The following is a 144,179-nucleotide window of genomic DNA, read 5'->3' on the forward strand; positions in this document are numbered from 1 at the left end:
GGTAGCATCATGGACCAGCAGGATGGCACAGACGCAGACATCAAAGTAAGGATTGGTAAGGCAAGAGCAGCCTTCTTACAGCTCAAGAACATCTGGAGCTCTAGAGAGCTGTCTTTGGCAATAAAAATTCGACTGTTCAACTCCAATGTGAAATCAGTCCTACTGTATGGAGCTGAAACCTGGAGGACAACCAAACAACCATCAGGAAGATCCAGACCTTCATAAATAGCTGCCTCAGAAGGATTCTCCAGATCCGCTGGCCAGACACCATCAGTAACATCCACCTCTTGGAGAGGACCTGTTAACTCCCAGCAGAGGAAGAAATCAGAAGGAGAAGGTGGGGTTGGATACGACATACACTACGCAAGCAGCCAACTAACATCACCAGACAGGCACTGCGGTGTAACCCCCAAGGCAAGCGGAAAAAAGGCCGTCCAAGAAACACCTGGCGACGTGACCTTCAGGACGATAGCAAAAAAATGGGCTATACCTGGAACCAGTTAGAACGAATGGCCCAGGATAGAGGACTCTGGGGATCTGTTGTTGGCGGCCCATACCCCGACTGGGGTGACGGGCATGAGTGAGTGAGTGACTGTTACCATACTTTGACTTTTCTGAGAATTCATGGCAAGGTCTTCTGACAATAACCGTGAAGAAACAAGGTGGTCTGGGTATGGAGGCTAGTTACTGGGCCACAGATAAGAGGGTGAATATTTGGTTATCAACCCGTACCTGTGGGAACCTATGGCCCTTTCCCTCCCCCTCACCACGTATTGTGTATTCATTGCCTGAGTTATAAGGACTGCAAGGTTACTAGAGCTTGGTAGAGATGGTATCAGAAGCAGAGTTAGTTCTATGGGCCTCCAGATACCATCCCTACATCCTATCATTCTGCACCTGCAGCCTACTGACTGGACCAAGTGTGAATCTCACAGAAACTGCCTGATAGATTTCCACAGTTAGAACTTCGCTTGAGTCCAGACCACCCGCATCACCAACTTTTCCAGTCCATGGCTCCTTCATACAAACTCTGTCAACTCACCTCGGTCCTTCCCCGTACACTGCCATTCCCGTCCTGCACACCAGACTGCTTCATCAACACACCTCAGTATTACCTTGCAGAATCCTGTGTCTCAGCCCCATACAGCTTTGTTAATGCACCTCAGTTCTGACCTTTCCCAACCCCAGTTATTTCAGTCCTATGACACACACAGTTCTTTCAGTGTATCTCATGGAGGCCTGCAGTAGCCCCAGATATTCCATTTTTGGGTCCCTAGGCAGCTTTCTCAATATACTTCATTTTTGACCTGCAGCACCCTTGGCCTTTCCAGTTCAGTGACTAGCTTTGGCTGCATCTGCAAATTTTGCAAAATTGTGCAATGAGCTGCAAAAATGTGACCTACAATAAAAGCCACCAGCCTGGTTTCACTTCCAACCTAAGCAGCATTTTGTACTCATGTCTCCCATGATAAAAAAAAAAAGTGCAAAAAGTCACTGCACCACCCTCTCCCCAATGATCAGCCCTACAACCACCCTTTTCTCTCCTGATTTTAATATAGCATGGAACTAATGTACCAATCTTCTTGTAATGTGCACCATAGGTGCCAACTTCCTCTCTACCTGGGGGGTGCTCAACCCCCCCATTGCCTCTGATCCCACCCCCACTTCACCCCTCCCCCAAAGTCCCACCTCTTCCTGTCCCACTCCATCTATTTCCACCCCCTCCCCCGAGTGCGCCCTGTCCCAGCTCCTCTCCCTCCATCCCAGTGCCTCCTGCATGCCGTGGAACAGCTGTTCCGTGGTGTGCAGGGGGCACTGGGAAAAAGGGGGAGGAGTTGATCAGCAGGGCCATCAACAGGGGAGGGGGTGGCACTGGTGGGAGGTGGGGAGGAGGAAGGGGAGCTTGGTTGCCCGTGGGTGCTAAGCACCCACTAATTTTTTTATTAGAGTTGATGCCTATGATGTGCACATCCAAACCCCATTTTATCAACCCATGTTGATATACGTGGGCCAATCCATTCTTTGGAGGGTTGAGTTATTTAATTTCGAAAAAGTATTTACATAATAAATAACCTAGCATCCAGCACGTTTTTGGCTTTTACATGTAGAAATGAGGCCAAACCTAAACACTTGGTGTGTATTTTTTATTTTGTTGGGTAAATATTTCCATAGTAGGTAGGTCAGTAAAATGAGGATTTAGAATACAGAAGACATTTCCTACAGTACTACAATCCTTTGAAGGTGCTGTGACTCAAATGTTGGAGTTACGCTACTTGAATGACAAACTCTAAGGACATTGGTATAAAGCACAACTTGAAACAATGCTGACTAAGAAAATCAAATCTCAGTAGAGGGTAGTATCATGATATTGATCATGAGCAATGTATTTTAGTTCAGTTGAATGACAAATGGAAAAGTGAGAAAAGGAGATGGTACAGGCTGGACAGAGACACAGATGGTAGACTTAGTTTTCAAACTTGATCCCCCCGACCTCATGATTGGGCTTTTACTTCGCCATTTAGAGCCTTAAATATGAGGCACCTAAGTTCTAACCATAGCCCAGTAATGCAGCATTTTGTGCACATAGCTTCAGCAGCCAGTTTTGAAAAGTGGCTCTCCAGATTCAGGGGAACAATAAAGCTTTATTTAAAAATCCTTGAGAAAGAATAAGATATCTAAGCTCTAATCATTAGACAACTAACCTAATCAGCCAAATTCTGAGGTGGCTACAAAGACCTTATTCAGATAAAACTCTTATTGATGTCACTGGCAGTTTTGCCTGTGTACGGGTTGCAGGATCTGGCCATGGTTTTGGGACCACCCAGACCGGTAAGAGGTTCAGTCACCACCTGACATTTAGCTTTTAGGTGCCTTGGTGGCATACAGCTATGGTGCAGATCCTTGACACCAGTAGCCACCCTACAACCATAAGGCCTCACCCTGGCTTTTCACCAGCCTCATTATTCTTTGACACCAATAGCCTCTCCAGTTCTGAGTCTCCCCAAATCCATTCTTTCCAAGTTCTTAAGTACCAGACACTTGGACCATCCCCCTCTGGTTTGTCACCCCCGCTGGCATGGAACCAGCTCCCCAGTTATCAATTCAATCTGGCACACACTGCACACAGTTTGCACACTGAAGACCCGGCTGGGGTAAAAATAAACGAAAAGTTTATTGAATAAAAAAACCATAGATTCAAAGATAAAATAGCACAGGAAAGCAAACATCGACAAGTTACACAGAAAACAAACCTCAAGAGCAACTGTAGGCTTTACACTTCCATACTAGATAAACCCTGTTTTCTAATACAAGTTACCTATTGCCTTTGCACAGATTCTCAGAGTACCACCTAGCCAGAGAGGAGCTCCAGCTAGTCCCAGACAGCTTCCCACCTAGAGACTGCCCCTCAGTTTCTGGATGATTGTCCGTTCAAACCTTTTCCATTTTAAAAGGGTTTGCAGGGGTTTTTTTCCCCCCTTCAGTCACTAGATACTCAAAGTGGGGGAAACTCCCCAATTTTTTGTTTTCTGAAGACTGGGATTTGCTTTTCAGTTTCAAGTTGTTTCAGTGTTTTCCCATTAACTCTGATTGTCTACCTTTGTCTTTTCCAGGCTGGACAAAGCATAGGTACTTGAAGGTGGTTTCATTTAAACAACTGGCTTGGGGATGCCTAGGGCCATGCAAAATTCACAGCTATGAAAAACACATCATGGACCATGAAATCTGGTCTCCCACTGTGAAATCTGGTCTTTTATGTGCTTTTACCCTATACTATACAGATTTCATGGGGGGAGACCAGTGTTTCTCAAACTGGTGATCCTGATCCAAAAGGGATTTGCATGGGCGTCACAAGGTTATTTTAGCGGGGGTTTGATATTGCCAGCCTTACTTTTGCACTGTCTTCAGAGTTGGGTGGCCAGAGAGCGGCAGCTGTTGGCCAGGTGCCCAGCTCTGAAGGCAGCGCTCCACCAGCAGCAGCACAGAAGTAAGGGCGGCAATACCATACCATGCCACCTTTACTTCTGCCCTGCTGCCTTCAGAGTTGGGCTGCAGGAGAGTAGCGGCTGCTGAGTGGGGGTCCAACTCTGAAGGCAGCAGCAGAAGTAAGGGTGGCAACACCATACCCTGCCATCTTTACTTCTGCGCTGCTGCTGGCAGTGGTGCTGCCTTCAGAGCTAGGCTCCTGGCCAGCAGCCGCCGCTCTCCAGCTGTCCATCTCTGAAGGCAGCACTGCCTCGCTAGCAGCAGTGCAGAAGTAAGAGTAACTGTTCTGCAACACCCCCTACAATAACCTTGCAACCCCCCATGCAACTCCCTTTTCTGTCAGGACCCCTACAATTACAACACCTTGAAATTTCAGATTTAAATAGCTGAAATAATGAAATTTACAGATTTAAAAATCCTATGACCATGAAATTGACCAAAACGGTCTGTGAATTTGGTAGGGCTCTAGGGATGCCCCTCCACACTTGACTGCTTTACTGCCTAGTTGTGAGATGATGTTGAAACTGTAGTACAGATTATGAATACAGTTTTCTATGTACACAGATTCATAGTCACAGGCTGCATACATTCTGCAGGATGACCATCAAGTCCTGGACATTACAAGCTTTCATAAAAGACCTTACTCAATATATTTTTATAGGAAAATATTGTGCAATCAGTAGATTTGCTCATGGGGAGTTGGGGGAGGTTAACCCTTCTGTTCTCCTCTTAGCATGTTTAGACCCTGACTGTCACACTGATTGTAAAAGAAGGTGTGTGTAGGGGGTGTGTTTAATTTTCAAAATAGAAAATAAAGAGCTAGTCTTGTGAGATGGTGAGCACCTCTTGAATGCTGCTAAGCGCCTTCCTCTGGCTACTCACATTAACCACAGTGGGAGTTGAGAGCACTCAGTCTCTTGCAGGGCTGGACTCAAACACACTTTCTCCTGCACTTACTTTGAAGCCCTAATGAATCAGGATTCTTTGTTTCTCCCACAAAAATGATAACCTGATAATAAGACTTACTAATGCAATTTACACCAGATAACTAATTAATCCTCACAAACTCTTGCTTATGGGCAAAAAGAAGGGTTACATGATGAGGTACCCAAGTAAATCAACAGCTGAGCCAGAGCTGCAACTCAGGACTTCCTGGAATCATGCTCCATTCAGTGAACAATGCTGCCTCCCTTGCCATAATAAGCGGTAGAAGCCACTTTCTGTATTCCTTGGGCTGCTCCAGCTTCTTATATAAACCATCCTAATCAACCCTTGCTGGGGAAGCATAGGCCTCTGAACTCAGGTCCTGGCAGTTAAATGATGGAAGTGCTGATTTAAAAAAAAAATGTATCAAAATGTAGTTGAATCATTTTATAATGCCAATTTCATCACGTCATTTATTTTGGATCTTAAGATTTTAATTTAAAAAAACACACACACTAAAGCTTTATTGTTCTCCCTTAACTAATGTAATAGGAATGAGCTATGGATTTGCAAGGAAAGGGAATATATACCTTCCTAAAAATTGTTTATGTCCTGTTATGGTTTATAGGCCAGGAAAAGCCGTATGTCCTAAATGTGGAAAGGAACAAGGTTCTTCTTCTTTTTTTTTTTTTTTAACATATAGTGGTGGTGGGGAACTGTGTCTTCTATATGCTTCACGATACAGTTTTAGATAGTGCCTGTAATAGCAGACATAACTAAATAACCAATCTCCTCCACATCTCTGTTTTGCCTGTGAAATTATCTAGGATATTTTAAGTTTAGACAGCCTAGTAGGAAGTACAGCCATGATGACTGCTGAAAGAATTGAGCTGCATTTGATAGGTGACAACTCCTTCACCTCAATCATTGATCACACCCATATAGTAGGAAAACACCACATCAGACTAAGTATCAGAGCAGTACCCTTGTTAGTCTGTATCCACAAAAACAACAAGGAGTCTTAAAGACTAACAGATTTATTTGGGCATAAGCTTTCGTGGGTAAAAAACCCCACTTCTTCAGATGTAGCCATCCTTCAACAAAAAACCTTCAAAAACAGACTTAAAAGAGAAACTGCAGAGCTACAATTCATTTGCAAACTTAACACCATTAATTTGAGCTTGAATAGGGACTGGGAGTGACTGGCTCACTATGAAAGCAATTTTCCCTCTCGTGGTACTGACACCTCCTCATCAGTTACTGGGAGTGGACCACATCCACCCTGCCGTAACTGGCCTTGTTAACACTGGTTCTCCACTTGTAAGGTAACTCCCTTCTCTTCATGTGTCAGTATATGTATGCTTGTATCTGTAATTTTCACTCCATGCATCTGAAGAAGAGGTGGGGGTTTTTACCCATGAAAGCTTATGCCCAAATAACTCTGTTAGTCTTTAAAGTGCCACCAGACTCCTTGTTGTTTATGTCAAACTAAGTTACACATGGACCTAACCTGTGAAACAGCCACCAGGGCTGAGAATTTCAAAGCTATCTAGGAGATCTGGACAATTCTAATGGGAATTGAGTGTTCAAGTCCCTCAGATAGCTTTGAAAGCATCAGCCCATTCCTTTTAGCTGTATGAAAATAGTGTGGTATGAATGTAACACTCATGAAACGAAGGTTCTGTATAGTAGTTCTGGCCAGAATTAAGCACTGTCACTGAAATTAAATACCCATGGCTTGCTCAGGTCAGTTGACTCTTGCTCGCGGGGCTCAGGCTACGGGGCTGTTTAATTGTGGTGTAGATGTTTAAGCTTGGGACAGAGCCTGAGCTCTGGGACCCTGCAAGAGAGAAGGGTCTCAGAGCCCATACTCCAGCCCAAGCCTGAACATCTATACCTCGATCAAAGAGACCCGTAACTCAAACTCTGCAAGCCTGAGTCAGCTGACTTGGGCCAGCCACTGGTGTTTAACTGCAGTGGAGACATACTCTATGTGGGCAGAAACTATGCAAAATTACCATCCATGCATGACTGAGCCAATGCACCTTAATCCTGATCAGCTGCATTCCTCGTGTGAGCAGTTTCAGGACCCTGGCACAGTTCTGCCAGTCCTGACAAGCAACAACCCCAGCCATGCCAGTCCTAGGACACCCGCCCTTTCACGCGTGCCTAGATACAAAGACCTAGTGCTGTGGTTACCCACATCAGTCCTGACCCGCCACATTTCTTGCGAATGCTGGGCTGAGAATGGCAGTCATAGCAAACATATATAATCTATGCACCTGTATCTATAGTGTTCATATTACACCCAGCGGGTCATTTGTGGTTGCATTATAAATGAGGTAATGATGATTAAGTAACTTGCAAATGGCACCAGGAGAATGGAAGGGGTGTGTGTGTGAGGATTATATGTGAGTCATGAAGATAAAAAAATGTAGCTGCCCTTCAGGCCAACACAAAACCTTATTTATTCTTCTCCCTATAAGACTCTCCAAATGGTGGGGATGGGAACAGGAGAGCAAATGAAGGTGAGATTGTAGCATAGGTAGGCATACTTGATCTAGAGTTAATCTAGTTAATTTGGGTAGCAATCATAGTGAAGACGTGCTAGCAACCTGACAACAACAGCACCAGGGACCCTGGGTACATACGCAGGTTGCCAGCCCCTGTGCTGCCATGTCCCTTACCTGTACTAGCGCGATTAATGCTAGCCTGGGTATGTTCACCTCTGCTAGAGTCACACCTTCATTTGCTGAGTAGACATGCCCACAGTGTGGGCTGATGTATTCACTCTCACCTGGAAATGCTCTGCACAGAAGAACCAGTGCTGAGAGTCCTCTGGCTGCCGAGTCCCAGAGATGATTTTAGCTGAATTATGTACTTGATTCCAATGGTGATGATTTTCTTCCTCATCTATCTGCCTCAAATCCAGATTCAGCTGGAACCAGGGTTAGAAGTAAGACAGGAACTCAGTCTTCACCACCCATTCAGTCTTTGGGCTCTCCACTCAGACTACGTAAAAAGGGGCTGTTTGTGGGGACTGGCTATAAAACAGCAACATACTAGGGTGGTATTGTTCTGAGCCATCCAATCTCCCAGTTTCTCACCACTCCTACCCCTCACAGGTGGCATAGTCTCAGGGTTTCTCTGGGCTGTTTTGGAAATGTGGGAATCATTCTCGCCATGTCACCTGTCTCTCCAGGTTCCCTCTCTCTGCCTTTCACTCCTGTTAAGTGGCTACATCAACTATTGTGAAATCAAATGATTTTGACCTTTGAAGTGGGAAGTGAGGGCTGAGGAGGGACCAATTCACTGTGGTATTATTTACAAACATTCAAGTGCCATTGTATTTATTTATTTAACTTGTTGGGGCATGGCAAGGATCCAGCCCATGATATGCCCAATTCATATGTTAAACTTTGCTGTGCCTCCCAGTTTACAGCCCATAGTTCTCACTCCTGCCCCCAGTAATACCCCAGCAGTCTTTCTGAACTGGGTGAACTGAAAGAAGAATTTGGCCCCATGTATCTAATATAAATAGGAAACCTGAGTGAAGCAACTTACTGTGGTAGCCCAGTGACTGAAGGGATCCCATAAAGACTCAGTGCAACTGCATGGCTGGATCCCAGGGAAAGAGGCAGAGGACCCTGCAGAGAAATGCTGCATTTTGTGCAGGTTACCATGGCAGGATCTCACTTAGAGTTTATCTCCACTGCTGCGTTAGCCTGGATGGCTGGCACCTGGTCTGAGTGACAGAGTTAGCCTGGTCTAGGTATGAACAGCCACAGTACAAAGTACAAGGCCCTACTTGAAGTTACTGCGTCCTCATTGTGTGTGCATGTCCCCAGGATGTACAGTACCCCATGGTTCTTTGTGCTGCAGTAAGCTGAGTCACTGCATGATTCTTTCCCAGTGAATTATGGGAGAACTTGTCTGTCCTGTGCACATGAAGGGAATTGGGGGAAGGCACTGGAGGACTATCAATACTTGGATGATTTAGCTTGTGTCCTCACTGCAAAGCTGGCAGGTTACCAGACAGACTGAGAACAGAACAAAAGTTCTGGCCTGCAACCCCAGCCAGACCAGCCAGCCTGTGTTGAAAGCACCCCCACACTCAGGTTAGAGGGCATGTGGACAGGAGGTCATTTGGGTCTACATCTGAGTAAGAGCCCAGGTTTCTCTGCAGTGAATACACCTTTACATTAGTTCCCTTCCCTGAGGAACAGAAGCTATAAAACCATGAGTTAGAGAGAAAAATCCGTCCATTACCACACAATAGGATATAAAAACACCAGCCAGAGATTTAATTGCATGGGCTATTAATGTACAATAACAATGCAAAACACAACTCACTGATACCATCACACAGATGAATGCCACGTACAATAGTAAATCTAAAAGCAATTACATGCATTGTTTAAGAAATTGCACACAACATTTGTTTTGACTTGACACAGGAGGCCTGGGTGGATAAGGGGATTGGGTGGTCATGGGATACGGCACCTTTCGCTTCCAGGTGACCAGCTTGAATTTGGCTCAGGTTGTTAATAAGCAGAAAAAGTTGATAGTATTGGACAGGTGGATGGCCTGTGCAAGATGAGTTGGGGATGGGGAGAGATCTGAGTCCTGTTCTTAGTGAACAGATACCACATGTCCAAAAACACCACCACAGTTGGCTTTAACCAACGCCGGAGAAAGATCAAGGAGTGAATGAGCTGTGGAGGTTCTTCTCATAGACTCATAGACTTTAAGGTCAGAAGGGACCATTATGATAATTGAGTCTGACCTCCTGCACAAAGCAGGCCACAGAATCTTACCCACTCACTCCTGTAACAACCCCCTAATCTATTTCTGAGTTATTGAAGTCCTCAGATCGTGGTTTAAAGACCTCAAGATGCAGAGAATACTGTGACTATTGCCATGGTATCTACTTATCTAATGTCTTTCTTACATCTAATGGTTATCCCATATCAGAGCTGACGCCCATTGGCCACAGATGGTGAGTAAGGAGATGTGCTGTCTCTGCCCATGTTGTACCTGTTCTAGAGACTTTAGTCTCCAGGGCTGACAGACACCTTCCACCAGCCTTACATTCACTTGTAAAGGCCGCCTTCCCAAAGACATAAAGAGTGCTTGTGCCCTCATGCCACAGGAATAGATGTGCTGCTAAAAAAGAAAATGCTCCATCATCCAACCAGCCTGTGAGTGTCTAGCAGAACTAGCATAAACTGACCATGTGCCCCCACTTGGACTCTTACCATTTGATCCCATTTTTAACAGCAGACGTGTAACTGGAAGAGCGGCTTGTAGAACATACTTTATGGAGTGCAACGAATATAAGCTGCATGGACAATTATCAATGAGAAGATTGCTCTTGGTTTGATCATCATTATTATTTATATTATCATAGGGTCCAGGAGCCCCAGCCATAGACCAGGATCCCATTCTGCTATGCTCTGTACAAGCATGGAGCAGAAAGATGCTCCCTGCCCCCAAGGAGCTTACAATCTAAGTATAAAAGAAGAGAGAACAGATGGATCCAAACAGACAGTCAGGGAAACCAGGACACAGCGAGACAGTATCATAGGTGTGGCATTAGAATACTTTATTCTTACCCTAGCCAACTCCCTCCCTTTCTGTGAAAGAACCAACCAGGAGAGCAGGCACAGAGTGACAGGGAAAGGGCTGGCTCATATCCGAGACAACCAGACAGAACGATGATGTCGAATGTACAGCAGGGAATGAATAACTACCAGTCACTGTTTAGGTAGTCCTTGCCACTTCACAAACACTAATAAATGTGTCCTCTAGACACCTCTGAAAGGTAAGGAAGTGTTATTCCCACTTTATAGAGTGGCAGCCGAGACACTCAGAGCTCAAGAATAACATTTTCAAAAGCTCCTAAGTGATTTAGGAGTTTAAATCCCACTGATCACAGCCCTTCTTTATAACTTTCAATGGGAATTAGATTTCTAGGTCACTTAGGTCACTTTTGAAAATGTTAGCCTAGGTTACTTGCTCAAGGTCACACAACGACACCAGTGGCAGAGGCAGGAACTGAACGCAGCTCTCGTGAGAGCCAATTCAGTGCTTTAATCACAAAACTATCCATCTTCACTTTTCATCCTTTCCTTACCCTTTCCTTCTTTCACACTTTGTCAGTGGCTGGACTGTGATCCCTCGTTAGGTTCTGACTATATCAGCCAGTGAGGGATTGGCTTCTCACTAGCTTGAGTGAGAAGCTGAAAGTCGTTCTTCCCCTCCACAGATGACCTTCTTGTTCAGGAGAGAACACTTGCTGGCCCTTCCCTATGGAGAGAAACTGGAGGAAGGAGAGATGTGACAGTGTTTTTTATCTCAGGAGCAGAGGGGCAATACTTCACTTCCACTTCTTCATACTCTGTTGCTTCATTACCAGATCTCCTCTTTCACTTCATGACTCCGCTCTTCTTGGCTCTATCTTGCTTCCATCAATCCTTGGAATGATCCCATAGAACTGAAAGAAAAATCTCTCTGACCAGCAGCCACACAAGCTATTTTGGGTTTGATATGCAGCAGATTTGATAAGAAAGCGCTCAGGAAAAAACAAATTTCCTCTTGGACTAAATAGAGCAGGGCACATACTGAAGCACATAGAGTTCCCTTTCCTATAATCGCATTAAGTAACCTTCTAAAATTAGAAACCAGGGGTGAAATCCTGGCCCCATAGAAGTCAATGACAAAACTCCTACTGACTTCTATGGGGCCAGGATTTCACTCTCAGCCCATTGCTATCCCATATCCATGGTTGAAATGGAAGAAGGGTGGCTGGCCCTAAGTATTCTTTATGCTTTCCACCATGTTACTCCTTCTTGTTGTTAAGTCCCCACAGTTTTAGTAGCATCAATTGTCTTACATTAGAAATCTGTAAGCCCTCTATGGTTTGAGTCCTGCCTAGTGATAATAATGATACATAGCATTTTTATTTGGCTTTTCCTCTAAGGATCTCAGAGTGGGTTACAAAGGACATTGACAATTACCATCATCTTAGAGATGGGGAAACTGATGCACATGCAGGGGAAGTGATTTGCCAACAGCCACACCATGATTCAGTAGCAGAGTCATGACTAGAACCTAGATCTCCTGGCTCCCAGCTCTAATGCTATCCATCAGACTACACAGCCCACGTGGGAGACCTGGCTTTCTTGATGCCTTCGACACCACCTCTAGAAGGGCTGGAATCAGCTGAGGTGCCCACCTGACACTGCCTTATTTAAAAGTCTTGGGTAGTGACACTACCATATGTACAAGTTTTGGGTCAGGATGTTTTATCTGAAGGATCCTTGACTTGGGAGACCATTCCTCAAGCTGGTCAATCAGAGCTTGAATTTGAGGGCACGCTACAAAGACCGAGATACGAGCTTTTGCCTGAGCAGAATATGGGGGAGGATTACGGTTAAATTATTTGTATGTATGTACTCTCCAAATGCAGGAACATAGGCAGTGTGCTCTTTATCAGTATTTACCATTCTCTTTATCAGAGCTGACTTTCATGTAGTAAACCTGATGTAATTACTTTCTGTGGTACAAATTCATCCCTGGTGTGTAACTCCATTCACAAGGGATGATTTGGGGCCACTGAGTCTGACAGGAGAGGACTTGCTCTAGACAGGAACATTACAAACAACATTATGTGTTACCAGCAACTGAAAAGCCATGGAATGACAATTAAGAAAAGATTAAACCTTTCACCTCTGGATGCCTGGGTATCTACCCTTAGCTGTGCATACATAGTCCGTGTTGATTTCAATGAGAGTCTTGTCCATATGTGAGAATTTGGCTCGGAATTAGTTTACAAGTGAAAACTAGTTATAGGGCTTTCAACCCAGTCTGCAAAACATCATAAAATTCCTACACTATTCACCATAAGAGTCAGTCTCTGCTCCAGACAGGCCCAGGGACAGTATGGGGTCTGCAGCTCAGGACTAAGGTCCCATTCCAGAGCTTTGGGGAGAACAGAGAGGCATAAGCATTAGAATGGTAGGGGATATTTGCAAGGCAGGATCGAGGTCCATTGCTAGAGCTCTGGGGTGGAGGCACAGCCAGCATTATGCTTGGTGGTAGCTTGTGCTATCTGTCTCCCACTCACCAGCCCTAGTAATAATAGAAGCTTTTTCAAAAACACATTTATCTTTAACTATTATTTTGGAGCTTGCTTTATTTCCTCTTTTGCCTTCACATTGTGTCATTTTATAACCTCTATTCACCATTGTTATTGATTTATACTGGAACAATTTAGCACTTGTTCTGAAGACTATAAACTCCCAGTATTCAGCTGTTGTATCCAATATCGTATTTCATATTAAGCAGATCAAATATACTGGGGTGATTACTCATCTTGACCAGCTTCCTGTTCCCTTGGTCCTGTCTGAAAGACAGCTCTGATTATCATAATCTCCAGCACACGCCACAGAAGGCAGAAAGAAGATCAGAGGATGTTGTTTAGCCTGCTGTAAAACAAAATACTCCTGGCGCAGTGCTCCTGCAGACCGCCCACATCAACCCCACATAGGGCCTGTTCAAGTGACGCTTTGACAGCACATTCAACGTCTGTTGACTCGGCTGGGCAGTGGAAATACTTTCCTCCGGACCTGGAAAAAAAATCTCTGAAATGCATTCAGCTCTTGACTATCAAGGGCCCTAAATCCAGACAGTGTCACTGTGATGCAGAGACCTGTCCACTGGTATGAGATTCACCAGGCTGATTTCACACAGCTGGTAATTATGGAAGATTAGGGAGATTTCTTGGTCACACTGTGAACTGATTTGTGTTGTCTGCTTCAGTTTGGAGTGTGACCTTTTTCCAGTCTCTTTCCACCCTCGTTTGTGAGTTACAACAGTGGTTTCAACCTTTTTTCATTTGCGGTCTCCTAAAAAATTTTGGATGGAGGTGGGGACCCCTTTGGAAATTCAACCTGTGGTCTGTGGACCGCGACCATAGAAATCTTAAGACTGAAAACTGACTGAACAGAATTCAACTACAAAAATTGTATATGCTCGGCACGGCATTTGACACAATGTGAAAAAGGGCACTAAACTGTGGGCTTCTAGGGTAATGACAACACTTCTGGGTTTTGACCTGTGGGCTGGGGTATTCATATACTTTTGATTGATCAGAAAAATGGAATGCCTTTTCTGGGATCTGAAACCTTTCGCAGACCCCTTAGACATAGTCTGCAGACCCTCAAGGGTCCGCGGACCACAGGGTGAAAACCACTGTATTAGAGCATCCATTTTGTAATGGGGACTTGACATCTCAGAGAAAGACTATGTCTGAGAAGCTGTGAGAGAGCAATCAGGGGCCACTGACATTAAATGACTCTGCTGTACTGGAACAATGGGTGTTCTACTGGTAGGGCCATTGCCTTTGCATGTCTGTCAGCACAGAAGCAGACGGGAGTTGGAATATGGAAATCTCTTGGCTGAAGCACATGGGGAAATAGGAGAGACTGTCTTAGGAGAAGAGTGCTTTTCTAACAAGAGGTCAGAGCACCACCATAGGCAAGAACACCAGACTAAAGAGAAAGAAGGCAGGAAGCTCACCAACCCCAGGCCTCCTAAGAGGGGTCAGATCAGCCTATGTGGTATACATCCAGGATTTTGCTGTCTATAACTCTCTAGCGTGCTTTATTAAGAATAAAGTATTAGTGGTTAAGAAATTCCTCCACTAAGCCTGTGTTCCCTGCTTTCCTGCCACATTGTCCCAGCAGGGCTTATCTAGAAACTACAGCTCCCACAGTCAAGTGGACTCTGGGGGAATATGTCTAAGCAACTGTCGGCTTGGGAAGGCTGCAGCACTGGTTTCAAGGGATAAGGCAGCTGGATTCCTGGGTCCTACTGCCCAAGAAGGGTGTCAGACAAAGGGTCTATACCTGGGATTGTGCCCGAAAGACCCAAAGCTAGGAATCGTTATCAGTCACTACCCACACTGGTGGGGCTTGGAAGTATGTGGGGCCCAGAACTTGGGTCCAGGAGAGAAAACTGGGCCAGGCTGTAACAGCAACGCCTTCTAATCACTACTGACCTGGATTTGGATTGGTGACTTAGAGATGAAAGAAACAGTAGCCCACGGCTAATCTGCCGAGCCATCCAGTAGCCCAACATCACTCCTTAAACAAGAGGAAGGATCATTACTGAATGAAGCAAGAAGTTATTCTTTGTCATCCGCCACCTAAGGTGTCCTTCCATTACTTACAGCTCCTGTGAGCCTGATGACTGAGCCGAGGCTATTAGCCTAGATCTAACGCAAATGTCTTCTCCATTATATAGGGGAGCATGTTTTCCTGGAGCTCAGAGGTGGCACATTCTCCCACTGTGGGAAAGGAAAAGAAAGGGAGTGCTTCATATTTATTCCATGATAAACCAAGCCGTCTGGCAGAAGTGTTGACAGATTCTGAAGGGAGCTCCTATCTAGTTCCTTTTTGGTTGTAGGAATGGCAGCTTCGGAATGGGGCCTCAAGAGTGATGGTATAAAAGGTGTGGGGGTGGGTGGGGGGGAGGGTCAGGACTTTCAAAGGGAAATGGAGGAAACCCTGACAGGAAAAACTCAGGTTCATGTGTCACTTCAGTGTTAATTTCAAATCAGATTAAGGCAAGCAGGCTGTGGCTGAAAACAAATATAAACATGTTCCTTCTCTAGTGATTCATGATGCCAAGTTAATCTCAAGTCGCCCCACCTTACAATTTGAAAAGAGAAAGATGAAGAGAAATAAAGAACCAACAGGCCAGATTATTTTGTTACCACAACAATCCCCTCATAAAAGCTACATGGCTCTTGCCAGGCTCTTTTGTTTGAAGTTGGGACAAATTCCTCATCAGCTGTGAACCCTCCCATTGAAGTTTCTGTTTTTTAATTCACCACAGCAGTCATACCTGCCACAGATGTTGCTGTAGGGACTGCATTCGATCTCTGCTGCTGGGCTTCAGAGCAGCAACACAGCAATGGTCTGAGTGCTTTCCAGAGTGTTAGAGTCAAACTGAGGCCTGGTCTACACTAGAAAATTAGATTGGTTTCACTATGTTGGTAAGAAGTGTAAAAAATCCACGTCCCCAAGCTGCATAGTTATGATGACCTAAGTCCCCGTGTAGACAACGCTGAGTCAATAGAAGAGCTACTGCCTCGTAGATATCTACACAGATGGGAGAATCCCTCCTATCAGTTTAGGCAATGTCTACACTGAAGTGCTGCAGCAGTGTAGCTGTACTATGTAGACAGGTATAGACAAGCCCCAGGAGAGACAAGGTGGATGAGGTAATATCTTTTATTGGACCAACTTCTGTTGAGGAGAGACACAAGCTTTCAAGCTTACACAGAACTCTTCCTCAGGTCTGAGAAATGTTCTCAGAAGCTCACAGCTAAATATAAGGTGGAACCGATTGTTTAGCATAAGTAGTTAACTCATATTTCAAGGGACCACTGAAGGTTAAGTGGCCCATTAACACCTCTCCATATGTTGCGATAGGCATATGTAGGACCCTTGGATCTTGAAAGATGTGTGGTGTGTGTGTGTGTGGGGGGGGGGGTTTGATCGTTGTAGCAGTGGAGATATGGCTACAAGTTTTGCATCTGTTGTTCTGGCAGGGTTTGGTGCTGCTTTGAGTTTTTTGTGTCTTGGCCTGTGGGGGAGCTTGCTTGGTGAGGTTCTGGCCTTGTTTGAAGGCCAGAAGAGTGGGTTCAGAAAAGATTTATTTCAGGATGGGGTCCCCTTTGAGCATGGATTGTAACTGTTTGATGATACCCTTATGGGTTCTAATATGGGGTGGCAGATGACAAGTAGAGGCATGAGGTTGGAGAAGGTTTTATTTCTTTCTTGAATCAGATTCTCTCAGGGCATTCATGGAACAATCAATTACACACATACAAAATGGGGAATGACTGCCTAGGAAGGAGTATTGTGGAAAGGGATCTGGGGGGCCATAGTAGATCACAAGTTAAATATGAGTCAATAGTGTAACACTGCTGCAAAACAAAAAAGATCATCCTCCTGGAATGTATTCGCAGGAGTGTTGTTAGCAAGACACAAGAAATAATTCTTCTGCCCTACTCCTCCCTAATGTGGCTTTGGCTGGAGTATTGTGTTCAGTTTTGGGCACCACCTTTCAGGAAAGATGTGGACAAATTAGAAAAAGTCCAGAGGAGAGCAACAAAAATTATTAAAGGTCTAGAAAACATGACCTATGAGAAAAGATTGGGCTTGTTTAGTCTGGAGAAGAGAAGAGTGAGGGGGCACATGATAATTTTCAAATACATAAAAGGTTGTTACAAGGAGGGAGAAAAATTGTTCTTATTAACCTCTGAGAATAGAGCAATTTTACTTCTGCCCCTTATAGCTATGCCTAGAGCAGATCAGAAATTCACATTAATTGTCCATTCACAACAAAGTCTGGTTTTATTCAGTGACCACAAAACCTAGAACGGGTGGATGTTATTTGAATAGTGGTATTGTAGCTTTGCAATCTTCTTTACACAGAAAGGGTTGCAGAAACACATCCCAGGGTTTGCAGCATCCATTCTGATGCGCATGTGGTGTCTGGTGAATGTTTTGTGATGTTACTAGAGCTCCAATTTTATAACTTAAAGCCCCGGAGACCTCTGAAGACTTCACTCTGATAAGATGTCAGGGGTGCAATCCTGGCACCATTGAAGTCAATAAGGATTTGGCAATTGGCTTCACCAGAGCCAGCGTTTCACCTGAAGTATTTTCCCATACCCCCTTGAACTCATGCTATAACTATAATAGCCCTGATTCTTCATTATGTCTGATTCAGAGCTGCCTGGCCTGGTGTAAGTTAGAGCAGGAGAGAGATCCTTCTCTAACTCATGCCACTGGCATTGCTGGCATAGGGGTCCTTCAACCAGCAGAGGATGGATGAAGTGGACCTCAGCTCCATCACCTGCTCAACATGTCTCCTCCTCCCCCTCACATCTAGGTAGGGAGAATTCTCTGCCGGTAATCTTTGGCTGGTATTATGGCCTTAGTGGAACAAAGAACCTGCCCCGTCACTTCTTAACAATACAATCAACTCTTGAAAACATTGTGTTGGAGATAACAAATGAGATCTTCATTTTCAGAGCAGCAGAGCAAATTATATTAAGTTAATAAAGCTGGGCAAGGCCCAGACAAATCAGTCAATGGACCATCTTCATACAAAAACTCAATTGAATAGCTGTAAAGAGACAAGTCTCACCTTTTAAATAATACTATCATATCTCATGCCCATCAGGCACAAGGTCCTGTGAACCAATAGGTGCCTGAGCCAGTGGAAATCTTCCTTTCCCAACTTCCTCACTGTACCCTGCTAGGCAGTAGTTCATAGGGTCTATAAATCAGCAAAGACTTAAAATGGGCTGAGAGGCTCTCTCCACCCAAATGACAGAGAGCTCTAGAGTTCTGAGATCAGTTGTGAGGGGAGCAGGTGAGCCAGTTGCTAGAGGTAGATAGGGGTGTGTGGGTGTAAGAGAGAGAGAGCGAGAGAGCAGTAAGGTCTCATGCAGCACTTTTGGACTTGCAAACAAATAATTCAACATTTCCTGTCCCCAGGTATTTTCCGGTAAATTTCCTCCTCTTTTCAAGATATGATGCTCTTTTGCAATGATGCAAACATATTTTCTCTCTTTTTCTCTCTCTGTGTAAAAGGAATGTTTAGGGATTTGGTGATTGTATGCATTGCAGGTTAAAAATAAGTGTCATGAGATTATCATATGCTTTTTGAACTCTTGGAGCAGATGTTTAAACACAATCAATAAATAATAACATACCCCACAAAGTACAGTGAAGTGAACTTCCTACTTTATTCACAAAAACATTTGTTGATCATTTTCTGATTTATTTGACCAGCTCTTAAGACAGGACAAAAAGCCAGTGGGTTTGGTGTTGTGACAAACCCAGATCCCCAAAGGTAGTTAGGTGCCTAAACTCCCAAGTGCATCCTACTTTCCCTTCCCTACTCTGCTTGCTCATTATCTCTTCTCAGATATTGCTCTCCTAATATCCCGCGTGCTCTCCCAATTATTTTTTTCAGTGTACCCACTGCAAAGCTTGTACCATTAGCTTTGGGGCAGGGGAGGGTTGAATGCATGTGCAAAAGAGGAATGGGAAGAGCAAGCTACTAAACGGTCTCAAAGCAAGTGGGACTGCATTAAACAATTATGGACTAGCTTTTCAGCTGGCATCAATTGGTGTAACTCAATTTAAGTCAATGAGCTATGTTGATTTACATCTGTTGGGGATCTGGCCCTATGACTATGGATAGAGATGTATTTAGCGTATAACTCCATTTACCCAATCTCCAGTTAACTGAAATTCCTGTTTTAACATTCAGCATGCTTTGCTTATCCAAACCCTATTCTTTCTGAAGGCCTTGGATATTTCCAGCGGAAACAGGTGGTGTATAGACCATACATTTTATTTTTTAAATACTGTTCATTTTAGTAATGTTAAAGATCCTGTGTGCGGGGGTGGCTTTTAACTAAAAATGTGGGGGTAGGGTCAGAAAATGTTTGCAGTACTGTGGCTGATACTTCTTAAGAGAAATGTCTGCAACACCTAGCAAAAACCTCACAGCTTGTTTCTAGCATCTCACTAGCCCTTCTCTTATAAAACTGCAAAACTTTTTAGAAACTTCCTATGTACAATGTAGTGCTCTGTCAATACCACTCTGGGCTGAAAAAATACATCCTCTAAGAGCAGCATTTGCATGACATGGGACATCTAGTGGCTTTGAAGCAGTAGGTTTTGAGAAGTTCACTCATACCACAAGGCCTGAGAAGTGATAGGTATAGTGAGAGAAGCAGAGCAACTATAGGCAGGTTTACTCAGCAGAACTTAACATTTAGGGTTTTATTACTTTTACATTTAATTTTCTATTGGCAATAGAAAAATGAGGCAGAATCCTGAAACCCTATGAATGTTTAATGTCTTAATAACTTTAAAGTGTGATTCAATATTACTAATCCTCCAGAAATCTAAAGATTAATCATCAGCCCTCTACTGCAAACCATTTAATTAAGAATAATATTTGCTTTTGTATAGCACCTTTCATCCCAAAGAGCTTTGCAAACTGTGGGCCCCCTTCTCCAAATGTTTGCATACATAAGCAGTTCCTATGAGGTAGCTCTGCTGAAATCAATGGGATTACTCTTCTGAGTAAGACCTGCTTCTGTGAATAAGAGTGTGTGTATATATACGTACATGTAGCATCACTGGAATGCAGCTCTCTCTTGTGTGGAGGGCAGCAGTTACCAGATGCACTGCACAACTATGGATGGAAGTGTATTTTTAGCCAAAGACACCACTGCAGTCTTAACCATAAATGCCAGGAGATCTTTAAGTCCATGCAAATCACAGCCCACAGGACCCCCCCCGGTTTTAAGCGCACTGCATGGAATGCAATTTATCTCAGAAACAAGAAGGGCTGAGTCAATATGGTTTCACTATAAACAAGCAGATATTAAACATAAAAGGCAAAATTATCTCCATTTAGATGAAAAGGAGCTTGCGGTAGACTTTATTCCCTAATATAGCAAACTGCTTTTGGCGAAAATGCTTTTACACTCAGACCACCAGTTTAACCATATCTGGCTTCAGCATCACCAGTGGAATGCACTGAAGTTATATGGTCAGCTCAGGCATATTTCTAACAGTATTTCTCAACTGTTCGCAAAATCACTGAATAAATTTGTTCAGAACTATGGTTTTACTAGAGATGGGTCACAGCTGTGACTGATTACAAGCAGATGTGTATTAAGGAGAAACTTTTGGAGCTGTTGAGAGAAAAGGCACTCACTCGCCCCATGCACGTGCCACAAATCATGTAAATTAGAAGTTGTTAACCTCTAATTTGAAAAGATTATCCTTTTTGAGTGTACAGCCAGATAGAATAATTACAATCTGTAATAACAATTCTGATGTAAGGTAGAGGGGGGAAAAAACCTAAGAAACAAAGCTATAGTGTAAGAAAAGCACATTAAAAATTCCTTTCTCTCCTTGTATATTGCTTTTTCTCCAATCAAAAACTTTAAAATTGCAGCACAATCCAAGGCAGAATACCATCTTTCTATTAGTGTTAAGAGCCAGGATGAGCTAAACTAACTAGAAAAAAAAAGATATTGATCTTTAATTGTATATGGCCTCTGAGAACACAGATGTAGCTCAAACAATGAGTCTGAGATTGGGGCCTCATCTCTTCCAGATTTCTTGAACTCCGCTTCCCCTGTCATCTATCCAACTCAGTCCAAGACACATGGTCTCCCTCTAGCCTCTTTTTTTCTCTTGGATTTATTCAACTGATAGCTCCCCGGCGGACAGACAGTATCTGGATGGAAACTAACAATGAGAAATCTATAATGTTGTATCCTCAATGCCTCTCGGGATCAAACCTGGGGAAGCTTCCCTCCGTTCCAGTGTTGCCCTGTCAGTTGATTCCGTGAGTTTACATGACTTCCCCCTGCAATGGCATACTGTGCCTGCTTTTAAAACAAAAATTGAAAAATATTAAAGGGCCCGATCCTGCCACCCTTACTCCCGTTGAGCCCTATTTTGCTGTGCGAGTATCCCGCTGAATGGGCCTCGCTCTAGCAGAAATAATTGGAGGGGGAGGCAGATTCGGGTCTTGTCTCAAAGTGACGGTGCCTAGTCAATATAACTGTTCTTTCGGCTTCGAACTCTTTGCTTTCTCCAAACTAAATGATGCGTTGTATTTTCTTCTACCTCTCCATAATCAGGAAGGAAGTTTTCCTTACACAGGTTAAATGACCTGGTTCCAGAGATCATGTGCTAAGTTTAGACATGCATTTAAAAGGAGGGTGTTGCAAGATAAATACTGTAATTAGAGAAACGAAGTCTATTTCGAAGCCTAATTTAGCAAACAAAGCAGTTGCACCTACTGCTCAAAAACTTTAATGTCGATCATATCTGCACATACCGATCTATATCCGATGTAACTTTGCTAAACGTTTAAAGTAGCGAGAGAGATGGGTAGCCGTCTCAGTGATTGGAACTATCTGCATTTCAGGGTACTGGCGGATTGGCTGGGAGACTGTAGAAATGTCCCATTTCCAGCCCTACGAGATCATTTTAATTAAAGCTGAAGAAGAACTTCAGTTAACAGGCTGTTGGCAAACTGTCTCTGGGAGCGATCCAGCAGCAGGTCCCCAAGGGATTAGGTGGAAAAGTGTGCAGGGAAAGTATCCCTCTTTCTGTCTTTTACACGGAGCATCTATAACTTTTCACTGGACGGTTGCACAGGTGGTTTCTAGGCTAATCCACTTCCATAGGACCCTGCTGCAGCCGCTGTGTGTCGGAAAAGACCCAAAGATCTGGCATGCACTTACTAGCGAGAGGAAATTACCTTGCTTGCGAAGTGGTAATGTTGGCTGGGAACTGAGAGTGGCGCATGCAAAACAACCTCACTGTCAATGCACAAGGGAGGGTAGGGTGAATGCAGAGAGTTGTGCAAAACCTCCCTCGGTCGCAGCAGAATCGAAACCTTCGCTGCAAAAGGGCCGAAGTGTCAACAGTGAAACCAAAGCGCCAGGAAAGGTGCGTCTGTCTCTGTCAGCAAAAGCGCCGTGAGCCAGGGATCAACCTGCGGGCTGTGTTCCCAGGGAGCGCCCTGCTTTGAGAGGCAGATGCGACCGGGGCAAGCAGCGATCCGGGCTGACTGCGAGCTTTGCCAAGAGCTGGGGCGTGAGGAGAGGGGGACGTTTGCAGGCTGCAGCGGATCGAAGTGGAGGCTCCCCGGTCAACCAGGGGAGAGACCGGGACTGGGGCTGCGAGAACCACTCTAGGGGGCAGACCAGCAGGAGCACCGGCAACACTCTCAGCTGTGTGTGTCTGTGTGTGTGTGTGTGTGCTGCTAGCAGCCCATTGGCTGGGGGCTGCCTGATGTCATGGCTGGGTGTTCCTATAAGCTCCCCAACACATAACGGGCTCAGGACACTTGTAGACAGGACTCCTGGCAGGGCGGGAGCCGCCCAGGCTGCAGCTGCAGAAGGGGAGGGAGGAGGCTAAGAGAGGAACAAACAAATGCAAATTCCTGACCAACAAACAGTCAACAGGTCTAACTGCAAGAGGCCCCCAGCCCTGCCAAGCCACCGCCGGCATTTCTCGGGCGGCTGCCAAGTTTGGATCTCCTACAGCGCGCGGGTGACTGCTCCCGGACACCCGCCAGGCGCAGCGGGCACCGAGCGCGGGAGACAGCTGGCGTGGAAAGAGCGCGAGCGGAGCGCCGGCGCTGCGCAGTGGGCTTCGGACTTCGGAGCGTGCCAGGCTTGCCTGCGAAGAGCCCCAGCGCTGTGCGGCGGGGGATCGGACGCGGGGCTGCCCGAGCCTTGCATGTCAACAGGGAGCAGAGCGCAGAACTTGCGCTGCTGCGGGTAGGAAGCCATGGGGTCGGTGAGTCCCACCAGCCCGGTGTTTGCTATGGTCAATGTGAGCAGCAGCAAGGACCCGGACAGTTCCAGCCTGTCGCAAGACGTCTGGATGGTGGGCATGGGCATCCTGATGTCTGTGATCGTGCTGGTCATCGTCTTTGGCAACGTCCTGGTGATCACCGCCATTGCCAAGTTCCAGCGGCTGCAGACCGTCACCAACTACTTCATCACCTCCCTGGCGTGCGCCGACCTGGTGATGGGGCTGGCTGTGGTCCCCTTTGGGGCCAGCCACATCATGCTGAAGCAGTGGAAGTTTGGGAACTTTTGGTGCGAGTTCTGGACCTCCTTAGACGTGCTGTGCGTCACGGCCAGCATCGAGACCCTCTGCGTCATTGCCGTGGACAGGTATTTCGCCATCACCTCCCCCTTCAAGTATCAGAGCCTGCTGACCAAAAGCAAAGCCAGGATTGTCATCCTCGTGGTCTGGGTGGTGTCTGTTTTGACCTCCTTCTTGCCTATCCAGATGCACTGGTACAGAGCAGCGCGCCCGGAAGCCCAAAATTGTTACAAAAACGACACTTGCTGTGACTTCTTCACCAACCAGGCCTATGCCATCACTTCTTCCATCATCTCCTTCTACTTGCCTTTGGTGGTCATGGTCTTCGTCTATGCCAGGGTCTTCCAGGTAGCTAAGCAGCAGCTGAAGAAGATAGACAAATGTGAAAGGAGGTTTCATAACCAGAACAACAACCAGCAGGAGCAGAACGGGAGAGCAAGTCACAGGAGAACCTCTAAATTTTGCTTGAAGGAGCACAAAGCCCTGAAAACCTTGGGGATCATCATGGGCACTTTCACTTTGTGCTGGCTGCCCTTCTTCATAGTCAACATCGTGCACGTAATACAGGACAACATTATCCCCCCTTACCTGTACATCCTCCTGAACTGGTTGGGATACATCAACTCCGGCTTCAACCCCCTTATTTACTGCAGAAGCCCGGACTTCAGGTATGCTTTCCAGGAGCTCCTGTGCCTCCGGCGATCTGCCCTGAAGATGCACGCCAATGGATATTCCAACAGCAACGGGAAAAGTGACTTCAACGAGGAGGACTATGGATATCAGTTGGGACAAGACAAAACGTGTGAATTACTGTGTGAAGGAGCGGGGCCACCTGTCCGTGAGGACTTAGTGCATTGTAAAGGTACTGTGCTGAACTGTTGCATTGAGTCCCAGAGCATCAATCATAGCACACACAATTCCATATTGTAGAGAGCGGAGCCTTTACCAAAAAAAAAAAAAAAAAAAAAAAAGTCCGATGAAAAAGGCACCTATAATATAGTAGCTGCAAGAGAACTAGCAACCTTCATACAAATGTGTGGGTGCCCCCTTCGGGGAGGGAGCAGGTTGTTTATTTGCAGGATGTACAAAATCCTCTGGCAAGTACATATCTATACACACCGAGGGTTATTTTAAGACAGTGGATGAGGTTCATCCCGTGAAGACTTGATGACTATTGTGGTGTTTGTGTTTATCTACCTCATAGATCTAGTAATAATAAGCACGTAACTGCTGCCCTCCAGCCTAGCTGGACTCCTGTCTCCTTGGTGACTGCGCTGTTTCCCCTCAGAGGGGAAGGTGATAGGCCTGTTTCTGGAGCCTTTACTTCAGGGATGAGTCAGGGTTCGATTTCCCCGAATCAAGGCTGAAGTTTACTTCTTTATGCAGTGAATATTGGTGTAAGGATGACCTCACTGCACCTGTTTGTCCAAAGTCCTGTCCACTGTATAAAAGTGTGGTGACAACTTCGAATGGCTTCAGACTCAGTTCTGTTAGGAATGGCTCCTCTCCCCCGCACCAAATCCCCATTAATCCCAGTTCAGCTGGTCAGGCTTCATGTTAGTACAGTAAACATACCTTTCAACTGCCTATGCTTCCTTTCCACCCACACAAATATGATGGTCACATTTTCATTACTGCGCATTGTTTAAATCCCCAAACCTTGGATGTGAAAGGAATGGGCAATGTCAGCTTATGCTAAAGAAACCAGCCGCTTTCCCCATTATTAGACACTTCCTATCCTAACAGTGTCCTTCACTTGGGATCTTTGTTCCCTCTTGGCATCTGGAGAGGTCTGAGCCTAAATGCCAGAGGGATTCATGAGGATTAAGCCCACAATTATAAAATGGTTAGCACTAGGTTTCTGCAATTGACATCCTCCATAAGCAGGGGGCTGGAACACGAGAACTAGCACTTCCCTTCTGGTCACTCTGATTCTCCGGCCACCACCCGTGGCTGAGCTCGCTGCCCTGGAGGAGAGCGAGCATTGCTAGGAAAGGTGGACAGGTCGGTCAGAGCAGCGCTCTGCTGGTTCCAAACAGGTTTCAGCACAGCTAGTAGCCCGTGGCAGCTCGCTCCGTTTACAGAGGGACGCTAAAGCCATTTCAGCGCCACTTCAGTGGCGATCTTCGCGGTAGAGATGCTTTCCCCTTTTCTGTTTTGGTCTCAGAGGGCCGAGTGTGGAGCAGGCTAGGTCGCGCAGTGGGGGCTCGTAGGCAGTGCTCTGCTGAATAAAGGGTGGTTTGATCCGGGTCATTATATTCTGTATTATTTGTTAAGCTCTCAGTTTGCTCGGAGCTGTGCCCCTGCGGTCGGAGCGAGCTTAGGCTCAGAATGGTGGGTTTTGGGGGTCACTGAGCGAATTGCTCTGGGCAATATTTTCCCCCTCCTGAAATGTCCCCTTTTTAGTCTTCCCATTTTTCAACGGTGGTTACACCCCGGCCCTAATCCCAGCGCTTTTGAGGTCGTGGGGCCGACAGTCGGCCCTTTATAGTGCTCTTGTAAAGCACTTTGTGTAATCGCTGAAGAAGTGTCCCCCAGCTCACGAGGGCCAGGAACACCGAAGCATGACCCAGGCCACCCCAGGCTGTTTTACAGCGAAATACCCCCTCCACATCCAGTAAACCGGCTCTTGAACATGAATTCTCTTGTTGTACAAAACAAAACAAATGAAACAGGCGGTCAAAACATGAATCAGTTTTAGCCTCAAATGGAGGGTACGGGGCAAATCCCTACTTATGGAAAAGTCCTCTGGAATGGTACAGAGGTGAAGCCAGCAAAGTTCTGTAGGGTGCTTCTAAAATTACCGTAAAACCTTTAGATTTTTAAAGGAAATGAGATAATTTCTGGAGGGATTTAGAATCGCTCTATAGAACTCTATACAAGAGAGATTAAATTTGGAGGGATGATTTAAAGAAACTAAAAAATGTTCTCTATTAAATTCTATAGGACTTTTTCATTAAAAAGAAAAAAGAAACAAGCTGGGGGAATTTGGGAGAATGTAGAAGACTATGATTGTAAATTTCACTGAGAAGGTAGCTGGAAAGTTGTCCTGTGTGCTGCTAAAAATCACCAAAAATTCCTCTAGCTAAAGGGTTTCCCAATCTTTGAATTTTATTTAACTCAGAGAGCGTTTGGTCTCAGGAGACGGTGGATATGGAAGGTTAGGTCAGTCCTTGTTTCTGTGGCCCCGTTTTATTTGTTTATTAGCTTTCCCTCTTGGCAGGTTTTACATTTTGTTCCTGGCTTGCAAAACTTGCTTCACGCTGGCTGCAAGCTCTGCGGGGCTGTCAGCCGGGAAGCTAATACTCAGACACAAGTGGACAGGTGCGGGCGGGGAGGAGTATAGAGACCTGAGGAGGGGGCGGGGGGGGAAGCAAGCGGGGACTGTTACTCCTCAGCAGAGCCGCGGCTCTGCCACTGCCTCTCGAGGCAGGAAGCAGTGATCAGAAAACCGGACTTTTCCTTTAGGCAGAGATAGACATCTTTTAAAGGGTGCGGCACGACTGCAAAGAGGCTGTGAAAGAGAAGGGTCCTTTCAAAACATGTGGAAAAGAGTGAGGTGAGGGAAGGTCCCACACTGGGTCCCTTACAAGGCAGTGACACGTTTTACATTCCAATCTGTTCTATGTATTTATGTGCCAGATCCCTCAACACAGTATCTGAATGCTTAATATCTTGGTATGTTTCTGTTCTCCTGCTTTGTTATTGCATTCTCTTAGGACAGGCGAGCTGTCTTAGGGAACTGCTTTGAGCTTTGACTAATTTGCTTGAAATAGCTTTTGGTCAATCTTGGAGTCATGCATGGGTTAGGCAACTAAGAGCATTTTGACCTGTGTCCTAGGATTCCAACAAGGAGTTTCCTGGAATTGCACCTTAGTGGGAAGAAATAGCAGAGAAAACAAAACAAAAAAACAAATGCGAAGATTTGTGGTGTTCAGTGGTGAGCTACTCCCAAACTCAGCATTTATTCCACCACACACCCATGCCTTTGCCGTGAAAAAACTCCACCAAGAATATCATCACTGTAATTGGTAAAAAGAACGAGGAGTCCTTGAGGCACCTTAGAGACTAACAGATGTATTTGAGCATAAGCTTTCGTGGGCTAAAATCCACTTCATCAGATGCATGCAGTGGAAAATACAGTAGGAAGATATATATACACAGAGGACATGAAAAAGTGGGTGTTGCCATACTAATTGTAATGAGAGCAAACAGTTAACATGGGCTATTATCAGCAGGAGAAAAAAACTTTTGTCCTGATAATCAGGATGGCCCATTTCCAACAGTTGACAAGAAGGTATAAGTAACAAAGTCGCAATACTCCAACAAAAAAACTTCAAAAACAGACTCCAATGAGAAACTGCATAATTGGAATTAATTTGCAAACTGGACACCTTTAAATTAGGCTTGAATAAAGACTGGAAGTGGATGAGTCATTACACAAAGTAAAACCTATTTCCCCGTGCTAATTGCCCCCCCCCCCCCCCGTTACTCACATCTTCTTGTCAACTGTTGGAAATGGGCCATCCTGATCACTACAAAAGTTTTTTTTTTCTCCTGCTGATAATAGCCCATGTTAACTGATTGCTCTCATTATAGTTGGTATGGGAACACCCACTTTTTCCTGTCCTCTGTGTATATATATCTTCCTACTGTATTTTCCACTTCATGCATCCAATGAAGTGGGTTTTAGCCCCAAAAGCTTATGCTCAAATACATTTGTTAGCCTCTAAGGCGCCACAAGTTCTCCTCATTCTTTTTGCTGATACAGACTAACACGGCAACCACTCTGAAAACTGTAATTGGTGTTTTCAATGAATTTCTGAGTGAGCCTTTGCAAATCATTTGTGATCATTCCTGAAAGCTGTCCATGTAAAGCATAGATTGTCTTCTCATTGTGTTCTTTCTTACTGAAAATACTTTTTGCACATGGTTGGGGAAGTTTCCTGTGGTTCCTGAGAGCTGCTGAGCAATCAGGAAGCTTGATCGCCTAAGCATTGTCCTATCAAGTGAGGCCTACTTCAGAGATTGTCAAGTGAGGGGTGAGGATTTGCCTGCTGATTTTTTACAGGCTAAAGTCTCTGCATCTTGATCAGAAATCTGTAGTTTGCTCTCTTTTGGGTTAGATCTTTGTTGCGTCTGTTAACTGCAGATGCCAGAGGGATGTAACTAATTAGCGAAGCCCCCCCTCTGATGCACACAAGAACGTCTCCCCTGGCCAAACGGTATGCTGAGTTTTCCCATGTGAAAGTTGTTCTTTGCAGAATCCAACTCACTCACCTAACCTCAACACAGAGAAAGCACTTTGTTTAGCAGCTAGTAAGCATATGTAGCCCGAACCACTTTCATAAACCTTTCAGTTTGTGCACAGTCATGATTGGGATTAGTGTTTACACCATGCAAGGTGGTTATTAAGGCAGTAAAAAGCCCGCATTCGGGTTCAAGAGAGGTGACTGGGAGGGACATGCTGCTGCAGAGTTTGGAGCAAAATGCATGGGGCGGAGGGTGTCTTTCTGACAGCCCTTCCTGCAGGTTGGGGCCAGTTGTGAAGTGTGATTAAGGGATAGACTCACTGCATCTGTGAAATTAGAAGAATGCTAAGGCAAATCTCCACAAAAACAATGCCGCGTTATCTTCTGCACCTGTAACAGTTGCCCTTAAAGGAGAAGGCCAAATTAAAAGACATAAAGCCAGACACCATGCAACACAATGAAGTGGGACTATTTATAGCTGAGAGTTTGCAGTCATAGTACACGCACTTGCACTATTGTGCTACTTTGCAAAGGTGTATCTGCAAGTTAACATGGGCCCACCGTATCATAGTTTTTCCGCCAAGGTGATGCGAGCTCAGAGACTACAGAAGTGTGCATGCAGGAAAAACTAAGGAATTCTGGGTGTGTATGATTCAGATTGCCTCTAAAAATGTGGAATGTGAAATAAAAAAATAATGGCAACAAAATTCAAAAGAAAAATACCAGGCGTTCTTTAAACTTCCGGAGCATTCAGCCCTGCGGAAGTCTGTGGAAGGATTGTAGAGATAACTGTATATTGTCCACATTCCCTTTAGGGTCCAATTCACCATTGACCTGCACCTTGTGCAGTCATTTGCCCCCTTGTGAAATAAGTTCAAAGCAGATGTAAACGCTGCCATTCTGCTTTATTTTCACACTCACTTTGCGCTGGTATAAATGGTGATACAAGGTGCTGCAGTGAATTCAGTTCTGAAACATTTTGAACCACGTCCACACAACATACATATATGTGAAGCCTTGTCTCAACTATTGGCTTTTATGGGGAAGATGAGTTGAAATTGCTGCTTCTTCCTTTCCCCAGCAAGGTGGGCCTGGTCGTCTGGGAAGAGTGACTAAAACAGCCTGATCCTTGAATCCTCCTTCAAAGGGTAGCAGGTGTGGTTGTCATTACAAAGAGAGTTTTGGCTGACTCAAGACTGCAGGGCTGAGCCCAAAGTATATACAGGGAAAGAGAATGTGACCTGAGAAAGCTTCTTCCTCTTTCATTAGCTGTCTACCTCCTACGGGAGATGAGTTCCAGGATGTGCCTGCTTGTCTACCATTGACTGCCCCCTAGCACCAAGCAGAGAACAGGGTTTGCTTTAAGGAGGTTGCCTGGTGCATCTCTCCCTGCTGTTGATGTCAGACTGTAAGCAGATCCTGTGCGCAGTTCAATTCCCATATTAAGCCTTTAAAATACAGCCAGTCCCACTGAAGCAAACACATAGTGATGACGTTGCAGGGTACATGCAATTGCTGTTAGGGGAAGTCACCGGGTCTACAAAAACAAATCTCTTTCCAGATAAACATTAACAGGGTGTCCTAGCAGAATGAAACCTGACACAGCAAGATTTAAGAACTGAGAAAATCAGGTGCCATTTGTTAATGAAGCTTATTCTGTACAGTACAAGGATTTAGATACAGAATGCTGTTGTACAGTACAGTAGGTGCATGTAAACACACATTCATTATCTACAGGTTGCATACGCTGCATCAGTGTGTGTATATTAATTATTATTATATAGCAATACAGAGGAAGTGAAAAAAATAGTTACAAGTTGTGGTTTTCAATTTCCTCTCCTGTGTTTTTTAGTCTAAACAACCAGCAACCAACAATCGCTTGCAGAGTTTGTAATATGAATATACCCTCATGAATGGAATCACATGCACAGGTGACGTGGAGGATACACACCAGGACAGGGTAACTTATAAGATTGATTGGGCCAAGTACGGGAGGAAACCGGCATCCCCTCACAAGTGGCAGGGTGACATTCTCTTTAGCAAGGGCCCACTTCTGCTGTCATTGACATTACTGCCAAACTTCCTTGACTTCAGTGGGAATAGGAGCCAGCCCTGAGTGCAAACAAATGCCATGTCCTCATTGCAAGTGCTGTGCATATTTTGTCAATGACCACATTTGTTTGGCTGTTTGGTATTAAAACTTCAAATGCTGTTGCTATGTGTGTCTGAAGAAGAAGAGCGAATGGGGACGTGGCTTATCTTAGAACCACAGTGCTGCTCCGAGCATGGGAAGGTGGAAGGGTCAGGAAGCAATAGACTATTCATTGTGAGACAAGGCTGAGAAGATGACCTGGATATGGTGACACTGATCAGCATAGACAGGATGGGTAAAGGAGGCATCATTAGTCCTGAGATTTGCATGTAGATCACCTGACAATTGCTGCCGATTTTACTTTTCTCTCTTAAGTCAACACAAGTGGGATGTGAGCTGTGGAGGTCTCAAGCCACCTGAAGTTGAAGGAAAGGATCAGCAACTTCTTTGGAAAGCCACCAAACAATAGGTCAAATTCTCAGGGGCTTAGTCACGAGTTACTCAGTCTTACTCAGCCAAAACTCTCATTGGACTTGGCTCAGTGAAAACTGTTGACTTTCCATAGAAACGTGACAGTTCAGAGAATGAAACTGTCATGGAACCAACCAGTTACAATATAACACACATAATAAGTGGGCCCCTGTAGAAACTGCCATGTGGTGATTAAAAAACGCAGCAAGGAAAACCTCTTATCTAATCATTTATTTTGTAATGAAGAAAATATCCTAGAAAACAGCAGAAATAGGTATATATAGATAAAGTATCTGGCCCAGATCCCCAGCTGGTGTAAAGTGACTTTGGTGCAGCTATGTCTGTTTATACTAGCTGAGGATCTGGCTCAGAGCTTATAATACACATACTGCTGCTTTCACTTGTGGAAAATAAAATCCTAGAGAATTCTGCTGTCACTGGAATGAAATACCATGTCCAGACCTAAAACAATGTGCTCCACTGAAAGCACACAGGCCTACATTCTGTGCTGCTGGTTTGTACCTCTCACAAACCCTGTGTCACGGAGATTGCACTGGAGGCAAGTGAAATATTTGGTACCCTTTGTTTATGTATGTGTACAGTCCTTGTGAATATATGTTATAGTGGGAGAGAAGTGCCCTCCCCATCTATTGCACATTGGATGAATAGAGTGTTGCATAACCTCATGCTCAGTTGTGTAATTCTTTGAATTCTTGTAATCTTGGTGCTGTAATTGTTGCTTTTTCATTGTTGCAAAATAGTGGTGTAGCTGCAGATCCCCGAGTCATTTTTTACTCTGGTCGCTGCATTTTCCACTTCAGGAGCTGGCTTTGCTCCATTCTCCACAGCAGACATAGTATGTAGAGTCCTGTCACTGGGGGCTGGTCCACGCTACGGGGGGGAAATCGATCTTAGATACGCAACTTCAGCTACGTGAATAACGTAGCTGAAGTCGAATATCTAAGATCGGATTACTCACCCGTCCACACTGCGCGGGATCGATGTTCACGGCTCTCCCTGTCGATTCCGGAACTCCGTTGGGGTTGATGGAGTTCCGGAATCGATATAAGCGCGCTCGGGGATTGATATATCGCGTCTAGATTAGACGCGATATATCGATCCCCGAGCAATCGATTTTAACCCGCCGATACGGTGGGTAGTCTGGACGTAGCCTGTGTCAGTCTTTTGCCTCATTGGAGACATTCCCAGAGAGCTTTTGCTTTGTGGGAAGCCTAGGCCTCAGAAGATGTCAATATCAGAATTATTGATGTGTGTACTATTAACCTATGACAAGTATGATGATCCAGACCCCCTAGTTATGGGGAATTCTCACAGCTCAACCCTTTTTCTGTAATGGGCTAATTCCAAACAACCCAAGCTCTGGAGAAGTCCAGGTTTACACCTAGATTTCACACCCACAAGTTCAGGACCCTGTGCTTTGATTCTGCCTATGGTGAATCTTGGAAGCAGAGTTTTGCTCTGTGCCCATCTCTAGTTAGTATGGAACCTTTCTCTCTCTCTCAGCTGTGCTTTCCTTAGTTCAGACATATGGCATATGCTGTAGAACCTAGCTAATTCATATCCCCAAAGTCAGAAAATAGCTGATTGCTATAGAAAGTTAGTGATGAAAGGCACTGCAGGTCAATGCATATTATACTGTAGTGTGATATCAAAAGGGCATATATGGATGGATGTATATAGAGGAGCCAAGATTGTGGGGTCTGAAGGATCAACTGCAAATAATTGAGGTTCCACTGATCGTACATGTAAATCTACCCTGCATTCTGTCCCATGCATTCTGGGCCAGGTGTTTAGCTCCCGAATGGCTGAAGTTTAATGTGCTGGGCACATTAAAGGTGAGAGCGAGAGCTGTGTTGAGACAGTGAGCGGAGGCAGGGAAAGGGATGAGGAGTGCTAGTTACTAAATATCCAGAAATATTAGCAGCCTGAAATTTTAAAAAGTTAAGAAACGAGAAAGAGCCCCTGCCTCTCTGGAGAGGTAATGAAAGAGTGAGCAAGCAAAAACCATGCTCTCCAGCTTGGCCGGGGTGGCCAACCTGAGCCTGAGAAGGAGCCAGAATTGACCAGTGTACATTGTCAAAGAGCCACAGTAATACATCAGCAGCCCCTCTTCAGCTCCCCCCCTGCTCCCAAAGCCTCCCACCCACTGGCACCTCTGCTAGTCAGCACCTCTCCCTCCCTCCCCGCAGCTCCTGATCAGCTGTTTCATGGCGTGCAGGAGGCTCTGGGGGAGAGGGGGGAGGAGTGAGGGCATGGTAGGCACAGGGGAGCACCCCCTGGCACATTGAAAAGTTGGCACCTGTAGCTCCAGCCCCGGAGTCGGTGCCTATACAAGGAGCCGCATATTAACTTCTGAAGAGCCGCATGTGGCTCCGGAGCCACAGGTTGGCCACCCCCGAGCTTGACCATGTGACAAGGCTCTACTTTCTTACTATAAGGGACCTATTTTAGCCGGTGCGCGAGGCCTCCAATTTTGACAATGCTGGGCAAGAGCTAACAGAATGCTGAGATCCTCCTCCTGAATCTCCCTGCCTTCTTGTGTTACAACAGCCCTGTCTCCAGGAGCCAGAAACACTGAGGCTGGCAAACAGGAAAGATTTGCTTTTTTCTCGCCTTTCTCTTCCACATGTTCCGCTGGCTTCTTTTCACCAGCCCGGTAAATCCATTTCCCAGTGAGATCAGCTTATGGAATGGCTCATTTCCCCAGGCTGCAGGCTCACTCTGTTGTTTATTCTCCTTTTTCTAGGTTCACTTTCTGCTGTCTGGGATCTCTGAGCCCCACCCGTGTAATGGAAACTGCCCTCTCCTATAAAGTAGGATGGAACAAGGTTCCTGCATGACCTTGTTATCAGTAACTGACATATACTGGGAAAAATGTCCCATGTCCCAGCCCATCTCCCTTGCTAAAATTAATAAGTGAGGTTTCAATGCACAGACTTGGGCCAGATTTTCAAGAGTACTCAGTATCTAGATGCCTAAATGGGAGCTGTTGGGTGCTGAGCACTTTTGAAAATCTAGCCCTTGGATCAGGATCCTACTAAGAGCAGATTTAAGTTACTCTGCGTCCATTTAAGAATTGCTTGGAATTTAGGATTTTACAAGGCTTGTTTTATCTTTCTAGTTGATTTATCTGCTTGCCATGCAGGACCCCAAGCACCTTTTAGTATCTGTGTAGCAAAGGCTCTTTCTATGTGAAGATCTTTGCAATTCATGACACTGCACCCACCGGCACTGGTATTTCATTTGTTATTGTTTTTATTGATAGTGGTCTGAAAATGGGTATTAGCCCTAATCTTCTTCCTCACCTCAGCCAGAACACCTCGCAGCAGGTGCATCACAAGTGCTGCAAAACAGAGTCATGTTTCAAAGGGGTTTGCTAGACCCTATTCTCACCACATCTATCTCTCAGGAGTAAGGAGACTGATCATAATGGGTATGTCTACATTGCAATTAAAAACCTGTGGCTGGCCCATACCAGCTGACTTGGACTAAGGGGCTGTTTAATTGTGTTTGACATTCAGACTTGGGTTGGAGCCCAGGCTCTAGGACCCTGCAAGGTGAGAGGTTCCCAGAGCTCCACCAGCAGCAACTCGAATATCTATACCACAATTAAATAGCCCTGTAGCACAAGTTCTGTGAGCCCAAATCAGCCCCTGTAGCACAAGTTCTGTGAGCCCTGCAGCCAGCTGCAGGTTTTTAATTGCACTGTAGACATACCCGATGGGTACTGAAGGGTGTGCACAAGACCAGCCACTTCTTGTGATACTACAAAGCGGGGAACTCAACCTTTGCCCAACACCGCAGCTTGCCAGGAGCCCTAGGACTGCGCTTTAAGGCACTGATGCTGCAGGACAGACTGTTTCACCCACGGGGTGCCGCCTTGACGCTACAGCAGGCTCTGCATAGGCACAGCAGTCCACATATGTATCAGCTGTAGGATCAGGGCCCATGTTTGCATAATATGGAGCAGACTATAAACTAACCTAATCTTTAATGTAGAAGTACCCCAGCTGGTCTCAGTAATGCAGCCTGGATCAAGACAGAGCATGGTGGGAGCTGTAGTTTCTATTAGCCACACATCTGTATTAAAGATGAAGGCAGCTACAGGCTGTGCTGTATAATTCCTTGGGCCATCTTGCCTATAAAGTGCTGCTGGGGATACTCATAAGATCATGCCATAATAACCACGATGCACCACTCTGACTCCAATTTTACACAGGAATCGCAGTGTAATGAAGTGAAGAATCGGGCCCAATATTTTGCAAGGTGTCAGACCTAATATTATGAATCACAAAAATGGGCTTGCAAATCCTCCATTAACATAATGACAGCTTTCCTCCCATCTTCTCACCTTTCCAATGGCAGGAAAGGATCTCTGAATTCCTGTGCAATATTGCTGGTGCCAGTGAGAGGGCATGGGGAAATTGTTTTTTGTTTACTGTCCTTGGTAAGGTCATTTTTGCACAACTGTTTATATAAAAATATGCAGTAAAGAAATGCAAACATATTTTTGTTCTTATAGCTAGATATAGAGATATATATATGAAAATATGTATGTACAAACTTTGAGTATTTATTACAGGCCCTACTGTTTGACATGTGTGTAAATAAAGAGTATTTATGGTACTGCTTGTGCCCTTGTTTTGCTGTCATTTTGGCTGGCTAAATGTCTCAAACTTTTCCTCTAATTCTCCAAGATTTGGAAACAAAACAAAGCCACCAGCTGTGCGTTAGCAGGAAAGATGCAAAACGTTCTTGAGTCTGCATAAGGGTTTCCTCTCTTGGGGCCTGATCCTATGAGGAACTGAGCACCCCCATCTCCTGAATCCAGCAGGAACTGAGAGTGTTTAGCACTTCCCAGGATAGGGCCCTCCCTCTGGTTCATCTCACCATCCAGGGCTATATTCTAATGGTTTTCAAACAATTCCTCTGCTCTTCTGTCTGATCACATTGCAAACAATGTATCACTGTCTTGAATGACTACTGTGTACAGCATCGTTGTAGCCATGCTGGTCTCAGAATATTAGAGAGAGAAAGTGGGTGAGGTACTATCTTTTATTGGACCAACTCAGAGCTTAAATTCTCATAGATTATTTCCCAGATATGCCATAACATTGACATGTTGCCCTCCCCCCGCTCCCTCCACTGCAACATGCTATAAAAACTCCAGGGCTGAGCAGGGGGGAGGGGAAGCAGGCAGCCTCAGGGCTTCAGCCTCTGGGCTAGAGGGGAGTGGATCTCAGGGCTTCTGCTCTGCAGGCTGGCGAGGCTAGGGGCTTCAGCCCCCAGTGGGGAGGGTGCGCTGGGGTTTCAGCTCCATGGGAGGCACACTGCGTCTCAAAAATGTTTACCAGAGCTCTGCTCCGGACAGCTCCAGCTGAATTTCTGCTCTGGCCCAACTTCTATTTCATCCTACACAGAGCCCAGACCTGAAGAAGAGCTCTGTTTAGCTCGAAAGCTTCTCTCCTTCACCAACAGAAGTTGGACCAGTAAAAGATATTACCTCACCCCCACTGTATCCTGAATGAATAATGTACCTTTGCCACAGAACAGGCCTGCTGAGGAGGTGCTCTCATGCACTTATTTACAGCTTCGTTAAACAATTTGGTTGCTGGTCTCCAGTGCTAGTGTTCCAGTGGAACTTCAGAGAAACAGAGGTAAAATACTGAGAACATTCCCCTGCTCGATTAGATCATTTAAAAGGAGACAGGACCAAGCATTAGAATATGTATCCTGGAGACCAATCCTACATTGGCAGGGAATGGCAATAGCATACCTTGATAGGTCTTCCCATTTGTACCTTCTATAACTCCTTGAAGGTAGATCCAGGTCAGGGCTGGAGCAACTAGGTGGGGTGTTTGAAAAGTATAATAGTTTCACCATGCAGATAAAGATTTCTGGTTAAGAACATAACGGATATCCTGGGTCATCCAGTCTCTTGCTATAACAGGCAACCCCATGTTAATACATTTATCAAGCACCATTCTAAAACCAGCTAGGTTTCTTGCCCCCACTACTCCTAGTGGAAGGCTGATCCAGAACCTCATTCCTCTGGTTGCTCCAAGGGACCTATCATTGCAGGTGTCTGAGATGAAACACAGCCCAGAGTGTTGCAGTGAAAAGTATTTTGCATTCTTCATGCTACTTAGGGGCATGATAAGGGCTTCTGCAATGAAAGGCCTGTGTATGTCCTGCGTAGTTTAGCATTCCTCCTTCCCAAAAAATAATAGCAGGGCTTTGCAGAGGCATGGCACAGGTTGGGCAGGGAAGTGGTTAAATCCAGTCATTGCCAAAGCCACCACAACTATCTAGAATCTAATCATTTTTTTCACTGGTAAGTATTAGTTTTAAAAAGGACTGAGAACACTAGAGATATCCCAGCCTTTCCTGACAGGGTGGGCCCTGAGTTGGTGCCAGACCTTCAATGGGCTTTGAGGGCACTCAGTACCACACAGGATCAGCCCTACTCTTTTAAGTGGGATCTCATCTTGGAGTAAATTTCCAGCCACATTACACTGCATAGAAAGGCATTTTACCCTTGGGGGCCATGACCACCAATTCCCACATCCTTTTGTGTTTGAACTAGGACTTCCCTCCTTCCCCAACCTGCCTTCTCCTCAGGTTTGATACTGCAGTGATGTCACTGTAATGAGGACAATGTGACATCACAGTGGTTACTATGAAAATTACCTGCAGTCTCACAAACACCTGACTTCATGGCAGGCTCAAGCAGCAGGGCAACCTGGTCTGGAAGGCAGGGATCCTTACTATAGACAGTCCCAACCCCTAGTTCCAAACACCCCTTCCTGGGCTCCAGGTGTTCAAAATTCCAGAGCTGAATCCTGCAGCTTCAACCCGGTCCTGTGAAATGTAGACAGCAAAAGGAGCCTCAGGGAAAGCCCTTCCAAGTCTTTTCTCCTTAGGTAAATATTTCCTTCTCTCAAGTGCATGCTAGTGCAAGAGTCTCCTTGATCTTTTAGTTCCACAAAGAGGAGGAAACTCTCCAGGCAACTTTGGGCGTGGAGGGAAGGACTCTCTCACCCTGAGGCTTCAGTCCTTACTTCCCTCAGACCCACCCAGCTGAGAGCATTACTCACCCTTTCTGAATCTCACGACAGCGGAGCCACTGTAAGCTGAACACTTGCTTCTCAAACCCCTGGGTGTAACTATGCTCATAATGTTACATACCCAGACCAAATCCTGAAGGTATTTACTCAGCCTTTACTCATTGATTTTACTAGCAGTTTCGCCTGAGTAAGCTCTGAATAAAACCTGAGTAAATTGCAGCCGGATTGTGAGCTCAGGCAGATGGCTTGATGAGAAAAGTCTTCTAGGTCACATGTTTTTAAAAGGAGATATTGCTTCATGGGACATAGCTCCCAGAGAGTTACAGTGCCTGCAGAGGTGAGGGAAGGAGGGAGAGAAGGAACTACCTTAATTATTTGTTAATTCATTTATCAATATATTAATATTGGACCCCAGTTCTGCACCATTCACTATCCAAGTGTTTTCTCATTCTTGGCTCAGGAAGCCCCACCCCTTTTTGGTCCCACCTGATTTATTTGTTCTGAGAATAGATGGCAGGTATCCGTGCTCATTAAATATAGGTTGTCATTCCATATCCAAGAAGCTCCTGCTTGAAATGAGGCCCCATGAGCCAGGTCTCTGTTACACTAGTGTAAATGAACCTGGCATCCCTTGCTTTCAATCAGTCGGGGAAGGGAAGGAAGACTGTCTCCCACCGTATGTTTATACTGTGCCTAGTCCAATGGAGCCTTGATCCTGATTGGAGTCCCTGCATACTACTGTAATATGAATCAATAATCATAATATTGAAGATTTACACTAGTGCAGCTGAATTCAAAGCCTGACCATTTTTTTTCCATGCATGTTCTAGGTGCAGGAGTCTCTTGTGTATAAGGTTTGTGTGATCAGCCTAGCAACCAAACTAATCGAAAGAAAAAGAAATCCCAATAATTAGAGGGAGAAACATCAGAGTGACCACTGCCTGGTCTGGGGTTGCTAAATGAATGCTGAATCTCAGAGGCTAGGTTTTAGGTTGTGCTCACTGGAAGATTTAAAACTCCGCACCACACCTTGTTATGTGCAGGTCCCCATTTTCCCATTTCCATCCCTCCCTCATTGATCCCACTCTCTGTACATATGCTGTCAGTTAGTCAGGACTCTGAAGCAAAGGGCCTGTGTGACTCATCCTAATTAAACCCAAGTATCTTCAGCTCTTGTAACTCCCCAGGAGGTGTGTCTGTGTTGTGACCTGCAGAGGCACCGATTTTAAGAGTGTGGCGCATTAGTCAGCCTATTTGTCCTTTCACAGTCAGATTCTGCTCTCCACCAACACTGGTGAAAATCTGCAGTTGACAACACTGACATCAAATTCAACAACTGATACTAAACTCTGAAAAAGCATAACCTGCGATGCACAGCTACGAGCCTGGTTGTGAAACGACTGTGGAGAGGGCGGCTTTCACAACTGTGCCGGTGAAACAAATGTTACTCAATGTGGCAAATTTCCCTAGTGTAGACAAAGTGTCAGTGTCTTCAGTTTGTATTTTGCTCAGGGCTTGATTGTGAGACTTTAGTCATAGCCCTGAACTAGGGGGTGCCATACAAAATGCACCGCACCAGGCATAGCCTGAAGGGGCACTGTGCCTCAGAGATATCCCTTGGAGGTAGTTCCTTCTCTGCTTCCCTCCTGCTCTAGGGCAGCAGTAATTTGCTGTTCTATACTAGCACCAAGTTATGACACCCACTTCACTGGCGTAGGTTGGGGCACAGTGCCAATGCTTCCTGCCTGTTTTGGCTAGTGCTGGGGGAAGAAAGAGGCATGCAGTTCCCATTCACATCTTTGTGTTCCAGGTTGCCTATGCAGGAATGTAAGACGGGGGCTTACTCCTACCAGTGCCAGATATGCCAAACCTGCGGAAAAAAACACAGAAATTGGGCTACTTTTTAGCTTGTTGCTTGTTTGGCTTGTTGCTTCTTTTTTTGATCGGCTCCTGGCAAGCAGGGGCAAGGTGGGGGAGAGAGTCGGGGTGCACATCAGGCCCACCACAGTCCCAGACTGCACTCCGGGTGGGGATCTAGTCACATAGAGTGTTGGGGTTCTAAGGGATTGGCTGTGTTTTGAAATGGGATTAGCTTGCTTTTTGGCTTATTGTGAAAGTCGGGGTGCTTATTTACCGTGTGAAAGTTGGCAACTGTGCCCATGTACAAGCCTATAGTGCAAGTCAGAATAGAATTGGTAGTTTCCTCTCTCCTGGGAGCGTAAATCAGGAGTACCTCCATTAAGGTCAATAGCTACAGCAGTGCAAAACCAAGGTGTGATCAGAACCAGCCCTCCATAGCCTCTCCCGTTCTGACACTCACCAACACCTTTCCCTCCCCTGTCACTCTTCACCTAAAACATTATCTCCACTCGAAGGCAACAGCCGGTTTAAAAAAGAAAATGTGCAGCAGGCTGTAACTGGGGTAATTATAGCAGCCTGCTTCTTGAGGAAGCAAACCTGACATATAAACGTCCCCACGGAACCAGCGCAGTTCCTTGCTCAGGAGGCAGAGAACCAAATATGCCCTGCCATACAAGGCTGAGCCTCCTTCCCAAGTTCTGCTCCTACCCCAACTGGCTGGGAACACTGTCTTTTTGTGAGGGCTGTCATCTTAGCTGACATAGCAGGGATTGAACCAGAGACAAACATGTGAGGGCTACAGCTTCACTGCTCTATAGCAGAGACAGAGCTTCTGTGGCCTAGCACAGAGGGGCTCTTGTACCACACAGTTGCCACGGAGTAACATTTTCAAATGGCAAAGAAGATCGGGGAAGATCATGGTGTCCCAGGCAACTGCAGAGTGAGGATCCTGGTGGCTGTAAGACAATGAAAGCCCCCATCCCAAGAACAGGGGAATGGAAGGGACTCAGCCACTGGCAGGATCAGAGACCATTTGAACTAATTAACATGTGTTCAGTACAATTAGAGGATGAGAGAGAGGGGACCTGAGGAAAGGGCTGGGAGAGGTAGAGGGGTGTGTGGGTGTGTGTACATGCATGTGTGTGTGTGAGAGAGAGAGAGAGAGAGAGAGAGAGCACAAAGTCATGGCAAAGGCATTGTATGACTTAAAAAAAGACAGCACCCACTAAATGTGTTATTCGGCTTATTCAGATCACTGTGAAAAACTGGCAGGATGTCCAAGCCCCTGCATGGAGATCAGCAGGGGAGATAATTCCCTCTTCCAAGGGGTTCCTGGAAATGTATATTTCCAATCTGGAACCCTGCAAAGAGGTATCACTGAACTGTCCATTCCTGAATGAACATCTTTCAGTCTCCCACAAGAAGAGTAACGTACAGCCTGTTCCTTCTGTTCTTCCCTGCACTCCAGTCCCTAATGCAGCCTGTGAGCTGACATTTGCTAGGAGACTGTAAGTGACAGTTGTGGTCAGTTCTCACTAGCAATAAAAGGTGAGGACATACTGTATGTCTCCAGCAATGGGCGGGGATGGGGGAGGATGGGGGTGTGTGTGTGACTTATCCAGCTGCACTGTACCTGACAGAATGAGGAGCACAAGAGTCAAGTGTTCCATGGCAAAGGGCCCAGGCCATTCCCGTAAGGAAAGGTCAGGAGCACAGCATGCAAATGAAGTGTCACCAGCCTCAGAACCAAAGGCGGTGACGGCAGCGGGCCAGACATGGCAGACAAGGCCGTTGTTCTTAGGTGTGACTCGTTTACTTTGGCCTGTGGAGATAAAAACAAAGTATGGGGAACTAAAAATCAGACCACAAAGCCTCAGCTTTTTTGGCTTTTGTAGCTGCCAGCTGGCGAAACATTCTGCTCTGCTGATCTCGATCACATATGCATGTTTGGATGTTCCTTCAACTCCAGGCTTAGGGAAGTCCAGAGACGTGCCATCATCTTCATCTCTCTCCTCTGGATGCAGGTATTTATCAGGCTCATTCTGCCCTCTGACCCGGGGCAAACATCACAACATGTCTCCCCTTTTATGATAATACTACAGTGTTCTGTGGGAATGGACCAAAACACTAATGCTTGTGCTACAGTGATACTGCAAAGCTTTGGGGGCTATTTTTCTTATAGCATGTTATCCTCTATGCCAGAGGTGAACATCAAACCCCACGTGCTTTAATGAATATCTTTCTGCAGCATAAGAGTTTCCTATAAAGCTGAAAATGTTGGAAGAACAACAATAGCACTAAACTCTTTGAGGCAGGGACATCATTTTGTTATGTACAGTTCTAGCATAATAGGGACCTGGGCTTATAGCTGGGCCTGTTAGGAAATACAAATAATCAACAACAATAATAAATAATAGCAGTATTGCTGACCTCAAGGATTCAAAATCCACGAGCTAGGCCTCTCCAAATGATGAGATTAACATAACAATCCTGAGGGGTTTTTTTAAGAATACATTTTGGATTCTGTTAATTTTCCTTTTGGGTTTGAGCATTTAGGGTTCTCCTTTTCAAGCGTTTATTTCCAGCCAGGAAGGTTAGAAACTTAAAAAGAAGAAAAAGAAAAAAAGCTGTAATGTTTACATAATAATAAAAACACCCAAACCCACAAGACTCCTATTAAAAATTACAAGAGTTGGCCACAATGTATGTGCCAAATTCATACCTGGAGCAGGCAAAAGGGGGCTGTGGCATTGGCCAGTATTTAGTCCTAGGAGGAAATTTCCACTCTTTGTGTTCACTGGTGACCATGAGGCAGGATTTGAACTCACGTCTCCAGAGCTGAAAGGCAAGGGCACTAATCTGCTATGTCACTTATGCCCCCTTATTGTTTCTTTGGGGTATGTCTACACTGCAATTAAAAATCTGCAGTTGGCTTGAGCCAGCTGACTTAGGCCAGCAGAGCTCAAGCTAAGGAACTGTTTAACCGTGGTGTAGATGTTTGGGCTTGGGCTGGAGTCCAGGAGGGTCCAAGACCAAGCCCAAATGTCTACCTTGCAATGAAACAGTTCCTTAGCCCAGGGTCTGAAAGCCTGAGTCAGCTGGCACAGGCCAGCCACGGGTGTGTAATTATAGTGTAGACAGACCCTTAGTTTCCTAGGTCATAAACTGCAGGATTCATCAATGTAAAAAGAATACCTGAGAGCCAAGATTCAAACACATCTTTACTTTTAAGACTCTACATTGCAATTTAACATCATGGGTGAAATTCAGCCCTTGTGTATCCCCAGTAGAGTAAATGGAGTTAAAATAGGAATGAAAATGGCCATGTCTCTCCAGTTACACAGCTGTCCACCTGGAATTCCACAGGTTTCCAGTGGAGGTCTTGAATGAAGCCATGAAAATGGAAAAGCTCCCGGCTCCAGTGGGCTATGAGTGTTCTGAACAAACCCCAGATGCTGTGCTGTCAGTAGGGGCACATCTACACAGTAGCTGGGAGGTGTGATTCCAGCTCGGGTGGATGTATATGTGTTAACTGTGCTCGAGCTAGCACCTAAAAATGGCAGTGAGGCTGCGGTGGCATGGGTGGTGTTTTGGGCTAGTCACCCAAGTACCATCCTGCCTGACCCCTGGGTACATACTCTGGCAGCTAGGTTGACAGTCAGATTTGATTTAGTGTAGTGTTAGGGATGATCATGATCCCATGTCTGATGGGACTCCGAACTGAAACCAGAACCTAAACAATGTGATGGAAACATTCGGTGAATCTGGTCCACATGCAGCATCTTCATGCAGGATCCTGCACTTTCCAGACCTATCCATGAAGTATTAAAAATAGCAGAAAGAGGTCAATCTTGGAGCTAACTTGGTACCATTCACTCACTGCTGATGAGGAAGTGTCTGACTTCCAGGTCACAGCTAGAGTTTCTTGCGGGAATCAACTCAGACACACCTGTGCTCTGTGTTTTTTGTTACCTTTCTATACAGTTTAGGGCCTTTATTTGGAAAATGTTCTTCAGGAGGAACGTGTGTAGGCAGGCTGGGTCCTGGGGCTTTCCAACTCTTTAAATGGGTGTTTGTTTCAAGAGTGAATTGAGTGGCAGGCTGGGGTACTCCATTTAGACTGGGTTGCCACCCCTTCCTGCCTATCCAAGTAATAGTTCCATGCCAACCATTGGCACAGGGTACCTTAGAGCTAGGCTGGTATTGTCTTCCCCGCTCCTGAGCATTAGAGACAAGTGCTGCTCTAGTGAGGATGTGAGTAGAGAGGAGCCAGCCGGAGACTCCAGCTGGTAGGAGCAGAAGCAGCCAAAGAAGGGACTGCTGCACTTGGGAGGAGGAGGTAAAATGGGGCCCAGTTGGGGCCACCCCTCTCCCCAGCACCCTAATATGTGCCGGGAGCCTCCCCCTCACCTTTGGGCCCCTAGGATGCAGGTAGTTCCCCCTCTTATGTGACCTTGGGGAAAAACTGCAGAGAGGATCCAGCCAGAGACTGCAGTCGGTTGAAACAGAAGCAGCCCAACGACGAACATCTAAACATTCAGAGAACTTCCTACAGCTTTGACTGGACTTTCTCTGCCTGGCACTGACTGGCTGTTTACTCCAACCCTCTCCTTCCCTCGTCCCCTCCTTCACTGTCTCTTCCCCTCAGCTTCACTCTACACTAGCTGTTTCTTATCCTCTTCTTCCTGTTCCCCTGAACGAGTGCCACGCCACAGGAACACTCCCACTGGCATACAGTGAGGTCACACCGTATGGCAAGAGTGCTGGAAAGCTGTTCTGGCCTGTGCATTTAGCTGATGCCCCCCTTACTAAATCCCCCCTCCCCTCCCATTTGGAACTAACACAATGTTTGTTGCCATCACACTGCTCACTCTGCTTGTGTGTCCTATCCTTTCCCCCACCCTGCATCTGTCTTGCCTTCTTAGATTGTAAGTTCTTCAGGACAGGGGCCATCTATGACTGTTTCTACAGTGCCTAGCACAATGGAGCTCCGTTCTTGGTGGGTCCTTAAGCTCTACTCTAATAATTAATAATAATCAAATGTTTGGCTGCTATTGGGAACCAAAGCACTTTGTAATGTTAGGTTCAACCACTGGAATTTCAGGAGATTTAAGAAAAAGAAAGAAAGAAAGAAAGAAAGAAAGAAAGAAAGAAAGAAAGCAAAGCATACTGCCATCCCCCATTAAGCAAAATAGTCATGCAGACATGATCCATGTGCCTAGGACTTCAATATACCTGTGTGTGAATATACCTGCAATGAAAATAATGCAGATCACCAGTGAGAGTGTGTCATTGCAATTTTTAAATCTCTCGAAACCCTGTGGCTCAGCCTTGTTAAATTGATGTGAAATTTACTAGCCCAGTCATAAAAAATCTACTTTCCTGCCCTTGGCACTAATGCTAATGACGGCGGCAATGGAAAAAATGAATGACATTTTACTTGCCCATCAAAAGGCATTACTGGCGCCAGGGTGAGTAGTTTGCAAGGCTGCTTAGCTAATTCATGACGGTTGTGCCTGAGGACTGTGTATGGACAGCCCATCACCTGCTCTCATAGCTGCAGCTTGACTTGCACCCTTTTTTGAATCCTGTCTGCCCGCTCCAGCATTCTTTGCACCTGGCCCCTCAGCTGCATCCTGCATGGCCACCTCTCTCCTGTTCTCTCACCTGTACCTGCCCCATCATCTGTTGTACAAGGAAGAATGTACTTCCAACCTGTAGCAGGCTAGAGTCATCTTTCCCCTCCCCGCCCCATCCTTTAGTCTCAGCTGCCAGCACCACAGAAACCATTTCAGAACATTCCTTCCTTCCACTAGGCGGCTGTGACATGCCTCGCTGATATGTTAATCCTGCGAGAGCTGCCACTAGCTGGGAGCATTGTCAAACAGGACTTTCCCTTGGTTTGGTTCTGGGAATGTTGATGAACAGCAGCCTTGTTCTGCATTGACTCTCTTCCAGCCTGAGCTCCCTGTGGCATTTCCACATGAGCCCCAAGCCTCATTTCACATTTGCTCCCCTGTGATAAACACTGAAGTTTGCATTTTGTCAAAGGTTTTTACTGGAAGTTGGGAGCCAACAGTCCAGCAGCTGTTGGTCCAAACAGTGACCTCATAGAGAAATCTTGGCAAAAGGTGCCTTGTTTTCCAATGGGCTGCATACATGGACCCTATGTGACTGACGTACATCTATATATTAGCTCTTCTGCATAACAGCGTGACCTGAGCACGCTCACTCAGCCAAGGCTGAGATTACAGAGCAGGGGTCCTCACAGCACTACTAGTCAAGGGCATTCATTCAATCCTTCTCAGAGACTTGCAAACCTCACTGAAGAGGTTTCCTCCAGCAAGAGCCCTCCTGTGGTCTATGCAGCATTTCTCAAATGCAGCCACCAGGGGCTTTTCTTGCAACCACAACCTTCTGGGCAAGGCCGGCTCTACTGTTTTTGCCGCCTCAAGCAGCGTGCGAATTGCTGCCGTGGATGGCGGGGCCAGTCCGTGTGCCGTTAGGGCAACATGCGCGTTTCCGTCCTGGTGGCAATTTGGCAGCAGCTTCTGTCTTCAGCTGGAAGACAGAAGCTGCCGAATTGCCGCTGCTGGCAGCTGAACATAGAAGCTGCCGCCGAATTGCAGATGCCGCGGAAATGCGCATGCCACCCTAAGGGCAAATGGAGTGCCCCTGCCATCTACGGCAGCAATTTGGAGCACTGCTTGGGGCAGTAAAAACACACAGACTGCTGCCCCTTGCAGATTGCCGCCCCAAGCACCTGCTTGGAATGCTGGTGCCTGGAGCTGGCCCTGCTTCTGGGCTTGTGACATGGGGAGGGGGGGCAAAGTAGTAGCCACTCCCCCTTCCTGTTGTTCCTGGATGCACGGCATTGGTGTTGGTTGCTGAGGCCACCAGCAGGGGTTGGGCTCTGCCCCACTCTGGAGACACCTGGGGCACAATGCACGAGGAGCAGGCAAGTAGTGAGTTCCCCACCTTCCCAGGGTGGTGGGGCTCAGACTTTGATCCCGCAGGACCCCAGAATAGAATTGATTTCCTGGCTCACATAAGGTGCCTTCCCACACTCCTTTGAAACAATGGGCGGTGCTGCAGTGTAGGACTGAGAGGCATTATCAGCGGTGATTGGATGTCAGGTGACTGGGGTAGCAGCGCGTGCTGCATGTTGGGCTTGAGACATCCTGGCAGAGCCTTGCAGGAGGTTGGCGGGACAGCATGGCAGCATTGCCATCTCTCACATGTTTATTGCAAACTTCATAGTACGTCATGTCTCAGCTCCTGGTGTCATGTGACTACAACAGAATCTCAGCCTTCATTTTAAAAATGTAAGTTATTTGCCCATGTGGTTGCAGAGAAATGCTAGAAAACATGACCCCTAAAGGCTAAAAATCCAGAAGGCAAATGAAAATAAACCTACCTTTAATATTTTTTTAAAGACAGGACAAAAAACAATGGGCTTAATCCACAGCAAGGAAGATTTAGGTTAGATATTAGAAAAAACATTCTCACTATAAGGATAGGTAAGCACTGAAACAGACTTTCAGGGGAGGTTGTGAAATCTCCATTGTTTGGAGGTTTTTTAGGAAAAAATTAGACAAATATCTGTCAGGGAGGATCTAGGTTTACATGGTCCTGCCTCAATGCAGGGGGCTGGAGTAGATGACCTCTCGAGGTCCCTCTCGGCCCTATATTGTTATGATTCTATGATTTTTTGGTGGGGCGGGACTGACTCCTGATTTTTGGAGCTTGGGGCTGGCAGTATCAGTGCAGTGATTGTCTCTTCTATGGCTGGCATGAACCGAAGTTTCACTAAGAAAAGGTCTCTCCCACTAGAAGTTCCCCCTCCTCATCTCGTGCCCTGTCTTTGGATGAAAGGGGGCCAGCAGGCCAGCTCAGACTGGTGGGGACAGGCTGCTGATCTTTGCCAGGAACTTGCATGGGGATCTTATCACATCTTCCTCTCCCTTCTTTTTGCTTCCTCTCACTTATAGAGTTGCTCAAACTTCACACCAGGTATTTTTTTAACATAGCTTCTTTCTTTCCTTCCTGCTGGAGACTGTAAAGCCAGGCGGTATGTCTGGAAGAACGTCTTCAACAAGCCCTGGCACAGAGACCAGGCTATCTGTGGCAATACAGTTCTTTCATTGTTTCCATTTCCAAGCTTTGCCTGATTGTTGGAAGTTTTGTTTTTTGATGTGTCCCTTTAAGATTAATAGCAAGCCAGCTTTCTGATCTAATTACCTGAGGCCCATTATTACAATGGGCGTGGAGCAGGTGCATGGCTGTCATTCTGAGATGGTGCAGTCATTATCCCTTTTCAATGAATGCATCTGACAGGTACAGAAATAAATCTGCATGGTCTTTTGTCTCTCCCCTGTAACTCCCTCCCTGGTACTGGGCTGGCTTTTAAGCATGGCCACCTTTTGAAAGCCAGTGAATGTGTGAATAATGTGGTATTTTCCCTGCAGCAATCAAAGTTGTTTACCTCTCTCCATAGAAAGAAGCATAGAAAGTGTGGAAAGAAAGGAGTTCAAATACAGGCTTTTCACTGACTCAGACTCTGCTTTGTGTTCAGGATTCCCCCCCACTTTAGTTGATTTTTAATTCATATCAGTCAGTTTGCAGTGGTTTGCAATTGTCCCTTTCTGGGTCTCAGCCCCATTGTACTTGGTGCAGTACGAACATACAGGAAGAGCCAGTCACTGCCCTGAAGAGTTTACAGTCAAAGGCCTCAATCCTGCTAGCACTTAAACACATGCTTCACTTTAAGCATATGTCACTATTGACTGCCCTAGGGTCAAACTCAACCAGCCAGAGAGAGGTAGAAGGTGTGTCTACACTAGAGAAAAGTTATGGTTAGTAATCTCTTGGCTATGTCTACACTATGAGTTAGGGGTGTGACTCCCAGTTCACTTACACTTACTCGCTCTCACTCTCATAACTAAGCCGGGCCAAGTATAAACCCACCTGAAACTGGTGGGTATATATGCAGCACGGCTCAGCCATGCCACCGCTGCCACTGCTACTGCAGCTATGCGACTACTCACACTGGCACGAACTCGATGGGACCTAGCATGAGTATGGCAGGTTGGAATCATACCTCTAGCTCACAGTGTAGACATGGCCTTTGACTAATGTAGACATACTCCTAGTCTCACATATGCAATCTCCACTGACGAGCTGTCACAACTGTCAGGGTTAGTGGGTGGCGATTGCGTCTTCATTGGTACTAAAATGTGTGAATCTGTGGTGTGTGCTTCTGCAACCTTAATTGTTCAGGCTCTGCACAAAGGCTCCTCAATACCTGGGGCTCATTTGAGGACTGACTCCATTCTCGGAAAGAATGAGGGATTTGTGAGTGGCAGGCATGAGAAGCAGGATCTGCTAGGGCAGGAAAAAAAATCACCCCCATGCTATGGAAACAATAGTCTATGGTTAAGGCACAGAACTGGGAGTCAGGAAATCTGTGTTCTGTTCCGAGCTGTGGTCAAGGCATTTAACTTCCCCATGCCTCAGTTCTCTCATCAGTAAGATGGAGCTAGAATCATAGAACTGTAGGGCTGGAGGGCACCTTGGTGGGTCATCACGTTCAGTCCCCTAAGCAGAGGCAGGACTAAGTATTTTCATCTAGATCATCCCTAACAGGTGTTTGTCTAACCTGTTCTTAAAAACCTCCAATGATGGAGATTCCACAGCCTCCCTAGGCAATTTATTCCAGTGTTTAACCACCCTGACAGCTAGGAAGTTTTTCCTAATGTCCAACCTAAACCACCCTTGGTGCAATTTTAGCTCATCACTTCTTGTACCTGTCCTCAGTGGGTAATGAGAACAATTGATCATCCCCCTCTTTATAACAACCTTGCACATACTTGAAGACTCTTATGTCCCTCTCAGTCTTCTCTTCTCCAGACTAAACAAACCCCATTTTTTCAATCTTCCCTCATAGGTCATATTTTCTAGACCTTTAATCATTTTTGTTGCTTTTCTCTGGACTTTCTCCAATGTGTCCACATCTTTCCTGACATATGGTGCCGAGAAGTGGACACAATACTCCAGCTGAGGTCTTATCTGTGCTGAGTTGAAGAATTATGTCTCATGTCTTGCTTACAACACTCCTGCTAATACATCCCAGAATGATGTTCACCTAATATCATTCACCTACCTCACATACTGGCTGAGAGAGTAAATTCATTCATCTTTGCAAAGGGGTTGAGAACCTTTATAAGTGTCAGAAATTGTCGTTACTTGGCATCCTCAAAGGAAGCTGAACCTCAGCCTGATCCAGTTACTAATAGAGATTCAGCAAGACTTTGCTAGCTGTTAATCAACACATTTTGTTATTTTGCCAGCTCTTACCTAGAGTGTTGTGAGATTGTCTGTAAAACAGCCAGTGAGAAAACCCAGGGCTTTCATTTTTAAAGCACAGGACACAATTACTTGAGCTAGCAGAGTAACTCTTAGCTAGTAGCTGTAGAAGGTCCTGACCCACTATGTGTTATACTTGTCAGCTAGTTCTGTACAATCCTGCCTAATTTAAAACAACTGTCCCCTGCGCAAAAACCTATCTTGCCTTCCACACTAAGAGCGTATTAACTTTTCCTGTATTTCCTTCCCTGCAAAATTTTGAGCATAAGGTGGTTTGACTTTATGTGAAATGTTACAATCTTGCAAATATCTAGCCTTTCTTCAATTGTTCGTTATGTTCAAAGCAGCATTTCATGCTCATTGGCCATGTCACCAGCATGGACAAAACCATCCCAGAACACTGTGCTATCAAAAGTTTCCATCAACGTGCAAAGGGCTGCATGCCCTGATGCTAGGGTGACCAGATGTCCCGATTTTATAGGGACAGTCCTGATTTTGGGATCTTTTTCTTATATAGGCTCTTATTACCCTCCAACCCCATCCTGATTTTTCACACTTGCTGTCTGGTCACTCTATCTGGTGCCACCCATGGGGTCATCCCAGAGAACTGGGGATTTGCAGGATTGAGCTTGATCTGGGAACTTCACTACACGATGCCTGGTGTGACACCATCAACCGTGGTCACTGTGGCTGGCATGACAGTCCTTAGTAGACTATGCATGTTTGATGGTGATTGCCAGGAGGGTTTTTGTTTACACAAGACTTCCTTCTTTATACCCACCCTATGGTGTGATTCATTCAGGGATGCTACATTCTGCTGTTTGTGATACAATTGCTTCCTTAATGCTGGGTTGTTATATCACAAACACCAGAGCAAAATCACAGAGTGAATCAGGCCAGCGGAACAGGAGGGTTCTACTGGGTAAGTTTCTGTACACACTCTAATTATAGAATCATAGGGCTAGATCCTATCTTGGCTTTTTCTGAGGAAGTCCCTAGGGATTTCAGCCAGGATTTCCACATGCTGGTTGTTACAAACAGATGACAAATAGAATTAGACCTATTAGGTCATCTTATCTCTTGCCCATAGCCCAGTGCTGGATTGTTCCTGCACTACAGTGTATGCAGTTACACCTGCGTTGTGCCTACACGTCACTGGGTAAAAAATTGCAAGGTTATTAAAATAAATATTGTTGAGTGCTTTACCCAGTTCAAATAATGGGGCTTCCCCGACTTCCCTTGGGAGATCCTTCCAATATACCTCGGTGCCTTGTATTTTCTGTTATCCTGCCAACATTTGATGTTTGCTCAATTTCGTCCCATTGCTACTAGTTATTTCCCCAGAACCATGCTAAACAATTATTATAAGAATGTGTTTGTTTGATACTGACAGTTTGAGACACGCTATACAAGGCAGAAAGGAAATCTTGGTCCTTACTACCACGAATTTGCAATCTTCCTAATTATTTTCCTCCCTTGGTATCTATGTGCTTCAAATATTTATGGGTTGTAGTGTTGTTATAGCTGGGTTGGTTCCAAGATATGAGACAGACAAGGTGAGTGAGGTAATATGTTTTTTTGGATCAACTTTTGTTGGTGGAGGAGACGAACTCTTCCAGACATGCAGAAGAGTTCTGTGAAGCTCAGAAGCTTGTCCTGTCCACTCACAGAATTTGGTCCCATAAAAGATATTATCTCACTCAACTTGTCTCTCTCATAGACTCATAGACTCATAGGTCAGAAGGGACCAATCTGATCATCTAGTCTGACCTCCTGCACAAGGCAGGCCACAGAACCCCACCCATCCAATTTTATACAACCCCTATCCCAGGACCGAGTTATTGAAATCCTCAAAAATGGTTTGAAGACCTCAAGCTGCAGAGACACCACCAGCAAGCGACCCGTGCCCCACGCTGCAGGGGAAGGCGAAAAACCTCCAGGGCACCTGCCAATCCGCCCTGGAGGAAAATTCCTTCCCGACCCCAAATATGGCGATCAGCTAAACCCTGAGCATGTGGGCAAGAGTCACCAGCCAGCACCCAAGAAGGAGTTCTCCGCAGCAACTCAGTACCCATCGCATGCAACATCTCCCCGCAGACCATTGAGCAGACCTGTCTGGTGGTAATTCAAGATCAATTGCCCAAATTAACGATCCTATCATAACATCCCCTCCATATACTTATCAAGCTTTGTCTTAAAGCCAGGAAAGTCTTTTGCCCCTACTACTTCCCTCGGAAGGCTATTCCAGAACTTCACTCCCCTAATGGTCAGAAACCTTCGTCTAATTTCAAGTCTAAACTTCCTAATATCCAGTTTATACCCATTCGTCCTCGTGGCTACATTAGTACTAAACTTAAATAATTCCTCTCCCTCCCTAACGTTAACCCCCTTGATATATTTATATAGGGCGAGCATATCCCCCCTCAGCCTTCTTTTGGCCAGGCTAAACAAGCCAAGCTCTTTGAGTCTCGTTTCATAAGGCAGTTTTTCCATTCCTCGGATCATCCTCGTAGCCCGTCTCTGAACCTGTTCCAGTTTGAATTCATCCTTCTTGAACATGGGACACCAGAACTGCACACAGTATTCCAGATGGGGTCTCACCAACTCCGTATACAACGGTACTAACACCTCCTTATCCTTGCAGGAAATACCCCGCCTGATGCATCCCAAAATCGCATTTGCTTTTTTAACAGCCGTATCACATTGGCGACTCATAGTCATCCTGCTATCAACCAGTACCCCAAGGTCCTTCTCTTCCTCCGTCGCTTCCAACTGATGCGCCCCCAACGTATATCCAAAATTCTTATTATTAATTCCTAAATGCATGACCTTGCACTTTTCACTATTGTATTTCATCCTATTTCTATTACTCCAGTTTACAAGGTGGTTCAGATCTTCTTGAATAGTATCCCTGTCCTTCTCCGTGTTAGCAATACCCCCCAGCTTCGTGTCATCCGCGAACTTTATTAGCACATTCCCGCTCTTTGTGCCAAGGTCAGTAATAAAAAGGTTAAATAAGATCGGTCCCAAAACCGATCCTTGAGGGACTCCACTGGTGACCTCCTTCCAGTCCGACAGTTCACCTTTCAATACGACCCTCTGGCGTCTCCCCTTTAACCAGTTCCTTATCCACCTTACAACTTTCATATTCACTCCCAGCTTTTCCAATTTAACTAACAGCTCCCCGTGCGGAACTGTGTCGAACGCCTTACTGAAATCTAGGTAAATTATATCTACCGCATTTCCTTTATCTAAGTAATCCGTCACCTTCTCAAAGAAGGAGATCAGATTGGTTTGGCACGATCTACCTTTAGTAAATCCGTGTTGCAATTCGTCCCAATTACCATTGACCTCTATGTCCTTAACTACTTTCTCCCTTAAAATTTTTTCCAAGACCTTACATACTACAGACGTCAAGCTAACAGGCCTATAATTACCCGGATCACTCTTTTTCCCTTTCTTAAAAATAGGAACTACATTAGCAATCCTCCAGTCATACGGCACACACCCGAGATTATCGATTGCTTAAAAATTCTCGCTAACGGGCTCGCAATTTCACGCGCCAGTTCCTTTAATATCCTCGGATGGAGATTGTCCGGGCCCTCCGACTTCGACCCATCGAGGTGTTCAAGTACGGCCTCCACCTCAGTTGCAGTAATATCCACTTCCATATCCACATTCCCGTTTATCATCCCTCCATCATCGCAAGGTTCCTCACTAGTCTTATTAAAAACCGAGGCAAAGTACTTGTTTAGATGTTGGGCCATGCCTAGGTTATCCTTAACCTCCATTCCATCCTCAGTGTATAGCGGCCCCACTTCTTCTTTCTTTGTTTTCTTCTTATTTATGTGGCTGTAGAACCTTTTACTATTGGTTTTGATTCCCTTTGCAAGTTCCAGTTCAATGCGGCTTTTAGCCTTCCTCACTTTATCCCTACATGTTCTGACCTCAGCAAGGTAGCTTTCTTTACTGATCCTGCCTTCCTTCCACTCCCTGTAAGCTTTCTGCTTTTGTCTAATCCCCTCTCTGAGTTGCTTGCTCATCCAGTTTGGCCTGCAACTCCTGCCCATGGTTCTTTTCCCCTTTCTCGGGATGCAGGCTTCCGACAGTCTCCGCAGCTGTGACTTAAAGTAATTCCAGGCCTCCTCCACATTTAAATCCATTAATTCCTCCGTCCAATCCACTTCCCTAACTAATTTCCTTAACTCTTTAAAATTAGCCCTCGAGAAGTCAAAAACCCTAATCGCAGATCTACATTTGTTTATCCTTCCATCTAGTTTGAACTGAATCAGCTCATGATCACTCGAACCAAGGTTGTCCCCTACCACCATTTCTTCTACGAGGTCCTCACTGCTCACCAACACCAAGTCTAAAATGGCATCCCCTCTCGTAGGTGCTTCAACTACTTGATGAAGAAATCCATCCGCTATCACATCCAGAAAAATCTGACCCCTATTATTTGTGCAAGTACTCGTCCTCCAGTCTATATCCGGGAAGTTGAAGTCCCCCATAATCACACATTTCCCCTTTGTGTTTACTTCATTAAAGACATTAAAGAGGTCTCTATCCATATCCCAATCCGATCCCGGCGGTCTGTAGCACACCCCAAGCACTATCTCAGGGGAAGCTCTAGTTGCTTTTTTACCCAGCGTGATTTTTGCCCAGACGGACTCCGTCTTATCCATTCCATCGCATCTTATTTCGCTACATTTAATTTCATCATTGATGTACAAGGCTACTCCCCCACCTTTGCCTTTCTTCCTGTCTTTTCTGAACAGCACATAGCCTTCAATACCCGTGCTCCAGTCATGAGTACTATTCCACCAGGTTTCGGTAATCCCTATAATATCCGGCTTCACTTCCTGCACGAGTAACTCCAGTTCCTCCATCTTGTTACCTAGGCTCCTCGCATTAGTGTACAAACCTTTTAATTTTCGGCGTTTGGCGTCAGTGACATTCTTTCCCCCGTCGTGCACAAACTGTCTGCCACCAGCATCACCCGTTACTCTGGTTTCTACTCCACTATTCCTCCTTGGATCAAATCTTGGGGCCGCAAGGGTATCCCCGCTCACTTTGTTTACTTCCCTCTCCAGGTTATGTTCTGGCGTGGAGATCTCCCGAACATTTCCCAACCATCTCCCCCAACTTTCTAGTTTAAAGCCCTCTTGATGAGGTCGGCGAGCCTCCATCCTAGAATCCTATTTCCCTCCTTGCTGAGATGAAGTCCATCCTGAGCAAACAGTTGTCTATCCGTAAATGCGTCCCAGTGACCGTACATCCCAAAGCCCTCCTTATAACACCACTGCCTGAGCCATCTGTTGATCGCCATAATCTTGTCCCTCCTTCGTCGCCCCGCTCTAGGAACCGGCAGAATCCCACTGAAGATCACCTGAGCCTCGATGTCTTTAAGCCTCTTCCCCAGTCTGAAATAGTCCTCCTTGATACTGTCCAGTGAGTAACTAGCTGTATCGTTCGTTCCCACATGAAGAATATTTATAATCAGTTATGTTCCACCAGTCCCTTTATGCTGTCATTTGGCCAAGTTATGCTTTTAAATATCTCCTCATGATCTCAGTATTTCCTTTCATATTCTTTCATCTGCTGGATTTACCAAGATATATGGGTTCATCACAAAGTCTTAGATGATAAAGCCAGAGGAAACCACTGTGATCATCTACTCTCACCTCCTGTATACCAAGGCCATAGAACTTCCCTGAATTCTTTTGTGTCTGAACTTGTGCAGATCTTTTAGAAAAACCTCCAATCTTGATTTAAAAATTGCCAGTGATGGTGAATCCACTGCAATCCTTGTTAAATTACTCTGTTCAAAATTCTTTGGCTACTTTCCTTAGTTCTGAGCACTTCAATACATGAAAGATATCAACAAAATGCAATCTACTGAGATTATGAACTCTTTGACACTGAGACCATCCTTTCATTCTGTGTTTGTACAGAGCCTAGTGTAACCCACATGCTGCCTGGGTGTGGTGTTCTGTCTCCTCTAATGGCACCAAGACCACGTAGAGAGAGAGTTAAATGAGTCTGCAGTAGAGGTTCGTGCACTAACCTCCAGAGATCCTAGGTTCGATCCTGCCTGCCAATGACTGGGATCTGTCAGTGTTACACCTAGCACATGGGGGTCCTGGTTCATGACTGGGACTCATCAGTGCTACTGCAATACAAATAATAAATAAATTCTTCTTATTAATAACATATAATAGAGAACAGGAGTACTTGTGGCACCTTAGAGACTAACAAATTTATTAGAGCATAAGCTTTCATGGGCTTCAGCCCACTTCATCGGATGCATGTAGTGGAAAATACAGTAGGAAGATATATATATACACACAGAGAACATGAAACAATGGGTGTTACCATACACACTATAAGGAGAGTGATCAGTCAAGGTGAGCTATTATCAGCAGGAGAGAACAAGAACTGTTTGTAGTGGTAATGAAAATGGCCCATTTCCAGCAATTGACAAGAAGATGTAAGGAACCGTAGGGGTGGGGGTGGGGGTGGAGAATAAGCATGGGGATATAGTTTTACTTTGTGTAATGGCCCATCCACTCCTAGTCTTTATTCAAGCCTAGTTTGATGGTGTCCAATTTACAAATTAATTCCAATTCAGCAGTCTCTCTTTGGAGTCTGTTTTTGAAGTTTTTTTTTGTAATATTGAGACTTTTAGGTCTGTAATCGAGTGGCCAGGGAGATTGAAGTGTTCTCCAACTGATTTTTGAACGTTATAATTCTTGAAGTCTGATTTGTGTCCATTTATTCTTTTATGTAGAGACTGTCCGGTTTGGCCAATGTACATGGAAGAGGGGTACTGCTGGCACATGATGGCATATATCACATTGGTAGATGTGCAGGTGAACGAGCCTCTGATAGTGTGGCTGATGTGATTAGGTCCTATGATGGTGTCCCCTGAATAGATATGTGGAAAGAGTTGGCAACGGGCTTTGTTGCAAGGATAGGTTCCTGAGTTAGTGTTTTTGTTGTGTGGTGTGTGGTTGCTGGTGAGTATTTGCTTCAGGTTTGAGGGATGTCTGTAAGCAAGGACTGGCCTATCTCCCAAGATCTGTGAGAGTGATGTATCATCCTTCAGGATAGGTTGCAGATCCTTGATGATGCGCTGGAGAGGTTTTAGTTGGGGGCTGAAGGTGATGGCTTCACTCTGCTTATAGTGTGTACGGTAACACCCATTGTTTCATGTTCTCTGTGTATATATATCTTCCTACTGTATTTTCAGCTACATGCATCTGATGAAGTGGGCTGTAGCCCACGAAAGCTTATGCTCAAATAAATTTGTTAGTCTCTAAGGTGCCACAAGTACTTCTGTTCTTTTTGCGGATACAGACCAACATGGCTGCTATTCTGAAACATATAATAGAGAATTCAGAGACGAGCAACCAAGCCAACTGAAGGGTTGGAAGGATTGATTTATGAGAAGAGATTAAAAGAATTAAGTATGTATATAAATATCTTGAAATGAGACTGCTCAGGTGAATGTTGGGTAAGATGAGAACTGATAGGCTACACAGTAAAATGGTACGAGCCATGATGCGGGTAGACGCCATCACAGAATGACCAAGGCAGTATCAGTTGAGGTGGCTAGGTCATGTGAGATGACGAAGCACAGGATATGTTGGCCAGAGAATACAAATAATTGTAGTCACAGAACAAGGGCCATAAGGAAGACCCAGGAAATGGTGGTTCAAGATGCTGAAGAAAGACATAAAGAACATTGTCATCATCTTGGAAGACACACAACAATGGAACTGTTGGAGATGAAGAATTAGAGCCACTGTCCCTGACTGGACAAGGTGATGGCAAACAAGAATAAATGTAGCTTGCCAGCACCTTCTTTTACCAGGATTGTTTTGGAAGATGTTAGCATGTGATGGCTGTTCAGTAGCTTATGTGAAATAAATTCTGATGCCCTCATTCTAAGTCTCAGTTCATGGATTTCTATGTCACTGAAACCAACACCACAAATTATAATAATCTGTGCCTTTATTGGCAATCTCAACAGAGAGGCCAATGGTCATGAGGACTGCTCTCTCCTGGGTTCCCTCTGGGTCAGGGTTAAGATATGTTGGAGGCCAGTGATAGAGAAACTTCTGCTACCACTGCCTGTGCTGTACCACTCTTTTGGGTAAATGGAGGACTTCAGTCTCTAGGTCTGTCAGCAGTATATCTTTTGTCATTATGAAATTTACCTTTTTAAAATAAAAAGTGTAACCCTTCTGCCCCTCTGAGTTGGCAGCAACAAGGGCCGGGTTCAGTATCCAGGGGTTCCGTTTCAATAACACAATGCATAACTGGCTCGAGCCCCCACCCAGTGACCTAGGACACTTACATACCACACCCCTCTGGGCGCCTCTAGGAGGCAATACTTCCCCTCTCGCAAGCACGGAGTCTGAGTGTGGCAAAATCCTTTTAATAAAGGAAGGAAACAATGCAGCATCCCATTGGAGAAACACCACAAACAGGGTTATAACACAAACCATAAACAAAAACCCACCTCCAAGTACGTTTGGCAATGTCCTTTCCCCCTTAGGGTCTTAAGCCCAATCACCCCAAAGTCCAACAACCCTAAAGTCTCTGGTCAGTGCCACCCCAGAATCTAAAAGTTTATCTGCAGCGTTTTACTCCCCCAGCCTGGGTGGAAATGAGGGGGAAGTCCACACAAGATGTTAAGGGGCACCTTACGTGGGTCAGGGCCAACTGCTCCACCTCTCCATGGAGTTCTGCTGCAGCCTTCACCACGACCAGCTCCACTACACCAGCTGTGCCGCTCCTCCAGCTGTCCCTGCAAACCGTTTCACTCCTCTCACTGTTCCATGGGCTGCTCCAACATGCTGCAAACTGTTCCGCTCTGCCAGCCACTTAACAATAGGTCTTCAGGCTCCCCCACTAGTTAACACAGCACTCAGTGATGTCAGCACAGCTCTTTCAGTGATTCAGCTCTTAGTGGGGGAGCCCTGGTACTGGTGCACCATTGGCCCAACATGAACTCAGCTCAGCAGTCTCTAGATGGACTCCTAATGGAATCAAAATTAGCTCTAGTCTTTCACAGTGGAGAGAGGAGGCTGTGCAATTGGTGTTCCCAGCCCTCAAAGGGGGCCCATACCATCAGGTACACACACCAATCCCCAACCTCTCTCAATTCACTGGATCGTGGAACCCATGTCCCTTGTTTAGCAAGTGTTACTTAAGTTATATTGAGACATCTCTGTCATAAAGCAGTCTCCTAGTTCCTCATTCACATAATCAGGTGGCAACACTTTATTTATCCTGCCCCAATAACAAAGAAATTGGGGATCCCAGAGCTGTCAAAATAACCATCCCAGGCTGCATTGGGCTATGCTGGGCGTGCCCATGCAAATATCCGAGAAGTCACGCTTTCTGGACTTCTTTCCACACTTCCCATAATTCACCACCAGATGTCAGGGTAGAGCTTATCCTGACTCTGCTTACATCAGGAATCCAGAGGACTTTCCCCAGGAGATCACCACAGCAGTGATGAAGGTCCAGTTAGGCCTATGGTACAAAACTTTCACTGCCAAATATCATGGGACCATCCACATTTTAAATCCGGTACCATGTTATATTTTGCCTTTACAATACGAGGTGAAATTGTGCTGCAGCGTCATGATGTTGTAATGTAAGGATTTGATGATTGTTGGGACGCAGTGTCCCTTTAAAATCCTGCAACAGCTGTTTCCAAATCCTGATGGCGATGTTTAGATTTTATTTTCCCCTCTTGGAACTTTTCCAAGCCTCGTCTGATCTCTACCATCCCTTCTGGGGATAGGGAGGAAGTGTCCTTACGTCGAGCTGTACGTCAGGATGAGATTTGAGCTGGAGAGCGGCAGGTTAGGAGCGCCTGGGTTTCCTGGCTGAAAGCACAGCCAAAAAAAAAAAAATTGCTAACAAAGCAGGGAGCAAGCAGGATTTGGAGTGGGTGTTCCAACCAAGCATGGAAGATCACCATGACTGAAACCATGATATTATCAGCAAGTGGAGCTCTGCCTCACATGGAAATCTTTTTATATCCCTGTGACAGATGCCAGTCTCTTGCTCATTTAAGATGGTGATTGCCAGAGATCTCTGCAGAAAAGCCCCCAAGGGGCTGACATGGTGCAATCACCACCCAAAACCAGGGCCTGGAAAAACAGGCCCCATTGCTGGGATATTATTATTCTGGGTGTTACATGTGCTCCACCCATGAATTCCAGGTCATTACTTTTATTTTGTTTGTATTTCAGAACTAGGTCACTCATCTTCTGTAGGGTTACACTGTATCATGCTACATTCCGTCTGCTAGATCATCAGTGGTCCAGCATTTCAGAGTTGTACCAGTTGCTCAGCTGGCTATAATGTTGGTTTGACGGATGAGGCCAAACAGACAGTACTATAATTTGATCACCTTTGGCCTTGACATCGTTTTCACAGGCTCTCTGCTCACCGGTGTAGCTGTGAAAAACTCAGGAACATTTATCCACTCAGGCACAAAATCTACTTGCTCCACCCTTTACGGTGCAGATTAGGGTAAAATCAATTTTGTTCCACTTATTGTCAAATAAAAATGACTCATCCTTGATGAGTGAACTATTGCCCAATTTTGAAAATGGAATTTAGACTCCTAAGACACTTGCGTGCATTTGAAACTTTTATCCTACATGTATCTTGCACCAGAGAATTAAAAAAAAACAGGTGTTTTTTTTTATCCTGATCCCATCCATTCATTCAGCTACATAATTTTAGTATGACCATCACTGAAGTAACAAGGCAGTAGGTTCATGGATTTCCCATAAAGGATAACATCTCAGAACCCCAAATGGCACAGCCCAGGCTACAAAAAGTGCCGCTCTGCCTGTTTTTAGCCAAGTTACCTGGGTGTAAATCAGCATAACTGGCTTGAAGTGAATGGATTTACTCTCATTTACTTTAGTGTAACTGAGATGAGAATCTGGTCTTTTGAGTTTTTTCTATTCAGGTTACATATCACTGAAAAAAGCAAGGAGTGAGGAGAACAGTCAGGTGCCATACATTCAGGCAGGGAGACTCTACGGATGTATATTGTGCAAGGAGACGATCAGGGTAGGCTTTCCACTGGAGGAGCATCCAACAGGCATAAAGGGTGAAAGTAAGAAGTGCTGCTCGCCAAGCAGTGCTCAGACTTAAATCAGGAAAAGAATCCAAACTAAGACCTTCCACTTCTGTTTTTCTGGGAGCTTGCAATAGTGCAGGAACCCACCAACCTGTGATTTATTATAGAGTGCAATGATTTGCTAACTACCCTGCAGGTTTTGGATCTGTGCTCTGCATTTCCATAAGAGAGCTCCACTTTCAATTTCCATTCCTGGTCTCTCATTCACCCTGGGCTAGCAGGCAAAGCCAGGGCTGTCTACAACTGCCATGCAGGAGACTCCAGTTTGATTCCCATCCCCTGTTTCTTTGTGACAGGACGGCATCCTGCTCCTGCTTTCTGCTCCATCTACACAGACTCAGAAGCCATTAAACATCCAGCACAGTTTATTTACATTGGCTCTTCCCAGCATGTTACTGACCCCTACACTATAATTATTTGCCATTTCCATTTCTCCTCAGTTCTCTGCCGGGAAGAGAGATTGCTACCCAGAAATTCTTCCTGGTTCTAGCTTTACTACACTGCCTCTCTCTCCCCTTCACATCCTTCCTGTGCCTTCTTATAACTCCTGTGTTAATGGGTCAATTTGTTCATTAGCCCTCCCCCAGCCCATTCTAGCCCACTAATTAGGCCCATCAGGTCCACCCTGAGGAGAATTAATTGCAGTTTAACTGTCCAAAGTATAGGTTTAGCTGTTGGTTCCTATCACTCTCCGTCATGCTTTCATTTGCCCTGGACAACCCAGACAAAAAATACCACTGCCAGTCTGCCAAGGAAACATACCAACCACCCCAGTAAGGCAATGAGATGTCTTGTGCTGCTGCATAGTATCCTCCATTAAGGATCAATGCCGATCAGCCCTGAAGGGAACCCTGTCCAGTTCTCATTGCCCTGATAGATGAAGACTACCCAGTGAGACCTCCAGGGCAAAAGTGACAGTGTGAACAGGAGTCAAAATGAGAGGGATCCTTTGGTTTCTGGCAGAGGACTCTCTTCCCCACAACTGCCCCCAGGAAAGTATGTGGGAGAAGGGGAAAGATGTGCAATCACAGGAAGAGGTTATTCTGGAGTGAAGTGGCATTTTGTTCTGCTCTCTTCTTTGGTTTGTTGGTGGCAATTAGTTTTTAGTCAGGGGAGTAGGACACACAAGATCAATGAGCAGGGTCAGAGGGTAGTCACTGCCTGCAGGATGCTGGTCCTTGTTTGCTGGTTGGCGCCTGATAAGGAGACATACTTAGAAGCCTGATGTCAGAGGCCAGGGAGCTCTGTGTGGTTTCAGTTTCTACGGCTGCTGCTAGAGCTTTTCTGTGGGGTGGAGGAGCTAGAAGCAGACTCAAGAGACTGTTAATATTAAGAGAGATTGGGACTCCTGTGCAACCACTGCAGCACCCGTCACTTTCACACAGATGCGGGGTCCTGACGCCGGGCATCCAAAAGTAACTGGAGCACACTTACATTCTAAACTAGCAAACTCAGTCATAGGTCCCTGGGGCTCTTTTCCCACAACTACACCCAGGACAGGAGTATTCATTAATACACAGGCATTGCTGCATTAGGGTGAGGAGCACGTTACGGGCTTGGTCCTGCTGAAATGATTGGGAGCTTTGCCACTGATTTCCAAAGGAGCAGGATTGGGTTCTTAGTGTAGGTCAGCCTATAGCTAGTGAGAAGATGGTTACTTGGATCAAATTGTCTGTAAGGGAAAAAATAAAATGGTTTTAGAAGCAGCCAGCGTTAGCAGCCACACAGGTGTCGTTGCAGGGAGATGAATCTTCATTATCAACAGGCACTTGTACCCCACCCTGCAGCATCCAGGTTGAACTGAATTTTTTTCCGCTACAGCAGAGACCCCATGACCTATTAAGGATTGGTGCCATTGCTACCTGCCTTCAGATGAAAAGGGCAGGATGGCAACTCCCTTTTGAGATCACCAGCATTATACTTAGATTGGCTCAGTTTCCTTTCTCTTGCTCCCTAAATTAGCAAGGGCTGCCAACAAAGTGTCTTGCTCAGCAGTGACTCTTCTGGGCCAGAGTCTCCTGCCTGCTATGCAGAGTGCTAAACACAGATCCTGTGTGGGCTGGCTGCAGTTCTTTGTGGTATTTATAAAGCCGGCTGGCATGGTTTTATTAAAACAAATGTTGTTATCTGTGTCACTAAGAACATATTCATTGCAGCTGAGAGAACTGTAAAGGATCCAATGTATGTGCAACATTTATATACTGTTGGTTTCATTGGCACACTCCACTAAGGAGGAGAGAGCAGAGGAAGGTTAGTCAGTGTCGCTGCTGTTTCTAGTCCGTCTCAGTCAGGGTGCTCCTAGGCCAGGGATCGGCCACCTTTGGCCTGTGGCCCGCCAAAGGTGGCCAATCCCTGTCCTAGGCTAACACAAGGGTCTGTGTTTCTTTCAGATTCCATCATTAGGAGGGGAAATGAAGTTTCAAATAAAAAATAAACAGAGACAAAAAAGCAATCCCCTGCACACTTGTTTCTATGGAAATTACACACCCATGTACTACGAACAGTTTAGGTTAGGGTTTAATGTCAGGGGCAGGGAAACTATCTGGATCTTGGCAAACAAAGGGTTAACTTCAGCCCAGCTTTCTTCCTTACCATGCACCAGTGTCAGAAGGGCTAGAAGAGTGGCTACTGGGAGTGAGGTGTATCTTGGGGAAATAATGCTGTACACCCAGGGTATTCAGATTGGAATGATGCCCAACCTGTCTACATTCTGATTCTTATGTTACTTTCTCATTGTAGACACTAATTCTTGAGGAAGAGGTTTTGCTGATTGTGAGTGGTTTCTGCCTGCTGAATCATTCCACCAGCTGTAATGTAACCTCTTCCCCAACAGTGCCCACCCCAAGCATGCAAAAATCATGTGTTTGGGTATTTTTAGAAAAGAACGTCTGGGTCCTTTTTCTCTGTCTTCTGCTTAATGAGCTGTTAGCGTGAATACATGTCAAGTTTTTAAGCTTTCCTCTGGAAATTCGAGGACTAGGTACTCTTTTATTTTTTACTTTATAATGAAAGCTGAAATCCTCACCTAATCACTTGTCTCCAGGCACTGGACTTGAGAAAAACCACCAAATATCACAAGATTCATATTAAAATCATGAGAGCTGACAACACTGCCTACCCCTGTTCGAGCTAAAATCCATTGACAGTTCCCCTTTAGCTCTTCACCAAAGCTCTAACAAAAGGGATTGTACGTCCTTGACCAGACAGATACATTGTGCCCTGAACACTCACAAAAATCCTCAAGGATCCCGCTGAAACAAGGTTAACTAATACATATCCCTCTGCACCCCGAAACTATACGCTGATACAGAGTCGTCAGATATTACAGGGATGGACCCAGTATAAAAAACTGAACAGAACAGAATGTGGTGTCTTCCTGGTACAACTCTAAAAAACAGTGCTTAAGGAATAAATCATCAAACCCATCTTCAGAACTCACTGCTTTTGGGCTGTGCCTTACATCATTGGCCTGGCCTGTGGCCCAGAGTTTTTTCTGCAGTGGACACTGGCCTCAAATATCTATATGCAAATATAATTAATTAATATTTTTAAAGCCCAGGAAGTAACAGGATGTGTATTGTACAATAAAGAACATCTCAGGACTTTCCTTTGTTCTCTTGTACATCAACTGTAGCTGTGTCAGATCCAGTTTATAAGTCCAAAGAAATTAACTAAATAAGAAATAAGTGTAGATCATAAACTCCTAAAGGAGAGATCTAGTTGTGTATTTGTTGGTGAAGTGCCATGCACATCTGTGTTACTGTATACATTATTATGAATAATTCATAGTATGAGACAGCATGACAGTCCAGAGCAGTGACACTCAGAACTCAGTGGTTCGGGAGTCAAATTAGCGATCAACATTACCCAAAACAGCCACAGTGGTGTGAATTCATTGTTTCATTTACTATAGGACTATATATTAATATGTAAACAGTATGACAGGGGAAATAGATAGATAGATAGATAGATTTTATTCTCACAGTAAAATGATTGATCAAGTTATTATTTTATTAACTTACAATTGGTTAATAACATAGGGAAAGCATTCTGACTAGTTAATAACTTAGATTAGTTAATAATAAAAATCACACAGTGTTTGAATATCATGTGCTGCAAAGAGCCACAGGAAACACATTAAAGAGCCACTTGGTCACTGGTCCTGAGGCTAGGGCATTGGACTGGAACTCAGGAGACTAGGGTTTTATTATTGACTGCTAGTGACTTGCTGTGTAATCTTGGGCAAGTCACTTCACCTCTTTTTGCCTCAGTTTCACCCTATGGGAATGATGACGCTTATATCCTTTGTAAAATGCTTGGAGAGCAACAGATGAAAGGTACTATATGAGAGCAAGGTATTATTACATTAATAACTATGAACGGGATCCTGCCTTGCTCGTACACCCAAAACACCAGAGGTTTGGCTGGAATAAAGTGTATAGGAACATACTTGGACTCATTGTATTATCTGTATCTTAGCACACCATGAATTTCATGCAGCAGCACTACTTTCCCTCTTCAGCAAGGTTAAAGGAGCCATCTCCTTTGTGCAGCCACATTCAGCTCTTAACAGTTCCTACTCTCATGCAGAGTGGCTGGCTTTGGGGGACTGGGAAGGTTTTGCATCTCACCCTGCAACCATCTGTGTGTAATCGAAGGAGAAAAGTGACACGGAGAAGACTGAGGCCATGTCTACACTACGAACACTACAGCAGCATCACTACAGTGCATATCTGCACTGCACTCTGAGGTGCAGACACAGATGACAGCGGTGGAAGGGTTTCTCTAACTCCATCTCCCTGAGTGATGGCAGCTTGGTTGATGGAAGCATTCTTCCATCAGCATCGCTGTGCCTTTACTGGGGGTTAGGTCAACATAGCCAACAACTGAGGGGGGATTCTTCCTCAAGCATTAGCTGTGTTAATCTAAGTTTTAAGTGTAGACTAGGTCTGGGGGGAGGTGGGAAGAAGATGTGGGGGAGGAGCAGAGTGCATTTGAAGCCAGGGAGAGAGCAAAGGAGCAAAAGGGAAGCAGTCTCTGTCACAGCAGCATGCGCGCCCAGCTCAGCTCGATTTAGCTTAATTGTCCCATTTCACCTGCAGAAAAGAAACGTGTACCAGTAATGAATTTCTGCAGTATAAAGCTGTGATGCAGCAGAGGGCACCACGATTTGAAAGAGAAGGGTAAAAGTGCTTGACTCCAACCTCCTCACACTGCATCTATTCCCCCACGCACACGCTGGGTTAATAGGCTGCCTGGGGTTTAGGGACTTGGCTTTAAGGCTGCAAATCATTTCCCACATTCAGCTCTGGTCCACTTTGGGTTACTGACCCTCCACATGGTTGGCTCACGTGGGAACAATTTACGCCGGGGACGCAGCCACAGAGCAGGAAATGCACATGACAGAGGGATGGAGAATTTCCTCCTCCTCAGGCCTGGTAGGGGTATTTCTAGTCAAGAAGTAATCTCAGTGGGATCACTGCAGGATCAGAGGCTTTTGCAAAAATGCCTTTAAAATACAAAGAGCAGGTTAAAACAGGGATGCTGTTGGAATTTTCTTATATATATATACACATGCATTGATATTCAAACACTGCAACCATTGCATTAATAAGACATATCAATTACACTGGGATTGAAAAAATGAAAACAAAGGAGGCTGGAAAGTAAGGTACCAACTATTCAAAGTGATTCTTCTGGCAAGTAAACTCGTTCAGGTGGAGTTCATGGGGACGACCTTAATGGAGCCTTGGATTGGATAGTCAGTGCAGGGTCAATCTTGTGTTTACTTTATGACATTTTCTGCTGTCCCCACAAAGGGCTTGCACTGTTGCCTCACTCCTAAGTGCGAGTGTGGTGCTTAGAATGGCAATGTATTTCCTTAGCAATTTTGTTGCCTCCATCATATATAAGCAGAAAATGCATTATTGTAGGGTTGTTCATAACCACTTGGCTGCACATGGTAGAGTGTAAATGTAGGGTTTTGCTTGCGGGTTTGGGGCTGGTTACATGAGCTATATGTGAGGCACTGACTGGTTTTTATAGGGTTGCTGCCGTGGATGCTGTGTTGTTACTGTGGTATTTTTTGTTGGATTCTTGTAGGTTTCTAGGCCCTGCCATTTCACAAGAAGGAAGCAGGAGGGGGGACTGCAGTGACTGTGGTCTCATAATAAAATAAAGCTGACAGGTCTCACGTTAAATCTATTAACCCTGATACTCAGTTTAACTTTGAATTTCCAAGCCTTCATCATTTCAAGTCAGACCCTCAACAGAGTTTCGGCTTAGGGAGGATGGATTTTTCTGGCATTTAAATGAGAGCTGTCAACTTGACTAATCCCTCAACAGATCTGAGAAGGGATTTTCTTTTGTAGTTGTCACCCTCCAGGTCCTCTTGCCATAAATGCACAGCACAACAAGAAATCACCCATCTGCTTGTTGATGGTAACACCTAAAGCTTACCTTTGTGTGCTCCGAAAACAACCAGTGGACTCCACTTGTGTGCACAGCTTTATCCATAGATTGGATGGTCACGAAGTTGGACTTTTTAAAGAGAGAATTATTATTGGTTTCCTCCCAATTATTTTGGATAGCACAGTCATAACGATGGACCACAATCAAACAAGCCACCAAAAATACACTCATGAAGTTTCCCAGGAATTGTTGTAACAGCTCAGCAGTCAGGGGGGAATTGCAGTTCATACTCAAGTTTCACAAATGATTGTCTTACAGCTGGGGAAGTATTTCCATCACTTGAAGCCAAGTGTCCACAAAGGTTTCCTCCTTCAGACTCAGGACCAATTTTAATGTGGTATATTTGAAAGTAATGTTTGTTTGGATCCTCAAAATGCGTCCATGCCAGTATTGAGTAATTCTACCATCCTGTGACTGTAGACCTGTCCTTCCTGAGCCCATGGCCCTTTTCTTCCTTACTCTCACTCACTGGGTTGCAGCTAAAATTAGACAGCGCATGGACCTTGGCTTAAACTGTCCAAAGTGACTTCGGAGTTTGGTTGTCTCCATTTTGGGCTGCCCAGCTCGAGACACCATAAAGGAGCCTTATCCTCAGAAGGTGCTGAGCACCTGCCCTCTGGGCACTCCGAAACTGAGACACTGTCATCACTAGTCAGGGTTGAAAATCTTGGCCAAGCTTATCTTTGTTACTGGCTTGGTAATACATCTAGCAATAACAAGAATAGGCAGCTCCGAAGCGTGCATTTCCATTGGAAGCCATTTCCAGCTGACGGCTTTGGGGAGGCTGATGCGTCTCTGTCCCTTTCCGAGTGAGCAGGTGGCCACCTCACTAAAAACACCACCAGAACTGGCACTAAGGACCCCTATTGATGGCAGGCCTAGCAGAACGGCAAAGGACTGAATGAACCATGGAGACTGAACTCCCATCCCCAGTGGGAATCTCACCTCTTCCAGACTGAGGCACATAGGCCTGGGGAGACAACAAGGGGAAGATTTGCACTGGTGCTATGCCTCTTCAGTGCATGGAGGGCTTCAGACTCTCAGGGTGTTGGGTTTGGTAGCTTTTGTCAAGGCTAGAAACAGTATTTTAAAATAACCCAAACTATATTATATTAATTAAAACATCAATTGTTGGAAAAGGATTCAAAGGTTCAAAATCAAAGCAGCAACATTTAAAGAGGTCAGGTTTAGAGCTTAATCAAGTTGACAAGACCCCTCTGATTTCACATATATTATTCCTCTCCACTCAGAGACCAGAGCAACACTTCAGTTAAGGGCTCTTGCTGTTGGAATTTAGTAATTGCAAAAATTGCAAAGGAGCCCTTGACTGAGATTGCAGCCAGGACGCCTCTCCTTGTTCTAGTGCAGCAGTGATCACACACAACCCGTCTCAAGAGCTCTGTGATCTAAGTAGTGCACAGAGCCTGCCACACAGAGTTTAACTTCTGACTGGGGAAGAGATAGAGTGAGGGTATCTTATGTGACCCAAGAGCAGGCAGTTTGCAGGAAAATTAAATGTAGCAATTGACACATGATGGCTGCATGGGAAAGCCTGGTAGGAAGGAAGGGCTGCTGTTATCCCCATGTATAGGAGCCACAGCCATATTGTGCAGCCTTCTGAGACATGCAGACATCTGTGATCCCAACAGCTGTGTTTAATCCCTTCTGTCATTATTGATTCTGTTACTTACCATGCCTCTGAACCTTGTTTCTGTTGTCAGTAGAGGCGTGTCTGGATCCACATTTTTAGAGAAAGCAACTGGAATCTGCAGTCATTAAATATTGTCCAAGGAAGCTTTCTCGCTCTCCATTTCTGCTTTGATTTGGGTGGATGGGGAGTTAGAAGCCCGATGACCTGTGCCCGCAGATAGTGGCAGGGAGGAATTGGGGGGTGAGGGTCATTCCGTGTGAGCATGCTCAGTACAAGCCAAGCAGTGTGTGTGCACAGGGGGGGCAGTCTGTGTGACCATGTTCAGCACAAGACGAGCAGCAAAAGTAGCAAATCAGGGGAGGGGCACATGACCCTGCATGCCCCTGCCCCCCATTCGTGCCCTGACATCTCTCCAGCACTCAGATACTACAGTGATAGATGGAGGAGTGAGGGTGCATTTGGAGTGCTCCATTATCCCCACAGGAAAAGTGAGATTTTTCTAGTCAGTGTAACATTGCTGTTTATTTTTTCCAGGTATAGCAGTTGAGCGTGTTGTATTGATAATAGTATTTAAACCCAAGCCAGGGTCCTATCCATACTACGCTAGAACCATATGAGCAACAAGAAAGAATGTGCACTGGATTCCAAAGTCCAGCCTACAGTCCAGCCTACAGTATAACTACAGTGTCAGGGGACCTAGTTACAAACTCTTGTCTCTGTCATAGTTAAAACCTGGGCTTTGATCTTGCCGCGCAGACAAGATTGAAGCATGTTTTAAACATTCGCAAACTCTGCTGCAGCTCCCCAAAAGGTCAAGTCTGTAGTAGGCTTAAAAGCCTGGTGTGGCTTCATCTACCCTGCAAGAGCAAATTGGGATTGGGCATCTGCTCATCTGTAACCAGGCACCCCATCATTGCAATGTAGCTGTTACAAAGCTGTCAGGGCCTTGAATATAAGGAATGAGTACGCTAAGGCTGTGGTTTCTTTATTTTTGTTGCATGTTCCCTCGTGAATCCCACATAGGGCAGTAACCCAACAGTCTGGTTTCTGTAAAATCTCACCTCCTTTCCCCTTCTCTTTGACAATAACCAAACGTTTCCTGGGTGGAAATGAAACTGCTGCCAATATTTTGGGGTGAGTCAGTTTGTTAGTTCCCCTTCTGATCCGGGGGCAAAGGGGAGGGGGAACACTGGTTTCCATCTTCATAGGCCTTCCTCTCTCACCCTTTTCCCCCACAGTAGCTCTGTTGGGTGGAGGAAACCAGCTTCACAGATTTGAATGCACAAAAGCAACACATGAAAATATTTTTGCATGCATGCACTAACACACGTAGCCTTTCGGTCATGGAAATACAAGAGAGGAAAAAAATTATTGCTGGCAAAAACACCCCAAGCCCTCCTGACTCTCATATAACCAAAAACTCCTGCCAGAGTGAAGATTTTATAGACTGATTTCAAAGGACTTACAGCACTTCTGGAACCAAGGTCCAAATTGTTGAGGCACTTAAAAACAAAATCAGAAAAGCCGGGCCAGGCAAACAAGAGGGAGAAATAGGATAACACTGGCTTTCAATTCCTGCTTCCTTGCAGCTCTTTCACATTCTGACTAAACTCCAGAGTTACTCAATTTATCCACTGCCAGGAAAAGAAAAATGTCCCTGAAAACTAGTATTTGGATGTTATTTCTCACTGAAGTAGATGAGAACCCACTCTGGAACTAAGCAGCTGGACTGTCATGTATACCACTTTACAAGCCAGTGATTTTCTCTGGTATCCTGGTGATACCTAGAGGTGGCATTCTGATGTGAAATCTGTGATGTCAAATTAGTGATAAATGAAAGAGGGAACTTAAGTCTTCACATATGCAGGATAATGTTGCCACCATGTGGGAGGTGTTGTACAGTTAAGTCAGGGAACAGGTAATAAGTGGTAGATTAGCAGAGAGGAAGGATCTGGTCAGGGCACTAGCCTGTAACTCAGAAGCCCTGGATTCAATTCCTGTTCTGCCGCAGACTGTGTGATCTTAGGCAAGTCACTTGGTCTCTCTCTGCCTCAGTTCCCAAACTGTACAATAGGGGATAGTAGCACTGTCTTACCTCACCTGAGTGTTATGAGGATAAATACATTGATGACTGTAAGAGGCGCAGATGCTATGGTCATGGGAGCCATATAAATAGCTACATGAGAGTGCTTAGGCCTTCGTGTATCCACTTACTGAAGCTTGGGTTAGAAAGTTTGGCTCAAACTCAGTCATTATCAGATCCACTCAGGAGAGGCTGGTACAAAGGAAAATTGGGTAAACATTGGAGCAGACAGGAATAAAAACCAATCAGAAACTCTTTCAAAAGTCTTTGCAAAAGCAAATGTGTGTCAAAACGTCTGTTTGTAGATTGAAACCCTGCTTTGCATTTTGGAAAGAGGTAGGTATATGCTAGTGGTGAGGATACTGATCGGGGATGTAGGAAACCTAGTTACAAGCTACTGCTTTTCAGAGCAGAGCTTTTCATCTTGGATCACTCTGAATCAGGCAGAGCAAGGACTTGAAGCTGTGTCTCCTCCACCGGGCTTCTGACTATTCTGGTTTAGAACTTGGTCTCTCATGTGTGTGTCTTTTCCGGAAACATCTCTTTTCTGTTCCTCACTGGAACAAAAATGTATTTCAAAACCTCAACGTTTTTCACAAAAAGGAATTGCTGTTTTCCGGCCAACCCTGATATCTTCCCTGCAGCTTCTGCCTAGCTCACGTTTGACCAACAGGTCTGATGCTCAACCTTTCCTTTTCCTAAATAAATCGGGTTACAGAACAACCACAGCTCCCAGGTGCCTATCATTATACAGCAGCCAGGCAGAGCTGACACACTAGAGGGGTCCTGCAGCCATTCTGTGGAAATACAACTCATCCTCTGGTTTCGCATTGGGAATCAGGTTCCTTTGTACTTTAGTCTGAGATGAAGAAGTAACTGATAGATTATTTTATAGTCAGTTACCCTAGAGCCATTTTTATTCTGCTTCGTGGGATGGAGTGGTAGCTGTTTAGCATGCACTTTTTGAACCGTGTGGCCAGATGTAAATTACAGGTGACAGGTGATTGGGGCATGAGATATAACAATATGAGTTCCTGATGAGTTCTCTTTTCATACGTGAGCAATTCAGGTGAGGCAGAAAGGGCAGTGAGGTGAAGATGTGGGAATCAGTGACTATAAAAAACATAAAAAGAGACATCTCTTGTTAGCACAGAGCCATTGCAATGATTAGCTATTGGACTTTTCTGATTTGCTGAGTATGCTGGAGGGATTTAGGGTAAATCCTAACTCTAGTTTTGCCCCAGCCACCACTTAACCCCAAATCTAGTGGACACCAAGCATCCAGGACATAGTGTGGTCTACTGCGCAGGGACAGCAGGATTTGGAGATTGCCTACAGGGTGGCAATCCCTCCCTGCTATGCTGTGCTTCTCTGCTCCTCGACACAGGGTGGGGAGTTGGGGATGAGCTGGATGAGGAGTGGGGCTGGCTATCCATGACTGTGCTGATCCACCAAGCCCTCTCAGAGGTTATACATGTTATAAAGGCTCCTACAGGGACACAGTAGAGGTCACTGAAGCATTCTGCTGTCAATCCATAGCCTGGAGATGATTTCTTTCCCTCTAGCCCCCATTGAACCCCTCACCACAAAACTCCATTACTCAGAATGCCCTTTGACATTGAGTTAGAAATATGGATGGCTTGTGTGTGCAAATGTCATTTTCATTTTCCTCAGAAATAAAGGAGTGCCCCTACAGAATGGCTGCCCTGACGCTTGTATTGTACCTATCCCAATGGAATAGAAGCATTCCCCACACTAGTTTTTCACCTCTCTCATGGGCGTGTGACATTTCGCTCCATATTCTTTATGAAAATATGCTTATGATATGAATATGACATAACTGAGATATACTTTATGCAAGATGGGTCTTGTAAGGTATCATTGGAAAGGTTATGATTTACTGAAGAGATTATCCAATTTGTATGCATGTATCAAATACAACTGGGTATGTATTGGGAAGACAACCACCAGACAACAGGCCATCAAATTTGATGAGTCATCAGGAAGGAACAACAAAACCATGAAGATACTAATCTCTCTCTGTCCTGGAAGGTGTCTAGGGACGTAACTGTGACACTACTAGGTCAGGTGGTCTTGTCACCAGGAGTGGCTCTAGGCATTTTGCTGCCCCAAGCACAGCAGGCAGGCTGCCTTTAGTGGCTTGCCTGTGGAGGGTCCGCCGAAGCCGTGGGACCAGCGGACCCTCCGCAGGCATGCCGCTGAAGGCAGCCTGCCTGCCGCCCTCGCGGCAACCAGCAGAGTGCCCCCAGTGGCTTGCCACCCCAAGCACGTGCTTGGCATGCTGGTGCCTGGAGCCGCCCTTGCTTGTCACCTGATATTAAACATTACCTGGGACTTCTTGTAACTTTCCACTGGAAGGGAACGGGTGTGGGGGGGAGGTCAAGTTTGGGAAACAAAGGATTCCTGCCTTATGTAAATCCTATTTAAGGGTGAGGAGGAAGGCAAATGGGACTCTTCCTCTCCATGGCCTGTCTGCCCAAGAAGAAAGACTGCTAAAGCCACCTGAAGGGAAGGCTACGGGGGAGTCCAGACTGAAGCAGGGGACCAGTCTGAAAAGGAATAGAACTGGAACTCTGAACCACAGAAACTTTGCAACCTGCCTAAAATAATATTTAGGGATGAGAATTTACATTTTGTAACCTGGTTCTTAAGTATGTGGAGCTTAACTTGCGTATTTTGCTTTATTAGGACAGCAATCTACTTTGTTCTGTTTGTTATCTCTTATAGTCACTTAAAATTCACCTTTTGTAGTTCATAAACATACTTCTTGTTTATAATATAATTCAGTTTATGTAACTTCTAACTGGGGACAGGGGCAAGAAGTTGTGCATATCTCCCTCCACATTGAGGAAGGGGGCGAATTTCATAATACCTTTGGGTTTGTACCCCTTAAAGGGCGTGGGCACCAGGGTGTTGGGGCAAGCCCCTAAGGCTGAATCTTTCCAGAGCTGTCTCTCTGTGCAGCTGGGTGTGGCCCTGCCTGTGTTCTTGGATGGAAGAAGCTTGTGAGCCTAGCCCAGAAAGGCCAGGTAAAGGGGACCCAGGCTGGCAGAATAGGCTGACTCAGTAGCACCCCAGCACATCAGGTGACACCCCAAAGGTTCCAAACCCATCACAGGGCTTATTGATACAAAGACAGGAAATATGGTTAATGTGTTCCGACTGGCCTAGTAGTTAGCAACATAATAAGATACACGCATATGTAGGCCGTAACATTCCTCCATCTGGCACACAGCCCAGTCTACTGGTCATGTCCATTGCACACTGGTATGCAGGTGTTTCATCATACCATTATGTCTGTTCCTTTATGAAATCTGGGCTTCTCATAGGCAAGCAGAGATTGGGAGTCATGAAGAGGGATTGGGAGATTTCTTCAGCTGGCTTCTGTTTTGAAACCCATGTTTTAGTTTGGGAACTAAGTTCCTGACAGTTCACAGATCAGAAGCGAGACCATGAGAGGTCAGGCAAGCTGCAGCTCCCGCTGGGTTATGTAGCGTGGCAGATAGCTCGCATTCCAGAACAACATCTGGATTTTTGCGTTTATATGACAGATGTTTTGGAAAAACGACCTGAAGTTTATTTTAATTGTCATCTTCCTAGTCTCCTTCCTATGTGCGCACACACATTCAGGGACCATAAATAAGAATTCTTTAGGTGATGCAGTTCTTAGGACAGCTAGCCCTGTCTTCCATCACTGCCTCTATGTACTGTATGCTGCTGAACTGATATTCCTCTCACATCAGTTTTACAGCAGTGTAAATATGCTGGATCTGAGTCTCCGCTCATTGTCGCCAGTGTATTAGGAGTTCTTCCACTGACGTCAAGAGAGTTACAGCGGTTTTGCACTGGTGTAAATGAGAGGAAAACCAGCACAATTGGCTCCGATGGTGTTACTCCTGATTTACCCCAGTGCCAGTGAGAGGAGAATTGGGCCCAAAATGTTCAAATAAGAAACTGGATGACCTCTGGACATTCCCAACCAGGATAATAGAAAATCAGGCCAGATTCTGATCTTGGTTACACTAATATAAATCTAGTGTAACTCCATTAGAGTTACTCCTGATTTACACTGGTGTAACAGAGATCAGAATCTGGCCTGTCATCACCCCAGTGTGAGGTCTTGAGAAACGGGGGCAAATATGTAGATTATTTTTTTCTTCAGCAAAGCACTAACCTATGCTCTACATAAAGCTTGTTTGGCTAGGTCGATCCATGGGGTAATCGACCATCTTCAGTGGAGTTACACCAGAAATGAATCTGGCCATCTAGTTTACTTCACCAGCCATATTATGATAGCAGTGAGACTCTGTAGGGAGGGTGCTACCTTCCAATATCGCTACCACACCCGGCGCCTTTGCAAACACTCCTGCCTCATGCCTTCCAGATTATACTCCCTAGGCAGCAGCAGCAGCCTCTCTCTGTTGTCCCTTTTTACTTACCATCTTGAAACAGTAATTAATTAATTGTGGAATGGCACCTACTGGCCCCAAATGTAGATGTCCCACAGTGTCTGAAGGTGCACCTGAAACTGCCTCTGGAGCGAAATGCAGTGGCATGCTTGCTTTGCGGTACTACTTGCAGGAAGCCTGGGACACCTGGTCCAGATATTCTGCACTGGCCTCTACTTCATTAATGAGTGTCATTCATTGATCTCTACATTTCCGTGGGCCCGATTTCCTCCCACCCCTTACTGCTAATGGGGACTGTTCGAAGACTAAGGAAGTGAAAGTGGGAAAATCTGACCCTGTACCATTTGGTCCTGGCTACCTCAGGGCTGCCTCTCTCCTTGTGTTACAGCACAGCAGCTCAACAGAAGGGGAAGGTGGAAATGGATTTTTCAGGAAAGGGCCCTTGGCTCAGGAACTCAGTTTCCTAGAGGGTTCGTGGGAGCCTGAGCTTGTCAACCTTCAGGGATTTAAAGAGGCTTTTGCTTGAGGAAGTACTGGCAAGCGTCTAGGGTTCTTATGGCTCTAATGGCAGGAGAAGTGGAGGGCCAGACCTGCAGTAGGTATAAATCACATGGCTCCATTAAAGTCAGTGGTGGAGCTATGCCTATTTACCCCCACCGGCCTGGCATCCTTTATTGGCTTTTGGCCAGTTTGTTAATTGTTTTTAAATGACTGTTTTTTTTTAATAGTGCGTGTGTGCTAAGAGAGTAGTGTCATCGGCAGAGTTTATACAGTGAAGTGATTCCACACCTGGTACCACTCCTGAGAAGTCACAGAGCATGAGGCACCAAAGGGGAGGAAGAGGGTCATGAATCTCCCCAGGAAAGAAAAAAAAAAGGCTTCCTGGCAAGCACAGTTGTGAGGATATTCTAGAACCAACAAATCCCATCAAAGAACAGCAGTGGCCAGTGTCCCAGACAGAGGGAACATGACAAACTCAAGCAGAGATGCAGTCGTCCCTTTAAAGTTCTTATGAGATACATGTGACTCAATGGGATTCGACAGGATGGATGTGTATGGTAGTGTGAGAATGAGACATCGCTCTTCATTTCACACTTATTGTCCCATCAAAGTAAAAAAAAACTCCCCAGAGGCAGAGCTCCTGGATCTAAGCATGAATGGAAGATGAAAATCACTGCATAGTGTTACTGAGATGGGAACGATTAGAGATGGGGAAATGCTACACAACTTCTCCTGCCTCTTTTGTTTGCTGTCTGTGACTATGCTAGGAGAGGAGTTCATTAGCAGGAATCAGCATGCTTTAAGACACTGCTGAAAAATAGTCACAAAAAGTGAATGAAACGGTAATTTTTCACTGGAAATTTAAGTCTAAATGTTCAGCTTGTTCAATCAGGAAGCAGAAATATAGAACATAATTGATTTGTCCAATCAAAACTAACCAACACAGTTTGAATTTAGAGTACCAAATAATCACAATAAATTCCTCATAAACTACCTAAAGACAGAGAATGACTTCTATGGGAGTTTATCTGAGTAAGAACTATGTAAGGACCTCAGGACTAGACCTAAGAGTTGTGGGCAGTCAATACCTACAAGACTGAGTGTGTAGCAGAGCCAAAACCTGGCTCTTCCAAAGTTACAGAAGTAGGTAGTTATGTTGCCATTGCTATATCCTATCAAACCCAATCGTGATCTGCTTTGCAGACTTATTTCAGATTTCAAGCATATTATTTGCCCAGCATATTCTTTCCCTAATTTTAAAGTGAATCCCTTGAAAACATTAGGATCTTCTCTCAGAGGTTGCAGTGTGGCACTTCTGCAAACCCCAGGTTTTAAGGTTTCAGAGTAGCAGCCATGTTAGTCTGTATCAGCAAAAAGAACAGGAGTACTTGTGGCACCTTAGAGACTAACACATTTATTTAGGCATAAGCTTTCGTGGGCTAAAACCCACTTCATCGGATACATGCAGTGGAAAATACAGAAGGAAGATATATATACACAGAGAACGTGAAACAATGGGTGTTACCATGCACACTCTAACAAGACTAATCAATTAAGGTGGGCCTGATTAGTCTCGTTAGAACTGGTATGGCAACACCCATTTTTTCATGTTCTCTGTGTATATATATCTTCCTCCTGTATTTTTCACTGCATGCATCCTATGAAGTGGGTTTTAGCCCACAGAAGCTTATGCCCAAATAAATGTGTTAGTCTCTTAAGGTGCCACAAGTACTCCTCTGTTCTTTTTCCCAGGTTTTAAGTTAGTTTCCTTGTCAATGTCAGCTCAAAAGCTCCAGCTGTAGGGGAACTGAAAAAGATCCCTTCCGGTTCCAACTTGGTAAGATAGAAGGAGAAGCTTCACTCACTGATTCCAGTTTTCCTGTCTGTCGCTCAAGGGTGGTTTTCACATTTCATTGCTGAGACTGATTTGTTTCACCTTTGCAACGGTATTTCAGACTTTACAATATTCTTATTTTTAGCTGCTAAACCTTTAGCTCCAGGTCCTTCACTGCACCTAATGCGGTGCCATTGTGCAATGAAACCAATGGAATCTTGATATCTACCACATTCCACCTAGGAAGTCTTAAGGAATTTCAAGTTTAGTGAGCTGCTAGATTGCAAGATTTTTGGAGCAGGGATCATGATTTCTTATATGTTTCAGTAATTTATGATACACTGTGGACAATGAGAGAAACAAACTAAATAAAATAATGATTATTAATAATAGAATCCAAGATTATTTGCTGAATTGTTTTCCCCCTAGTTTAGTGTTAAGTGTATATCAGACCAAACCCTTGGTGTATTTTAATAGCTGTGACAACAGAAATACTGTCAGTAGACCTTTTTGGAGGGGGAAATATTAAGGGCCATGTTCTCTTCCTTTTTCTTTGTGGGACTAATAGAAGCCTTCATAGTAATTAAAATGTTTTTAAATGTTCTATTTTTGTCTTTGAGTTTCCTTTATTTAGTATTTGTAACGACTATTGTTATTGAATAGCCACCCCCCCACATGGCTGAACTCACTGCTGAGTTTGGAGATCTTTATCTAATCCGCACAAAACCACTGCACAATAGATCAGAGTCTCTTTTTATGAGAGGAGCTGGCATAGAAGAAGGTGCTACATGTTATAAGAACGGCCATACTGGGTCAGACCAAAGGTCCATCTAGCCCAGTATCCTGTCTTCTGACAGTGGCCAATGCCAGATGCCCCAAAGGGAATGAACAGAACAGGTAATCATCAAGTGATCCATCTCCTGTTGCCCATTCCCAACTTCTGGCAAACAGAGGCAAGGGACACCATCCCCGCCCATCCTGGCTAATAACCATTGATAGACCTATCCTCCATGACCTCCATGAACTTATTTAGTTCTTTTTTAATAGATAGTGGTGCCTTGGCAGAGTTGAGTGAGAGAAACTTGCACTGCTTCTTCCCATGCTATCCTGGATCTAGTCAGCATTATCCATCCCCCTCACTTTCATGAGCAATAAAATTAAAATTTAATCCTATATACATTGCCTCTCTCTTCCCCCAAATATTGCGAGCCGTGACCCAATGCTGCCAAAACAACGCCATTGGACTGCTACATGAAGCATGCATGGAAATGGATAATTTGGATAATTCTGAACCCTGGATACTAGGAGTCCTAATCACAATAAAAGAAAGAAGAGTACTCACTGGCTTATTCATTCAGACCAGAACCCTTTATAGCCTTTCCCCCAGCTGAGGACTCAATTTCTGTGTGAAAGCCACAGCAGAACGTTAAAGCCAATTCTTCTACTGTATTACTCACATCAGGGCCTAATCTCAACACCACTGAAGTCTATGGGAGACTTTTCATTGCCTTGGGTAGCCTTTGGATCAGGCCCATAGTGAGTGTCTGGGAATACTTGATTGCAAAGTTTTTCTCCAGCTGTTGGGTTGATTCCATGTCTCAGTAGTGGAACTCTAATGCTGCTATGGTTTCCCAGGGAAGCCCCATTTCTCTGTATCCATGCTGTGCAATGCTCTCCAAAAAGCCCTAATCTCAGTGAGTTCAGTGCCCATCCTCCCTCTGCTGATTTCAGTGTACAAAAATAATCTTCAAGCCCTGCAGAAACTATCATCACAAGAGCCAGAAGTCCTGTAAGTTAGAAGGAAGGAAGGGTGGGGAGGGGTCTGTATTTTACAGAACAGAGACAGCACTGGTGGCTTTGAAACCAAACAGAATTGGCAGCCAACACTATTGTAAATCATCTGTCTCATTATGGAAGTTTGACTTCCAGTCACACCAGAAATTTAGCTTTATTTCAGTCTTGGTGGTGTTTTCATAGAACTGAAAGGTCCTCCCCTACCCCTCCAAGATCCATAAAACTATGTCTTTGTGCCAAAATCATCAAGTCATTCATTAAAATAGCATTTACAAATAAAAACAAAATCAGACCCAGGCTATTCTCTCTCTCTCTCTGACACTCGTTCATTTTCAGGAAGTTGAGAGCTCTTCTTTTCTTCTATCATTATGGTCACTGGGTATATGAGCACAAACGAAAATTTTAGTGGCCTGTGATGTGCAGGAGGTCAGACTAGATGGTCCCTTCTGGCCTTAAGCTCCGTGATCATCTGTAATACCTTAAGAGTGCATAGGAGGCATTTGTTATTTATTTCTGTTATTTGCTCTCTGCAGGGAAGTGATACCTAACCATTTTGGGGGTGGGGAGAGGGAAGGGGTTGCTGTTTGGGGGGAAAGTATTGTTTAGCAATTAAAATGGCCAGAATTGTGTGTGATCTCTGCTGAGCAGCTGGTGAGATTGTTCTGAGTATCTGAACCAAGATCACAGGACTTTTGTGGAAATGTCTCTAGGGACAGTGACAGAAGGAGAAGCATCAGCTGCACTCTGAGGTGTGCAAAGAGCATTCTCCAGATAAAGGGAGCATAGCACAGCTACCAGCAGCAGAGGAGCATAATGAGGGGTACAGCTTCTGTGGTGCCCCATAGCTAGTGGTGTCCCAAGGGGGTGTCTAAAGGTGGTGGGCGAGGATCTTATAGAGGTTCATGTCCCAAGAATGGTTCTTCACCAGTTTTGCTATCTGGGAGGCTCCCTGAGTTAGAGCTAGGCCTGCCGCTTGCAGCTGAGGTAATTAGTTGTGGATGAGCCTAGTTAGGCTCAGAGACTTGAAAGAGGGTGAGGGGCATTGATGGAAAGTCAGAAACAAGCTTCTCTCCCTGAAGGACACAAGCAGCTCCTGCTGAGTTTGTATCCTGCTTGTACAGTGAGCAGCTCTGGGGAGTGCTGTCCTCTGTCTGCTGTTTGTTATGGAGTTTAAAGCTGCATGAAAGGAATGCAGCCAGATGTTTTATTTGCTTATGCTGCGGGGAGGAGACAGACTGAAAATGCCAGTGAGGGCTTCCCCTGGGACATGGTGCCTGGTGAGCTTCCATCTAAATTCACGAATGCCAGGCTTTGCTCACTGAGTCTCCCAGTTCGAGTCTTGGCAGTGATAATGTGTGCCTTGCATGCTTAGAGCTGCTGGGCGAGGTCTCCATTAGCTGGTTAAATACACATATAGGCCAAGTGGAGCCAAGGAGGCTTTTATTGCTGACACTAACAGGAGCAGGATTGGATGCGTAAGGGACTGGGCTGTAGTTGCTGGATACAGCCCACACCACTAGCAGATAAATTGCATTGGGGGAGGTGTAATCCCTTTCCCAGGACGCAGTATTGAGTCTTCATTTTTTCTAGGCCTGTAAAGCTGTAATGCACAAAGCTGATCATTTTTCTCTCTGCTCTACAGAGATCCCTGGGTGTCCTGGAATGGTTGAAAGTTGAATGGGCTGAAGTGTCTTCCTCACCACACTGAGCTCACAAGGGCTCTGGAGAGAGAAAGCAGGAGCACAGCCGTGCTTCTGTGAGACTGGTGAAACCATGGGAAACTACTGCTTTGGCAACTGCCTTCATCTCAGTCCATCACCCATAGCAAGTCACCGGAAGGAGAAGCTGATGAAGGAGTGGCAGCGAACCAGGCAAGGATCCATCAGTGCATCAAGCATCTGGGGGGATGTAAGAGCAGGATCTGCCCTGAAAGAGCCACATCCTAGGAACCATCCATGTGAAATCGGATCCACTCTGGGAAGGTGACAGCATGGCCCAACAGCACAGCACGGAATGAGCTGAGTTTCCACGCAGAAGAAAAAAGACATCTAGGGGTTTCCCTGTCACATCAACTTCGGAAACTTCGTTTCAAAAGGCAAGAAAGCTCTAGAGCTGCCCTGTCCTCTCCATTGGCCAATTCATGGAAAAGAAGCCAAGCTCACTGCCTCCTGGCCTGGCCAAGGGATTGCTAGGAACATGGTCACGGGTTTTTTGTCCACATGCTGGCAGTGGGGTTCAGATGAAACAGGAACCTTTTAAAGACTAGAAAGACAAGGAACGCTGAAGTTTGCTTTTATTTACTCTGTGTTAGCTTCTACCCATGGCATCTTCTCTGTCTCTTCCTCTGTATAGACAAATAAATACCCAATACACTGCTTGGTCCTACTCAGGTAGAAGAGGAACATTAACATGGGCCAAATCTGAGGTCCTTACTTAGACAACACTCCCACAGACCCCCAAGGTGCTGCCTTCAATGACTATAAGGTGCTAGGATTTGACCCCATGTTTTTGCAATGAGCAAGAGTTGGAAGAGATCTGCTTCACCTTTTGCTTTTCAGCCCTGATAGTCAAACAGCACCAGCCACACCCTTGGAGCTTGGTTTTCAGACCTGAGCCCCAAATGTCATACAAGGCTCAAATCCCTCTTTCGGGTATTGAAATCAGAGCACAGGCAAGTCAATCCTGGTTGAAAACTGAGCTCCCTGGGTTATTAAATATACAAAAAGGTTCAAAATGAAAAGCCCTAGTTTGGTTATTAAGGACTTGATCCAGTGAGATTCAGAGGCTGCCTAGCACTGTCCACAAGACGCTCAACTCCCACTGGCACCCAGGGGAGTTTGCTGACCAACACCTCCCAGGAGCTCAGCATCTCAAAAGATCAGGAGGCCCTTCATCTCTTTACCCATGTTGCAAAGAAAGAGGCAGAGAGCTAGAGGTACATGCAGCAAACCACTGGAAAAACAAATTCAAACAGTAGGAAAGCTGTGATGTTCTTGCAATTTCTGATGGCAGAAGAATAGTCTTGTATGCCAAGCACCTGGCTCAGCTGAGTGAGTGCAGGATTCTGCTTATCAGCCCTCTGAGTTCTAAACACCAGCTGCGGTAACGGAAATTCTGAGCTTTGCACACAGCCCTGTTTTGACATGAACTGCGCAAACAGGCCAGGCTTCCACTTGGAAAACCTGTAACACAAAAACGAGACTGTGGAGTGTTGTAGAGCAGCTTCCTAACCTGTGTCTGCAAGTGGGAACCACCAACAACTCTTGTAATGCCGTAAGCAGGCCTTCAGCTCTAGCAAAATAAAAGCAAGCCATTTCACTGGGGTTGCCTGACGTTTAGAAAAAAAGAGGCTGCAGTCTGACCTTCTTTATCTGCTATGCAGGATGTGAAGGGTACAGTGTGTGTGTGTGTGTTTGTGTGAGAGAGAGAGAGAGAGACAGAGAGAGAGAAACACGTCTGTATGCTAATTAGACTCTCGCTGATACTTTATATTCTTAATACTGTTTTCTCAACACTGCCATCTACAACAGAATCAAATTTGTTTTATATACAGTTGCCTTGTAAGCGCCTGGTGGCCAGGTTCTCAGCTGCTGTCAGTTGGCATATTTCCACTGAAGAGAAGCTACGTAAGTTGGCAGCATCTGATGATCTGGCTCAGTATCTCCAAAGTACCCTACGCTACCATACAGTATAGTACAGCCAGTTAGATGCTGGCTGCCAAGTGACTCTATAGGCAAATGGGGTAGCCATTCTCTTCTCCTCAACAGCTCACCCTCAGCCTAGGCCATTCAAATCTGTGTGACTGATTAGGCCATGAATCTCACCTCTTTATGCCTTAGCACACTTTCCCGTGAGTTTTTATGCTGGAGAGAGAACTCTAGGCCTGACTTTGTTAACGTCTGAGGACTGTCCTATTACAGAACAAAGCCTAGGAGTCATTACAGTGACTGACTAGTCATGGAGTCTCTCTTAGAAATGGTACCATCAGTTTTCTCTTCAGGCCGAAGATAGGATCCTTTCAGTTACTGTCAACTGCTCCCACACCCACACAAGAGAGTATTAGCAGGAAAACAACAAGGAGTCTGGTGGCACCTTAAAGACTAACAGATTTATTTGGGCATAAGCTTTCGTGGGTAAAAACCCTCCCTTCTTCAGATGCATGGAGTGAAAATTTCAGATGCAGGCATTATATAATGACACATGAAGAGAAGGGAGTTACCTCACAAGTGGAGAACCAGTGTTGACAGGGCCAATTCGATCCACCCTGATTGAATTGGCCCTGTCAACACTGGTTCTCCACTTGTGAGGTAACTCCCTTCTCTTCATGTGTCATTATATAATGCCTGCATCTGAAATTTTCACTCCATGCATCTGAAGAAGGCAGGGTTTTTAGCTGCGAAAGCTTATACCCAAATAAATCTGTTAGTCTTTAAGGTGCCACTAGACTCCTTGTTGTTTTTGTGGATACAGACTAACACAGCTACCTCCTGATACTTGGCAGGAAATGTAACCAAAATGGACACAATCTCCCTGGTAGCTCACAAACACCCCCTCAAAGTAAGCTATGATCTATATACTGCCAATTGCTTCCTCAAAGAGTCAGAGGCAAAGGAAGAAATCTTAGACACTATCCAGTCCATCTACCGAGGCCCTACAGGTTTGTTCTCTATGTTACATTTGCTAGTGTCTTGTCAAGTCGATTTTTAAATGCCTCAGCCAATGAGTCTTTCACCACTTCCCTTGGGAGCCAAGGTCAGGAAGCTTCTACTAATATCACACTACACCTAGTCATGCCTTTCAAGTCCATGTCACTCATCATCATGTCTAAGGGAAGATGTCCTTTTCCAAGCTCTGCCTCTTTAGCTCTTTTCATCTTTTCTCGCAGCTCAGTGTCTCCAGCTCCCTGATTGTTGCTATTCTCTAAACTCCTAATTTGACAAACAAATAGGCTGATTCAATTTTGACTCTGGCTGTGAGTAGTTTGTGACAGATCCTTTTTCAAAGTAGCTCAGGCAGCAGTGCCTGAAGCACAAGCCGTGCACTGACAGCTCCCCTGTAGCATGCGTGAGGTTCACCTTGCCCTCACCACCCTGGAAGACTGAACACAGGTTTCACAATGAGGGGTCATGTCATATGACACAGAATATGGATCAAGTTCTGTGACAAGTAATAGTTTATCCAGGAGGGGCCTAAATCCTGCTGAAGACAGGATAGGACCAAGTCTCCATCCCAAACAAAACCAGCTCCCACAAATTCAGATTGGGTAGTGGAGGCACGCAGCACCATTTAGCAGCTCGTGTGACTGTATTGACCCATGGCTCTTGGGAAGAGAGTTTTATAAGATCAGTTGTGGGCATACGGGCACAGTTTATTCTGGTGCCACCTTGGCTGATACCACAGTTCATGATGAGAGTGCCATTGTACACTGCTCAACTCACAGAAGCACATGCGCCTTGTAGGCATGCAGAATAAAGCTGCATGTAATCATAGTGAATGCACGTGGCAGGCTTGCATAGGGAGTCTGTGTACGCCACGTTTGTTCTGAGTGCTATTGTGAACCTGAAGTTCAGTTAGAACAAATTGTTCTAACAAATAAAGGTCAGAAATGCCCTGTTCCTTTGTCCTGAATTTTCACTGTACACCAAAAGTTGTGGTGGATCAGAGAAGGGACTCTCGTCAGATTGAAGGGAAACAGAAAGCAGCACTGTCACACTGGCATTTGTGGCAGCGTGATGTAGGAGGAGAGAGAGGCAGGGTTTGTGGGCTGCGTTTCAGGTGGGCACCAAAACTCCAGTCCAAAAGTTGCCTGTCAAATGTATCTGGTGAGAAATGTTCCAGTAGCACGTCAGAGACTATGTTGGGGTCAGAGAAAAAAGACCTCTTTGCTATGTGACTAATGGTCTCTGCCCCAAAGCCAAATAAGTAAAGGATGTGCTGGTACTAAAGGCTGTGCCTTTTAGGGCTGAGCTTCCCAGACAGAGAGTTTGGCCACAGCACTGTGAATCTCTTGTTATACATAGCAGGGGTGGATGTAGCTTCCTGTTTCAGTGGGTGCACTGTACTAAACTGCCAAGGGGCCACTGACCACCTGCAGCAGCACCCTCTGCCCTGGCATCGCAACCCTAATCCTGCCTGGTGTGGAGGAGAGGTACCAGGGACCCCATGACAGAGGGGAAGCTGGGCCAAACGTGAATAGCACAGTGACCCCATGCACCAGGTCACAACGCCTGGAGAGGGGAGCCAGCCCCAGCCCTGTGGGACAGGGATGAATGCAGGGTGGGTTCACTTTCCAACACCAAGCCACCCGGGGCTCCCCTCCACACTGGGCTGGGAGAAGTCTAAGTCTGCCTGTTTTTGCACCCTTGGCTCCATGATTTCTGTAGGTTCAGTTGAACCCATGAACCCACATTAAAGCTACCCCGATGCACAGCCAACTGGAACCAGACACAAAATTAAGCAGATCTCTTGCAAGCATCTTAAGTGCTGAGGCCCATGTTTTTAAAGGTATTTAGGCTTTGCGGTGCTTAGTCAATAGGATTTAGGGGCCCAAGTGCCTAAATCACTTTTGAAAATGAGACTTAGGTGTTGGAACACTGAGTGCAGCCACACCTAAATACCTTTAAAATTCTGAGCCTGGGCAACCACTGAACACTACAGCTGCAATAAAGGCCTGACACTAGGAGTGCTGGGCCTCCCAAAGAACAAGGGGCTGGTCTTTATTTCCTGGCCCAAGCCACTTGAGATGAGGGAGGGTCCCAGGACAGGGGTCAACATCCACTGACTCCAGTCGCTGCTGTGGGGTTGGGCGGGATGCTTAGTCTGGTAACAGCAATGCTGTCAGGGAGAGCAAGGATCTCTCATTTTAGGGAGAGCGGCCTGTGAGCTGGCGTAGACCAGGCGAGAACTGTATCAGTATCCTCTTTTTATCTGGAGCGAGGAGGAGAACAAGAACCAGATCAAAGTGGAAATAAATTGGGCTCTCCAGGAGTAAGAGTATCCTGACAGAAGATTTTGGCGGCGAGACGATCACCCTTTAACTCTTCAAGGTATGTAACTTGAAGGCTTCTTCTTTGAATAACTTCAGACCACAACATTGCATGTACCATAACGTTCTCGCTGATAGATCCCCAGCCAGTGCCTGTATCAGCCACTAGTGAAGTCATATGGGTCTGAGGTGGGTGGAGTGGATAGCAGGGCTAGCTGTACAGCTTTATCAGAAGCATCAGTCAGGGAAGCATCCAATGCCTGCATGGTTAAAGAATGTAAACGACACATTGTTTTAACCAGATTTCGCTATTACCCCATGTCTACATCTAAAATTTTGCAGCGCTGGTTGTTACAGCTGTATTAGTACAGCTGTATAGGGCCAGCGCTGCAGAGTGGCCACACTTACAGCAACCAGCGCTGCAAGTGGTGTTAGATGTGGCCACACTGCAGCGCTGTTGGGCGGCTTCAAGGGGGGTTCAGGGAACGCGAGAGCAAACCGGGAAAGGAGACCAGCTTCGCCGCGGTTTGCTCTCGCGTTCCCCGAACCACCCTGCAAACCACAGGGAAGAAGACCTGCTTGTTCGGGGAACGCAAGAGCAAACCGCGGCGAAGCTGGTCTCCTTTCCCGGTTTGCTCTCGCATTCCCCGAACCACCCTGCAAACCGCAGGGAAGGAGACCTGCTTGTTCGGGGAACGAGAGAGCAAACCGGGAAAGGAGACCAGCTTCGCCGCGGTTTGCTCTCGCGTTCCCGGAACCACCCAGCAAACCTCAGGGAAGGAGACCTGCTTGCTCGGGGTTCGGGGAACGCGAGAGCAAGCCGGGGAAGGAGACCAGCTTGATTACCAGAGGCTTCCTCAGGTATGCTGGGATACCTGCTTATTCCACGGAGGTCAAGAAAAGCGCTGGTAAGTGTCTATACTTGATTACCAGCGCTGGATCACCAGCGCTGGATCCTCTACACCCGAGACAAAACGGGAGTACGGCCAGCGCTGCAAACAGGGAGTTGCAGCACTGGTGATGCCCTGCAGATGTGTACACCTCCTAAGTTGCAGCGCTGTAACTCCCTCACCAGCGCTGCAACTTTCTGATGTAGACAAGCCCTTACAAAACATCATCTGCATCTTAAACATAAAAGAGAGCTTAGCCAGGGCCTTAATATTTCCTGATATTTGAGCCAGTCATTTAATGCTACTATGAGTGTGCCTTGCATTATACACACAGTGACCTGTCTGATCGACATTGGGACGGTATCTATAGTCTGGCATATTCACTCTCCACTGAGCCATGAACCTCCCCCATCAGGATGGTGTTATATTGTCCCTGACCTTCTCCTGCAACCCACCCTTAGCAGCAATTTCCCCCTTCACTCCCGCTCCGAAGAGACAAAAATTGAAAGGATGTAACGGCACAATTGCTGCTCAGAGAGACTGGCAAATCCTTTGGCGGAGAACGTCCTTGGGCCAGACAAGCCTGCATTCCACCAGCAGCATGTCACTGGCTATTAACCAGTTCTGGTGTTATCAGTATTTTTGCTGGCCTATTCATCTTACTGGATCATTTTCCACCTACCTTCCTCTCCCCACGAGATAATTGCTCTGTGGAGCTGACCCATCTCTCAGTCTCCAACACATGCACTGACACACTGTTCCAAGACACAGGGCTTAGAAAACTGTAGGGCATATTTAGCTGCAGCATTAGCAGGCACAACTCAGATGAAGGTACAGAAGTGGCACTTTGTATGCCTATGGCACCTTCTACCAAAGGATGTCAAAACATGTTACACTTATTCTTCATGTATCTTTTTTCTGTCTAGTTCCAGATCCAAGCCTGCCAACCCACATAGTTTCAATAGGGCTTACCTAATCCACCATCCATTTATCAACTCAACATTTCTTTATACTCCCCACATACTGAACATTATGGATGTTTTAGCTTTTAGAATTGAGCAAGCGCTGAGGTTTGCCTTGGTTGGGATGCCTAGGGATGGGACAAAGAGTGATTAATTGAGCCATGCTTTCCAAAAGATTTAAAAAAAAAACAAACCATCCCAGACATCCACAATTGATCTAAATATTTTTCTTAAGTTCCAAAAAGTTTAATGCAGACCAAAGCTTCTCCCCCATCCCCAAAAATAACTGCAAGGAGATCATCCTAGGTATATGGCTGTAATAAAACACAGCTTCATCCTTTCATGGTTAGATGTACAAACATGAATTATGGCAGCTTAGATTCTCTTGATGGGAGAATGTAAAATTGCTTTATGTGGCTGTTGTTAATCTGACTGAACCAGCAGCACTCACAAACAGTGTTTTCCAAGTGGGGATATTTTATTAATCTGTTTAATCTCTACAAAAGGCAAACAGCTCTTGCTTATACCTCGCAGCAAAAAGGACCGCTTTTAATATCAGTTTGCTCATTCTATGATCTAGATTTCTCTAGCACTGTATCATTTTTGCACCTGATCAGGTGTTTCATTTTTGCAACTGTAAATTGATTGATTTTAAAAACCACATCTGGCTTGGTTTTGTTATTATCTTGCAAACCATAGGGAGTGCAGAATGTGGCAGACATCACAAATCTTTCACTCTTCTAGTTTGCTTCTATAGCAAGGCAGCAGGAAAGACTTCATTGCCCTGAACTAATTGCAACTTGTTTGTTTGTTACTGACACTCTTCAAATTATTTTATCTAGCCATGGTGACGAGCCCATTGTTAATGTTGGAGGAGGGTATTCACTGCAACCGATGTGAACTATGGGGAGTACAGCCCCTCTGAGCTGTATCTGTGCTTCTTACAGATAAGCATTAGAGAAGGCATGTGTCATGTTCTTCTGTACCAGTTAGGGACTGGTCACAGACCTTGCTTATATACAAGATCCTTTAATGCTCTGCTGGGTATGGTTGAGGTTCATCAGTAGGGCTGAACTATATAATCAGGGCCGGCTCCAGGCACCAGCGTAGGAAGCTGGTGCTTGGGGCGGCCAATTCAAAAGGGGCAGCACTGGACCGGTATCGGGGCAGCATGTCTGGGTCTTCTGCGGGAATTTGTTGGCAGATCCCTCATTCCCTCTCCTCCTCTTTAAGCTGCTGCCGAATTGCCACCGAAGAGGAAGAGAGAGAGAGGACCTGCCACCGAATTGCCACCAAAGAAGCGGTGTGCTTGAGCTGCCACCAAAGTGCCAACGCTCATCTTTTATTTTTTTGCCACGTGGGGCTGCAGAAAAGCTGAAGCCGGCCCTGTATATAATACATTTTAGCATTCAATTACATCTCCCCCTTTAAGTTATACATTCCAACCATTTACAATATTTACACTATCACGCTGCCTTTGAAGTTCAGTACATATCAGTTTGTGGAGGGTCCCTGAATTGTACTGGTTTTCTAATCACATGGCCCACATGCATAACAAATTGGTCACCAGGCTGTCCAGTAGGGGCAATGACTGGCTGTGGTTGGTCTGGAATTCTTAAGTCTTCCAACTGCTGTTTGCACCCGACGAAGTGGGTATTGTGACAAAGTTCCTCCTCTACCTTGGTGGGTCCTGCGCTTATTGGCAGATTTGCTCACCTCAGCAATCTTCCTCACAGTCTGGATCAACTCCTCCTGTGTCTGATCAGGAGTTGGGAGGTTTGGGGGGAACCCAGGCCCACCCTCTACTCTGGGTTCCAGCCCAGGGCCCTGTGGATTGCAACTGTCTATAGTGCCTCTTGTAACAGCTGCATAACAGCTACAACTCCCTGGGCTAGTTCTCCATGGTCTCCTCCAAACACCTTCTTTATCCTCGCCACAGGACCTTCCTTCTGGTGTCTGATAACGCTTGTACTCCTTAGTCCTCCAGCAGCGCGCGCGCACGCACACACACACACACACACACACACACACACACACACACACACACACACACACACACACACACACACACACACACACACTCTCAGATCCTTGTGCCTCTTGCTCCCAGCTCCTCACATACACTTCCTCTCCTCTGGCTCCTGATTCCCTGACTGGAGTGAGCTCCTTTTTAAACCCAGATGTCATGATTAGCCTGCCTTGATTGGCTGCAGGTGTTCTAATCAGCCTCTGTCTTAAATTGGTTCTAGCAGGTTCCTGATTACTCTAGTGCAGCCCCTGCTTTGGTCAATCAGGGAACAGAAAACTACTCACCCAGTGACCAGTATATTTGCCCTCTACCAGACTCCTATACCCCACTGATCTGGGTCTGTCACAGTATTCACCCATGAAAGCTCATGCTCCAATACATCTGTTAGTCTATAAGGTGCCACAGGACTCTCTGCTGCTTTTAAGTCAACTTGTTCTGCATCTGCCATCGATAGAGTTTGCTCTGTTGATTGTTCTTTCTGAGGAACAAACTATAGATGTCGACGGTTTCCGTTCAACTCTCCACTGTTGGTCTCAGTCACGTAGGATCTGAGGGCTGAATTCTTTTTCTTCACAACAGCAGGAGTTGTCCATCCTTTTTCTCCATCCAATTTGACATGAACACAGTCACCAGGTTCTAGACCTGGTAGTTCTCTAGCTGAGTGACTTCTGTTGTAAAAGTGTTCACAAGTCCTTTTAGCCTTTGTATCAGTTTTAGCTACTCTCTTCCTGTCTGGCCACTTTGGAGATTGATAATGGCTTAACATTCATATGTCTGTTTCTAGCTTCAAAGCTAGTTTCAGGTTTTCAAGGTGCTCCTGCCTTTTGTTCTGTTGTTTGACTAATTTAGACTGTTTTGTTCTCTATATACCCGTGGCTAGGGTTAAATCTCTCTTCAATTGTGGATGCTGTGAAAGGCTTTTATCTGTTAACCCAATAACCAGCTTCTCTTTGATATTTTCATGCTTTGCATTTCCCAAACTACAGCTTTCAGCCAACATATGCAGAGCTCTTATAAAACAGGCAACATTTTCCCTGGGTGTTGACTTCTGTGGTGAAAACATGCTCTTTCATAAACCACATCACAGGCACCATCTTTCTGAGTTGCCGGGGGGGTGCTCAGCCCACCCCTGCCCCCACTTCATTCTTTTCCTCAAGCCCCCACCCCTCCTCTTCCATCCTTCACTCTGCCCCCTCCCCTAAGCACACCTCACCCTCACTACTTCCCCCCCCCAGTGCCTCTTGCACATCACTAAACAGCTGATCCGTGGTGGTCAGGAGGCAGTGGGAGGGAGAGAGAGGAGCTGATCTGCAGGGCCACCAGTGGGCGGGAGGTGCTAGGGTGAGGGGAGGAGCTGATATGTGATGCTGTCGGTGGGTGCTGAGCACCCATTATTATTTTTTCCATGGGTGCTCCAGCCCCAGAGTACCCATGGAGCTGGTGCCTATGAACCACATTTCTCTGGGATATAAAGTATGCTTCAAACATAGCCAGAACCTTTTATAGTCATCTTTGTGACTGTCTTCCGTAAAGCCAAAGGATTTAAAGATATGCTCTGCCTGTCAAAGCTGAAGCTGAAGTTCTTTGTGCATCGAAGGGTGATATGTTGAGTTCCTGCAACCTTTGTTTCTTTGTTCCTTTTGTCTGCAAACTTTGTTGCTGTTTTCCTTCTGTTTCTGTTCTTAATTTATTCCTGACACCATGTCATGCTCTTTTATTCCAAATATGGACTGGTCAGGGAGCTTACTTACACACACTAGATGTGTTCTTCATAGAAACCTTGAGGTTTCTTTTAAATAAGGTATTTTACACACAAGGCCACCTAGTGGCTGAACAGTATAACACAGTTTAGCATTCCATAACAGCATGGAAGAAAACTTAAAAAAAGAGAGCGGGATACAAAGGATGTGACTAAGAGTGAGACTTAGAAGTGGAGGCCTCAAGAAGCAGGGTTGCCTAGGAAAGAGAGTGCTGGCCTAGGACTTATGAGACTTAGGTTCAAGGCCAGCAGCAAAGGCAGGCATATCTTGGGCACGTCGCATCTCCCTTTGCCTCAGTTTCCCCATCTGCGAAATGGGGATAATAATCCTGACCTTTCTGTATACATTTCTTTGAGATCTCCAGATGAAAGGTGTGATATAAAAGCTAGGTAATAATAGCAACAACAACAACTGGAGACAGTTGTGTGGGACCTGAACAATGAGAAATTTGAACCTGGTGCTGCCAGTAGTAGGAAGGTCATGAAAGGATTAAAAGAGGGGAATGGCATGGTGATATCAGGAGATCTCCATAATAGTTTGATCTTCTTCGAAATGGGTGGATGGAAGGGCCTAAAGAATGTTATAGTCAGAGGTTAATGAATTCAGCCTCAAATCCTCCCAGCCTCACCATCTCTAGCCTAGGAGGATGTGGAGCAGTTCAAAATTGGGATTTCAGGAGGCGGGGGCAACTTTAGTACCCCTGAGCATGCCCCATGCCTTTAGATTTAGCCAGAGCTGCGGTATTAGCAGACCTGGGGAATAGCCATCAGCTTGGATTGTCTCCAGAGTTCCTTTACCCTGGGTAGTCACAAGAAGTGGCAAATGGAAAAAGGACAGAGAGTGATCCAGGAGAAGGTTCCTGGTACTCTGAGTCCTGTTGCTCTTTCAGCCTGAGGAAAAAAGGAAGGAGCAGAATGGACTGGTCTCAAATATAAACTTTGTTTCCTGTTTGCATTATCCTTTGCTAATCTTTGGTGGTTCATGGCTGTCATGGTATAAACTCCCCCTCTGAACCTTAGCGTCCAAATGATGGGGTACCAGCATGAATTCCTCTAAGCTCAGTTACCAGCTTAGTACTTGTAGCGCTGCCACCAACCAGGAATTCCAGTGCCTGGTACACTCTGGTCCAGCCAAAACCTTGCCCGGGGACCCCCAAGACCCAGTCTCTCTGGATCTTAACACAAGGAAAGTAAACCCTTTCCCCCACCGTTGCCTCTCCCAGGCTTTCCCTCCCTGGGTTACCCTGGAAGATCACTGTGATTCAAACTCCTTAAATCTTAAAACAGAGAGGAAAATTCACCTTCCCCACCTCCTTCTCTCTCCCCCTCCCAGACTCTCCCTGAGAGAGAAAGTAATCCTAACACAGAGAGAAATTAACCTCTCTCTCCTCCTTCCCTCCTTTCTCCCCACCAATTCCCTGGTGAATCCAGACCCTGTCCCCTGGGATCTCACCAGAATAAAAAAACAATCAGATTCTTAAACAAGAAAAGCTTTTAATTAAAGAAAGAAAAAACAGTAAAAATTATCTTTGTAAATTTAAGATGGAATATGTTACAGGGTCTTTCAGCTATAGACACTGGGAATACCCTCCCAGCCTAAGTATACAAGTACAAATTAAAATTCTTTCAGCAAAATACAAATTCAAACTCCTTCCAGCCAAATACACATTTGCAAATAAAGAAAACAAACATAAGCCTAACTCGCTTTATCTGCCTAGTACTCACTATTCTGGACATATAAGAGCCTGTATCAGAGAGATTGGAGAGAAACCTGGTTGCACGTTTGATCCCTCTGAGCCCCCAGAGAGAACAACCACCAAACACTAACAGCACACACAAAAACTTCCCTCCCTCAAGATTTGAAAGTATCCTGTCCCCTGATTGGTCCTCTGGTCAGGTGACAGCCAGGCTCTCTGAACTTGTTAACCCTTTACAGGCAAAAAAGACATGAAGTACTCCTGTTCTATTAACCCTTAACTCTCTGTTTATGACAATGGCCAGAGGTGAAAGTAAGCTGGTCCCCTCCGGTACGGCGTACCGGCAAGAGCCAGTACGCCATGCCCGATGGCACCGCCTTCCTGGGCGGGGATTTAAAAGGCTCTAGGCTGCTGCCGCTGCAGTCAGCCCAGAGCTCTTTAAACCCCCGGCCCGCGGCTCTGGCGGCCGGGCTGGGGCCAGATTTAAAGGGCTCTGGGCTGCAGCAGCTGCGCTCAGCCCAGAGCCCTTTAAACCCCCTGCCTGTGGCTCCGGCAGCTGGGGCCAGATTTAAAGGGTTCTGGGCTGCCGCGGCTAGAGGCAACCAGGAGCCCTTTAAATCCCGCCCGCCGCTCCGGCGGCTGGAGCTTCAGTGGGGATTTAAAGGGTCCGGAGCGCAGCAGCGGCCAGAGCCCTGGGCTCTTTAATTTGCCCCTGAGCCCTGACAGCTCCCAGCCACCTCTGCAGCTGGAAACCACAGGTTGATTTAAAGGCCCTGGGGCTCCGATCCACAGCCAGTGCCCCAGGGCCTTTAAATCTTGAGAGGCCATGCCTCTTCCAGTTGAGGCCATGCCCCCCTCAGGACTCCGGCAGTACCGGTAAGTCCTGTAAGTACTTTCACCTCTGTTCATGGCATTTAAATTCTCTGGCTCAGGTCTCATTACTCAACTTCTTTGGTCTGAAGAAATAGCACCTTCCTTCTAGGCAAAGGCTGCCATCACCTGACTTCCAGCTCCCTGAGTCTCAGTTAATGGTGTGCCATTTTTACTTTACTTGTGCAGTGATTCAGTGGGCCATCACAACAATGTTAGACAGGCAGCTACAATTATGAACAGGGTACCAGGCCTGCAGCAGGTCAAGCAAGATGTTTATAATTCAACACACACACAGCTTCAATAGCATCTGTATTACTTTGTCCATCATTTCTTTTTCTGCACTACAAATTCCTGCAGCCTTCTCTTGTTTATTTTTCACTCCAATACTTATTTCAAGGCTGTATCAATTTACATTTCTGAGTGCTGAATCTGGCCTGGTTTATAGATTCATAGATTATAAGGCCAGAAGGGACCACTGTGATCATCTAGTCTGACCTTCTGTATAAAACAGGGCAGAAAGCTTCCCTGAATTAATTCTGTTTGAACTAAATCATATCCTTTAGCAAAAAAAAAAAAACAGCCAATCTCAATTTTAACATTGCCAATAATGGAGAATCCACCGCAGTCCTTGGCAAATTGCTCCAATAATGAATTACCCTCACCGTTAAAAATGTGCCTTATTTCCAGTCTGAATTTGTCTAGCTTCAACTTCCAGCCATTGAATTTTGTTATACCTTCTTCTGTTAACTCATTATCAAATTGTAGTCTCCCAGATAGGTGCTTAGAAAATGTAACCAAGTCACCTGTTAATTGTCTTTCTTAAAATAAATGGGTTAAGCTCCTTGAATCTCTCTCATTTTTTTCCAATCCGTTAATCCAGGGGTAGGCAACCTATGGTATGCATGCCAAAGGCGGCATGTGAGCTGATTTTCAGTGGTACTCACATGCCTGGGTCCTGGCCACCAGTCTGAGGGGCTCTGCCTTTTAATTTAATTTTAAATGAAGCTTCTTAAACATCTTAAAAACCTTATTTACTTTACATACAACAATAATTTAGTTATATATTATAGACTTATACAAAGAGACTTTCTAAAAATGTTAAAATGTATGACTGGCACGCAGGGCCACCTAGAGCGGGTTCGAGCCCTGGTGAAAAAAAAATTTCGGGCCCCCCAGCAAGGGCGGACAGACTAAACAGGGTCGACTAAGCCAAGGAAGCTGGGCCCTGGGCCGTCTTCCGGACCGCCAGGCCCAGGTAATTTGTACCGGCTTCCCCCTTACTCCCTGTCGGCCCTGCGTGACATGCGAAACATTAAATCAGAGTGAATAACTGAAGACTCAGCACAGCACTTCTGAAAGGTTGCCAACCCCTGCTTTAATCATTCTTGTGGCTCTTCTCTGAACGCCCTCCAATTTATCAACATCCTTCTTGAATTGCAGACACCAGAGCTGGACACAATATTGCAATAGCAGTCACACCAGTGCCATATACAGAGGTAATGTAACTCCCCCTACACCTACTTGATATTGCCATTTCTATATCCAAGGATCCCATTAACTTTTTTGGCCACAGCATCACACTGGGAGCTCACATTCAGCTGATTATTGACCAGGACCCCCAAATCTCTTTCAGAACCACCACTTCCCAGGATAGAATCCCCCATTCTGTAAGCATGGCCTGCGTTCTTTGATCCTAGATGTGCACATTTACACTGAGTCATATTAAAATGCACATTGTTTGCTTGCATCCTGTTTGCTAAGCAATATAGATTGCGCTGAATCAGTGACCTCTTTGTTATTTACCACTTCTCCAATCTTTGTGTCGTCTGCAAACTATTAGTGAGGATTTTATATTTTCTTCCAGATCATTGATAACATATTAAATAGCAAAGGGCCAAGAACCGATCCCTGGGGGACCCCACTAAGAAATACACCTGCTCAATGATGATTCCCTGCTTACTATTATGTTTAAGATCTGTCAGCAGCGGCAGCTCCAGGCACCAGCGCTCCAAGCACGTGCCTGGGGCAGCAAGCTGTGGGGGGCACCCTGCCGGTCTCTGTGAGGGCGACAGTCAGGCAGCCTTCAGCGGCGCACCTGAGGGAGGTCCGCTGGTCCCACAGATTTGGCAGGAAGTTGGCAGTTGGCATGCTGAAGCTGCGGGAAGGGTGGACCTCCCACAGGCAAGCTGCCGAAGCCGCGGGACCATTGACCTCCCTCAGGCGAGGCGCGGAAGGCTGCCTGACTGCCGTGCTTGGGGCAGCAAAAAAGCTAGAGCCGCCCCTGCCTGTCAGTTAGCCAGTTTTTAATCTACTTAATGTGTACCACATTGATTTTCTATCCTTCTGTTTTTTTAATCAAAATACCATGTGGTACCAAGTAAAATGCCTTACAGAAGTCTAAGTATATTTCATTAGCACTAGTACCTTTATCAAACAAGCTTGTGATCTTATCAGCAAAAGATATCAAGTTATGTTGACAGGATCTGTGTTCCATAAATCCATGTTGATTGGCATGAATTACTTTACCCTCCTTTAATTCTTTATAAATTTTGTCCTGTAGCAGCTGCTCCGTTATTTTGCCTGGAATCAAAGTCAGGCTGATAGGCATAAACTTACTCAGGTCATCCCATATATTCTTTTAAAATATAGGCATATTAGCTTTCTCCCAGTCTTCTGGAACTTTCCCAACTTCCAAAAGTTATTAAAAAGTCAACATTAATGGTCTACAAAACTCCTCGGCCAGCTCTTTTAAAACTCTTGGATTCACATTATCAGGACTTGCTGATTTTAAAATGTCTAACTTAGTAGCTGTTGTTTAGCATCCTGTTTACCACTGGCTTTAATGAAAAAAAAATGAGATTTTGAGTTTCATGAACAGAGGCATCGTATCATGGAGACAAAAGGTGACAGAGGCTTGGATATTGTGGCAATGGGTGCTGTTCTCAGAAGATGATGAATAGGTGGCGGCCTGATGATCTGCCAAGAGCCACCATAGTTCTCGGTCTGTGATGTGGGCCAAGTATATCTTAATGATATCCAGCGAGCGTTCTCTTTGGTTTTGCATGAACTTCCCTCACAGTCTCTTCTTCTCCAGAGACCAGCAACGTCCATGTTTACTTGTTCTAGGGTCCTGAACTGTGATGGGTGTACCAGGCATTTGCTGCCCCCTGCTGGAAGACCCTTGGCATGCCTGAACCAGGTGTACTTTTGGAGAAAGAGCAGTGAAAGTTCAGACCTCCATGAGCTGCCTAGGGCCAGTCAGAATCAGCAGTTGGCAGATCCAAAAAGAATTGGTCCCCCAGTATCTAGAAGAGCTGGGAGCAGGCAGAAGCCAGTCAAGGCCTAGGAGGGAATATAGAAAAGACTGTCTGCTTCTTCCAGGGGCCAGCGGACTATGGATTTCTAATATTTTAACCCACGAAACTTGGCCTGGTCCGACGCCTAACTCTGACACCACCTTTTTGTTTAGACCAAACAAAAAAGATTGGTTTATGCTATGGAATTTAATGCCCAGCTGGCCATCTTGAGTTAAATATCAATTTATTGTTGTAAAATTAAGACAAGCATATAAGACACCCACTGACTTATGGGAGCCTATGACACCACTATTTCATACTCATCAGCCTCTCAATCTTCTTTCTCCAAGTCAACCAGAGACAGAAGCATAAAGAGTCTCCAATTGCTCTCCCTGCCTTATCCTGCCATTCCTGTTGCCCCACTGAAGAAGCACCAGTATTGCTCCCAGTCCTGTTTTAATAGATTCTAACAATGCCAGACTGCTCTGCCCTGCCTGTCAGGCTGGAAAGAAGATCTTTGCCTCTCCTAATCACATCTGCCTTCCAATCTATTAGGCACAAACCACCTGTCAGTAAACGTGGGGTTAAAATAACTACATGCTGGTAATTTACCCTAATTTTGAGTATTATAAAAGAACTTTGAGACTCTGACACTCGACTTTGGTTTCCATGGAAATTGACAAAAGGGCCATCTTTAAAATGCATAATCTGGGCAGAGGATGCGCTGCTGGGAAGGATTTTGCCTCATCTGCTCATACAGCGGTTTTTTAATTTTTATTTATGTTTTTTGCCCAAGAAATTCATAATGAAAATGTGGATCTGTGCAGACAAGGCCCTGATCTGACAACAGGAAGTGAAAACTGGGGGAGAAAATGGTGTTACTAAAATGAAAATGTTGGTAATTAAATCCCAGAAAATAAAAGTAAACCGTATCCATGCCTGGCCAAAGAAATAGACCTGTTTATTGATGCTGCTCCCCTCATGAGGACAAGACTTGTGACTTGAAATTGAAGGAGCAGAAGGGTTCTTGATGCTTCAGGATGAACTGTTAATGCTGCTGTTCTCTGCTGCAACTTCTATGGTGAGCTGGTTATCTTTGAAGTGCCAATGAAATCACAATGAGCCTGATTGTGGACTTTTCAGGTGGATGGAAAGACTCCCATTGACTTCAATGGTTTTGGATCAGGCCCAACATAGGTAATGTAACAGGAATGCAGAACAGTGGTGCAGATACATTTTACCTCACCTCCCATTAAGAGTGCAGCAAAGTGATGAATGCATTAGCCTCTCAGCTTTGGAGAACTAAAAGTCCCATCTGGTTGCCATCATCTATTCCTGCTTGGCTATTGCAAAAGCAGGCATAAGCCACAATCACTGCAAAAACATACCACAACAAATATTGCAAAACTGGCCATCTCCACTCATCAGTCAAGATGAAGAATAGGTTAAATACAGAGTGGGTCAAAAAAATGGAAGAACAATCTCACAAAAATGTTGAAATTTCAAAGTTGTTCCATTTTTGCAAGGGTCAAAATGGAACAATTTGTCATTTTTGCAGCACGTTTCATGATTTTTTTCTCTGAAAAACTATTTCCTCCACCCACTCATCCTTCTCTGTTTTCCTGAGAGCAATAAAGTGAACGATGGCCAGGATTTTTGGTTGCTTTATTTTCTTTTTTTCCTTTTCTATTTTTTCTTTTGTTGGAGACGTTTTAAAATATTACAGATTGGAAGAAAACATGAGGAAAGTGTGGGGAAAATACCTTCCATATCATTCATTCTATTGCATTCAGTGGCAAAACACAAACAAAAACCAAAACAAACCAAGGAGTAAGAAAGGGAAAAACAAAAATTCAACATTTTGAAAAACATTCTGTCCTCAAAAACTGAAACCAAGTGAAAATTTCAGTTCATAATGAAATGAAACGTTTGGACGTGCTTCATAATTTTCCTATGAAAAGTTTAGTCACAAATGACATTTTCCCTTGAAAAAAAATCTTTTTTGATGAAATCCCATTTTTTGGTTAATTTTTTTTTAGCCAGCTCTACTGAAATAACAGCCAATCATGTTTCAAGCTACCCATCCAGTGGACATCTCATGTCTTAGGAGCATATAGACTCTGGTTAGCCAGAGCATAGACGTTCAGGAGTCACTCTTTGAAAGTAAGTCTTGAGATAATTAAATTAGCTACTGAGTTGATGGAACACCCGCACCCTTCTACATTGGCAAGACATTTGTGCTGGGCATTGTAAGATGAGTATTCAATGCATACTCAGTTATAGCCTAGTGTCTGCCCAAATCCTGCCATTGAAATGAAGATGTCAGGCATGCCATGCAATACACAGGTGCAGTAGCAGGTATTCAAAGTGCCTTTCACTCCTGCAGCTGTTAATCTTTTGCAGTACAAAGGAAGCTCATGCATTGTTTGATTCTGACTGTGTGCTTCCCATCATTTTAACCTGCATTGATATTTCAGAGGGTATAAACTCAATGTGCTGCATTAAAGAAACACCTGACATTTTACAGCACAGTTTGTGCATATTAGATCCCTATTGAGATTTTTTTATTATAAATCTTTCTTCAGAAAGAATAAGCAACTTTACAAAGCATTGCCATATTGACACCAAAAATGCAATATTCAGTACAAGCTTGTTGAGGTTTCAGGATCAGGAAACAGATACTTCTTGGGGTCTCCTTCTCCTCAAACTAGGGTCCCTTGGGTAGGTTTAGTTTAACGCTATTTCTTTCACTGAGTTTGGAAGAAGAATGAGCCTTCATTAATCTTACTGGAATACAAACCCATGCTGTACCAGCTATTTATGCTAATCATATATAGATATCATTAGTATAAATAGCTAATCCTATCCATATATGATTCCCAGATACAATTAATCAGTGAAGCCCTGAACGCCACTATGTCTCTATGTAATAGAGGTAAAATTTAACCTTTAAAGATTTAGCCCTTTTGGGGATACTCACTTTCATGCTAAGTGTAATTACATGCGATTGCCACTTCTAATAGAGCAGGTTAGAGAGTTGCCCGCTAATTGCAAATGCTCCAGGAAAAAGCAGTGCTACTGCCACCCCTCCAAAAGGGAAAGGAGACCTTTTTTGTAGCTGTGTTGCCTTTTTAGGAATCCATTCTTCCCACTGGACCTGATCCAAAGCCCAGTGGATTCAACGGAAAGACTCCCATGGATTTGAATGGGCTTTGGATGAGCCCCATAGTGCATGTCCACAGCTCTCCTGGATGTTAGTAGGAATTGAGAGAAGATGAAGCCTATGGGTACTATTACACATGTAGTGGGCACAGAGTCACAGAACTGTTTCTGGAAGGCACTTGAGAGCGGAAGGGGTTATTGGGACCAAAATTCAAAGAGCTGTTTTTAGCAGAGTTTGAAGAGAAAGTAGCTCAGGACATGTACTACCCTTGCCTTAGGAGCAACTGGAGGGGAAAGCCCAGCCTGACTTGACAGGCCTTTCTTTACTGGCTTTGAGTTCCAAGTTAGAAGCCGATCTAAAGTGACTCATGGCAAATTCCTAAGCAGGCAACATTCAGATATTGCTACAAAAATGCAGGAAAATAATGAATGTGGTGACAAAGCTGCTATCCGCATGCTATCCGCACAATGCAGTGTAACTTTGTTTAGCCAAGTGTGTCTCATACAACTGTATCCCTCAACCCTTTGCAGAACTGGGTGATAGAATCACAGAAAAATAGCCAGGGGACGTGGGAAGGGAGGGGAAGGATGCGAGAGAATAGGGATGACTTTCATCAGATCTGAAATGAGATGGACAGCCAGTCATCTGGAGAGACAGGGGAAGCTATTCCAGATGGCAAGAGATCCAGAGACTTTTGTCAATAGCAGCCAGATCATGTGGCAGGACCAAAAGCAGTGCAGTGCTGGTGGATCAGGAAGGAGATGGGAGAGAGACTGGGATGAGTCTCTGAAGGATTTTAAAAAACAAGGCAGGCAATTCTCATCTGCACCTGTACTGGGGAGCACGTGGAGAGCTTCTCTGAGGATGGAATTAGCATGGCTGTGTTTCCACCTCCAGGTGAGAAAACAAGCAGCAGAAGAAGCTGGCTTCATGAAGTGTCAGGCTGTGCGGGCACTCAAGCTAGGAGAAAGCAAACCATATTCAGACACCTGCATATCAGCTTGTGAGAGATGAGGGCATTTTGTATTGCCTAAGGCTGTTCCTCACTGGCTAGGGACCCTGCCTCTGCCCACTCCCGTCCCCTCTTCATTTTAAATTGTGCATTGAGGAGTTTAGCTTTGCAGATGTTTGGGGATTTTTGTTCAGGAGGTGAAGGCATCACGCTCATTATCCCAGACTGCACCCCACCCTGTGTGCATGCACACACCTGATGCCAGGGTAGGGTCAGAACACCTCCGAGGGGGTTGTTTTCAGAGAAAGTGCCGATTTCAAAATGTCACTTTTGCAGCCGAGCCTCAGTGAACGCCAAACCCCATTACTCCCCATGTAAAAGGGATCCTTCAATGGCAAAGCCTTAGAAAAAGAGGGGATGAGAGAAGTAAACAAAGACAGAAAGAGGGGGAAAGACAGTCAGACATACTGAGAGAAGAATACAAGGGAAGCAAGACAGACAGACAGACAGGGGAAAGACCGATCTCCCAGTGCAAATATCCACGAACATGAGTGGATAGATGATGTTTCTGGTTGTTTCCAATCACTGTCCTTTGTGAGCATAAGATCTGCCCTGGTCTTTCTCAGACACAGCTTCATTTTGACCCACAGAAAAAGGTGGCCACTGTTCCATTTGTCCAGTCCGATGTTCCTAAAAGCAGCGGAGAAAGAGGAGGAAAGTAGGCAAAAGAAGTCACTAGCTGTCACTCCCTTGACCAGTTTTGGATTCTCCCAGGTGACCCTTTGCATGGTTGCAATGGCTCTGGGATGGTTTGCTGCTATCAGACAGGAAGTCATAGTTCCTAAAATAAGCAGGGAAGCATGACTCTGGAGTCTCTAAGAGAGGCCCAGCTGCCAGCTGGTAGGAGTTAGGAGATCACTGCATTTTGGCAACATCTCTCAGTTATGCCTAGAACATCACCTTCTGGCTACACTACACTAATACCGCATGGGAAAAAAAAGTAATTGTTTCCAGGAAACCCTACAAAATAATGGCCTCATTGTTATTCATTCCTTTGGTGAAGACTTCCTGGCCCCAGCATGAATCCTAATAAACTAATAGGGTATTAATGTGGGTTTTGTAGATGTTCCCACAGGAATCTGCACCGCTGCAAAGCATTAATATGCCATTTTCCTTCTTTTGTGCAAGGTGTTACATCTGGTACACATGGTCCATATTAGCATGGTTCTTCTGGGGAGCAGTGTGGCCTAGTGGATAGGTTACCAGCCTACAAGTCAGGAAATCAGGGCCCTATTCCCAGCTTATCCACTGATCTGCTGTATTTCCTCATCTCAGTTTTAATCTCTAGGTGCTACCAATACAAAGGATCAATAATTTTTAAAAGATCAACCATCTCTCTTGCTTGGTGTCCCTCCTGCCATTGTGCTGGAAGAGAACAATGTTCCACCTAGACTGACATCCAGCCTTTAACACACCAGGATAATAGACCTTAGATCTGGTCTATTGCCAAGAGCAGCTAGTGTTTTAGAGGCAGGTATAAAAGTAAACCACCATAATGCCTGTAATACTTCAGCACTCGGCATGTGAAGAGGGAGAGGTTAGAACAAAATGAGGGATCTTTCTGATTGCTTTGTTGGTGATCAGTTTATGCCCTGAAACACAAAGTTTAATTCTTAGCTAACAAGCCTGGCACACCGCGATTTCCTCTCACTGAGCTGGGTGGGCAGTTTCAGTGAGGAAATTAGATGCTTTAATCAACACCAAGAAAGAGAAGCAGCATTATCATATATCAGAAGAGCTGTGAAAGGACCGAAAAAGCAATGGAATCAAATTGTTTTGCTACATCTCCTCCTCTTGTCAATCTCAGGGCATTTGGAGAGCTGAGGGGATTAGAAGCAGGAGTTCAGAAGGTGCAGGGATTCATGCAAAGTCATAGTCAGAGCGGAAAAGTTGGACTAAGTTTTATAAGCACGATGGCTGCCACGGCCAATTGAAATGAAAATCCTTTTGCTCAGATATACATCTCACATCTGATGCATTCTGAGACACTTTCCGGCCTTTTGAATATTCAGCTAGTTAGGGATGAGCAAACTGGGCACAGCTTTCTTACAGTAAGCCGAGTAATGAATCAGTTATGAGCTCCATCACTAGAAGCCGGTTCCACATCACATTTTGAGTCAGTATCTGAGTACCGGACTCACTCGATGTCTGAGTAATTAAACCTAACAAGAGCATGACCCTACAATGGGGGGATAGCCTCACACAATCAATAGCACCAGGAGCAGCAGCAGGCAAGGTCTTGACTGAGCAAACATTAGGTTACAATAATAGAAATGTCAAGAAAAATCAGACGAGTCCAAATCATCAGATAGGATTTGGACTGACTGAAGCCAGCCCAAGAGGCAGAGAATGTCTGGGGTTGCAAGACGAGTGAGAGCAGACGTGGATCGCTAGCAGTGAGCACACAGAAGATGGAGGGAAAATGAATATGAATGAACCCTGATCACATCCTGGTTTGTGCTGCTCTGAAGGTGCAGTGAACAAGAAAAGGCGGCATGCTGATGGTGACAGAGCGTTAGGGGATAGGCAATGGGACACAGACTCCTTCCTCACTGGTTTTAATGTAGCCCAGATCCACAATGACCAGGTGTTGTTACCAACTGTAACTCTGGGATGATGGCTAACATCAGGGATTGGCAACCTTTGGCACATGGCTCGTCAGGGAAATCCACCCACAGCTTTACCCGCAGCTCCCACTGGCCGCGGTTTGTCATTCCAGGCCAATGGAGGCTGCAGGAAGCGGTGCAGGTCGAGAGATGTGCTGGCTGCCACTTTCCACAGCCTCCATTGGCCAGGACCGGCGAAGTGCAGCCAATGGGAGCTGCGATCGGCCGAACCTGCAGACGCTGCAGGTAAACAAACCATCCCAACCTGCCAGCAGATTTCCCTGACGGCTGTGTGCCAAAGGTTGCCGATCCCTGGCCTACATGAAATGAGCTCAGAGGCAAGGGTGGGAGGGGTTCTAAACTGTATTGTCCACAGCATAAACACAGTGCCTTTGGCAGCCTAAATACAGAGAGCAGGTGCCAGTTCTGCCCCCTGTATACCGTGAGTACAGCAAAAGTCTCAGTGTACCAAGGGAGACCTTGTCCAGGTGCAAGAGTAGGGTAGGGCTGATGTGTCCCTACGCTGCCCTCCCTTGCAAGCTCTGGCACTGGGGGCAAAGCAGGGTCAGAGCTGGGGGTGAGAGAGGTCATACCCCCATTGAGAGCTATGTAGATTCTGGACTGCGGTACAAGCAACATACAGCCCTGGGGAAGTTGTCATTGGATAGAGAAGCCTGAATCTGGCTGTCCCTCTCAGGACCCACAGCCCAAATCTTGCCTCTTGGTACTAAAGGGCCAAGGATTTGGCCTGAGGAGGGGGTCCCTCTGGAGGTGCTTGGAAGGAGAAAGGCAGCCCTTTCTAAGCCCCTTTTCTTACTCTGGCATGGAGGTAGCTGGCAGGGAGGGCTCGGGGGCAGGTCTGCAGGGAATATGCTTTATCAATCTGAGCGTTGCAGCTTCTTTGTGACTCTATGGCAACAGGAGGCAACTCAATGAAGCTTTAATCTTTATTAATTGATCCATTATATAGTCCCGAATACAGGAGATTTCTCAGTGGAACTTTGGCACAGCATCCCATGGGATGATATCCTTGGTGTATGACATAGCTTCTATCCTCCAGAGTGCAGCAGTCCTACACCCTGTGAGGATCAAATGTCAAGGTGGTTGTGGAGGGGGCGTGAGTCTGTTCCCTTTTCATGCCTGGATTCCTGTCTCAATCAAGGCACAGGAGATGATAAAGGCTTGTTTGCTATGTGTATGCTGTTAATTAAACCTATTAATATTTGAGTTGCATGCAGGGCTTAGTACAAGCATTTGGTGAGGGAGATTGGGTGAGAAGACAGTTTGGATTTGTTGCAAGGTTTTATTTATGTAGCACGAATCACTAATGTCTAGGAGATACATTGCAGACACTCTCTCACTAATAGCTCCCCACAGCACCCTCTCCCTTGCCAGAGGAGCTGTTAGTTTCTATTCTAGGGGAGCCCACAGCTCCAAAACCTGGGGTACCCTAAAAGCTCTCAGCGTGCTATAGGGTTGAGTTGGGGAGGGGAAAAGTGCCTCCATTGGGACTTTCATTCTCTCAGAAAGAGTAACCAGCTGATCTCATTAACTAGAGACCATCCTGGGTAGAGTCCTCTGCTGGAGTTTGCAGCCACCTGTATCTGCATCAACCACCCTGATTTCAGCCCAGGCTTACTGGGCCTGATCCCCTCTCAGTTACGCTGGAGTAAATCGGGGGTGACCTCAATGAAGCCAGTGGAGTGACATCCATGCATAACAGGTGTAACTGAGTAAAGGATCATGCCCACAGATGGAATTACTTGACCACTGCCTCTCCCCTGGAGCCTCACCAGCTCAGATTCCCTCAGTGCTTGACTCCATGCGACCTAATGTAACCCAGGGCACAACTCACTCCCTGTAAACTTCTTTGGGGGGAGGTCACATGGTATTATTAGAAGGAGGAAAAAGAACTTGGCTCACTGCATCCTCGCCTTGGCTGCATCTGTGTCTGAATTTCCCTCCAGATCCTTTACCAGAGAATGAAAGTTCATCACTGAGCTACTTTTCCATTCCCTTTTTGGCATTAGTCTTTCCAGGGCCTTGTTTGCCTGTGGAGGCTTAGCCGCTCTGGCCTGTCCTACGCAGATGTCTGCCTGATGACAGAAGTTCCCTTCACAACCGTCCTTAACATTCTTCTCCCTTCTCCCTGGGACTGCTGGAGGGCTCCTCACGTGGCCTTGCTGGACTAGTCTTTTTCCTCTCCATTTTTCCAGCTGTCTGCAGCAGGGAGGCCACAGCCCAGCTAAAAGGGACACCCACCCAGGAATCCATTCACAAGCACTGATGACCTTTCCCAGTGAAAGTTGGCTGCTGGGCTGGGTGCTCAGCAGACACTGCCCACTGTGTTCAGGCCACCCCTCTGAGGCACTATAGGGACCAGCCCTGCTTTGCCCGGAAAATACAAATAGGCAGAAATCTAACCTCTCCAATAGGGATCTGCTTCCCGTAACTTCCACATCCCCTGTGCTGGGAGGTGAAAGGGTTACATTTCTCCCCCTCCGAAAGTCTTCAGGACCCAGATCCTTAAAGGTAGTTAGGTTCCTAACTTTCATTGTCTACTCTCTCTGCAGAGAGGCAATGAGGCAGGAAGATCCTGATCAAGAGATGAAAGAAGGTTGGTTTGAGTAAGGGAGAGAGTGTTGGGATTGCTCTAAAAGAAGCAGAGAAGCCTGGGGAGCTACTTGCTTTTTCCTTGTGCCGAGGGACTTTTATTATCCCTGAGGAATAGGACTAGCTTTTGTTTAACTGTTAAAGAGACTTTTTTTTTAAGCACAGGAGGCAGATCTGGTGCTTGGTGTGTCTAGGATAGGGTGACCAGACAGCAAGTGTGAAAAATCGGGACAGGGCTGAGGGGGTAATAGGAGCCTATATAAGAAAAAGACTCAAAAATTGGAACTGTCCCTATGAAATTGGGACATCTGGTCACCCTAGTCTAGGACCCCTAAGTGAGCTAACTTCTGACGCAGTGATGAATGCATATTCTGTTTGTAGCTCCCTCCTGAGTCCTTACCCATCAGCCTAAACCAGGGAGCTTCTACACAAGTGGAGCTCACCTCTGAGGCAGAGGATGTTTAGGGATTGACCCTAAGGGATCCCAGTGACAGGTATTCTCTCCCTCATTGCCTCCCCCAGTGTGAACTCAAAGGCAACCTCCCACTGAACAAATAAAGTTATATTGAGGCAAGTAGGTCCAGAGAATAGGGCATGGGGATGGGATTTAACTGTGCTGGGTTTTATTCCCTCCTCTGTCACTGAACTACTATGATACCTTGGGCAAATCACGTCCTGTCTCCTTGCCTGTTTCCCTGACAATAACATGGGAATGACAATACCGACCTCTGTGAAGTGCTTTGAGAGCAATGAAATTACACCTGCCAACTTCTCCCTCCAGTGCTGAAGTCCTAGTAGAAGAAAGACAAAAGGCTTCACTGAGTGGGAAATTTCCTCTCATCCCTCTGTGCTCATCTAGGTGAGAAAGAGCTGTTTGCCCTGTTCAAATGCTGGGCTCAGTCTGTGTCAGATTTATTTCTCTGTCTTTTGCTGATCAGGGCATACTTTGCAGTGGCAGAAAAATGCTTTAGCTGAAGGCAGCCTGGTTGTGATTCATAAATGAGATTATCATTTATTAAGGTAGAAATTGCACCATGAGGCCACTAAGAACTAAGATAAGGAGATACAAGCAATCCTTCACTTGGCAAGAATCTACTGCTGGCTGTTTCTCGAGACCCTCTACCTCATGGGAGCTGGCTTGCAATTGCTGAACTACTCTAATATGTGGCTGTTTAGCCGACCTATCTATGCATGTGGTCAGCAGCTTGGACTTCCTATCCAAACAGACCCAGAGGGGATTAGCTTTAAAGGGGATACTGGCAGCACAGATGTTATGGTGATGGCAATGGCATATGATCCCAAAGAGAATAGAAGGGCTGAAGAGCATCAAGCATCCCCCCCTCCATTACCTCAAAATAAACTGCCCTTCTGAGTCAGGGAGAGCTCCCACCAAACCCAGGCTTCAATGCTGAATCTGTATTGAATCTTTAAGTAGTTCCACCCTCCCCAAACACCAGACTCAAGGTGGAGCATACTCATTAACACCAGAGGCCCCCACATTGTTTATCTACTCCATTACTGTAATCAAGCAGAGGGAAGCAACTGAAATATGCCCCCTGCACACTTCCAGCAGGCCTCCTAGACCAGGCATTGAATGACAGTATAACCTCTCTACTGAGTTAACTTATATGACCTTTGTTAATACAGTATTGGGTGAGCCCTGATTGCAGGCTGGAACGGATAGCAGATCTAACTTTAGACCACTCAGCTGTGGTGTCCCCCTAGACTTAGAAGCCAGTGCCTCTGTAAGAGAACCCTCTGGGAAAACAGACTCATTAGTGGGCTATTATTAAAAGAAATGAATATACATATCATCAACCTACACTGCCTAAAGAGGATACAGATCAATTTAATTAAAGATGTTAAAGGATTTTATGCTTCCTTAATGGCTGAGTACAGTCCCAAACTATAATTCAGGTTATTTTCTACACTCTGATCAATCCCCTTACAGTTTCAAACAGAAATGACCTTTAGGGCCTGTCTCAGGCCCTTTATACCTGTACCCTTACTGCCTTATTTCCTGCTAACAGCTAGTTATCACACAGGTGCTTCTGTAAATTTGCCTCAGCTGAGCTTGGCTAGTGGTAGTAGTTAGTAGCAGAGTGTTTCATGGATTTAGTGTTTGGCAACTGAATTAAGGTAGGGAAGCTGTTTCCTCATCAGCTAAAATAACTCTTGACTTTGTGGGTTGGTGAAAATGGTAGGCGGGGAACTAGGCTAAGGATTTTTCATTTTACTAAGAGATTCTAGTCCAAAGCTTAGCTGAGTTGCCTTCCTGCTGTATCTTATCCTGCTTATCTAAGGAGCCTCTTCCGTGGGAAAAGGGTGGTTTCAGTTCTGTGCTGGGGAAAAGATGGAAAGAAGGAACAGCAGACTTTTAAAGGAAAAGAGAGAAGAAGGATCATTCTTATGCTGTGTATTGTCCATATTCATGTATGCCTATACCAGGGTGCTTAGAAGAAGGGATACTAAATGAGAACACCCAGGGCCTGAGCATCTGCAGCTCCCATTGACTTCTATTGGGAGTTAAGGGTTCCTCAGTCTCACTAGAAGTCTAGGTTCTACTGTCTTGTGGGGGTGAGAAATGGGATGCCTGCATCTCTCACTCCAGCAGGAGCACTGCTCTCAGGGGATCGCTAAACAAATAGCAAACAAGGGCATGGCAAGGAAACTTGAGCGATCTTGGCCCTGGGACCCCAGCAGACTAGAAAGGTGGTGTGGGACCATGGTGTTTACTGACAAGGGTAAGGCACTCTGGCTACAATTTCCATAAAGAGCTAGTGGTTTGGGGGGGGGGGTGCTCAGATTTTGGATGTTCAGACTCAAATACTGTAAAGCAGGCTGGTTTTCAGAGGAGGGGAGCTCAGCACTTTCAGGAAACCAGGCCCTTCTAAGGTATCTCAGGCTGAGCTGAGCAAAGTAATTCCGTTTCCTGGAGGATTTTGATATTTTGGCATTTGGTTTCATTCTGATTATGAACAACTCTCTCCTTCCCGCTTCCCCTTAGCCCCCAAATTTGGAAATTCACCTCTAAAGGGTCTGGAGCCTGCATGGCTGGGTTGCCCTAGTGCTGTGAAACCTAGAAGCTCTGATGTCCCCGTTTCAGGGGCAATCCACCTGGTGGGCTGCAGACCCTGGGGTGGTGTGCTGCCCTGAAGCCACAGACCCTGTGAGCCCAGGCTGTCTAGCAGCTGGCTTGGCAGGCAGGATTCTGTTGGGAGAACTGAACTATCTCCCGAAAACACTTTGATTTTGTGGAATTGGCAAATTCTGGTGAAATGATGTTTTGCTGGACTTCTTTCAGCTAGCTTTAGTCTCAGATAGGGCACCTAGAATCACTGTTGAAAATCTTGGCCCTGCTCCTAGAGTGGCTCCCAGTTCACGCTCGGCCATGTCTTACCCTCTAGCTTTAGATACTGTTTTCTAGGCATGTCTGAGTTAAGACGCTGCTGCATCACTCACTTTAGGAGTGAATGTACAGATTCTGTGAATATGCAGATTCTAACTGGAAGCAAAGAGAGGGCAATATTTCTCCCTCCAGCTTATGACAGAGCTGTGGGACTAACTGCTGCAGAAGACATCAAGCTAAATAGCATGGCTGGCTCTTACAAAGGTCCAGATTACTTTATGACTATCATCCATAACATTTGCTGCTCTGCAGGCTCTAGACAGAATCATAACGGGATTGAAAGCTCAAGCTTCAGGGCCTCAGCTGATTGCCTGGGGTAAGGGAAAAGAAGAACAGAATTGCACAGTTGGCTTTACAGGGTTGTTTTATCTTCTGATGTACCAGGTATTACTTTAGCTAGAGCTGGAAGCAAGACACTGGACTCGACAGTCCAATGGTCTAATCAAGTTTGACAACGTGTTCCTACGTGAAGGGTTAACTCAAGCAAAATTAGTTCCTCTGTTTCTGGATGAATTGTTCTATTTTCTTTTCCCCATGGTTAAAAATTGTTCTTGCCTGATATACATTTGCATCTCACAGACTCGATTTGTTGGGGTTTGGATCTATGAATTTGTTGCCATGGAAATAAAATGTGAGAGGCAATAACTTCCCCTTGCATTGAGAAGACAGTAATTCTAAAGAGAAAGTTCAGGTCTGACGAAGCCTTGAAAAAAATAATGGAACAACAACAACAAAAGTAGCTATGGCGTTAAATCAAATTAATTGCAATATAATCTTGAAAAGTGTGTACTTAGCTGCCAAGATCAGCTACTGTGATGAGAAATAGCACACCTTTGTTATCTCATTTATGCTTCAGTCTGCATGCAAATCATTGTAAGATCTGTCCTTGATGGAGAGGATTCATCATCTGTTTGCATAAAGAACATTTGCCATGTTTGCTTTACAGTTTGTGTCAGAATCCCTTGTTTTAGTTACGATATTTTTGTCCTTAAATAGCCAAAGTGCGGGGTCTCTGCAGCACACCCAGCCGCTGCCAGGGGGTATGGCAGAGGATGTAATGGGAAACCACACCCAGCTCTCCTGCATGATGGTACTGCAAGCTATCTTGGCCAACCCAGTTTCCACCACTTAGAAGCAGGAAACCTGTAGCCTGCTTAAAATAGCAAGGGAGGGAGAGAGTCTATGCTGCTGAAAGTGGCTCCAAGGCTAACGCTTACGGAGAAACAAAGCCACTGATTCCAGCCCACCCAGGGTATTGCCAACTTCACCAATTATCTACAGGATTCAAAAGTGCAGGTTTGTATGGCCTGGTCCACACTACGCTGTTAAACCGATTTTAACAGCATTAAATCGATTTAACGCTGCACCCGTCCACACTACACTGCTCTTTATATCGATTTAAAGGGCTCTTTAAATCGATTTCTGTACTCCTACAAAACGAGAGGAGTAACGCTAAAATCGATATTACTATATCGATTTAGGGTTAGTGTGGATGCAAATCGACATTATTGGCCTCATTCTTTTACAGTAGCTACCCACAGTGCACCGCTCCAGAAATCGACGCTAGGCTCGGACCACGGATGCACACCACCGAATTAATGTGCCTAGTGTGGACGTGCACAATCGACTTTATAATATCTGTTTTATAAAATCGGTTTAAGTTAATTCGAATTTATCCTGTAGTGTAGACGTACCCTAAGTCTGCCAGAGCCAGGCACGACGGGGTCCCCTCCTGCTTGGAGCTTCTAGGCACTGCTATAATGTTAGCGATAAGAAAAGTGGGGACTCAAAGCCTGCTTCCTGGGAATCTGCTGGGATCTAGTGTCCTGGTTCAGGCCTGTGTTCGTTTTTCAAATACGCAATGTGTTGCATTCCATTGAAAGAACTTTCAGTCAGCCTGTACACTCCATGGGCCTGAGCCACAGTAACTCTGTGGCCCATTTGCACTGATTGTGTTGGTGCAAACTGGCCACACTGAGCCCTTCTTAGAGCCATCCCTATGGGGTGTGGTGCCCCTGTTTGTCACTACGTGATCTCCAGCTGACCCCGGATCTAGAAGAGAGAACCCTCTTACTGTTGCCTCTTCAGTGAACTTGGTCCATGACTGTGACTTCTGGGTGCTATAATAATACAGATAATTGATGATGATTATGATAATTAATAATATGCCTGGTGCACAAGAGCATGTGCATGCCGCCCCTGAGCTGTGTATTCACATTGCCCTCTAGGATGTAGGAAAGCAGCCCTAAAATATCCCTACAGTTTGGTCTCCTAGTTGTGCTGGTCTACAATCCACACTGCAAATCTGGGCTGTTTTACATCTTCCCAGTACAGCTGCCCTGGCATAAGAGTCCCTCCAGAGGGTTACTGAAGTGGAAGCCATGCACTGGCTGAACAGGGTGAGCTAAGCGAATGGACTTAGATTGGGTATTGCAGCTGTGAAATTCTAACTCATTCCAAGACATCAGTGGGACAGACAGTCCCTGAAGGAGTCTAAACGTGAGCTCAACTCTCACTTCTTTTGTAATATATAGGGATTCACTCCAACCATTGTGCCTTTGAAACCGAACCTGAGATCCCAGGAACGGGCAAAGCTCTAGGAGCAAAGTTGTTCCAAATTACACTAGTGGGTCTCTCTGTAAGGTTCTTTGCAGCCACTAAAAACTTACAAAGTTATAACCTGAGCTGTGTGTTAAAAGGGGACTTGGTAAGCCAGTTCCTGACCCAAAATTTCCATTAAGAACAAAACTTTTCATGACCCTTACTCCAGCAGCCTTACTCACTTGACATGGTATAGGCTTACTGTAAGGGAGAGAAGGGCTGAGTCAGGAGGTCTGTTTCCTAAATTAGTCCTGACAGGTGTCTCTGCTATCCTGGCTCCAATATTGTCATTTTGGATAGTGTGAAGTGGATCACATCTCATTGAGTCTAAACAGAGCCCTTTCCCTAGTGATGCACAGGTGTTGTGTCCAAATACCTGCACAGGAGCTCACTGAAACAGCAGCAGGAAACTTTTGTTCAGGAGGAAGGAGCTTAATCTTTGGAGTATCTAACAATGGCTGGGATTCAGCGACTGCTAAAGGTGCAGATGCCTGTCCTGATGGAGGCAGTGTACTCTAGTGGCTAGAGCACTCGGGAGATCTGGGTTTTGTTCCTGGCTCTGCCCTTGGCCAGACCAAGTCCATTTTCCCCATTCTGTGCCTCGGTTTCATCATCTGTAAAATGGGGATGACTTACCTCCTTTTGTAAAGCACTTTGAGATGCACTGATGAAAAGCTGACCTAAGAGCTAGGTATTACAATTGTTATCCTCTGTTTCTGATCGAGTTCAGCAAAGGAACGTTAAAGGCTCTTGTAGAGGCAACTGTTGTTGTTGGTTATTTATAGAAAACCAAATCCTCAAGGTGGAAACTTTCAACTATGCAAAATCAGGCAATGAAGGTGCTTCTAGATCAAATTCATAACATTAGTGTAGGGCTAATTTTGTCTACAGTGAGTGATTATATGGACATTAGCCTCTTCAAGACATTTGATGAGGACTGGAAGTGATACATCTGGGATCATAATTTTAAGATTTTTCTATTTCTCCAGAAGAACTCTTTATGTCTATTTCACTTTCTGAGTGCTTCCTTGTTTTAGATCCAGATGAGTGATTTGCTATGGCTTTAGGGGGCAGTTGCCTCTCCTCCACCCCTGAATTTTCATAGTCTATTTGCTCCATTAGGTCTTCCACTCCACACACACACACACCCCCGACTTTGCAGAATATAAAATAATCACGTAGGATATCCTATATGCTGACACAACTTTGCCCTGCCTTGAAATTTGTTTCTGAAATGAGGTCCCTGTGCAGATCCTGTCCTTGTTATGTTTTCCACACACAAAGAGTGACCATATAGTTTGTCTTAATTGCTTTTCTTTTAGGCTCAACGAGAACTAGAGAGAACAAAAGTAAGTTTCCATAAGAGAATAGGTTGATCCCATGCATGTTTTTTCTATAACAGGCTGAGTTTGACTGGAACACCACCTGGCAGTTTCCCCAGCACATCAAAGCCTTCTAAAACTTTTAAGGCACACTGCTGATAAAGCAAAATCATGACGCTCCCCTCACTACATATACTGCAATATTCTTGGACAAAGCATGTGCTAAAATAGTAACAAGAGGACAATCCACTGGTTTTGAAGTTATATGGTTCCACCATCTTTGTCTAAATAAGGGATGAGGGGAAATCATTTGACCTAAAAAAACAAGGGGAGGAACCACATTGAATCTATCCCCAATCCTAAGCGAGAAAACAAACTGATCCTGAATTCAGGATCCTGTTGCCCTTCCCAGATGATCATCCATGTAATTAAATTAGTTCACAAAGGAGAAGGTGTTAAAGGGCCAAAAAAGAAATTGTACTGTACTGCACCTGATGGAACTGTTTGAATGGTCTCTCTGAAGGTCTGAAGGCTGAAAAGCCAGCTTCTTTTAAATATCAGCACTGGGTTCTGAAGGGGGTTCCTCAGGGCACTACTCTGCACAGCTCTAGCACCTAGAGTGCTCTTGCTGCTCACAGGTATTTTATAGCGGTGCAGATGACAGGGCTCTGGGAAGGCACTAAGGGTTCTGGACGTGCTTGGGGGAAATGCGCTGAGCTCACTGATAGATAGCTGCCGAGGGTTTTCCTATTATGACTGATGTGCTAGGTTCCCAGTTAAAATTTACCAGCCCGAGATGAGAATTTACAGTAGATGTAGACTCGCTGTATTAGTCAGGTGCTGTGGAGTGGGTAACTGGTGGGGAGCACTGACTTTTCAGTAGTGTGACTTCAGGCTACAGTGAACAAATTAGCCCTGGAACAACTCTCCAGGTCACCTTTCTATAGTTTACACAGAATAGCAGTCACTTCCTTGTGGGGGCACGAGGGGACCTGGGACACCAATCCCTGTACCTTGTCAGGTGCACCACTCCTAGGCAAGTGTTGTAGGTGCTTCGGCTACTGGATCGCAAACAACATTTTGCCCACTGCCTCCAGCCACCACACTCCTGTCAGGGGCCTGTGCCCTGCTGCCACCGTAATCCATTGCTTCCCAACTGCCAAGGAACGTGTCTCCACCCGGTTCTCTATTGTCCTCTTGATTCCCCCTTAGCAGAGTCATCACACTGCCCTCTGCTGACCTATTACTGTTCAGTAGGTTTGTTACAATAAATGTTAAAGCCCTCCTGAACTAGACTCACATCTTTCTGCCAGTGCATTTCTAAAATGTCCATCACTGTGGCAGGAGGGTGCCGTAGTGTCTTGTCATTTGCCTTAAAATCATAAAATACATAAGGTGAGCACATGAAATGACCTAGATACATAATAATCAAGCCTGAACCAGTGGGCTTTGTGACTACTGCTCTGAATAGAGCCCCGAGTTCCACTTCCCGTCACATTTCTCTGTCCCCGTGAGCCAGGAGGGACTTGGAGGACTCTGGAATAGTGACATGGTTACCAAAGCCTGGGGCAAGAGGAGATGGAAGCAGCAGCCAGGACCTCCAAAAGAGGGAGGGGGAAAGGTATATGAAGAAGATTTTTCATGTTTTCTCCACAGCCATCTTGATATGTGATTGTCATGTTTTGTGTTATACCAGGCTCTCTGATCACGAGAACGCTGCGTCCAAAGTATTCTCTTATATGCTTGAAAATTCCTTGTTTGCCATGTTCTTTGTCAGGCCCCTTAGCAGCCTATAGGGATGGAGGCAAGTTCTTTACTGTTAAGCTTTAAGTAGAGCAAGCTGGGGTAGGGAATAACATTTTTAGCATTGGCTAATGGCTAAAGAAAGGGTTAATCCTTCACGGTCCTATAAGCATTGGACTCTGGCGAAGGGAATGTCCCATATCTCTTGAGCAAAATCCATCTGGGCAATGAAGAAGCACCATGATGGACTCTGAGATGAATCCAATCTATATCCAGTCCTTCTTAAGTGAAAAGAGAGTGTCCACAGCTTGGTATATTGTGCTGTGGCCATGAAATGGAGGGTGAAGGGTGCTGGAGGCTCTGAAAGAAATGCTGAGGTCCTAGGAGTGATGTGTGTGACTGACCACAAGTGGGGCAACGTTTCCCAGCAGCTATTCTCCTTCCACCATTGGGGACATCAACAAAGAAGCAAAGTGCAGGTGATACAAGTTGTTTTGAGTATCCACATTTCTAAGTAGAGATAAATTGGACAAGCCTTTTTTGTGGATGTACTGAATGTAATCTTTGTTCAATTATTTTTTTTTGCTTTCTAATTCTCCCAGCTTGAGCCTAAGCTGCAGAGAAAGGAAATCATCTCATTGTCATTTCAATTGGGGGTTGGTAGAAAAGGAAAGTCATGCTGAGCAGCACTAGCTGCACAGTTGGTGAGCAGTTTCCTAGCTACGGGCTTTGCAGAAATACAAGTTTACAGCAACAAAATGATCAGTGCCTGAAACACTCTCAAAGGTTTCACTTCCACCTTCCAAACCTGCTGAGAGTGACGTGGATATGAAGTCCACCTATGCCTCTGGCTGTAATGAAGGTGGGGCTGAATCTCATATGCATTCCCCACAGCTCCTCTTCTGCTGCAGCCTATGTCTAGGGTGGCCCCTTTTCACCAGGACAAGAAAGGCAGCATCTGCTAAGGCTGTCATAACTTTCCTACTCAGATCTGAACCTTAGAGTTCAGAACACGAGAAGCTAGCATGAAACCTCCAAACTTAATTACCAGCTTGGATCTGATATCGCTGCCACCAGCCAGAAAAATTCCAGTGTCTGGCTCACTCTGGTCTCCCCAAAACCTTCCCTGGGGAACCCCAAGACTCAGATGCCCTGAGTCTCACCATCAAGGGAAATAACCCATTTCCCTTCCCCCTCTTTACCTCCTCCCAGATTTCCCCACCCTGGGTTCCCTAGGAGATTCCCTGCTTCAAGTCCTTGAAACACAAGTACCGAGAGATCAAATCTCTCTCTCCCCTCACCCAGAGGTTATGCAAAGTCAGGCTTAGTAAATCTAACACAAAGAGATTCTCTTTTCCCCCCTGTCTTCTTCCTCCCACCAATTCCCTGGTGAGCTGCAGACTCAATCCCCTTGAGCCCCCACTAAAAAAAAATCCACAGGTCTTAAAAAGAAAGGAAAAGACAGAAAATGGTCTCTGTATCAAGGTGACAATATACAGGGTCAATTGCTTAAAAGAAAAAATGAATAAACAGCCTTATCCAAAAGAATACAATTTAACACATTCCAGCAACTACACCCATGTAAATACAAAAAAAAATATAAACCTATTGTCTTACTATCCTTGTACTTACAACTTGGAAACAGAAGATTAGAAAGCCTGGAGATAGAAAGATCACTCTCAGAGCCGAGAGGGTCACCGAACCAAGACAAAGAACAAAGAACTCACACCCAAAACTTCCCTCCACCCAGATTTGAAAAAGTCTTGTTTCCTGATTGGTCCTCTGGTCAGGTGTTTCAGGTCACTTTTTGTTAACCCTTTACAGGTAAAAGAACATTAACCCTTAGCTATCTGTTTATGACAAAGGCAACAGTCAGCACCACATTGTGGACTGAGGACCCAACAGAAGCTAAAAATGTTCCAAGTTAGGTCTACTAGGGCACACTTGCTGCATGCAACTCAGTTTTGCACCTTTTGCAAGTCTGTCCTCTTTAACTAGTTCCATTTGTATCTTATGCAAATTTATTTGCCTGTAGACAACTAAACTGCCTTCAGAACTTGTGCTTCTGATTATGTTTCAGTCTCACAGGCTGGAATTGTTTAGTAAGGACTCTTAATTGACTCAGTAAACAATCCATTCCACTCAATCCAGTTCCTGACCAAAGGAGTTTCCTATTCTGATTATTTGGTAAGGACAAAATGCTCTGTTGGTTTTGTATTAGTATACACAGAAAAATAATCCCTGTATACAGACCCCCCATCCTGTATTACAAGCTTGTCTGTGACCTTGTTAGCACTAAACCAGTCCTTCTCCTTTGATCCTCTGAACTTGATGGAATCACAGAAGGATAAGGTCTATATCTAAGGTCATGGCTAGGGCTGGGTGAACTGTATTAAACAGATTTTTGCCCTTTTGTCTCTGAACCGACTCGTTCACTTTTGACAAATGCTTCCATATGCAGTAGTCAGCAATGGCTCACAGAAGCCTCACTCAGCCAGTGCTCAGCTGCTTGGACGTTGGCCGTGTCTACAGCTTCAGGTGTTCATTAGGCCTAGTTTACTATTCCCACTTTGTGATTGGCCATCTAAATCACACTGGTATTGTTTCTGCTCCATGACTGGATGTCTCCTAACCTCACAAAGAGCGTCCAAACTAGCCTGGCTGTAATATATTCAAGAGTCCAGGACAGGATTTAGGGGACCCTTTAGTGACATTAGGTCAGTGGGTCTCAAACTTTTATACTGGTGTTACCCCTTTCACACAGCAAGCCTCTGAGTGTGACCCCCTTAATAAATTAAAAACCCTTCTTTTATATTTAACACTGTTATAAATGCTGGAGGTGAAGCGGGGCTTGGGGGTGGAGGCTGACAGCTCGCGACCCCCCATGTAATAACCTCATGACCCCCTGACGGGTCCCGACCCCCAGTTTGAGAACCCCTGCATTAGGCAACATGGTTTGTATTGGTCAATCTGAATCTGTCTTTCCAGAGAAATCCACAGGCTCTGTCTGGTCCAGCAGCCTCAATAAAGAATCCACTTTATATTTACTGAAGCAGAGGGACACAACACATGGCGATCCCTCCAGCACCAATACTTGTGCAAATATACATTTCCACGTCTTTTTGGGGCACACTCTCTTGTGAGGTTTCTCATATCAATATTGGCAGCATGCAGACAAAAGGGAAATGGCATTTGTGACCCCAGCTCCAGCCAGGACCCAGGGAGTCCAATTTCACTAGCCCTGGCTGCCATTCAAAAAGCAGCTTAGGAGATCCTCGAAAGACAGTAATTCTTGGACCAGCGCTCTGGTCTCAGGTGCTTTGGAGTGTAATTTCTGGGGTATAAACAAAGCTCTTATTCTTCTACAGAACTCGTCTCCCAGAGGCTCTGAGAACCAGTTCATATGTGCAGAAGGATATCATTCTGAGGTAGGGTCAGCCGAGCCAAAGGGGTGGGTTTCAAGTGTTTTGCCGGCACTTGTGGACTGTGCATTCTCCCTGTTGGGGAGAAAGGAAGAGCAGTCTTTCAGCCATTTGATGTCCTCAGATGGGAGGGGGAAAAGGGGGACAGAACTAACACATTCTCAGATTGGAAAAGAGCTGGAAACTACCGACCGCCTCAGTGTTCAAACAGGAATGGAAAGCAAGAGGATTGCTTGATTCCTGCTGGGACAGATGCTTACACTTTGGACACTTCAGAACAAGTTAAGCCTTCCGCCACAGGTGTAGAACCGCTAGGGAAAGACTGTTAAAAAGATATATAATTTTCACCAGTCCCATTGTTCCAGTTTCCCAGGAGGGCTTCGTATGGGGAAATCAACCTCAACCACTTCTCTAGCTCGAGTACATGCATCTTAAAAGAAGGGAGAGACAGGGCCAGCCCTAGGGAAAATGGTGCCCTGGGCGAACTTGTATTTTGGTGCCCTGGCCCCTGCTGCATCCCCCACCCTGCATCCTCTCATCACCACTGGCCCCTGCTGCCTCCCTGGACTCCCCAGCCACTCTATCACTCCCAGGCTCTGCTTCCTCCCCTCCCCTCATTGCCCCACATTTCCTTCCACAGCCTTGCACTCTAGGCCTGCCCCACTTCTTGCCTCTTGATCTCGGCGCCCCCCTGACCATGGTGCCCTGGGCAGTTGCCCATGTCAGCCACTCATGAGGCTGGCCGTGGGGAGAGATGGGAATGAATAATCCATATGGCATAGGGCAAATTCCTGAGTCAGGAAATCCATGGATCACCAATTGCATTTATCACAGAATCCATATCTGACAGGAATCTCTACCACGGAGACTGAATTCTCTAGGAATGTGTCTGAGGGAGGTGTCATTCAAAGATGACGGCTTACCTGATCCCAGATTTCTATATCACATAAAAACATAGGGGAGGAGAGTGTTATTAATCAGGGCTTCTGGGTTCTATTTTTTAGTTCTGCTACTGACTTGGTGGTGGCCCTTGGGCAAGTCCCTTAATCTCTTAGTGCCCTGATTTTCCCTTGTGTAAAAGATGAGTAATAAAACCCATCTTTCCCAGATGGATGACTACAGTTCTTCTGTATAGGTTCTTATTCATGTTTGCAAAGCACTTGGAGATCCTTGGATGCAAAGGGCTATGCCAAAATTGTGTATTACTTATTAATTTGCTGTGTTTTCTATCACTTGACAGAAAAACAGTTCTATTAATACTGTGTAAACATGGAGAGTTACAGCTAGCTGAAATATAGGAAACCTGCTGTAAGGAGTGCAGACAGCAATCCTATTCCCATTACCTAAGCAACATGTGATGCCATCACCAGGCAGGCTCTCTCAGGCATGAATAAATATTTATGCCTTGTTTCATCTTTAATGGAGAAATCGCGTAATCGTTAAATGGCTTTTGCCTTCAAGTCAGGCTTAATTTCATTTTAATTTTAAACTTGCTGAGCTGATGAATGGGAAAGGCCAATGAAAAAGCAAAGAACTGTTTCATTACCATGCAGAAGAACTAAGATGGAGAGAAGGTTAAGAAGAATTATTTTCACCTGGCCTCCTATCACCAGAACCCTGAGAATGAAGCGGGGGTTGGGGGAATAGCTAAAAGGAGGTGATGGAGTTCAGGTAATTCTTATGACACAGCCACTGCCTACAAACATAATGGGAAACTGTGCACAGTGAGCCCATGATGAGCCAGTCCATTGACCTAGCTAATAATGCCTTGCAATGCCATGTGAGTTAACCGATTCCAGTGAATAGTTCTGTCTCTTTTTGCCCTCAGGGCAGCAATGGATAAAAGTGGCCATGGAAGCAATGCAGGTTCTGTTCCTAGCCCAGCATTTCCACTCCCCAAATAGAGGGAACTGTAGATTGATTTTGCTCTGGCCTTTCTCACCCTACACCACCCTTCTCTGAGAGGTTTCTACAAAGCCTTACCAGGGCCGAAGAGTTTTCCCTCTGCATATTAACTTCTGTTTATTAAGCCTAAGTGCCCCATTCCTCCCAGATCCCATTGTTGCTTTGCTTTGCCAGGAGTGATGGTGAAGTAGGGATCGTATACAGGATACAGCTGGTCTGCTTCAAGCAGCAGTTTCATGGTGATACCTTTTATCAGGCAAATATCATTTGCCATCCGCGAGGCAGGCCAGCAAAAGGTGTGATGCACTGTGCCCTGAATTTATTTTATCAAGATAAATTGGCTACTAGTTTACTGTACTCAGAACAAATTAGACATGACCATGACTTGGACGTGTCCATCTGCTATTGTGATCTGAGATATGTGCTAATAAGTGTAAAGATGTTTCCTGCAGCTTCACAGAAAGTCCATATCCATCTATTTTTGCTCAGTGTGGGTGGGTTTGCTCTTCCATGAGGGTTTGTTAAGGATCTTCTTTGCAGAGCCAACGTGGTGAAAACTTCGTAGACAACGACACACCTCTGCCAGGCTGCTTTATGTCGGCTCCAGTGAAGCTGCTCTAATGTGACAGTGCATGTCTGTTTTCACCATTCTCCCCCTGCTTGTGTCCAGGGCTGCACAAGCTCGTTCAGGTTGCAATAATTTTGAAGACTTTTATTATTGGTCTTTGCAGACTTCGCAGGCATGGGACCAAGCCTGAGAAGTGTGGTGGTGGGCTGGCATGACTCCTAGGCATGGTGACTTTATGATGTTTAGACTCGGATCTTCCCATGTCTAAACAGGGTTTGACAGAGGAGTGTAACTGTCTGGTGAGTGAGTGACCTGACTCTGGGCCGGCTACAGAATGTTAGGCAATATTATTTTCTAATTTTTTTCATTAAAAAATTTGAGTGAATTTAGTACCCATGGAACTGAGGAATGGAAAGAGCTGGCTAGAGCCAGGCAGAGTGTGTCAGGTGTGACAGAGGCTGGGATAGTGTGGAGAGGAATGACGGTTCAGTGGTTAGCTAGCATGGGGACTTGGGAAATCTAGGTTCATAGTCCCTGCTCTGCCACAGTGTGATCTTTGGGCAAATTGCTTAGTGTCTCTGTGCCCCAGTTTCCCATCTGTAAGATGTGATAATGGTACCTCTCAAGGGTTTTGTGAAGATAAATATGTTAGAGATTACGAGGCTCTCAGATACAATGGTAATAAGGTAATGGCCATAAAAGTACTGATAAGTGCTCTGCAAGTTTCTACCCTACACAGTCCTGTCCATGTGTCTCTGCTGGGACCTACAGTGCTTGTTACTATTCTAGTCCTTGATAACCATGCATCTGTCCTAATGCACCTCTATCCTGGCCTTCTGCTGTTCAAGTCACTGGCCCCACACAGCTCTGCCAATGCACCCAAGGCCTGACTTTAGCACCCCTGTTCCAGTCCTGACGCTCTCTCTCCACCAGCATGAGTGTCAGACAGGGGACAAATCCCCGCCTCCCCCCTGCATCTGGACTTTTACCTGCAATGTGGGCACAGCCCTGCAAACCTCCAGGAGCTGCCTTGTTTGAGATAGCTTTTGTTCCTTAGGTTTTGGGTGGCAGTGAGGATTGTACTGTGCACAATATGCTAATAGTACATTTAATTAATCACTAGGATGCAAATTTTTCTGAGATGGAAATTTTTATTAAAAGACAATAGGGTGATTCTTCATTTACATCATGACAGAATGTTCCACGAGACAGAAAATAGCAAATCCAATCAGGTTTTCCTGTTAAATGTTAGCTTTGAGGAACATTGTATTTAATCATTAACGGGTTGCTGAATCAATATGAAAAATCTCAAGCGATTCCAAGCAGCAGGGGCAGGTTATGTTTACAAAGAGATGAATATTGATGTGGCCAACAGAAGTGCGAGTCAGTCTGCACAGCTAAGCCAGTTCCCTATATCTCATCCATGTGGAGGGACCAATAAATAACCAGGGCCCTAAGAATAAATAGCCTGGATAGGACACCACATAAGAAATGCTGAATCACGAGAGCCGGACTGCAGAAAGCCATGTATATGCTCAACTTCTTTGCTGCTCTGTAAATGACCTACACAGGTGTTGTAATTATTATTACTGCTGTGTTCAGTAATAGGAGCTCCAGCCATGAACCAGGACCCATTCATGCCAGGAGCTTTACAAGCACAGAATTAGAAGACAGATCCTGCCTCTTACAGTCTGAGACAAAAGAAACTCTGAGATGATATTGGTCAGTGTGCTAGTCAGTTGCCTAAACTCACCAGTAGCTGGTTATGAGGCCTTTGTGGTCACAAGCTATCAGGCCTGTCCCTGGGGTGGCACCCAGGGAGTAAGTGGCAAATCCATCACTTCTGGGACCGACCATGCCAGCCTGCGGGGCCCCCAAAGCGTGGGGCCCAGAGCAGTTGTCCCGATTCGCCATACCCTCGGGATGGCTCTGCAAGCTATCCTACTTTGAATGCTACTGAATTTCCATGTGACACATTGCCATGGAACTCAATGGTTACTCAGAGAGCTCTGTGAATGGCTCCTAAGGGGTTTATTAAAAGGCCTCATTTCCAGCTTCCTTCTCTATCCTCATTCTGGAGCCTTCCACAGTTGAGGGTTGGCAGAGCTGTGGTGTGGGTGCCCTTCAGCAAAAAGGCAGTTTTTCTATTCCCCCAAATGACAGCTAGTTCTTTCCAACCTTTAGGGCCAACTTACGCACCTGTGCATCACCAGGGGAGATAGTCACGCCTTTCCGAGCCCACTGAACACAATATGATGGGACTCAGGCCGGGCTTTGGCCTGCAAAACCTTACTGGGGGTAACTGGGAGAGGGGAAGAACCCGGTTTGAGCTGCAAGTGCACAGCTGACCGCGGCCCGTCCTCGCCAGCCCCTTCTTTGTACTTGTACATCAAGAAAACATGGAATGCTGCCATGCTGTTTTTATTGAGTCATTTTCTGAGCAGAGCTTTAGCATACACGGATGGGTGTGTATAAATCAAACCCAGTAAACCAACACTATACTGTTGAAGGCGGCAGTTAAGATTGGTGGGATTGGAGTCCTTTGCCAACCCACATCTCGAGATGATAAAGGATGCCAGGGTATCTCCCCTGTAGGCTCACAGTGTACTTTCCCTGTTCCATGCCCCCAGATACATTTGTGGCATCTTCCAAGTGTATGCTTTGGATGGTTTTGTTTTTCTTTCAGCTGAGTTTTTACAGAGAGTTTTTATTAGTGTTGTTGTTATTTGGGGATTTTTCCAGAGGCCTGTTGCCTTTGGCTATGGGATGCCTGCAGTTTAACAATGTAGTCTGGTAATTGCTTTTTCCCCACATGGAAATGAAGAAAAGCAGAGGACGGAGCCAGGGGAGTGATTTTCTACTTTCTACGCAGGCTGTACTAACAACCAGGTAATTAAAAAAGTGACTGCATGCTTTTAACAATAGGTCCTGTCTGATTTCAGTCAATTCATTCAGAAGAAAAATGAAACAGTTTGGAAAGCAACCACTTAAGTCTCCTCCTCCATCAGCTTTTCTTCTTTAAATCCCTCCCAGCTTCACTATCTAATTCAGAGGCCATCAATAGTGGGGAGTGGAGAAGCTCTCCTATCCCCAACTATTCTGCTGGAATATGGCTGCTGTTATATATTTGCTCACAGTGCTAAAGTCACATGACCTCCTGCTCTTTGTTCTCCCATGGAATCCTTTGTTAAAGTTTCTTGATATGTATGTAGGCAGACAAAGAGATGTCTTGACAAAGGGCACATGATGGCTGCTGCTTATTACTGAGAACAAAAACCCACCCAGGTGCTACAGGGAAGAAAGCATGATTCAGCCCACTTTGCCTGCCTCATCCCCTGAGCCCATTTCCAGGTTTGTAGACCTTGAATAAATGCAATTTCCAATGTCTCTCAGTCCTGAGAAATGCTACTTTTAGTGAAGAGATGACTTTGTGCTTCCTGTCTCTTGGAATGAGCAGTGTTGTTTAGAGAAGGGAGTCTTAGGGAAAGATCAACCACAATGTGTAGCCAAAAAGAGAGAGCCTGGGAGCTTGGAGCCTTGAAAATACACATATGAACATTTCGTTCCACTGTAGGAGGTTTCCCTTGTGTAACTGGAGCCTAAAAAGAAAGTTCACAGCCTCAATGCACCACAAAAAATTGTTCTCTTTAACCTCTGAAGACAGGACAAGAAGCAAGGGGCTTAAATTGAACCAAGGGTGGTTTAGGTTGGATATTAGGAAAAACTTCCTGTCAGGGTAGCTAAACCCTGAAATAAATTGCCTAAGAAGGCAGTGGAATTTGGAGCTTTTTAAGAGCAGGTTAAACAAACACCTGTCAGGAGTGGTCTAGCTAATACTTAATCCTGCCTTAAGTGCAGGGGACTGGAGTAGAAGACCTCTTGAGGTCCTTTCCAATTCTATGATTCTATGTGTATCCCAGTCACCCTTGCACATAAAGCAAAGACCCAGATAAGAAAAGGATTTAATTCAATACAATGATAATCGATTCTCCATTTATGCAACTTTGGTTTACAGTCAAAGTAAATTCCTGTAGTTTTCTGGTTGGTTGTAGTCATACACCTCTGCCAACAGAAAATGCTAAAATCCTTTCAAGGATGCTTCAGACCCAGAAGTGTTTGGGACAACAAAGTCATGTCATCTTCATACAGTGGGATTGATATTTGGTTTAGAATTTTAGTAAAGTATTGCTCCCTCTCTACTAGCACCACAACCTCCCTTGGAGGGAGCAGTATTTATAAATAAAATGTGAGATCACAAAACAATTATCTTCGTTTCAGGGCCATTCCAAAAACTAGCATGTGCCTCTGCAAATGGGTTACAGCTCTCAGCCTGGTCTTCTAATCTGCCTAAGAAGTATCTGGAGTAGATTTTAAAGATCACAGCTGAAAGGTTGACTTGGAGGTTAATTCCCAAGGATATTTCTTTCACCTTTTTTGAGAATGAGGGACAATAATACTAGCAGATAAATCAGCTGGGATCCCTGTATTATTTGTATTGGTAAATAATTTTGATAAAACAGAAACACCTCAATTGATATGATCCTCATAGACTTCTGCTGGAATAAAATCTTCAGCAGGAAATGTATTATGATGTTGATTGTTTAAAGTTTTAATATCTCTAATGGAAACTGGTGGCCATTCTGCAAGAGTGGGATAGGTAATGTCCATCAGAACAGACCATGCCAAAGGGGTAGTGGCTAGGTTATCATATAGCCCTTTGCCACCAACTTTCAAAAGAAAAGTAATTTTTTTTTGGTCAGCAGCGGTGAGTTTGAATTCCTGCCAAACTTTTTGTTTAATATTTTTTTACATTCCCTAATGGATTCTGGGGTGAACTTCTACTTCTAACTGCCCTTGCTATAATCTGAAGCTGTTTCTTATAGTCAAAGAAACCTGTATCATACCAGATTCTTTTATCTTTCATGTGATGAAAATATCCTTTCTGGGTAGGTAAATCACCCAGTAGTATTTTTAACAATATCAATAAATACTATACAGACTAGCAATGTGCTTTTAAGGACCAAAAGTTGGTTCTTCAAAATTCTCTAGTTGTTAGACACAAATTTCTGTTTGATTTTAAGTTTAACTAAGGCATTCCATTTAATTTGTCTCAAATTTACAACTTCAAATTCAGAGATGGAACGCATTCTGCCTGAGCTAATATCCCCCCATTCAGAGGTGGCAAGTGAACAAAAATTCACCGAAAGGGGTTGATTATGACTCTCCAGTTTAGAAGCCACAATGAATTAGAAAATCAAGACCAAATGACAATCAGGATGAAATCCATTACACTGCCTCCTCTTACAGAATCTCTGCATCATCGTATCCTCTGATGTTCAAACCCTCCAACCAAAACCTATTTAAAATTACAGAAAGTTTTCAATGCAGGGTATTTCTTACCTTGTCCCCAGACTGTTTAGAGGAATTTAAAGGAAATGCCCTTTTTGCTGAGTCACTGGGAAGATTAAGAAATTTCCCTCTGCCTGGGACCAAATCAAGCATTAAAATCTTTCAAAAGAACAAAATTAGCTAAATGAGTTCTTTTCCATAAGCAAGTCAATGAGGGATTCATGCTCCATCTAGAGAGACTCAGGATTAAGAGGGAGAAAATAAACCATCAGGGCTAATAGAATAGATTTATGTGGACGGATAAAACTAAAGTCCTGGAAACAAAGTTACTTAAGGTTAACTTGATAGTTATAACATTTAGTTTAATTAAAACAAACAGGGCCAGACAACTTGCAGGTGTTACCCCTCTTAGCATACTTAACACCTGCTTTTAGAAAGGATTCAAAGCCTGGGAGATAAAATGACTCATCCTTAGTGAGCCAAGTTTCTTGAAGGAAAACTCTATCATAGAGTCATAAACTTTAAGGTCAGAAGGGACCATCATGATCATCTAATCTCAATCTCCTGCACACTGCAAGCCACAGAACATTGCCCACCCAGTCTTGGAATAGACCCCTAACCTCTGGATGAGTTACTGAAGTCCTCCAATCATGATGTAAAGACTCCAAGTCAGATTGGGATGAATAATTGGAATACATTTGAAATACATTCCAAATCCTGAGATTTGTTTTTGAGGCCAACAATATTCCACGAGACCATCCTGATTAAAGTTTTTACAAAGTCTTGATGAGGCCCAAGTGGTCATTCTACCTCCTTCTCTTGAGCTGCCATTGAAAAATTGTGCTAGTGAACTGCCCCCTGGACTTTATAATTAGGTCTATTTTTCCCAGAATTATCATCTTTAACCTTATGGATTAATTCATGGGTCTTAAGCAATAAAGCCTAAGTCTGGGCTATTTGATTTCACTTAAGTAACAGGTTATACGCCAAACAGGATTTACTTCAATAACTTGGTTGTTCATTTTGTTCTTACGTGGAGCAGAAAATCATTCCAACTGAACATTTTTAGACAGTTTCTTCTTAACTTTTTTCTATTAGGCAGCCTCTCTGGTAAAGGAGAGTGCTCACACTCCAGAATTTTTTTAACAGTCCACCAGTCCTTACCTTCCATCTCCATGATCTTGAAATCCTACCTTTGATTTCTGTGTAGAGAATAAAACACCACTCTCTCTAACATCTTACAGTGCTACAAGCAGGCCTGTGACTCATCTAGAAACATTATTAAAAACCAAGGCCACAGGCCCATGAAGCTTAGGGTAATCTTAAATCTGAAATACATTCATTTAAAAAAGGTTGGGGGGCTGTGTCAAATAACTTGTAAGGAAACATGAGTTGCCTTTCTGACCTCAGGGCATTGGAGAGAATAGCAGGAATGGGGCAAGTATTGTCATGCACTTCTGGAATATACCAAAATCTTTATTAGTAGGTGTGGAGCCATGACTGAAAGGATCTGGCTACATCCAATCAAAAGAAATCCCAAACACTCCGTTTGGGTTGGTGATACAACCCAAACTCTTGCAAAACCTGCCACAATCCTGCCAGAATAAAAATTTAAAAAAGGTTTCCTTGATTTCTGTAATGTCTTTGGACACCATTTCCATCAACTTCGCTACAGTCAAACAACAATCCCTGCAAAGTCTAGGCTTTGTTGATAAGCCTAGCGGAGGAGCAGTACTACATCGCTGAACAGAGTCAAGCAGAGCCGATATTCTAGGCGTGAATATAAAGAGAAGGGGTCAAGCCACCTAATAGTCATATTCCCATGAGAGGATTGTCCGGTCCTCAACTCGCAGGGAGCAGAACCCAGTCCTAGTTTTCTACTGGGACCCACTCTCAGCCAGAGAGCTCCTGCTGGGGGCAGGGCCAATGCCTGGTCGTAGTACTGGTAAATAAGAGAGCCTGTCAGATAAATCACCCTCTGTAAGCCCCTCTCCCAGCAGCGAAGGAGTGAAAATTGGTGCAGAAGGGTTTGTAAATATTTCAAGAGCTGATATTATCCATGCCTTTGCAAGACCCCCCTCACCAGGGGCATGTGGTATATGATGACTATAATGTTGATTTGGCAAGTGGTGGAGCTGGAGGACATGTAGCCGATTCCCAGTCGGTATCCAGGGGGCCCACACCACTAGACCATTGGGTGTGATATCAGGTAATCGCCATCCCTGCTGGGGTTAATGTTATTGGATACCAGTCCCTACCAGAGACAGACCTGCTTAATTTGGGCTGGATATGAATCCCCAGTGGGGTCAATCTCACTCAGTCTTTCTGGAAACAGATCCCAACAGTGATTGGTCAGGCTTGGGCCTTCCTCCTTCTCCTGCTCCCATGGCAAATCCACACAGTGGGTCACTCACTGCCAGCTCTCCTTAGCTAGGGCAACTCTGCTGCTGCCCATTTCCCAGCTGGGCCCACTGGGCATTGCTCTCCCTAAACCCCCACCAATCGCTGCTCCCTCTACCCCGGCTGCTTCCCCTTTGCTTTCATTCTGAGGGGAAGGAGTCCAATCAAATGTCTGTGCAATCGGAGAGCCTTGTGACACTGGCAGGCCAGATGCCAGCTCTTGCCCAGGCTGCAGGCGTTAGCTTAGAACCGACAAACTCATAGCTGGAGACCAAACCAGTTCACCTGTATGTTAGTTTTGCTCGGGATAGGTATTAGTCTAATAGGATGTAGTTAGTGTTTAGACTATGAAATGCTTGTAAACAACTGCATGCGTTAATCTCACTTGTAATGGCTGTATTCCAGGCTGTAAGAAAATATGTAAGTTTTGCTTTCTAACTTTGAACATGTTTGCTCTGGACTTGTGAACTCAGGCATGGGAATCATCCACCCATCACCACCCACGAGGCCCACCCAGGATGACTATCAAATTTTAAGGAGGCCGTTATAAAACAAAAGCATTATTAATTGCCCCATCTACCGATGGAGAAGTACGGGCAGAAGGCCTCGTCCCATTACTTTGAATGCTGGAAGAGGGAAATAAAAATAGTTGATGTGAAGATTTTTTAATCTCTTTGCTGTTTGAATTCTCACAGGGCCAGAGAAACCAGACTGAAGCCAGAGATCTCCAGGGGTTATCTCCTGGGTTTGCCCCTGAAATACACTTTAAATTGACAGATCTCGACAACTCTATCACCTTTAGGATTTAGATGGTAACTCATTTGTATGTATGTTTGCTTGCTTTAACCTAACTAAATAACCTAAATAACTCTCATTTTTCTTTTTCCTAGTTAATAAACCTTTTGATAGTTTATTATGGGATTGGCTACAGGCATTGTCTTTGGTGTAAGATGTAGGGTACCAGTTGATCTGGGGTACGTGACTGGTCCTTTGGGACTGAGACTAACCTGAATATTGCTGTGATTTTTGGTGTAAAATGACCATCTATCACATAGTCTGGCTTGCCTGGGTGGACAATAGCCTGGAATGCCCAAGGGGACTGTCTGTGTTTCCATGGTAAAACTGTTATAGTGCTGTAGGACTTGTTACTGGATTGGTGAAATCTAATTATAGAACATACAACCAGTTTGGGGCTTCTGCCCTGCTTTATGACACTCTATGCTGAGATTGGCACTCATGGTCATGAGCCGCTCCAGACAGCATGACAAGCTTCATGATAATATTTTACCTTGTCCTAGCTTCAAAGATGGGTATGAAAGAAATCTCCTGTTCATTTGAAGCCTTTCTCCAAGTTCTGGCTGGCTTGCTTCACCAGAACTAATTGCTTTAGCTTGCATTTCATCTTCCAGCAGCTTATGGTAAGAAGGACATGAGTTCCAAGCTGCCTGGCTGCAAAGATATATGGGAAAGCAGTGGGCCTCAGACACTTTCCTTTTGCAGGCCCCTTTGTGAGGCGGAAATCAGGTCACGGAGGTAAGAAATCTCCATGAGATACAGCATGCTTGTGCACAGCCGCATTGTTAGCCAATGGCTCAATTTTGATAAGTTAGGAGTTCCATAGCTGTCACCTAAGCAACCAGCCCGTCTGGCGAGGTCTGTGATGGTGTGTGGTTGAGAATGCCTATTGCCATCATGATAACTCAAACTATGCTGAAAAGTTGAGGAAGTATCACTTGTTTAATCAACAGATTAACACCACCACCTGTCCTGCAGGAAGGGAATTGAGCAAAATTGAAACAAAACAATCACCAATCATAAGACTAATAACAACACTTCTCAGGTGACTCAGAGCAACAAAAATCACCTATCAGGCTTAGGAAAAACACAGAGCATGGGAATTCACTCATGAGAATGTAGCTTATGATGGATTCACAGGTAGCCAACCAATCAAGATGTACAGACATACTTCAAGGGGGCCTCCGATGGCAGAGTAGGCAGCTGCAACATGTGAATAACTGATGTATAGGAAGATTTCTGGGGAATCCTCCTGACTCACTTTGCTCTTTTTCTGCAGGAAGGGAGAGATTCAGTGTGTAAGCCGACGTGTCCGTTGGTGTGAACAGAGGCTTCCGCAAACGTACAGTGTGTTTGTGGAATAAAGCAAAGAACTTCATGGGACAGTTCTGTTTTCCTGAGGCATAAAACAAGCGTTACCTTATGGTCCGCTTTCCTCTTGAGCTCATTCTTCCTCCGTGAGGCCTTGTGGTGACAGGAACAAGAAGATTAAATTGCAGGCTTCAGAAAGCTTAGTACATTCTGCTTAACTTTCCAAATTCACCATAATTTAACAGTTTGAAATCCTTACAAATTCCTTTTGAGGCCTTTTCATTTCCAGTGTTTGCCATCCACCTTTTAATTAATTAATAATAACCTATTATTAAGCCATGACAAGGACATGACATGACAGGGTAATTTAATTGTTCACTGTGGTACTCCCGTCAGGCGTACTATGAGGCATCAGGCATGAGGCCAAGTTTCACACATGCTGCAACAACATACACTTAAGTAGACAGAATGAATTTTCTTTCCATCCATTTTAAAGGGACATTGTCCAGTTTGAGTCCCAAACTTGACCTACCTGCATTCTGCAAAATCCAGGCAATTCTTTACATTTCTCCCCTCAAAACAAACGCTTCAACTTTGAAACAAACAAACAAAAAAATCAGAGTCTGAAGCCCCAAACTTACAAACAGCCTTACAATAACAAACTGGTCTGCACACAGTGAAGAAAAACGTGTTTTAAGGACACAGGTTTCAGCTACAACCTCCAGACAGTTATTATGAACAACAAAGCAACCATCTGCAGCTTTAGAAAATTAGTAATATTATGTCGATGGTGCCCCTTATCTCTGTCTTGCTTAATTTTCCCACTTGGATGCTGCCAAAGGGAACCTCTCAAACATGGTTTCAATTGCTTGCTAACATCTCCTTTATCATTTGACTCAAAGCCATCATTGCTCATTTGCTCTTTGGAGAGTCACAATGCCGGGGTTCCTACTTCTGTGAGAATTCAACCCCAGCCACAGAAAAGTACCAAGGTTTCAGAGTTAGACTGTGACCTGAGCTAGGCACGTGCACAGGGGAGTGAGGGCAAGTAAGAATCACCCCCTTATGCCCCTGCCTGGGCTAACCATGCCTGCTTACTCCCTACCTATAGCAGGTGATTGGGGAGGGACAGGGAATCTATCTGTGATACTGTATGACCCAGTCACCACAGAAGCTGTGCACTTCCCAATCTTTTAATGTATTTACCCTCCCAACACCCCTGTGAGGAAGGGAAGTGGAAAGTGCTATTAACCCTGTTGTAAAGATGGGGAGCTGAGGCTCAGAGACTTAACCTTTGTATTCTACCACTAGACTGCTAAAAACACGAGTGTTTTACCAAAGGATAACTAACACCTATCAGCTATCCAGCTGTAAAATCCCAGTAGAGACAAAGGTCTGTAGTTTTACTGTGAAGTAAACTCAGCAAGGTCAATCACACAGTGGGAGGAATAGCTCAGTGATTTGAGCATTGGCTTGCTAAACCCAGGGTTGTGAGCTCAACCCTTGACGGGGCCACTTAGAGATCTGGAGCAAAATCAGTACTTGGCCCAGCTAGTGAAGGTAGGGGGCTGGACTCAATGACCCTTCAGGGTCCATTCCAGCTCTAGAAGATAGGTATATCTCCCTTATTTCTTTCTTTCTTAAACACTGAAGAAGAGCTCTGTGTAACTCAAAAGTTTGTCTCTTTCATCAACAGAAGTTGGTCCAATAAAAGATATTGCCTCCCCCACCTGCAAAAGAACCCACTGTTTTGGCAGTGAAGGCATAGCCTAGGTGGGTTACCCAAGGTCACACAGGAAGTCTGTGGCAGTTGGGGAACTGAACTCAAGTCCTCAAAAAAATTTAAGTTAACTTGCTAACCACCCCCAGCATGCTCACCAATGCAGCTGAGTGGCACAGATTGCTGTTTCTGGAATAGATCATTAACTTCAGTGTGACTTCACGTAGGAACAGGTGGGGACCCATGGGGAATTTCTTGTAGGATCAAGGCCTAACCTAGATGATCATTGAACCATTAATAGGATAACCAACTGAGACCAACTTCTAGATTAACTGTGTAACAGATATATTTTACAGAAATACAAAGTGCTCTGTGGAAAATAAAATCCATTTGTATTTCTATACCACGCACTACAATAACTCTCCTAGTATGTTCCAGACTTCAGGCTAATAAGGCAGTTATCTATTAATTAAATAATATGTGGCTAATGTTATTCTCTGTGGGTTTTGTTATCTTTATTTAGAAAACTAAATACAGTGCTGCAAAACAATAATAATTAAAGATTTGCAGATGATTGACAGCTAGCAAATGTGTGTGTGTGTGTGTACACTCTCCCAGATAGTTGCTGAATCTCAGTGAAGAAGGTATTTTCAATTATTTTATGGCCAGACTCTTGCTGCCTTACTACACTTGAATTTGGCAAATTTGGATCAAGGCAGTCCTGTACCTGGACTAGATCTTGGTGCAGTTAGCTGAGGTACTCCCCACAGCTTCAGGTTTTGGATTTATCCCTGTCATGGTATAATTCCTCACTCTGAACCTTAGCGTCCAAAAGAGGGGGTACCAGCATGAATTCCTCTAAGCTCAGTTACCAGCTTAGGACCTGTAGTGCTGCCACCAACCAGGAATTCCAGTGCCTGGTACACTCTGGTCCCCCAAAAACCTTGCCCGGGGAACCCCAAGACCCAGACCCTCTGGATCTTAACACAAGGAAAGAAAATCCTTTCCCGACTGTTGTCTCTCCCAGGCTTCCCCTCCCTGGGTTATCCTGGAAGATCACTGTGATTCAAACTCCTTGAATCTTAAACAGAGAGGAAAATGCATCTTTCCCCCTCCTTCTCTCTCCCTCTCCCAGACTCTCCCTGAGAGACAGTAATCCTAACACAGAGAGAAATTAACCTTTCTCTCCCCCTTCCCTCCTTTCTCCCCATCTATTCCCTGGTGAATCCAGACCCAGTTCCCTGGGGTCTCACCAGAATAAAAAAAAACAATCAGGTTCTTAAACAAGAAAAGCTTTTAATTAAAGAAAGAAAAAAAGTAAAAAATTATCTTTGTAAATTTAAAATGGAATAGGTACAGGGTCTTTCAGCTATAGACACTGGGAATACCCTCCCAGCCTAAGTATTCAAGTACAAATTAAAATCCTTTCAGCCAAATACAAATTTGAACTCCTCCCAGCCAAATACACATTTGCAAAAAAAGAAAACAAACATAACCTAACTCGCTTTATCTACCTAGTACTTACTATTCTGAACTTATAAGATCCTGTATCAGAGAGATTGGAGAGAAACCTGGTTGCACGTCTGATCCCTCTGAGCCCCCAGAGTGAACAACAACCAAACACTAACAGCACACACAAAAACTTCCTTCCCTCAAGATTTGAAAGTATCCTGTCTCCTGATTGGTCCTCTGGTCAGGTGACAGCCAGGCTCACTGATCTTGTTAAGCCTTTACAGGCAAAAGAGATATGAAGTACTTCTGTTCCATTAACTCTTAACTATCCGTTTATGACAATCCCCTATCAGGTTTGACCTTGTCGGATGCTGAGCGCAGGCATTTGCAAATGCTCGGAATCTCTCTGGATCAGGCCCACAATGGATCAGGTCTTCAGCCACATAAACTGTCCTGGAGCAGATAATGAGATACTGCCTGTTACAGTTCAGGAGTGAGCTGTACTTTTTACCCCTTACTCCCTGTCTTTGAGGTACCCCTAAACGACAGGCCTATGCCCTTACTGCTCTCATGCAAGGGCGGGTCTATGTGTTTTGCTGCCCCAAGCATGGCAGGCAGATGGCTTTTGGTGGCGTGCCTGTGGGCGATAACGCGGATTCAGCGGGCATGCCTGTAGGAGGTCCACCGGTGCCATGCCATTGGCGTCCCCGCCGCCGAATTGCCACCAAAGCAGTGGGACCGGTAGAGCTCCTGCAGGCATGCTGCCAAAGGCTGCCTGACTGCCGCCCTCTCAGCATCTGGCAGGCCGCCCCCCGCGGCTTGCTGCCCCAGGCACGTGCTTGCTGCGCTGGTGCCTGAAGCTGCCCCTGCTCTCATGGTGTAAGCCCACAATTCATCCACACTCCTAAATTGGGTCTCCAGGTTCTCCAACCAGGTGTCCTCAGCAATCCTAACTGGGTTTTGGCTCCTTCTTCTAAAGCCTGTGCTCAGTACGAAAATGCAGCAATGGAGATCAGCCTAGTCACAGCAAAGTATTATTTATTTATCCATAGGAGCATAACAAACAGAGGGAAAGAGTTATAGGCATATCACCTTACCTAAATCTTAGCCTTTCCTTTCCAGTTTAGGTAGTCGTCACTTGTCCCAGGCACCCCTTAGCATTGGGCTGGGTGAGACAGTCTCTGCCTCTATCTGTCTGATTCTCAGTCAGGGTCTCCCTTCTGAGCTCCCAATCTCTTTATCCATTTCAGAGTTTCTTTGTCTTTCCTGGGACCCCTGACTCTGGTCAATCCAATTTATGTACCAAACCAGGAGGTTGGAAGTAGCCCTCCAGCACTGGATTCACTGTACCATCCATTAAATACCAGAAATTATCTTCTTCCTGAACATGTATAAAATCAGCTTGGATTGAGTTAACTCTTTGCCCCATGTAGCAGACAGTGTGACAGTAATCATATAGACAGAGGCACATACAATATTTATAAAACATAATACAGATATCTCCCATATTCTTCATACTCTCAGGTATTCTCTGGCATTTTTAACAATCAAGGTACTTCTTTGGAGGCTCCCAAAGTCAGGCCTTCTGCCTAGATTACAAATGTTCCCTTTGATAGGGGCCTCCTGAGTCATTGGAAAGTGACACCCCTCCAGGCTCTGTAGTTGCTGATCAGACCGCAGTGTGGCAATGATACAGACAGACTGGTACATTGTTGTTTGAAAAGGCAAGGTGCATTGTGGGGTTTTCTCCTTGCTTTGAAGCACCAGGTATTGTGCAAGAGGCAGGATTCCAGAGTTGATGGGCCAAAGATCAGATGCTGCATGAAAAATTCACCCTTCCTAATGGTAAATATAATGGTGTCTATAATCCAGACAAGAGTCCATATTGGGTTGATCAGGTTGGGTAGGCTGCTCCAGTCCAGCTAATCTCTACTGTGAGCTCTACAGATGTTGAGAGAGGCAGACTGTGCAGAGTTACTGAATAGAAGTTGCCTATTTAAAGGTGAACTGAATATTGGAGACCCACTTTTGGGAAGGGGGAAGATATTCGTTTGGAGCACTGATGTATCTGCTCTGGGGATGACATGTGAGACAGCACCAGAGCAGCCAGTCAGATTTGAATGCTCTCCTCTCTTTGAGTCCAGGAGACTCTGGGAAAGCCAGATTTCTGTTGAAACTTTTGTATGCGTAGTGAGGAGGTGTGACCCTAAGAACCTCTCAGTGCCAACTGGCAAGGGCATTACAAGAATATCTTGATTCTAGTATATACATTTTGGTTCACCAAAGATATCATGTGGGTCATGTTGGTTATTACTATCATTGTGAAATGTATGCACAGAGACTGTAGTGCGTTATGTTGGTATACTGAAAATGTGTTCTAAATCCTGTATCAAGAAAGGGTTGACAAATGGGTTTTCTGTCAGACAAAAGATGTTCTAAAGGAACTCAAATATGAAATTGCAGAGCTACTAACCCTGGTATGTAAACTGCTGCTTAAACCAGGCTCCAGAGGTGGTCCTGTTAATTGCCTTGCCGGTAAGCCCAAGTTCAGTACCAGGCAAATTAGCTGAAACTATAGTAAAGAACAGAGTTATCAGACATACAGATGACCACAATATGTTGGGGAAGAGTCACCCTATGCTGTGGATGTCCCTAATCCTCTGACTGCCAGAAACTGGGACTCGATGTCAAGGGATGGATCACTTGGTAAATTGCCCTGTTCCTGTTCATTGCCTCTGAAGCATCTGCTACTAGTTACTGTCAGAAGACAGGATACTGGTCTAGATGGAATATTTGTCTGAGCCAGTAGACTGTTCTTATTCACTTCTCTGTCTGTCGACATGTAAATTAAACATTGTAAGCCAATACAGTGGAAGCTTCATTTGGTTTTTAAGTCAACTGGGAGATATCAAATCTACAGAGAAGCAGCACACTAGAGAATAAGCTATGGTGGGGGAGGGTTATCCTGACTCTGATGTACAGTCAATGAACTTTGGGGGATATAAGGAGAAGGTAAGGAAAATGCCCCTTTATCTTGCACTTCAGGCAGTGTGATTGCATTCATGAAAACAGGATCACAGTTAGCCTTGGCTGGTATAGTGCCAAAGGACACTTGGGGTGAGATAAATTTCCTTAGACAGGAGGTTAGCCTGTTAAGTTTAGTCTCTAGAGATTGTGTAATGATTTTGTTTTATATGTAAACCTTTTGTTTCCATTATCCTTACTCAGTGTCTCTTTAATATTAAACCTTTGATAGTAAATTTATCATTGTCTTCATTATCTCAGTGCTGTGGTGTTGCACAAGGAGCCGATCCTGAGTTGAATCATACAAGCTGGTGCAAAAACTGTTCCCTTGGGACAGCAGACTGGTTACTGCTATGAGTCTTCAGTGAGTAAGAGGCTGGACTCTACACAAGAACACTTCTAAAGGGTTTGGGGACTGGGGTGCAGCTATTGTTAGCCTTCAGGGCAAAGTAAGGGTGGCATAGCCCTGGGAAGATGGTTTGAGTGGCTACCAGAGCAGAGGTGTCAGGGAGCTGACACCCAGTTAAGCACAAGCTAGTCTTCCTCTCACTGGTGACAAGGTGACTCACAGGCCCAGGTACCTAGAGACCCATCACAGGAGGTGTCGACACCCACATGTTGATAGGAATGTAGTGGAGATCCTGAAAATCATCTGCTACTTGACAGGCTGATAGCGATAGGGCTGATCCAAGACCCAGTACTGACTTCAGAGAGGGGAGGGGAGTTACTACACGCTGCTTCCAAAAAGAGACATTGAGAGAGCTCAGTTACTTGGTGATGGGGGCTGTAATGAGAGACAGACATATTCCCACATCTGCCAGCCTTTGAGTGGTAAAAACTGGGGCACTGGAAGAGAAAACTAGGAATACAAACATTTAATGTCATTGAAATGTAATAGACTGGGAGGACTGCACAGAGGGCTGTACTATGGTATTGGAAAAGCAGCAAGCAGCCCCACTGCCAAATAAGGATAGCCAGCTGCACAGAGCCCCGTTCTCAGGGATTTTGCACTGTGGCTTTCATCAGGCCTGCTTTTGTGTCATTCTATGGCTTCGGTTGTGAAATCAAAATGTTTTAAATCCGACCTGCATTGCTGGAATGAGGAACAGAACCTCCTGTGTGGTACATCTAAAACAAACACGTGTTCATGCAACATGTTATCTCTGCTGTACATGCAGGCAAACCAGTCTGTTCTGGAACGTGCCATCCAGACATCTATCTGTCACACATTAGTCACTTTGTTAGAACCTTGCTTCTCATTTATTTAAGGGTTATCTGAGCCAGTTCCTATCCCGCCAGTCACTGTTAAATCTTGGCAGCTTTCTCAGGAACGGCCAGCGGGATAATAGAGAACTGAAGAATCCCATCACTGTCCACACAAGCCTAGCCAGTCAATGGGGGATACCAGATGGAAATCCCAATCTGCAAAGCCTGATTTTTTTTAGGTACTAGAAGACCCATGGCTCCTACTCCTCCTCAGCCCCCCTAAAAACCAGGCAATATGTTCTACTACCACGTCACTGGCCTAGTGCTGATCTCTTGTAAGTACTTATGTCTGTCATTTTAAAAACATCAAATGACTCAGACCATCTCACTCTGTACATAGCAAGTCAACATAACCACATGCTCCTCTAGCTGCTACTCTTGTCTTCCCTCCTCAGTCCTCAATGATTGTTTATTACATTCACTTATTGAATCTTAAATGCTTCAGCATTTTTTGATATGTGTTTATATAGTATTTTGCGTGAGTAAAGGCTGCAAGAACAGGGCCATTTTTATTAAACTGATTAACTGAACATCAAATGAATGTTGTAATAGACAGGAAAATTATCAAACTCTGTGTGTCCTTCCCAACGTGACCGTAGAATTCTGTAGAATATTAAATTATCCCGAAAAGGTAATTTACCCCCTTAGAAAGACTCCATCTATACACACATTATTTGCAGAGATTTGCCGCATGTATAAGGAAATTATAAAGGTCTGGAAAACTGGCCTTACAGTGAGAGGTGAAATAAGTTAAATCTATTTAGCTTAACAAAGAGACCATTGAGGAGTGACTCGATCACAGTCAGTACGTTCCAACACAGGAAGAAGATTTCTGATAATAAAGGGCTCATCATTCTAGCAGAAGAAGGTATAACAAGGTCCAGTGGCTGGAAGCTAACATGAAATAAATTCAGAATAGAAATAATACACCATTTTAATGGTGATGGTAATTAATCATGAGAAAAAATTACCGAGAGGTGTGCCTGGTTCTTCATCACTCGGTTCATCACTTGGTTCTTCATCACTTCATCACTTTAAATCAAGACCGAATATCTTTCCAGAAGTTATGCTATATATGTGTTAACCAGAAGATATGGACTTGAGGAATGACTGGTGAGTGGCCTGTGTCATGCAAGAAGTCAGACAACATGATCCTAATGACTCTGTTCACTGACCTTAAAAATCTCTGAAATAAGATGTTTGAATCCTACTGGAATTCAATGGGAGTCGAATGTCTAGCTTCCTCAGGCTCCTTGCAGAAGCCCAGCCTGAAATATGTGAGTGCCATGGATCTGTGGTGTCTATGAAATACACTGTTCATTGTGTGTTATGCTCTCACTGTGCCCAGTCCTCAGAGGGTGTGAGCCTATTACAGCTCCTAGGTACAGGCTTAGTTCTTTTGCTCAAGCTGTAGCAACTAATACTTTTATTTCAGGAGGGCTGGCAGGGCTGGCCACAAAAGCAAACATTCTGTTTCACAAATGATTTTGTTCCATGTGAACAAAAACGAGACCTCTCAAAAATGTTCACGAAAAAAACATGAATAATAGAATATCAGGGTTGGAAGGGACCTCAGGAGGTCATCTAGTCTAACCCCCTGCTCAAAGCAGGGCCAATCCCCAACTAAATCATCCCAGCCAGGGGACGAGCACAAGAGCTATCCAAGAATAGATGATAGCATGATTCAGAGCAGGGACTTAAACCTGCATCTTGGCATTTTCAGACAAAAAAAAAAGTTTCGCCGTAAAATTCCCAATCAGCTGTAATCCTCAGTTCAATCCCCAGTGGCCGCTGTTGCAACAATAACTGTCAGATCCATAACGAATGCAACATCATGCCTATGCCAACATTAGCTGAAGTATATACTGTCCAGGGAAATGCTTTCACTGCACATCACAAAATCCTTGAGTGATACTGAGGCCCCTCGGCTCCCTTTAAAATCAGTGGGAATTGGCCCTCAGTCTCTCACAAGATCAGGCCCTGAAGAGGCAGGTTGCTGCAGCACTAGGAAGTATTTTACTCTTACATTTTTGTGGTTGGTTCATTTTGATCCAGGATTTGGCCTCTACTGATAATGCCAATCAGTGCCGGCTATGGTGATGCTTATTGTGAGGCTGGCGCCTGTCATCTTGTGGCAGCTAAAGACTGCCTATTGCCAGCATGGCTAATGATGAGCAACTCGAGGGGAATAAAGAACCCAAATGGATGGTTTATGGGCTCTATGGAAACTTAAGAGATTTCCAAACAGTCCCTGACTAGTCTCTTGAAACCGAGGAGGATAATTTAAGTGTTTACACAAGCTCTGAGTCCTTCAGAATCTAATAACAATTATCACCCTCTAACTAAATGAGAAGAAATATTTACTATGTGTAAACATTTACCCATAACATGTCTTGACTTGAGATGTCCCCAGGCCTGCTGCAGCTAAATCTAGCTTAATTAAAGCTTCTAAAAAAGAGAGAGAGAGATGAATGCATAGACTCTGCATGCCAAGTTCCCAAATGAGTTAAATGTTAGCTCATTGCTCTATTTATAGAGTAATCTGCAGAGAACTGTGTGGGTTGCTTTTATACATATATATAAAAATACATGCTACAGAGACAGTTTAATGAGCCAGGTGCTGGTGAGGTGGTCAAAGACCCATGACAAAAGCAATTTCTCACATGGTCCTGCACTTTGTCACGCAACTATCATGACAGCAGCCTGGGGACATATGTCTGCATGCACATCTCTCATTCTGAATACAGGAACATATACAAGGCAATTTAAGGACCAGTTTGTTACAGTTAAGGGCTACTGCACCTGTATTCCCCCTCTGTGGTCCAGCGTGGGCACTCACTTTTAGACTCCAGGCTCCTCAGTTGTCACCTCTCTTGGGCAGAGAGAGACCCATATCTTTCTCCCTCCCGATCAGATATTTCCTGGATGCTCAGTTCTCTGCCTGCACCATAAATTCCTCCACAAGTCAGACTGCTTAACCAAGCTTGCTATACTTTTCTCCCAGAGGCTGTAAGAAGCATAATTGAGCCAGTTATAAGGTGCCACACAGCTTTTCCGAAGCAAGCACATTTATTCTTAAGGTGAAACATTACAGAAAAAAACATATTTAAAAAATAAAGGAACCTACACATATACTAATAAGTTTACCAGCTAAAGGGCTCTGGTAGGAGTCAGTTCTTCAAACCTCACCCCAGCATTTTCTGTGGTTACAGGTTCACAGCACCTTTTGCTCAGAACAAGAACACAAATGCATAGGTTAGCCTTTCCCTTGTGCAGTGT

The 144,179-nt window shown here is 45.1% G+C and overlaps 1 protein-coding gene across 3 annotated transcripts; it reads left to right on the forward strand.

Moving 5' to 3' along the window:
* The first annotated feature begins 21,694 nt into the window (after positions 1 to 21,694).
* On the forward strand, positions 21,695 to 86,286 carry ADRB2 (adrenoceptor beta 2). 3 transcript variants are annotated; one of them, XR_007775513.1, is made up of 3 exons: positions 21,695 to 24,519; positions 82,371 to 84,636; positions 85,109 to 86,286. XR_007775513.1 is itself a non-coding variant. In XM_050962755.1 (2 exons), exons 1-2 carry the CDS (start codon positions 23,334 to 23,336, stop codon positions 82,403 to 82,405), a joined length of 1,221 nt encoding a protein of 406 aa, XP_050818712.1. In that variant the 5' UTR covers positions 21,695 to 23,333; the 3' UTR covers positions 82,406 to 84,718. The 3 variants fall into 3 exon arrangements, 1 of the variants encoding a protein (XP_050818712.1); XR_007775512.1 differs by lacking the exon at positions 85,109 to 86,286 and adding an exon at positions 84,976 to 85,007 and having other exon boundaries at positions 82,371 to 84,715; XM_050962755.1 differs by lacking the exon at positions 85,109 to 86,286 and having other exon boundaries at positions 82,371 to 84,718.
* The last annotated feature ends 57,893 nt before the right edge of the window (positions 86,287 to 144,179 follow it).

The sequence above is a fragment of the Gopherus flavomarginatus genome, chromosome 7 (assembly GCF_025201925.1).
Source record: "Gopherus flavomarginatus isolate rGopFla2 chromosome 7, rGopFla2.mat.asm, whole genome shotgun sequence".
Taxonomy (NCBI): Eukaryota; Metazoa; Chordata; order Testudines; family Testudinidae; genus Gopherus; species Gopherus flavomarginatus.

Excerpts from the sequence above, each read along its gene's own strand:
- ADRB2 (XM_050962755.1), top strand. The coding sequence starts at position 23,334 with ATGGGGTCGGTGAGTCCCACCAGCCCGGTGTTTGCTATGGTCAATGTG. Across the intron at positions 24,520-82,370 it reads GGACTTAGTGCATTGTAAAG|AGATCCCTGGGTGTCCTGGA; the intron begins GTACTGTGCTGA and ends TCTGCTCTACAG.